The sequence below is a fragment of the Pongo pygmaeus genome, chromosome 2, assembly GCF_028885625.2.
Source record: "Pongo pygmaeus isolate AG05252 chromosome 2, NHGRI_mPonPyg2-v2.0_pri, whole genome shotgun sequence".
NCBI lineage: Eukaryota > Metazoa > Chordata > Mammalia > Primates > Hominidae > Pongo > Pongo pygmaeus.
Window position 1 is genome coordinate 177,112,686 of NC_085930.1, and position 134,815 is coordinate 177,247,500.

The following is a 134,815-nucleotide window of genomic DNA, read 5'->3' on the forward strand; positions in this document are numbered from 1 at the left end:
ATTTTTCTGCACATTAGCTGGTGGGACATTCCCCATTGATGGCTCTAATGCTAACTATAACTTGGCTTGATCCTGTTTTCGTGATACTGAAATGGAGGGACACAGATGAGATGTGGGCTTTGCTTTGTCTGGTTGCATTGTCCTAATGTCCTAGAAAGAGGAGATAGTATATAGTAAGAAGAACATGGATGGCAGGGTTTGAATTCTTACTCTAACACTTACTGATTCCGAGGAATGTTTTACACATCAGAAAAAAACAGAAATCTACTGGACAAGAGTTTTTGTGAGCTCCAAATTCATTAAGGCAGGTAAACTGAATAGCACACAATAAGCAATAGAAAAAAAAGTACTGTAATTTTTTTTCTTCTTCTTCCTTTCACAAATGACATATTCTAGAATCAGGTTGATTCTGTGAAAAATGGGAAAAGAGAGATAAGTTTTCTTCATAATTGGCCTAGCAGCTGAAGGTAATCTTGTTCTACTGAACAGTTACATTATAGACAGCTGATAAATTGTAACTTACAATGAATATGTTGTCACAGCAGTAAAAAAAAAAAAAAAAGCAAGTTAAGCAGTAAGAGACAGGAAACAAGGATTTAATTTTGAGATCAATTTGGAACACAATTAAGGTGATGTAGGAACCTAATATTTCATTTGTCTAATAAGATACCTAGGCTTGCTAGTGATTATATGCAGAGTCATTTCCTGTCCCCTCTAATAGATAATAGCTCTGACACTGTGTCCTTTAACAAAGTGTCAAAGAAACAGTTAAATATACTCCAAGAGGAAAACAAATCACACCCTGCCAGACCTACATTATTTTGAGATTCTGCCCACTGAAGTAGGAAGATAGCCTAACCTTTTTTTTTTTAACTCAAGAAATCTGATGGTATCTTGGGAAAAAAAGGTTATAGCTTTATCCTGAAAACTCATTCCATTATTTAGAAAGGACATCATGCAAACGAATGTTGATGCATAACTGGGAACAAATGATAAGGCCTCTTAAGACCTCAAAAAACTTAGGTTTTTATAGTGAGGAATTCAAATCGTTAGTCAAAGAGATAATCTCCTAAATGTCTGTCTGTTCCCTGATCCCATTTTGATTTCTGATTACCTTCAAACTCTGTAAAGCTACAGTTTCCCAACTATGTGCCAAAGCACCTCAAGGTGATGCAGAAAATCCATAGAGAGTACTGTGAGATGTTTATATTTTTAAGGGAAACACAGTGGTCTTTAGCACCTGTCAGATGTTCCATGAATTAATTACAAGCTGAAGGTAATTCGCAGATTGCATACCATTCCTCTGCAGGCCATCATATCTTTTAGAAGCTGGGTTTTTCACAGATGATGTAATAAAAAGCAAGCACTGCACAAAAAGTAATGTGGAACAGGAAGTGAGGGTAGTCGTGTCCAAACTGACTCTGAGGTTTAAGAAGCTGTGTGGTGCCCAGTGAGTGCACGCTTCCCATTAGGAAGCAATTGTGGTTATTAAAGAATGACATAAAATATTTTCTCTTTAAATTTATGTGGATTATTTTAAGCAGCTACTATTAATAATTTGCTAGGACATAAATAGTTATTAAGTTGTTTGGACCTAACTATTTACTATACTGAAGTGTCAGAAATTTCTTTTGGCCTGGGATGCTGTGGAATAATAAACACCACGGGCCACCTGAAGAGAGAAAGTTTGGTAACTCTGCCTTGCAGCTGTCTTCCACTTTGTCAAGACAGCACAGGTCAATGTTTTGTCTTCAATGGCATAGCTATAACAATAAACTGCCTGAGAAGGCTGGGAAGTTTGTACTCCCTTTCATTGAAGCAGAGAAAGTGAAAATAAATTTTCAGTCATTAAGGTCTTTTCAACCTACTGAGAAATGTCTGCATGCCTCATGTTAAACATTTGTCACCTGAGGACAGCCATCTGTTCTTTACAATTTTCATTTGGCCATAACCTCCTCTCCTCTTGCCAAAAGTATTAGAAGGTTGATGGCTTGCTATACAAAATCAGGATGCTTTGGAATTGCCTATTGGATGTGCTTATTTGTAGGAATATTTATGTTATCTGACCTACTTTCTGCATTTCTCCAAAGATTCACATCTCATAAATATACTATTTAATTTCTAACCATGTTCCAAACTGCAAGCACCCTAAAACAATTATTTTATTCTTCTGCTTAAATTGGAAAGCTGGAAAGTAAGTATTCAGACATTATCACTTACTCACATAAGAAATGGCACAGAAACCCGAATCTACAATTGCTTACAAAAGATTCCAAAGAATATGTTTGAAGACTTCTCTCTCTTTCCTCTATATTCTCTCTCTTTGGTGGAACTCATTCCACCTCACTGCTAGCACAGGATAATATCTATCAGGTGGCTCCCAAATTTCTGTCTTCTCCTTCTGAATTGTAGCCACACATTTCAAATTGCCTGGACATTTCACAGGCCCCACAAACATCATGTGCCCCAAAATATACTTACCAGCTTTCCTCTTATACTGCTTTTTCTCCTGCCTTTGTTTTTATGGCCATCTCATACTCCAAATCTGTTACCTTTTACTACTCCTTCCTTGTCCACAACAACCAATCGGTTGTCAAGTCTTGGCAATTTATCTCTTCCATTCATCCTCCGCTCCCACTGCAACTTCCCTGATTCAGGTCATTAATCTCTTCTTACTCTAGTTCGTTCTTTGCAAAACAGCTAGAATGATCTTTACAAGATTCAAATAGGCTCATGTAAGCTGCAGACTTTGGTTTTGTATAATTTGACCCCTGCTTGTTTTACAAGTTTCATCTCAAGCTTCTTATCATCTCCACTAAGAGCTGTGGCCTTCTTTTGGCTTCTCAACTATTTGTAGCTCCTCCCCAACTCGGAGCCAATATAATGCTATTTCCTCTACCTAAAAACTTCCTACCTCGGCCTCCCTCCCCTTCTTAAAATTTGGGATCATTTTAGGCTCAAGTTGATCTTCACCTAAATTCTATTCTTTTCTGGAGGAATTTTGATATGAGGAACCACATCTGCTGCCAGTCACTACAGCTCCCATTCCACCTCCAGAACAACAACAAAAAAAGCTGTCACTTTAAGTTGCGCACAAGCTGGCTCCAAATTTGGAGGACACAACAGCCTAAATAAATATAAAACTAAGGTGGTGCAATGACCTATGTTAGCCACAATAGTGAAAAACTCAAGTGTGTATTGATCATAAGAAAAAAATCTTAAAAAGTAGTTGAAGAAGCTATGAGCAAAATCCTTTATTAGTTTTAAGTGGGAAAATCCTTTACCATGATTTACAACTTAGGAACCAAAAAAGAAAATATTAATATATTTTCAGAAAATATTTGCTTTGTATGTTCCATAATGTGTATTCAAGTGTCTACCTATTTATTCAATCATTCAATACGTATTTATTGAATCTCTGCTATGTCCTAGGCTTTGTGCCAGCTGCAGAATTGACCCATCTAGAGGCAAGGGGGCTGGTCTTCCTCATTCTAATATCAGCCAGTGATTCACTGTGGGTTTTTCCCAGGTTGAAAGGTGCAAGTGTTAGGGCCGGGCGTGGTGGCTCATGCCTGTAATCCCAGCACTTTGAGAGGCCGAGGCAGGTGGATCACAAGGTCGGGAGATTGAGACCATCCTGGCTAACACAGTGAAACCCCGTCTCTACTAAAAAAATACAAAAAAAGAAAAAATTAGCCATGCGTGGTGGCGGGTGCCTGTAGTCCCAGCTACTTGGGAGGCTGAGGCAGGAGAATGGCATGAACCCGGGAGGCAGAGTTTGTAGTGAGCAGAGATCATGCCACTGCACTCCAGCCTGGGAGACAGTGAGACTCTGTCTCAAAAAAAAAAAAAAAAAAAAGGTGCAAGAAGGTGCAAGTGTAACTTCCCAAACAAGAAGCTCTTGTTTCCCCCAAAGTCAGTACTTAAAGAAGACTAAGACTATGAGCTCTTAGCAGTCAGTACTCACACCACCTGTGGGGTAGGCACACCAGCCTCGTAAAAGGTATATAGGATACCAATATACCAACAACTTTACTTCAAAGTAAAAATAAAATAATTTTAATTTTGGAAGCCTAAAATGGTACAACTCTCTCTATGCGTGGGTCTGATTAACACAAGCATTGTTGTAGGAGTGGACAAGGATGGATTATGTTGCAGATAACTAGTTTTAACAGTGACATAGTGTGACAACACCAGAAGTAATGGTATCCTCAAATTGGGGCCAACTATTTAATGGATTGATCTGTTCCTACCATTGCTTTTCCTTGAGGCATTTGAAAGAAAGATTCGCTTTCTTGAATTGAGTGAGCCAGGTCTTGATAGATTTAGGGAACAGAAAGGGATAACAAACCTTTTAGAAATCTATCATATGAAGAGTACAAATGATTGCATTTTAAAAAATTAGATATGTGACCATATGTGAACCCGTAAGCTAGCGAAGAGCACTTACAAAGTATGGGTTGGAGAGGAGAAGGTTATGGGTAGGTGCAGGAGATGCACCCTAAATCTCTGTTTCTCCCTCTAAGTGGGGCTGAGAGTTAATAACTTTGGAAATATATAATTATGCAGTGTATGAAGCAAACATTTATAATTAAATGCATAACTGTTTTATCAAACAGTCAATTTAAAGGGCTCTTATGTGTTAGAGAGAAATAATGTTTTCTATTATTCCTCAATAAATACAAGATGGATACAGGTTGCCATTGTTTCGTTAAGCGAAAAGCCTTCTTCAACTAAAAATCTCTTCTACAACTTCTTAATTCTCAGTAGTAGTGTTTTGTGCAAAATGGCTTTACTCAAAACTCTTAGGAAAAAAAAAAATCTTAAAATTCGACACAAGAGAAATCTTTTTTGTATTCACTTTTTCAAACTCCTTTTCTATCTCATTATTGCCAAACACAAAAAAAAGTCTGAAATGATGTGGAGAACTTAAGTAGGCAGCGATTTATCAGAAAGTGCAGGAGCATGCATTTAAAATGCTCATCTTCAAGAAAAAGAAGGAACAAATTTTTTAAAAATGACTTTATGTCTAAGAAAATAATCAATATCTGGTTTTTGAAGGAGCAATTCCTAGTGAAAATAAAATCATTCACCCTTGTAGCTTTAAACAACAAATTTTTGTGCATAAGGAGAAAGGGGCATTTTCTAGAGAACTTAAAAAAAAATAATTGGAAATTACTCATGGTCTATTCTTTTAAAAGACTTGTTTCATGAAAATGAAATAATGCCCCGTTCCTAATGCCCCAAAGCCTTAAATAATTTCTCACAGAGTTTACTAAACAGACAAAACAGAAGCACATTTTAGCCAGCAAAACTTTTAAAAGGGAGTGTGTCTGCGTTTCATAAAGTATTATTTCACTTGAAGATCTCATACAGGCAAAATGCCAATGGAGCTGTTTAAATAAGCTTTCAAAAACTACAGGCAGTAAGAAAAGATACAAACTGTTTTCTTTAAAGGACATAAGGTGAAATATAAAGAGGGAAAACTCAACCTTTTATAATCACCACTACTAGCCTTTACTTTGTGTCCCCTAAACCTCTGATTTAGCCTTATTTGGTGTTTTGAAAGACTACCGTCTCTTAAGAGACAAAGATACTCACAGCATTCGCTTACACAAGCTGTTGCATTTCTTGCATCTAAAAGCATTTCCATATATGCTCAGATGAAAACCCTGCCTGTTGGTTCTCTTAATCATGTTTTTCGGCACACAGACTCCGGAAATCTATAGTCTAGCCCTCAGGACGAGAGCAAAGCTCACATTTACTCACCAATTATACAAGATTCCTTTTACTGCAGCATGTGTTCACTTCCTCCCTTTTGTGCATAAAAATGTGTTTGTAAAATTAATTTGGAGCAACTGAACCACTGAATGAAGTTCAGAAGCAGGAAGCTGAAAACACAGATCTGAGGCTCAGATGCATATAAATGAATAATTCTGCTATCTAAAGTTCACCGTTAAAATTAGGGTGAGGCAGATAATCTTGTTTGTACCAGATAAGACAGCAGAACAGTAAATGATGGATAGAAGTAATGTTTGTACACTTATGAATGAAAAGAGTGAGGAAACGGAACAAGAAGCAAAGTTATATGGTAAACCAAGAAACGATTTATAGAACAAGATTGTGAACAGGGTATTCTAGAAAAGTGATCTGATCAGGTGACAGTCGCTGCTGTGTGTGTTATCAAGAGATTTCCAAGTTGTAAATCCACCTACACAGAAAAAGCACGGCAAGAAATACATCTGTGTTTAGTGGGAAGGAGAGCATTGCACGGTCAATCATCTTGTGTGTAGCATGCTGGTTCGGAATCAAAATGTCTTTTAAAAATTGTTTATTCTTTCACTAATTTGCAGCTGAAGCACAATAATCATGCCACTGGTATTCAGTAGAAAGATTGCACATCTGGGAGACCTGTTCAAAATAACAACTCAGAATACAGTGTGGCGAGAACATGTATCTAGGGACCTCAGCCAAGGATGCTAAACATAGAGGACAAGGTTCGTTTAGGAGAAAGAATCCCTTAAAAAAATTGTTATTTTAAAAGAGATGTTGCTTCCACACTATGAGGAAGTCATTTTCTCTGTCTAGCAGGAAGTTGAAAATACAGATCGGGGGCTCAGCACATATATATGTGGCACTCTTCAATGTAAAGGACACAGTTGAAACATGGAGTGAAGTAGATACTCTCGTTTGGTTCATGCACATTCATTCTGACACATATTATGTTAGTCCTCTTGTACCATAGATGAAAAACCTAACAAAGTCATTTTCCAGGCACGTTTCCAAGTAGAGCTCTACATGTGGCCTGGTCCCATCAAGTCTTGTGTGAGTTGAATGTGAAAGTGAGCAACAAAGGCAGCTGGCAGTCACAAGGACAAGTATTTCCAGATGGGCAGGTGTGGTGGCAGAGGCCCCTGGTTCTTCTGGAATAGCTGTGGCAGTTTCTAGCCTCCCCTGCCCAGCATCAGGAATCTACTGACAAGCCACAGTGACTGTGGTTTAGACTGGACTTCTCTGCTGGCTGCATTGCTGCTGGTTTTATATCTCGGCCTAGTTCTCTGAAGTTCATATGAGTTTCCCCATGTTTTATGAGTCTCTTTATGTTTACCTGAGTTTATATTATGTTTACGTAAGATTTTATGGTTTGCAACTAGGAGTAAATTACCTAAGGCAACAGAAAAATAAGAGATCCAAGGTAAAGGCATTGGACAAATTGGGGGAAAAAAAAACTATATCCAAGAGGAGATGGTGAAACAAGAGAGCACAGGGTCCTTGTTCTACCCGCAGGTATTATACAAGTTTATATACTATTCTGACATTAGAGAAGAGATGAATGTCAGCCCTAGTTGGTCTTTGGCCAGGGTGTCTCATCCCGCTACAGCCTCTCTCTCTCTCTCCCTTGCTTGGCTCAGGAAAAAACGTTCTACACAACTATCTGTAAGGTCACATCTGGTATTGGGGGTATAATTTGCTACTGATAATATCAGATTTGGCTACCCCTGCTGATTACAAGGTCTCTGCCCTCTGTGACCTCCTGGTCCTAAACCCAGTTTTCTTCTCTTTAACTGCCCCTCTCAGCATTTCCAAGCCTTTTGTAGGCCCAGAAATTCTCAGGTGCTTTTTCCACCCTTCAAAGCCACCCTCAAATCCACATCCCAGGACCTCTCACTGCCCCTGCCACCATGCCATGTGGAATGCAGAGCCATGTCAAATTGGGAACTCTCTGGAGACTTGTCATCTCGGCAGAAAATGGCCAGGAGTGAGCACCAGACCTGATACTCTGTTTGAGTGAGAGTGATAATTCCATTGTCCTCACCCCTCCCCTTGCCAGAATTTTAACAGACTCTAAAAAGTCTAGTTTGAAGAATTCTGATGTATTTCCAGTTGGGAATGTATATTATTGCCACCTCTATGAAGGGTAATTTGGTAATATTTAACAAATTTTAAATACACATGGCCTTAAACAGCAAGCCCAACTTTAGGAATTTAAACTACAAATAAAATCATGCTCTCACAAAATGGCCTTTTTATGAGGTTATTCTTTGTGGGACTGTTTGTAATAGTGAAAGACTGGATAAACCAAATGTCCATCAATACGAGATTAGTTAAATAAAAATTGTAGTGAATTCATACAACAGAATATTCTCCTGATTCTCCAATAACATTGATTGTCTGTGCAGAAAAGTAGGTGAATAAGGTTCAGAAGAGGAAAGGAGAATTTTCACCAGATATTCTTTTATACTTCTTGAATTTTGAACCATGTGAATACTATAAATACTTGTACATGCGTTTTTAATCTTAAAAAATACATTTAATTTTTCAAAATCTACCTTTTTCCTTAAATCTTATATAAAAATATATAATTATATTTAAAATTACTCTATACTCTAAAAAGCAATTATTTTTTGTTCTTTGGATTTTCTATATTCTTCCTAAAGCTAAGATTGCTTCAGCTTTAATGATAGAGGGGCTTTAGGTCAAAGAGAAACAATCTTAGTTCTCCAGAATAAGCAATAACTGTTGACTAGAATTTGAAACATATTTATATAATGTTTTCAAAAATTGCCATCTCTCTAAACACAGTCAATAGTTGGAATTTTCATCATTCGTCACTTAGATTTTTGTGTGTTGACTTTTTTTCCTTTGTTCATCTCCATGTTTACATTAAAACATTCTAAACATGTCATTCTGTAGTTTTGTGTAGATTCCGTAAAATTATATCACTTGCATATAAAATAACAACCATGGGCTGGGTGTGGTGGCTCACGCCTGTAATACCAGCACTTTGGGAGGCCAAGGTGGGCACATCACGAGGTCAGGAGTTTGAGATCAGCCTGGCCAACATAGTGAAACCCCGTCTCTACTACAAATGCAAAAGTTAGCCAGGCGTGGTGGCGGGCGCCTGTAATCCCAGCTACTCAGGAGGCTGGGGCAGGAGAATCGCTTGAACCCAGGAGGCAGAGGTTGCAGTGAGCCCAGACTGTGTCATTGCACTCCAGCCTGGGCGACAGAGTGAGACTCCATCTCAAAATAGATAAATAAACAAAATAACAACCACGAACCAGTCTTTTGGCGGTTCTCATATAATGAAAAACAGCTAGCTGACTTAGAGAGTGCACAGTATATATCGAATATTTCCTAGGTTCTTTCTTTCTTTGTCACAATAACCCTATTAAGCTGATATTTTTTAATTGCATTTTGTAGATAAAGAAACTGAGGCACAGAAAAGTTTGCCAAGGACACATAGATAAGATGTGATGGAAGGAGGATTCAAACACGTAGATCCTGCTCCATTTATGATGATGGTTCTACTAACAAGTATCTAGGAAGCAGCAACTGTGTGTCAGTCACTGCCCTAAACACTTCCATGGATTAACAGTTTTTTAAGGGCTTATTCAATTTAATCCTTACAACAAAGCTATGAATAGGTACTTACTGTCTTCCAATTAGATATAAGGGTATCAAGACAGAATGTTTAAGGAATTTATCATGTTCTTAACCGCTATATTATAGTATTTTGTCATCGAAACAAACCCATGGGGAAAATTTATCTCTGGCTACAACTTAGTTCACATAGTAATGAGAGATGGAAACGGGGTTTAAATCTAGCCCGTCTGCCTTCCACAATCTGGGACCTGCCTCTCCCTAAAGAAAGATTCCTGGACTACATGGCAGGCAGCTCTGGCACTAACTAGCTGCTTGTTTTGTTCATGTTTTCTAAGCTCTCAGGATTCTAATGGGCACATTTTAATGGGAGAGGGGAGAACCAGATGGTGACTAAAGGTCATTACAACTATGGAAGTCTCTTCTGCTCAACTTTTCTACTCTATCCCTTTAGAAATTCTATACAAAGAAATCCCTATTTACCTTTCATGTCCTGATTCTACAGGATGCAGGAAAAATGTCTTATGGCTAAATTTTAAGCACCAAGTTTGGAGTTCCAAAAGAATTCACATTGGTCTGATAGACCCAAGTTTGAATCCCGGCCTGGTTTTAAGTTGTGGCTCTCCTGTGTATGAGCTGCTCCCAATTTAAACCCTCAGGGTTCTGTGCCCTTTGTTTCTATTATTCCTTCTCCTTCCCCTTTTACTTTGAGGGCCCAAATCCAACATATTCTTCAAGTTCCATTTTAATTGCCTTCTCCTCTAAATTCTCCTTTGTTCTTTCCTCTCCCTGCATTTGAAGTATGGTTAAATACTTCCATCTGGTGAAATAATTTGACAATGAACGTCAAAAAGACAGAGAAGAATGAAATTTTATTTGTTTTGTGCTTTCATATAACGTTTTTTCTGGTCAAGAAATTCCTTATTATCCCAAGTTAATTTTGCTTTTGTTAATTTTGCCTACAGTAGAAGCCTGTCGTCGTCTTCTTCTTCTTTTTCTCCTCCTCCTCTTCCTCTTCCTCTTTCTCCTCTCCTTCTTCTTCTCCTCCTCCTCCTTCTCCTCTCCTTCTCCTTCTCCTCTTTCTCCTTCTCCTTCTTCTTCTTGTTTTTACAGGTGAATGCTATGACATGGAGATTTATTGAACAAGCAAAATGATCCAGGTCCTTTGATCTTTTCTAAAAGGGGATTTCCTTCCCTGTTAAATACCTCGGTTTCTTTTCTGTGTCTCTCTCCATCCTCTCTCTCTGTCTTTCTTCTTACTCCTCATTTCTTCCTTTTTAAATGTGTAAATTCAATTCAATTTAATAATATTAAAGTTCAGCTATGTACAGGACTCTATCATTATTAGCATTCTAGACGTTAGAAAATTTTTAAATAATTTCTCCCCTCAAAGATTTTAAACATATTCAGAAAAAAATGCAACTACTAATTATGACACAATACACTTAAATGCTTGGGAAACAGAAGATTTATCTTGTTTAAAACAAATAATGCAATTCACACACACATAAAACTAATTTGAAAGCAAACTAAAGAAACTTATAAACTTTTTTAAATGTTATTAATTTTATTAACAGAAAGCTCAAGACACAAATTATGTGTAATTTGAAATTTCTACCAACTTTAGTAAGACAGAAAACAAAGTATATTTTTATTGTTGGTATGCAAACTAACGGGATAAATTTATATCTAAAAGATCAAAGCAAGGAGGGGAGGAGCAAGATGGCAAAATAGATGGCTCCACTGATCTCCGCCTGCCAACAAGGACACCAATATAACAGCTATCTACACAGAAAAAAGCAACTTCATACAACCAAAATGCAGGTGAGCACTCACAGTACCTGGTTTTAACTTTGTATTGCTGAAAGAGGCACTGAAGAGGTAGAAAAAACAGTCTCGAATCGCCAACACAACCCCTCCCGCACCCCCCAGCAAAAGTGGTATCTGGAGAGCATTTCTGTATGCTGGGGAGAGGGAGAGCACAGCAATGGTGAGACATTGAACTCAGTGCTGCCCTGTTATAGCAGAAAACAAAATTGGACCAAACTCAGCTGACGCCCGCCCATGGAAGGAGCATTTAAACTAGCCCTAGCCAGAGGGAAATCAGTGATCCTAGTGGTCCAAACTTGAGTTCTCACAAGCCTTGCCACTGCAGACTAAAGTACTTTGGGACCCTAAATAAACTTGAAAGGCAGTCTATGCCGCAAGGACTACAACTCCTAGGTGAGTCCTAGTGCTGAACGCAGCCCATAGCCAGTGGACTGGGAGCACATGACCTACTAAGACACGAGCCAGGGCAACTAAAGGAGTGCTGGCCTCTCCCCTCCATCAACCCCAGGCTACACTGCTTATGGCTCCAAAAGAGACCGCTTCCCTCCACTTGAGGAGAGGAGGGAGCAGAACGGGGAGCAATTTGTTTTGCATCTTGGATGCCAGCTCAGTTGCAGCAGGATAGGACATTGATCAGAGTTGTGAGGTCCCCTTTCCATGCCCTAGCTCCCAGATGACATTTCTAGACACACCCTGTGCCAGAAGGGAACCTCCTGCCTTTAAGGGAACCTCCTGCCTTTAAGGAAACAGCCCGGTCCAGGCAGCATTCACCGGCTAACTGAAGAGCCCTTGGGTCCTGAATAGCCAGCAGCGATAACCAGATAGGATGTTGAAGGCCTTGGGTGAGCCTCTGAGACTTGCTGACTTCAGGTATCATCTGGTCCACAGTGGAGTAGAGCACCAACCAGGCACTTGGGGTCCCAAATTACATGATTTGGCTCTTGGACAGGCTTCCTGGACCTGCCCTGGGCCAGATAGGAGCCCACTGCCCTGAAAGGTGAGTGCTAGCTAGGCCAGGCAAAATTCGCCACAAGCTGACTGAAGAGCCCTTAAGCCTTAAGGGAACATCAGCAGTAGTCTGTCAGTATTACCTATGGGCTTGCAGTGGTGATGACCATGGGGTGAGGCTCCTTTGCCTTTGGAAAGGAGAAGAAAGAGTGGGAAGGACAGCATCTTGTAATTTGAGTGCCAGCTCAGCTGCAGTACAATAGAATATCAGGTAGGCTTGTAAGGATTTTGACCCCAGTCAGTGGCTCTTGGATGAACCCTCTGGACCCACTTGGGGCCTGGAGGAACTTCCCACCCAGAAAAAAAGGAAACAGGCCTGACTGGCTTTGCCATCTGCTGATTGCAGAGTCCCAGGGCCTTGAGTAAACATAGGCCATAGCCAGGGAGTGGTTATAGCAGACCTTGAAGCAAAAAAATATACAATAGATACACATACACAAAATAAAAACAAGAAACAAAATCATATCAACAGAGAAAATAACCTTCACTAGAAGAGAGACAGGAAGGAAAGAAGGAAGAGATGATCACAAAACAACTAGAAAACAAAATGACAAAATGCCAGAGTAAGTCCCTATTATCAATCACATTGAATGTAAATGGACTAAACTCTCCAATCAAAGGACATAGAGTGGCAGAATGTATACAATAATAAGACTCAATGATCTGTTGCCTAGAAGAAATTCACTTCACTTATAAAAACACACATAGACTGAAAATAAAGGAATGAAAAAAGATTTTCCTTGCCAAAGAAAACCAAAAAAGAGCAGGAGTAGCTATGCTTATATCAGACCAAATAGATTTCAAGACAAAAACTGTAAGAAGAGACAAAGAAAGTCACTATATAATGATAATGGTGTCAATTCAGCAAGAGTATACGACCATTGTAAATATATACACACCCAACACTGGAGCACCCAGAAATATAATAATATTTATTAGAGCTAAGGTGAGAGATAAACCCTGATATAGTAATAACTGGAGACTTCAACACCCTACTTCCAGCATTGGACAGATCTTTCAGACAGAAAAAACAAAGAAACATTGGACTTAATCTGCACTATAGGCCGAATGAAACTAATAGATATTAGCAGAACATTTCATCCAATGGCTGCAGAATATGCATTCTTTTCCTCAACGTGTGGGTCATTCTCAAGGATAGATCGTATGTTAGGTTACAAAACAAATCTTAAAACATTTGAAAAAATTGAAATAATACCAAACATCTTTTCTAACCACAATGGACTACAACTAGAAATCAATAACAAGACGAATTTTGGAAACTACACAAATACATGGAAAGGAAACAATATGCTCCTGAATGATAAGTGGGTAAATGAAGAAATTAAGAAGGAAATTGAAAAATTTCTTGAAACAAATGATAGAAGAAACACAACACACAACATACCAAAACTTATGGGATACAGCAAAAGCAGTACTAAGAGGGGAGTGTATAGCTATAAGTGCCTACAACAAAAAAGAAGAAAGGTTTTAAGTAAACAACCTAATGATGCCTCTTAAAAAATTAGAAAAGCAAGAGCAAACCAAATCCAAAATTAGTAGAAGAAAATGAATAATAAAGATTAGAGCAGAAATAAATGAAATTGAAATGAAGAAAATAATACAGTTAATGAAATAAAAATTTGCTTTTTAAAAAACTAAACAAAATTGACAAACCTTTATCCAGACTAAGGAAAAAAGAGAGAAGACCCAAAGAAATAAATTTATATATGAAAAGGGACATTTTAACTGTCAGCACAGAACCTCAAAGGATCATTATTGGCTACCATGAGCAACTACATAACAATAAATCAGAAAATCTAGATAGAATGGACAAATTCCTAGACATGTACAACCTACCAAGGTTTAAATTCAAAACCTGAACAGACCAATAACAAGTAGTGAGATAGAAGCCCTAATAAAAAGTCTCCCAGTAAATAAAAGCCTGGGATCCAATGCCTTCACTGCTGAATTTTAAAGTAGAAACAATACCAATCCCACTTAAACCATTCTAAGAAATAGAGGGGGAGGGAATACTTCCAAACTCATTCTGTGAGGCCGGTATTGCCCTAATACAAAAATGAGACAAAGACACATAAAAACACAAAACAAAACAAAATTTGCAAAAACAACTACAGGCCAGTATCTCTGATGAATATTGACACAAACATCCTCAAAAAATAATAGCAAACCAAATTCAACAATACATTAATATGATCATTCACCATGACCAAGTGGGATTTATCCCTGGGATGCAAGGATGTTTCAACATAAGCAAATCAATCAACACAATACATCCTATCAGCAGAATGAAGAACAAAAATCATTTTAACAGATGCTGAAATAACATTTGATAAAATTCAACATCCCTTCATGACTAAAAAAAAACCTCAAAAAATTCAGTATTGAAGGAACATACCTCAACATTTAAAAAGCCATATACTACAGACCCACAACTAGTATCACGCCAAATGGTGAAAAACTGAAAGCCTTACGTCTAATATCTGGAACATGACAAGGATGCCCACTTTCACCATTGCCATTCAACATAGTACTGAAAGTCCTAGTTAGAGCAATCAGACAAGAGAAAGAAATAAAAGGAATCCAAATTAAGAAGAAAGAAGTCAAATTATCCTTGTTTGCAGATGATATAATATTTTATTTGGAAAAGCCTAAGGACTCAACAAAACCTATAGAACAGTTAAATTCATTAGTTACAGGATACAAAATCGCATACAAAAAGCCATAGAATCTATATATACCAACAGTGAACACTCTGAAAATGAAATCTAAAAAATCCTATTTACAATTGTCACACATAAAATTAAATACCTAGGAATTAACTTAACCAAAGAAGTGGAAGATCTCTGTAATGAAAACTGTAAAACACCGATGAAAGGAATTGAGGAGGACACCAAAAATGGAAAGATATTTCAGAGTCATGGATTGAAAGAATCAATATTGTTAAAATGTCCACACTACCCAAAGAACACTACAGACTCAATGCAATCTCTATCAAAATACCAATGGCATTCTTCACAGGAATAGAAAAAAACTATCCTAAAAGCTATCTTAAGCCAAAAGAACAAAACTGAAGAAATCACATTGCCTGACTTCAAATTGTACTACAGAGCTATAGTAACAAAAACAGCATGGTCCTGGTATAAAGACAACACATAGACCAGTACAACAAAATAGAGAACCCAAAAGCAAATTCACATATTACAGTGAACTCATTTTCAAGAAAAGTGCCAAGAATATACACTGGGGAAAAGACAGTTTCTTAAGTAAATGGTGCCAGGAACATTGGATATTCATATACAGAACAATAAAACTAGACACCTATCTCATACCATATACAAAAATTATATAAAAATGAATGACTTAAATCTAAGACTTATGCTATGAAACTGCTACAAGAAAACATTGGGGAAATTCTCCAGGACATTGATCTGGGAGAAAAATTTCTTGAGTAATACCCCACAAGCACAGGCAACCAAAGCAAAAATGGACAAATGGGATCGCATCAGGTTAAAAAGCTTCTGATTAAAGGAAATAATCAACGAAGTGAAGAGACAACCCACAGATGGGAAAAAACATTTGTCAACTACCATCTGACGGGAATAATAACCAGAATATGTAAGGAGCTCAAACAACTGTATAGGAAAAAATCTAATAATCTGATTTTAAAATAGGCAAAAAATCTGAACAAACATTTCTCAAAAGAAGACATACAAATAGGAAACAAGCATATGAAAAGGTGCTTGACATCACTGATCATCAGAGAAATACAAATCAAAACTACAATGAGATATCATCTCACCCCAGTTAAAATGGCTTTTATCCAAAAGACAGGCAATAATGAATCCCACTGTTAGTGAGAATGTAAATTAGTACAACCACTATGGAGAACCGTTTGAAGGCTTCTCAAAAACTAAAAATAGAGCTACCATATGATCCAGCAATCCCACTGCTGGATATATTCCCAAAAGAAAGGAAATCAGTATTTTGAAGAGATATCTGCACTCCCATGTTTGTTGCAGCACTATTCTCAATAGTCATGATTTGGAAACAGCGTAAGGTGTTCATCAACACATGAGTGGATAAAAAAAAATGTGATACTTATACACAATGGAGTACTATTCAGCTGTAAAAAGAATGAGATCTAGTCATTTGCAATAACTTGGATGGAACTGGAGATCCTTATGCTAAGTGAAATAGCTGGGCACAGAAAGACAAATATCACGTTTTCACTTATTAGTGGGCTCTAAAAATCAAAACAACTGAACTCTTGAAGATAGGCAGTGGAGGGTTGGTTACCAGAGGCTAGGAAGGGTAGTGGGGCACTGGGGGTGGGGTGGGGATGGTCAATGGGTACAAGACATAATTGAAAGAATGAATAAGACCTAGTGTTTGATAGCATCACAAGGTGACAATAGCCAATAATAATTTAATTGTACATTTTGAAATCACTAAGAGTATAATTGGATTGTTTGTAGCACAAAAGATAAATGTTTGAGGGGATGGATACCCACATTATACATGATGTGATTATTATGCACTGCATGACTGTATCAAAACATCTCATGTACCTCATAAATAGGTACACTTACTATGTACCCACAAAAATTAAAATTAAAAATTAAAAAAATCAAGTGACTTTTTTCTATAATTATTTAAGCAAAAATTGGCCAAATTTCAATATAATATAAAAACTTACACCATAAAATAAAATGTTTTGTTTGTTTTCATGTTGGAAAAGTATTAAGGCAGCCTTTCAATGGACCCTAAGTGTTTTATGACAATATTTGTAAGATAATGTTTGCTTTGTGTGGAAGAGTTTCAAAACAGGATGCTATATTTAAGTGATGAAAAGCTGTTTAGAATCCTAGGCAGTCGAGTACACATTTTTCACTTAGACCAAAGACTGCCTCTTCCCTATCTTGTATTTCTATATTCTAGAACAGGTGGCTTAAAAAAATCTTTGGAATCTAACCTCTGGTGGAGATCAGTGATCCATCTGAGCCAGACCTCCCCTCTTCACTAGTCACTTAGAACGCCCCTGAGGCTAGTCTCTTTGCTTGGCAGTGCTCAAAGAAATTTTATCCATTTCTCTGTCATCTTTAAATGAGCTGGTCCAGTGCCCCCCACACCCCACCACACACACACAAGTCTTCATACATTTGTTAATATATTAGGTCAATAACATAGCAATGTATTGTTTTACTTTTGTATTGAAGAAATACAGACAATCCAGATGACACTGCCTGGATAGTATAATGCAATTACAGCAATTGACATGATAACATTGTTAACTTTGTTTTTTGTTACCAAGATCAGAATATGTCTCAAAATTTAGGCATTATACTTATTGAAATAAATAAAAACGATCACACATATTACTTAAACATAAAAATTATACACATATGTAAGTGTAGATAGAAGAATCAGAGAGGCAAAGAGTTTGTTACCCTGCCACCTGTTACTTTACAAACAAAATCCTTCTATCAAATTGGCTTAATTTTTTTCTTAGCACCGCCAAAAACCAACATTCTAAAATATCTTACCCATTGAAAAGTAACTTAATACAAAGCTTAGGGAACAAATGCTCTACTGAAAACAATTTTGGAAAAAGAGTATCACTAAACTAAAGTTGTTCATCCATAGAGTCAGTCATATAGGTATTTATCATATTCCAATTCATCAGCTTAAAAAACTCAGACAGTATACAAGTGAAGCATACTAGAGCTCTCCCATTAATAACAAGGAAACATAAATAAAACCTCCTCTTTCATCCGGGGTATGCTTAGCAAGGCTTGCAATGCATTTTATTATTATATTCTTATAAACTATGCAAAGGGAAAGTTAAAGTAGAACATACAGGTTTGATATATTTCTATTCCTTTTCAACATTTCTTCTGATATGGCTTTGAAATAATGATAACACTTTATTTTAGTCAAGAAAACCAATATTCTGTTGTTACAAAATAGATTATAGAAAATTTAAAAATATGCATAATAGGAAAATAATGCATTGGCTGAGATTCTTTGTATGTCAAAACTTCTGTATCAACAGCATAAATATATTTTAGAGATATGACACATGATGAATTTTGTTTGGCCTATGAAGGTATTTTTATCTCTACATATCCTATTTTGAGGAACATTCAGAGAATGGTTTGCTTCAGACAGAAATGTTTAAAAAAGAAATCAAATAACATTTTGGAGTTTTTTTCTTTATAAATATATACACACTAGATGCAGAAATTTTGTATAATACAGAAAAGTAGGAAGAAAAACAGTTGCTCATAATCCCACAGATGATTAGTAATTTTTATTTTATTTTTTTCTTAATGCACAATTTTTGCTTAGGAGGTTTATTTTTTCTCCCACGGTTAAAATAATACATTTTGGTATTTTCTTTTTTTTCACCTGCTTTAAGTGCATGGAAAGGGATAATTAGAATAATACTCAGATTTCTGTTCCAGTTCTGTCTCTATCTAGTTTTTATCACATTGATAAATTACCTATTTCTCTAAGCCTTAGATTTCTCATCTATAAAATGGGATAACAATGGTATTTATCAATCCCTGTTGAACCTAAGCGAATACTGGTCTTCACAACTACCAGGTTCTTTTTGGTGAATAGTGGTGACCTGCAATAATTAGGACTCCTCCGCTGCTACTTCTCTGTCAGGGGACCTATAGCAATGAAAGCAAGGCTCAGACTGATTTCTGCCAAACATACAAGCACTCTGTGGCAATGAGGGATGCCAGTTCTTTATCTTTACATAATCCCACAGAAGTTTTCTTAGAAGTGTTACTCAGAGACTACGCTGTTAACAATATTCCAAGATGAAGATCAGCTATCATAGTTGGAACAGATAATGAAATCTAAAGTATTGATCCAAAGGTATTAGGTTATTGGCCTTCCTAGATTTAAATATACCATTCAAGCAAGTTTGTAGGTATGTATAAAATAATTCCTAGTCAACATATTTAGCATATCACTCATTTCAACAATAAGAAATCTCCACTAAATGTCTCTGTCATAATTAATGAACTCAATAATGAAAAATCATACAGTGATACCGGAAACACTGGTATAGGCACATCTGAAGTCTAGATTCCTAATCAACGCCTTTCAGTATTAACTAATCACCTCTGAATGAGAATTTCCGATTAGAATACTTGAATTGTTGACTAAATGTCTTTGGGTTATATATAAAAACGAATATACACACATTTATATCTCATTATCTATGATAAAGCATTTTAAAGAAAATTAGGGACATTTAAAAACTATCTCATATGCTGTCATAAAGACTCAATGAAATCACTTAATAAATATTTATTGGGATCCTAAAAATATGTCAGGCATTATTTAAGGTTTTGGAAATATGGAAAAGAGTATGAAAAAGCTCTGCTCTCATGGACATTGTATTGACAGTGTCTAGACACTGTGTTCTCAATACACTATTTACCAAATTAATAAATGTTGGATGTATTTGCTGCTATCTTAAATATGGTGATGTTAATGATTTATGTTCCTACTGTATACATAGAGTGTTACACACACACGAGCATTTCTTCCTGAACATCATTGTTACTTCTATAGAGTATTCCAAAGTCTGAATATTTGCTTAACCAATCTTTTCCTTGGCATTTAAGCTGTTTTAACTTTTTTGTAATAAAAATAATACTGTGAGAAACATCTAAGTATTAGATATTCTTCCTTCTTTTGTTTTTCTGCATACCTCTCTTCCTCCTAGTACTCATATTTTTAAGATAAATTTTTCCTAAGAGAAGATTTCCAGAAATTCATGCATCTTTGCCCACAGATGACATGTCTAATACTAAAGAGGCTTCTGGGTGATGTAGCTCAAGCAGCCAAGTTCTTTGTACTCGGGTGGGTCTGCTGTAGAAAACCTTCCTTATGGCATTTCTCAATCAATGTTGGCAGCCTTTGTTATCACCTGGTAAATCAGTTAGAATCATTTTTCCAGCCTGGGAATATACTGCTTTGATAACCTGAAGTAGCCTATCTGTCCTTGTAATTTCTTCTAAATGGCGTGAGGTACAACATGCCATAACTTGTTCTCTGCTTCTGAGAGGATACCCCAACGTGCTTCAGAACACTGGAGTATTATAGTCTATATTGATAAGGACAAGTCTCTAAATCATCATAGGGTTTATTTCTTCCCTTTCTGGAATGCAGCACCTTAACAAAGCCTTTAATGTACTTGTCAATTGTTGCTCAGCTGGTCCAACTGACATATCATTGATTGGATGGACCAATGTGATGTTCTGCTGTTCATCTCAATAGTCCAAGTTCCTTTAACTATATTATGACAGAAGGTAAAGGTAAGATAGCTCTGGAGTAAGAGAAAAAATACATATACTCTTCTCCATCCCAAGTGAATGCAAACTATTTCTGATTGTCTTCCAGATAGGGCTGGAAAACAATGTATCACCAGGTCACTGGCAGCATACAACACACCTCAGGCCAGTAATTCTGCTCTGGCAAAGATAACACATTTAGCACAGTTCATTCTCATCCTTCGGGATTTGTCTGGTTTAAAGAGAATATGGTAGGAATCACCAATTCTGTATTCTTTAGGTATTTAAGGGCAACTCTAATCCCTGCTAGTCCCCAGTGGAACGTAAAAATTGTAGTAATTTACTGTTTTGGGATGGGTAGGGGAGCAGTTTTAACTCTTATTTCACAGACCAAGGAATCACTGTGGAGGATTTGCCAACTACTCTGTATGTCTATTATAATTATTCATTTAGGAGTGGGAAAATGACCACTTGTGGTTCTCTGGATCACTGTGAGGCAGGACCTGGGCCAAAAGTTTATTTATTACCCAAGCCTTCAACCATACCCACTATAATAAGGGCATTATGTTGCTACTTTGTGGCTAGTTCCCAAAGGGCAATGTGAAAAGGGTTAGATAGTACCTGAACATGCAGCAGAGTTTAGCAAACATGAGTATTTTTTTAAATTTCAACTTTTATTTTAGATACAGAGGGTACATGTGCAGATTTGTTACATGGGAATATTTCCTGATGGACCTGAGTCTTTTACAATGGGCAATAAGCATGCCTGCCCTTTGCTCTGTGGGAGGATACTATCTCAGTCTTCCAAGACTGTTGGTTACACAAACATCCTTGAATAGATAGTTGATACAAAGGGCAGTCAGCACCTCACTTCTCAAAATGTGGAGAAACATAACAGACTCATGGAGAATTGTGTCTGAAAACTGATAACATACACTTTAAAGATTCATGGCATTTGTTCAATTAAATATGTAGGATCTGTAGAAAAGTTACAGTGTTGGTCCAGGGAAGTAAAACCTTGATGAAGGAATCGCAGTGTTTATTCAGGGTAGTAATTTGTTAACGATTGCTTTGTTAGTTGAGATTTGTAACTTAACGGATTCTGTGATTTGAAGCCTTGTTTACTATGGAGAGGTTAATTTCCTTGATTCTATCTGAAATTATATTTCATTGAATCTAAGATCTCATAGATGTAATGTGTACCATTATTCTATTTACCACTAAGAAAAAATTGTCTAATAACTAAATGTTGCAATACTTTATCACATTCAATGTAAAATGTATAATTATTTTACAGGCATTAAATTATGAAATATATATATGTCTTCAAATCAATTAAATATAAAAGAAGACATACATATGGCCAATGGGAATATAAAAAATGCTCAACATCACTAAACATCAGGGAAATGCCAATTAAAACCACAATGAGATATCACCTCACATCTGTTAAAATGGCTGTTGTCAAAAAGACAAAAGGTAAATGTTGTCGAGGATGTGGAGATAAGGAAACTCTTGTACACTGTTAATGAAAATGTAAATTAGTACGGCCTTATAGAAAACAGCATAGAGGTTCCTATAAAACTAAAAATAGAACTACCATATGATCTAACATTTCTACTTCTAGATATATATTCAAAGGAAGTGAAGTCAGCATGTCAAAGAGATAACTGCACTCCCATGTTCATTGCAGCATAATTTACAATAGCCAAAATATGGAATCAACCTAAGTGTCCATCAATGTATGAATGAATAAAGAAAATGTGCTCTATATATACAATGGAATACTACTCAGCTATTAAACAGTAAGGAAATCCTGCCATTTGAACGACATGAATGAACTTGGAGGACATTATGCTCAGTGAAATAAGCAGGGCACAGAAAGACAAACACTGCATGATTTCACTTATATATGGAATCAAAAAGTTGAACTTTAGCAGAGAGTGAAATTGTGAGTACCCAGGGGCTGGATTGGGAGAAAGGGGGTGATGTGGATATATTGATCAAAGTTACAAAGTTTCAGTCAGACAAGAGGAGTAAGTTCTGGAGATCTATTGTATAGCATGGTAACTATAGTTAACGTGCACTTGAAAATTGCTAAGACAGTAGACTTAAAATGTTCTCACCACAAAAAATGATAAGTATGTGAGGTGAAGTATCTGTTAATTAGCTTAATTCAATTATTGTACAATGTATACACATATCAAAACATCACATTGTACACTATTTATATAAAATGTTTGTCAATTAAATCTTAATAAAGCTGGAAAAAATCAATAAAATATGTATTTGTTTATTGCCTTTTTCAACTAGAATGTAAGGTCAAGGAAGGTAGGAATTTTGTTGACATTAGTCATTAATATATGCCTGGTGCCTAGCACTGTCTGGCACATAAAGAATATTCATGAAATATTTACTAAATTAATATAGGAAAAATTGTAGGCTCTATCTCCCTCCCTGTTTCCTTTCTCCTCACCCCCAACTTTGGTCTATAATAGTAGTTCTCAATTCTACCAACATACAGAATCATCTGGGGAGCTTTAAAAACGTACCAATTCCTGAGCCTCATCCACACTAATTAGATCAGAATTTCTTGGAGCAAGGCACAGACACAGGTGGGCTGTAAAAGCTGCCCAGGTGAATCTAATGCACATTAAGACATTCAGAATCACTGATCCATGCTGTTCCATTAGTAGCATATACATGTGCAGCAGCCACGTATCTCCACATTGCATCTTCTCCTCCGTATGTAGATACTTGGTCACTTGTTCGGTAAGAAAAAGCTTTCTAAAGGAAATTATTGATATTCCCTCAAAGGATAATAATCCAGTATGATTGCATAAGACATCCATATTAACTATACCCTCAAACAGTCAAGTGAGGAAGATAGAGCAAATATTATATACTAAAATTAGAATCTGAATCTCAATGATTTGCTCAAGGGAAAAGGAAGAGTATCTACACTTTTCTCCTCTTTTGTTTTATGATTTAAAAAAATTATTCTAAATTATCATTTTATCTCTGTATTGAAACAGCATTTCAGATCTGATTACTGTGAGCCATTCACTCATTTAACAGCTACTCATTGAATAGTGACTGGTTTGTTGAATGCCTATAATGTTCCAGCTGTTATTCTAAGGTAAATTGAGCTTTCCTTTTAACATTTACTCCGCCCAAGCAACCTGTACCTTTTCTCACCCTTCTATCTTTCACCACCTTGACCTTCGTTAACCTATCCTGATTTACGCCAGTGCTTTAGATCAGCAAATAACACAAGTCTATTAACGACTGTTAACTTATGGTGTCCTGCCGTCTTCACACTTTATTTCACGATTCTCATCTCTTTTCTTTCCCTCGCTAGATTTTAATCAGTGAGTTTGGGGCCTCTTGAAAACAGATTAAAGAACGCTAAGAATAATATCCTATTAACCATTGGAAGATTAACGCTTGAAAACTGGGGTCAATTTTGGTTTTTGTCTTTCCAGAGAAAGCAAAGTCTCTATATCTCAAATGTGCTGGAAACCATTTTTCCTCGAGGGTGAAGTGAACCATTAAACTCTCATTATCATTTTACAAAGTAGGAAACATTCCCCAGCAACAGGGGAATCTGTACTTAAATGATCTTATGTCCATAAATGAATAAGACTTACAATAAAGCATTTTCCTGAAACAACCATTAAAGACTCTTAAAATCAAAAGTCCTCATGATGAAGATGTAGGCAAAATAGGCAGACTGTTCTAATGATCTTTAGGGGGCAGACCTAATTTCCTCCTGTGGTATTATAACATTATTAAAAACTTAATGAGATATCAGCCATCCTTAAAAACCTTTAATCCCAAGGATGTATGTTACACAATTAAGGTCCTCCTTAAAGAATGTAACATCATCCATAAACATTTGAATTTATATGGAAATGATAATGCCTTCTTTTGGTTTTTATGTGGTTTCCTTTAAAATTTGAAATGAGGGGGAATGTACAAAATCCATGATTTCTGAGTACATATCTAAAACCAACATTTCACAAACACTTTTAAACACAGACCTTCGACATATTCCACATATATTTTGGGGAGATGCTATATACTATTTTCTTCCCAAGCAAATGTTTATTATCATTTTAAAGATTCTAACATGACATACAATGAATTGGGTGACCATACTTCCATAGTTGCCTGGAACAATCTGATTCATGCTTCCCCTGGCATAATATCAATAGTGCTCTCTTTTTCTCTCTCTAAATTATCCCAGTTTGGACAATAAATCATGTGGTCACCCTCCCAATTTTAGTTTAGCATAATATAACCTAACATCTCCCAGCCTTACTTTTCTGTGGAAGCGTTTCTCCTGTAGTACTTATCAACTTCCCAGGGAAATACTATTTTACAGATTTCCTACTTAATACTTAATATCTGATGTTAGTTTAAATTTACAAAAATTTATTCTTTTCCCTTTTTGGTAGCAACTGTAAAAGTAACTTACAGGAAGCAGATGGGGTAGAAGAAAATGAAGACACATTGAGGTGTGTGGGAAGAAGAATGCAGTGTATACTGTACCCTTTTCAGGTTGAGGACATTGTTAAATTGTAGCTGTGGAACAGTGAGTGGTGGAACCCGGCCTATTGCAGGTTTCCAAACTCAGTTGAACCATAACAAACACGCTGGGTGGAATACAGCTGCAATCTGTAGCCAGCAGGTTTCTTCATGTCCCCACCTTAATTACCCAAATGTATTTCCTCCCACTAGCTACAGGCTATTAGCCCCCTTAAAATATCATTCATCCATGTCCAAAAAAAAAAAAAAAAAAAAAAAAAAAAGTACTGCTCAGTAGCCAGTAGTGAAGTTGTACTCAGAAGCTTTGTAATTATCCAGCTTCCATTCAATTCCCACACTGGACTTGGTTGGTTTGGGGAAAGAAAACATCAGAATCAGAGTAATTCAACTGCTTTCCGTGGTACGGTTTTGTCTGTGGCAGTAGATATCCAAGGAAGTGTGGTTGTCCTGAGAAGTCAACAGCGGCAAAGGACTCCTCTTTGGAGACATGAATGAACATGAGACCAAGGTATGTTCAAGGTGAGTATTCCATCTCTTTCTGTATATCTTTTCCTATGGGGTGCAAGAGAGAGAGTTTCATAACCATTGTCACAGGACCTCACAGGGGGAACCGTTCAAACCCACATAGGTCAAAAACACACCAATAGCATTCAAATTCTTCAAATATTTTAAGTTTTTCCACCTGATTTACATTTAACAGCAAACTCAACACCAGAATAAATCATTACATTATCCAAGTAAAAACCAATCATTACATTGAAATAGACAAATGATACCTGCCAATAAAAAAAGCAATTGCTATCTCAAATAACTTGTTTATAACTACCAAGTTACCCAGTGTTTATTGGAAACCATTTTCTGGAGATTATTTGAATTTAAAAAGACTTTTAATATTGTCCCACACCATTATTAAATATCTATATGCATTAATTTCCCTTGTAGCAATAGCTATCACACAAAGGTTTACGCATCTAGGTACCATTCTAAACACGTTTCATGCATATACTCATTTAATCCTTCTAGCAATGATCTGAGATAGATAGAAATATTACTGACCCCATTTATAGATGAGGAAACCAAGATGCAGAGAAATTTACTAACCTGCCCATGGTTATCTGGCCAATAAGTAGCAATTTGTCTTTTCCTCACCAACTGCCTCTTTCTCTTTATATTATATAAAAATGTAGTATATTTTTATTTTAAAGCTTTTGAGGAAAAATACTATTTCTTGTTTGTGTTTCTGTTTGCAATATCTCATGCCCTTCTTTGGGTATTGCAAGCAATCAAAAATGAATAAGATAAATATTTCTATCAATAGTAATCTTGTTTCAGATAAACGAAAGACCAATATTCTATGAAGTGCTTTGGGCATAGTAAATGTTCAATAAATATTTGTGGATTCTTTCTGCTAAGGTATATGAAGACTACGCAAACATTTTCTAAAATAGCAATTATTATTATTCCCCAATTCTTTAGTTTGATAAAATTTAACAAAAATTAAACAATGTACTTCCCAAATGTAATTGCTTAACTACCAGTTCACAATATGAACACCAAAAATGTATTTTGGGCAGTTTTTTTAAACAGTCAATTTTTATTTGCAAAAGATATAACATTGTGCTGTGTTGAATAGTGTCCCCAAAATTTGTGTTCACCCAGACACTCAAAATATCATCTTATTTGAAAATAGGGTATCTGCAGATGTAATTAGTTAAGATGACATCATGCTGGATTCAACTGGACCCTAAACCCAATAACTGCTGTGCTAATTAGAAGGCTCAGCTGGGTGCGGTGGCTCACACCTGTAATCCCAGCACTTTGGGAGGCTGAGCCAGGTGGATCACGAGGTCAGGAGTTCAAGACCAGCCTGGCAACATGGTGAAACCCCGTCCCTACTAAAAATACAAAAATTCGCCAGGCATGGTGGTGGGTGCCTGTAATTCCAGCTACTCGGGAGGCTGAGGTAGAGAATTGCTTGAACCCAGGAGGTGGAGGTTGCAGTGAGCCAAGATCATGCTGCTGCCTTCCAGCCTGGTGACAGAGCGAGACTTCGTCTAAAAAAAAAAAAAAAAAAAAAAAAAAAAAGAAGGCTCTGTGCCAACAAAGAGACACAGAGGCATACAGAAAGAATGCCACGTGGTAATAGACAGAGATTGAAGTGATTCAGCTGCAAGTCAAGGAACATTAAGTGTTGTCAGCAACTACCAGTGCCAGGAGAGAGGCATGGGACACATTCTCCCTTCAGTCCTCCAAGCGGAATCAATCTTGCTCACACATTGATTTCAGGCTTCTAGTCCCCCAGAACTGTAAGAGTATAAATTCTTACAAGTTTGTGATAAGTTTCCCAGGCAGCCCTGGGAAACTAATGTAGACACTAATGTAAAATTCTAATATTTGCTCATTGTTAGATAGAAATTTGCTGATACTTCAGTTGCCTAGACATCAGCAAGAAAAAATATTCTATAAATATTATTCTTTATTTTAAAATATATATTTTTAAATTTGCCTAAAATGATCACTTTTCAAAGCAGTATTTAAATATCTTCCTAAGCTTTTAAATAAGCTTAATCTCTACCAGTTAATTATTATTGCTATGTAGTGATATGAAACTAGAGTTATATTTTCTCTGTTAACATCTATTACGGTTTATTTTATTTCTACCTCATAGGTAATGTTTAAAGTTTCTCAAATTGTACAATTAATTTCATAGAGCCCTTGGTAAAGGGCAATTCAAACCTACTCCCACTGTCTTTTCAAAGCAGATAATCTTCCTTGCTTTCTTGGTTATTCATGAAGATAATACAATAGCTTTGGAAATAATTTCAAAAGCTACGTCTAAACTATTCATTAATTAACTGTGAATAATAAATTTGTCAGCTATTTTTTAAGTTGACAAAAAAATTACTGAAGTCAATTCTAATTATATTAAGCCATTCTGTAATTATACAAAACGGCTTAATAATTTGTTTTATTTGCTCACAGCAACCCTTCCTTTTTTGTCACCTTGAGAATGTTTACTTTGAAACAAGGACAAAAAATATTACTCATATTTACATTTTGCTTTTGACGCGATTTGGCAACTGCATTAAATTCTGAAAATATAACTCAAAGATACTTTAAATAATGACAATGTTAATTGGAATCTAGAGCTATAAGTTATGTTTTAATTATAGCAATTTCTTGGTTTTCTAAGAAATACCACTTAAGAGGCTAAGGGTATTTCCAAGCAACAGGAAGAAATATGTGATTTTCAGTTGGTACAAAAGTAATATTTACCTTTGGAATTTTTTTCCAAATTTTGCATTTGGGACTTAAGTATGTTTGAATCACTGGAAAAGCTTCTGGATCTTTGGTATCACCTACAGATTTAAAGATACACTAGAACTGTATCCTTAGGGAAATAACAGAGAAAAAGAAATGAGAGAGGAGTGTGAGTTGAAGATGCTGACTAGTTCTTTATTCTAGTCATAAAAATACAAATGACAGTTTATTAATTTTTCATATGTAAGGTAAAGATATGATCATAGTTTCTAACCCCAAAAAAATGTGCTTAAAGAGGCAGTATAAAATCTCATGTTTCCTTTTCAAATGTTGGGCTGGGAAACATGTACAAGTAAATGTTGTAGTCCCTCTTAATTCATCGGTTCTATATATGGATGACGATACTCAGCTCAGTTACTTCTTCATTAAAACTGATCATACGTTCATATTAGAGTTCACACATCAAATTCATACTATACTATTCAGTTTCCATTAGTAATGCCTGTGACATTCTTTAATGGCTATTGAACAGTCTATGCTAAATGAGAAAATTCTCTCTATTGTAGATATCAAATAAAATCAGTAGTACTATCAAGCCATAGAATGTCTGCTGTTCTAAGCTATCAAGAAACCTGAATTAGCATTAAGTTTCCTCCCAGAAGTCAATCCCTGGCATAATGTAGACTTTGTCTTGTTATCCTTCTGACATCAAATATTTTAAAAATAAATAAGTTCAGGAAACTATGCGATGTTGGCTGGTGGCTAGTTGATCCTCCACACTGAACTTTGGCTCACAGCATCTTGATGTCACCAGCCTGATAGTGCAAGGAGAATGAATGGTAGAGTGAGGAGGAAGGAAACAAAGCCAAGCTTATCTATCCATAGGTAGCACACATCAATTCAAGAGCTGAGCGCAGGCCACAGGGAAACACCAAAAGGATTAAAGTGCATATATTCCTCTGTTCTATGTGCATACAAACAGGCATTTATTAAGTCAGCTGTTCTGTCCTCAAAAACCAGGAGTATTTCCAGGTGTGGGGCTAAAACAGGAAAAAGCAGAGGAGAAGGATGGTAATCACAGTCTCCATTCTATTAACCTTGACTGTGCCCATGTGCCTTCTTACATCTCTGAGGAAATGGAAGCCAAGATGCTATAAAAAGGGAGGATAGCAGAAACTCCCAGGCACTGTTAACACCCACTCCAAAGTAGGGATGCGGAATAAAGCTTCGAAAGCATTTGAAAAATCAGGGTCAGCAATCTGTTGGGATGAAAGTAAGAGAGTTTGCAAAGAGCCATAATCTTTAAACTGTAATGCAAAATATTTTTATTACTTTACTCATAGCTAAGGACAAACAGGGTTGGCAGCTTTAGGCACATGAGTCTTCAGTCCTCTGTCTTCGTTCTCCCACCTCTTGGCAGCCAGGATCCTCTGGCTCTTTACCCAGCGGCACCCTAGCTCCAAGTTACAATGGTTCAATGATATGCATTTTAGTTACCTGAGATTCTGTGGAGATGAATAACCTGCCTCATCCAGACAGCCCACTATGTCAACACGTTCATCCCTGATTGAAGACTTCAAGTCTTCGAGTCTTAGTGTTCAGTTAAGAAAATTTCAAATATTGGTAGGCTGGTTAGCAAACAAACAAATAAAAACAAGAAAAACTAAACAGGAAATAAAAAGTGGGGAGGCAGAACAACTGGGGAGCACCTGCTATGGTTCATTGATTTTTATACAGCCCTGTGAGATATTGCACTGGTAAGGCTTAGGGAGGTTGAGGAGGTGGTTCCCAGGACTTTCAGACAAAGATGCTTCCAACCCTGGCTATGGTATGGCCTAACCAACTCTCCATAGAGACTACATAACTGTTTCCTTAGCTAGGATAGTCATCTTATTTTCCTAATGTATTATTAATGTTTTGTTAGTTAAATCCATAAAAGTGAAACTTTCTTGCTTAAAGTAAGGCTGTGGATGGTCAGGTCAGTTTGGATTATTACTCAACCCACTTCGGCCAGAGCAACTGCTTAATGTATTTTTCTGTCTCCACCCAGAGTGTCCAAGTCACTGAAGATTAAAGAATGTTTCCTGTGGTTGAGATCACTAAATATTTCATATATTGAAAGCTCTGATATGTCCTAGCTACCACATGACATCATTCAACAAGAAAAGATGATAAATCCCAATTTAGTCTTCTGGCCTCCAATGTAAGAAATAGTACAGAACTTCCATTTCCAGTCTCTTTCTCATTGAGTCTTAACTTAAATGTAAAGGAAGAAAAGAGGAAGAGGAACTTAGGAATTGATGGAGTCAGATGATCCAGTGATTCCAACAACAACTTGAACATTGCTACAATTGTTCTTATTTGCAAGTGAGAAAGTGGAGACACAGAAAGATCAAGAAGCTCATCTAACTTCCGGAAGCTAGTGAATGGTATAGCCATGGGTGAAATTCCTATCTTTCTCCTTATGTCACAGCAGGGAGAAGCATAAATGCCTGGGTCTATTATTCCAGAGTAGAACCTGGTTCTATTGTCCCGTCAACGGTAATTGGCTCACCATCAGGGCATCATGATATAATGATGAACACTCCGTTGAAACACAATAAAATAGGAAAGACCTGCCTATGTTTCTTGAGACTTTTATTTTATTTATACAATATATACACATATATTCATACACATTGTTTCATGATACATTTATTTCTTCCTGTGGTCTCAGTTAGAAATAAAACTAATTAAACTGCCGAACAGCTCTCCTATTGGGATTCCGCGTTATTCTATAAAAGCCAGAGTTAATAGGTTTGAGAAACATTGTTTTGAGGGAAAGCAACTACACTAGTAGTTTTTCCTCTAAGAGCAGAGATTAATAAAACTACTGACTCATGCAATTTCCCATTGCCATACTCTAAAATTCCTCAGTGCGAGGATACAGCTGTGAAAGACAGCTGTATCTCACTTTTATATAATATTTGTAATTATTAAAAAACTACTTCACCATAGACAATGTGGCGTGCCTACAAACAAGGGTATGGGCATGTGTGTGGTTAGTGGTTAGAGGATAGTCAACTTAGGAGGTTAATATTGGTGGTGCCTAATTATGAATACACACCCAGCAATGGTTGACCAGCTCTTAATCTAATATAGTGACTCAATCCTGGCTCTACATTAAGATCATCAGAGGGCTTTCAAAAATATTTTAGCAGTTATACTATTTTATTTTTAAATTATCACACAATAGAATCAATATTTTATTTATTTGTTGTATAGTTTAATATTTTATTTTGTTGTACAGTATATTTTATTTCTTTTGTTGTACAGTTCAATGAGTTTTAATACATGTATAGATTTGTATAACTACCCCCACAACCCAAACACCATTTTACTACCCCAAAAAATTCTCTCCTGTGTGTTCTATCCCTTCAGAGTCCCAATCTTCTCATAACTATTACCCCTATCAATCATAATTTGTTGAGAAGCTTTTAAAAAATATTAATGTCAAGCTCTGCTCTCAGAGCTTCTGATTTAATTAGACTGGGTGGGGTCTGGAGGTCTTTTTTTAAAATGTAATACACAGCCAGGGTTGAGGAACTGGTGCTCTCATCAAAGTCCACACTCTGAAGGCTACTACCAGAAATGCTTCCAATATCGTCATCTCAACTCAGCATTAAGTGTTTCATTGGCCAGCACTATGGATATTAAAGACTTCTTTTCACTGGGGAAATAGTGTTCAAAATATGTGAATGAGTTGTAGGAAGTATGGTATGGCACCTCTACCCTCTCACAAATAGGTATGAGGATCTGATAACTCCAACACCCATTGCAGAAGAACACACACCACTTAAGGGAAGGCTTGGGCACAGGATGTAACCAGAGGTTTAACAGAATTCTGCTCCTGAAATATTATAGGATTTGTCCTGAGCAAATCCTTCATGCCTGTCTAGAATGCCTGAAAGGATTGGGAACTATAATTTCATTGGGCCTTCAGAAAACTTTAGATGTCTGTTTCGACTTGCCTGTAAATATTTGCTTTGCCGATTTGGTCTGAGACTTGCTTTCATTGTAATTTGCCATCTGGTAGAGAAATGTTGAGGTGGGAAGTTTACTCTTTCCAACTTCTAACTTACAAAGCAGTAGTTCTCAATCTTGGCTGCACATTAAAATCACCTAGGGAAATTTAAAAATCCTGATGCTCAGACTGCAATGCAGAGCAATTAATTCAGAGTCTCTGGGAATGGGATCCAGGCATCATTATTTTAAAACTCTCCAGGTTTGTAGCCAAGATTGAAAGGTTACTAATATCTGCCAAAATATTATCTAATAATTTTGAACATATAAATTGGCTTGAATCTATTCAGCTCATTAAGCTGAATTCCATCTTCCTTCACCAACACATCTAAACCTGTCTTCCAGCAGAGCAGCTGGCTGGCTGCCCAGTAACACCATGCAGCTGCAGATCATCTTTACCCTGACCTCTCCCTTTTGAGTCATAAACTCTGCCTAGAAGATATATCAGTTATCTATTGTTGTGTAACCAATTACTCCCAAACCTAAAAGAATAAACATTTATTTTCACATAGTTTGTGTGGGCCAGAAGTCTAGGATAACTTATCTGGGTGGTTCTGGCTCAGGGTTTCTAAAACGGTTGCAGTCATGTTGCAGTCATCTGAAGGCTTGACTGGGGCTGGAGGATCTGCTCCACGCTCACTCGTGGCTGTTCAGGCTGTTGGCAAAAGGCCTCAATTCCTTGCCACATGAACGAAGGTCACATTACAAGGCTGTTTGAATAGCCTTATAACATGATAGCTGGCTTCCTTCAGAGTCAGTGATCCAAGAGAGATAACATGGAGGAAACTAAATTGGCTTTTATGACTGAATCTCTGAGTCATACATGGTCACTTTCCTTCAGTTTTATTTGTTTGAAGCCAGAAACTAAGTCTAGCCTATGCTCAAGGGAAAGGGAACTAGGCTCTATCTCTCAAAGGGAAGATTATCAAAGATTTTGTTGACCAATTTTAAAACCATTACAGAAGATAATTGACCAGGTTTTATGGAATATAAAATGTATTTTGACTCTCTTTATGAAATAGAGTCTAATTCTACTAGGGTATATAAACTTAACAGGAATTAGATACCCACAGAACCCAAAACACTCAGAGCTAAGACCACAAATTTGAATTTAATGTATTAATACACAGCTATTGTAATTGGTATCCATACTTTAAATTTTGAAAGAAGAAAGGACACACCAGATCAAAAGATATCATCTCATCTCGTACAAGCCCATGTTCCAATGAACCAGTTCTTTAAAAGATATGTACTTTATGAGACATGCTATATATGTGTTAATAACAGATAAACGGAAATGACCCTGAATTTCAAGCTCCATTAGTAACATACAGGGAATGGGGAGAACAAGGTCAGCCAAGATGGTAAAGGAAAAAGGATTTCATTTCCAATTACTTAAAATAGTGTACAAATGTAGCAACAAAGATAATGTTGAGTGCTTGCCAATTTAAAATAGAAGGGATTATAACAAAGAACCAGAAAGCCTTAATAGCTGATGATCTCAAAATCTTCTATTGTCTATAGAAATAACTGTTTTTACAACAAATATTTGGACCATGTAGACTAGGTGTTTACAGTCTGAAGACCAAACCTGACCTGCTTTCTGTTTATGTAAATAAAGTTTTATTGGCACACAGCCATGCTCATTCCTTTACGTATTGTTTCTGACTGCTTTCACAGTACAAAGGCAGAACCGAGTAATTTCAAAAAAGGCTTTACGGCCTGAAAAGACTAAGAGATTCACTGTCTGCCTTTTACAGAAGAAGTTTGCCAATTTTTGATGTAGACGAAAGAATGGGGATACAAGAGTATTCATAACTTCATTAACGATAATCCTTAAGCTTTTATCACAGATCCTCTGGGCCTCAAAGACAGATCCAAGAAGAAAAAAGATTGTTTGTTTTTTTTTTTAAAAAAACCATGTCATTATTTATTAAAACTTACTACATTTGAGGCCAAAGGACTAAAAGTTAATCAAAATATTTCCTTTGTCACGCTAATATTGTTCTGCTTCATAAAATATACAATGCTGAAGTAAGTCAGTTTTCTTTAGTTTGGTCAGTTTAAGATGCTCAAACTAGTTACGATATAAAGGGTAGGGAGATTTACTGGCAAATAAAATCACAGGAAGGCAGAACATGGGAATTTGAACACCATTTACTTTCTTTGTGCCTTTCTCTGACTCTCTCCTTTTCCTGCCTTCTCCCGTCTCCTCCTTCCCTCCATTCCTACTCCTTTTTGTGTATTGGCATCATTCTTTCTTGCTGCAACTTGGTTTTCTCCACGTGATGAGGACTATGACTCCTGCAATCTCCTGGTGTATGTGTTTCACGCCATCTCCAAAGCATCTAGACGGCATCTCTCTTATTCAGCCTCAGTGCAGAAATCTCAGACTGAGAAATTGAAGGGCTACTTTGGGACATGCTTGCTTTCCTCCATCAATCACTATGGTCTAGAAGATGTGGTCTAGAAGATCAGGTTTTGGCCTGCTCCTGTGGTTACAGGACCTGCTACAAACGACGGGCAGAAGTGATAGTGTGGAGACAAAAGGCCGACCAGTGGATGATTACATATCCTATTCCACCATAACAACTCCCATCACAGTCACAAGACCAAAGGAACGTGTTGCAGATATAGCATCTATTCCTCAGCTTAGGCAGGCCTCTTAACAATCACAATTAATTATTAAATATATTCTAATCTGAAAACCTCTCTAGATTTCACAGATTCATTCACTTGTTTCTCAAGAAATTCTTTATTCTTTATGCTACAATTGATGCTTCAAAGAAGACAGACATACAATGTTATTTCTCTCTTTGACTATCTCTTTCTTAGATCAAGTAATTCCAATTTCTTGGTTCCTCCTCCAGAGCCTGTGGCTGAGACTTCATTCATTTTTTGACCCTCTTAGTACTTGTTATTGCAGAATTTAATATATACCTTCTTAATATATGAAACTCAGAATGTGACAGTGGACAATGATCCAAACAATTCTTGATATATTTGAAATTAACAGTGGAATCTGATTGAGCTGGGAAGAATTCCTAGCTCTGCCATTTATTAATGTGTGTCATATGGTGTTGAAATAATCAATATTTCCTTTTTACAGATGAGGACTCTAAGCTATCAATTTAAAAAATATTTATTGAAAATTTACTATATGCCAGTGCTTGGGATACAATAATGACAAGAGAAATATGGTCTCTACTTCCAGAACATACATGTCAAGGAGAGTATAGACAAATGTATAGACTGCTTCCATGCACTGTGATATGATATGGATAACATGGGTGCTATAGAACAGAAGGGTATGCATCCCAGACTTAGGAGTCAGAAGGGTGGGAGGTAGACTCTTCCCAGAGGAATTGGTATCTAAGATGAGACCCAAAGCAACCAGCCAGGCAAAAGAGAGGAGAGCAAATAAGGGTTGAACAGAGTTTCCAGGGAGGGTAGGTGGCAAATATACCATGATATAAAAGAACATGATGATTTAAAGGAACTGAATGTAATTCAGGTATTAGTCCAAAATCTTCAGGTGGCAAGTGACAGAAATGCAACTAGGTCAAATGAAACAGTAGATTTTATTAGATCATTAACTAACCTATAGAGAGACTTCGCTGGCATCAGGGATGGCAAGATATAGGGACTGGAAAAAATGCCACAACTCTCTCTTCATCTCTGCCTCTAACTTTTGCATTTCTTTAGAGGTAAAATTTGTTGTCTACTTTTATAGACTATTTTTTTTTCCACACAACAAAGTAAATGAACACCAGAAGCCCTGAATTCATGACATAGTAGTTTTGCCATTGGGAGAGAAAACAGAGCTGCTCTTTTCTATTTGCCACAGCGTGCAAAGATGCCAATGATTGTGCAGAGTATGAGATTTTATCCACCTTACAACTAAAAAGTTTGCCTGCTGCAGTTTCATGGATGGTGGCAGAAGGAACTACACTGCTGGGTCAGAGACAAAGGACTCCATTTCTCATGATCCAGCAGCAGTCGTGAGCTTCATGTTCACATCAGTTCCCCTTAGTCTCCGGGTGTCATGAGGTCAATGCAGAGCAGCCCAAGTGGATGTTGCACACACAGTGGGCATCTGTCATAGCTGAGGATCCCTGATCTTAGGAAACCCTCATCTTACAAAGAAGCTGCTGTCAAACCTGTCTAAACTTTTTCCCAAAGGAAGACATCATTATTTAAGTCAAGAAACAAATCTGCCCTCTGACCCAGAAAGAGATACTGTCTCTAGCTTCCAAGGCTTTTTGCTGTGCACGTATCACTGAAAACACAGTCTAGGATAAAAACTGTCACAAGCTGCGTAGAAACTCCATGGAGGGATTGCCTTCCAACAAAAAATTCCAGGGAAGGAATCAAAATTGATGTATTTTAGGTCAAGTGCCTGTCCTCTATCAAGCACTTTGTCCAAGGAGATGGGATAGTATTACTAGCTCTGCAAAAGTCAATTTCCCATCCACACATGGGTTAAGGTCAGACACCAAGACATTAGGAGACGAATGTGCTTGACAAATATTAATCACATTTATTATGATTCAGTATTAGAAGGGATAAGATGGGGCCAGATCATAAAGAATTATGCAGGCTATGTTAATTAGTTTGGATTTTCTCCTATAAGCAATAGCAATTTGTTAAATTTTATAATGGGGTAGGTGTGGTATCCTTAGAAAAATCACACTGGTACAGATTTTAGGGATCGGCAGTAGAGAGTAAATGAAGAAACGAGTTAGAGAACAGTTATATTAGTCCATGTGAAAGGTAACAGGGGTCTGAACCAGAATAGTGAGTATGGAGAGAAGTGGGCAAATCTGAGGATATTTTTGGTAGCAGTCAAAAGGAAAGAAGACAGAATCAAGGACAAACATCATGTTTTTGTTTTGGGAAACGTCACGAGTTGAGACAGAAAGCCTAGAAAGAGAAGCATGTTTTAACAAGATAAATTCAGTTTTGAAACTTACATATTTTACATAGGATGGGACACAGAAAGCTAGGCTAAGGAAATGGATTCAAGACATTTGTATAACACATGGATGGGAAGAGGATTGAACAGAAAAAATACCTCTAGTACAAAACCTGAGGAACACTAATATTGAAAGAGCAGGCATAAGAAGAACCTGTAAAAAAAGATAATGTAGTCAGTATGCTAGGAAAAAAACCAGGAGAAAACAGTAGAACAGAAGCCACAGAAGGTGATTGAGAAATAGAATTAATTCACTGTTTTTAATGGCTGTGTAAGATGACATAGTATAGATGTACTACAATGTAATAGAACTAAAAACAAAACTAAGCATTAAAAGAAGTTAAATGTTAAGTGCTTTGGAAGACAAGGTTCTTCAGCTGTGAGAAGCTGATTCCATCAACCTTACAGGAATACTGTGGGGATTAAAGTGGATCCTATTCACATACTTCTTACACTATGAGGGCATTCAATACACGTCAATAGTTTTCCTTTGTAAAATTAAGTCACTGGCACATGTGGCTAAGATTATGCTTTTACTCCTAGATCTCTTCCAAATCACTTGCAAATAACCAGTCATTGCATGTGTACTAGTTTTGTTGTGCCCCGTTAGACTCATTGCTAATAAACGTGCCTTCCTCCCACAACCCCCACCCCCACCCCGACTATATTCTTGGTACCAAATCCTTTGATTTACTGGTTGCACCAAAGTCACAGACTGGCAGGATGAATACTGGTGACATTTTATTTCTTGTCACCTCATTAACGTAGATCAGCTCAGGCTGATTAGTTCTCCTCTAGACATTAGTTAGAATGGCCCTGTAACTTGGTGCTATACAGAGAGTAGAATGGTTTGTGATTGTTGCTTTCCTAGGGGGATTTAAAGTTTTTCGTTTATTTTTTGTGTGTGCATGCACGTGACACTCTCGTACGTTCTGCCCCATTTCTTTTTTCTTCCCTCAGAACTGGCTCAAATAAACATCTTTAGCTCTTTCTTTAGAAAAAGAAGGGAAAATCACATGCCAATCCAAGCAGAGAAAGATACAGAAAACAGAAGCAGGTGGGAAAAGGCACTTTATAATTCATTAATTTATATTGGTATCTCTTAAAATTTTTCTTTTTATGAAAAAGAACTGAAGAATGTTAGAAGGTCATAAACTAATAAGAGTCCACATAGTTTAAAAGATTTGCCACTTTTTTTTTTTTAGCTTTATTGACTATTACCAACTTTCAGTATGGTTCAAATAATTAAATACTGCAACTGGGACATTAAAAATACAAACTAATTTACCAAAATAATTGTATTCTGAATATTATGTACAATATTACATATTTTACATTACATAATGGGTTTTTATACATAAAGGTAAGATTTCTGATTATTGGAAATACAAAGTACAACTGAACAAAACATTCCTATGCGTACATACACAATCACTCAACTGGAACAATCAAAACCATCTATGAGTGTGGTTATTAAAAAATAAAATTACATTCATACAATGGTAGAAAATGAAATGTTTTTATTAATTTGATCATTAATACAAAACCACACATATATGAATTATATAACCTAGTGTTATATATTTAAAAATCTTTATGCTTGCAACTGAAATGTCTCTACTCCAAGGGAAGTTTCTGATTTTTAATTTTCTTATTTTAAGGAATCTATTATATTCACAATGACTAAAATGCCTTACACATAGGCAAAAAGCAGACCCAATCCCAGCAAACAGAAAAACCATTAAGAGTCTATCATATCACTATATGTTTCACCATATAGTTTTGAAAAATAATCCTATTTGCAGTTTGGTATGTCTTCATATTTATACTTATTATCAAAGTGATTGCATATTGAGGCACAGAGCTTAAAGAGGAAATATATATTACTTATAGGGAACCAGACACTGAAACAAGAATATCAATCAATGGCTTCAGACAAAAAAAAAAAAAAAATTGAGAATGGGTGCTCGCATAGAAAACACCACACACAAACACTCATTAGTTTTTAACCAAGTCACTAGTCCTTAAAAAAGGTGAATATGTTGATGTGTCCACACCTTGTTTGAACACTGCAATACCTGATTAAGACCAGGATACTGCCACATGAGTTTTAATACTCTCTCATTTTTAAATTCAATCCCTCTTAAACAGAACAGCTATGATTTTAAAGCAATGACAAACATTTTTCTAACTGATCTGAAAAGTCTGAAAAACAATGTCTTTACAACAAAAATGGATTTCCAATTGTATGTCACTTTGTACATAGATCTCACTCCAGAGATACATAGACTGGTGAAAATTCTGTCAGAGCTATACATAAAGACATCAGAAGGGCAGCAATTAGTAAACAGGCCATTCTCTTTAAAGTCTGCATGGCATTTTGCAGTACTCTCTGTTCTTAAATCTCCTGTATTTTACCAAAGGCAAACAAAGAACACCTGGAAACTGGAAGCCAGAAAGGTAACATGCTGAAACATATACAAAATCAATGACCTTTCCAACATCACATAATCTATTTAAAAAATTGGGACTTGGGGGCTCAGGTTTACTTTATTGTTTTTCTTCTTTTTCATGTTTTAGCTTGAATATAAAAGAAGCTCTAGACCTACGTTATCAAAATATATTCATATAAATGTATGCGCATTTCTAATACAAAAGTTTTAAAAAAGGCTAAGTTCTTAATTTTTGTAATTAAATATCCTAGAGTTCAGTAGGCAGATTTATGTTTGAGCAGCTTGAAAAGAATCCGTTGGCTGAGCGTTGTCTAGAAATTGGGTGCAGCTACATTTCAGCTCTTCGATGCGATTTCTCAGCAACTGCAGCCCCGTCTTCTTCCTCCTCTTCTTCCTCCTCGTAGTGTTCCTCTCCGCCTTTGGGGCGGTTGTCATCTCGAACTTCTTGCTCTTCTCCATCATTATTTTTATCATCAGCCTTAAAATTAAAAGAAAAAAGAAAAACTAAGAGATAGTATAGAGTTAGTGATAATAATTCTCTCTAAAAACAGGATGAAAAATTATTCATTTTTGGAGGAAAAAAACAAGGAAGAAAAATGATATGTAAGCAACAGTGCTGCTGTCTCTCCTACTTTTCATGTTGTCACAACTTTTCCTAATTTCAGGTGGGCCTGTTAAATTCAGTTGTAACTCAGAGGTACCATTACCCACTGGTACCTATCCCAAATACATATATCTCTCCTATACACATGCACACCCACAAACACTCAAGTGCTCAATAGAAATATGTATCCCGGTCATACATTTTCATCATTTTCACCATAGGTCTCTTCAGCATTATGCTCCAGTTCCCTTTTTTTCTCTTCAGTCAAATCTTCCTGAACCTAAAACAAACCACAGATACCATTTAAACACTTTTGACTTTTAAGCACTTGCGATAATATATTTTGACAATGTTATCATTTAAACACTTGCAATAATATATTTTGATTTCCAAAAAGTTCACTCAAAATAGCAGAAGCAAAATTAAATATACAATTGAAAAAATCGGTCAACGATTTATCTACTAGGTGTGAAGAAATGTATAATACACCTATTACAAAAATCAAAGTGATTGATCCTGAATGTAGGACTTTTGTTTGAATTTCTGGTTTATTTGAATCATGGTTAAAATTCCAAATATAAAACATCTGAAGAAATTTAGCTTATAAAATCAAAAATTCTGGCCAGGCATGGTGGCTCACACCTGTAATCCCAGCACTTTGTGGGACTGAGGCAAGACGATCACTTGAGCCCAGGAATTTGAGTCCTGGGAAACAAAGTGAGGCCCTGTCTCTACAAAAAAGAAAAATTTATAAAATTAGCTGGGCATAGTGGTGCACGCCTGTAGTCTCAGCTACACGGGAGGCTGAGGCAGAGGATCGCTTGAGCTCTGGAGGTCAAAGTTGCAGTAAACCATGTTTGTGCCACTGCACAACAGCCTCGCAGCAAGACCCTGTCTACCCAAAAATAAAATAATAAAATTAAAATTCCCATTTCTCCATATGGGAGAACTGTAGAAATTTGAGAGCTGTGACACAATGTAAGTTCTATGGAGGCAGGAACTGTCTGTCTTATTCAAGTCACTATCTAGATCAAGCTTGTCCAACCCGCGGCCTCTGTAAATCCTCTGTAAAGGCACAAAGAGTAGACACCACTGCCTACATACAATGTAGTAGAAATTTTATGTATCTGTTCTATACTTAAGAATATATTTCTCTGGCTAAAATATCTAGAAAATAAAATACAATCATTTCAATTTCTTTATGAAATAGTCTATTGAACTGCCTCAAAAATTCCTCTCTCTCTTTAGTGTTCTAATACAACCTTTCTGTTTTAAGTAGTTTTCATTCTTGTGCACTATTATTACTGTGTAAATGATCCCACTATTTATCTCAAAATGTAAACTAAAGCAAGCATCCAAATATTTGTGCTAAACAGTCTCTATTTAATGATCATATCTCACAGAAATACAGGGTAGGGCATTTTCTAACTAGTTAACTATTTTGAAAACCATACATATGCCAAAATGTTTAAGTCACTTGAATGCATTTCAAAAAAACTGGTGAACATCGGTTAAGTATAATGCAGTCTCCTAATACCAAAGAAAGTCCGATCTCTTCTAGGATCAGAGAATAAGATCCTTGAATAACACAAAAATCACTTATTTTGGTGGGGGGAGTGGAGGAGACTGTGGAAAAATCTAAGAAATGAACAAAGGAAGGAAAGTATACAGATGCTATAATTCAGAAGAAACAAATTACGTGCTGCCTGAAGGTGTACAGCCCAGGTGAGACAAGAATGAACTGCAGCCTCACAGAAGAGTTTTCGACAAAACTTGGCCTGTTGAGAGCCTACAAAGGTGACTCTTCAAAGATACCCTGGGCAGAGCCAAACCTTTGTGAACCTCTTCTAACCAGTCCAACGCCAGTTTGACCCACAGCCTCTAAACTAACCTCAAAATAAATACATTTTGAGGACAAAGGCATTGAATATCTATTGTATTCATATTTCCTGGTGGAATGAGCTAAAGACACCTATCTTGTCTCACCTTATGGTTCTATCAGTGGTCCATAACATCTCCTCTGCCCATAGTCGTAGAGCCTCATAGTGACATTCCACAGGACATTGGGATGAAAACAATGAAGTACTTACTTCAGGCTATCTTAAGGTCTGACTAATTGAAATGTCATTAAATTGCTGAAGTGTCCCTGTCAATTTTGATTAACAAAGACATGTCTTTTACAGCCTTAATAATGAAAATATATTATTTATAAACATTAAAATGTTGTAGTTGAGACTGGGGAAAAAAACAGCCTTGAGTCTATGCCGTATGGCAGGAAGAATATCTAAATCAGAGATCAGCAAACTTTTTGTGTGAAGGGCCAGATGGCAAATATTTAGGCTTTCTTGGCCATAAGGTCTCTCACAATACAACTTGACCACTCCATGTAGCACAAAAAAAAAAAACCAAAAACAAAAAAACAAAAAACTATAGACAATATGTAAACAAGCAGACATGTTTGTGTTCCAATAAAACTTTACTTCTGAACTAGGCTGCAGCCTGTAGTTTGCCAACTCCTAACATAAACTATGGAGTCAGAAAGACCTGGACTAAAGCCTTGGCTCTGCAGCTTTTCTGACTGTATAAATCATAGGTCAATTGTTTTGGTTATGAAAATCTTCAAGCACATGCAAACGAAGAAAATCATTCAATAAACCCCTTAGAGCCACCACCAATGTTCAAAAGCTATTTCAATATTGCCACACCTGCATCATCTATCACTTTTCTATTTTTTACAGTGAATTATTCTTAAACATTCTAGATATCATGTAATTTTACCTTCACATATCACAGTATATATATCTAAAAACAATAAACAACTTATATAATCATAATGTGATTATCACATCTGATAAAATAATTCCATAATAGCATCTGATGCCTCGTCCATACTTACATTTTTATGATTGTCTTAATGTCTGTTTACAGTTGGTATGTTCTAATCATGATTTAAAGGAAGAGAACACATAACATGGGACGCACTCCCCTTTTTTCCCTACTGCTATGGATTTGCAGTTCTGTAAAATGACCCACATTCTGAATTTATTTGCTTCTTTATATCACTTAACTCATTTCTCTAGTCCCAACATTTCCCATAAATGGAAGTTAGCATAAAAGTTTGAATGAACTCAGGTTCGATTTTAAAAATAAGGGTATCTCAGAGGTGATGGTGTACATTTCATGTATTTTTTAAATCACATCAGGAGGCACACACATTTATCTGTCTCACTTTTAGTAAGGCTAAGGTTGGCCATTGAGCTCAGGTGGTGACAGCCTGATCCCTTCATGGTAAAGTTCCCTGACCTCTGTTCATCTAGTAACATCATTCATTGATGACCGTTGCTTAGATCAATTGCTTCAATTAGGGGTTACAAAAAAAAAATGGTCACTTTCTATTTCCATCGTTCTGTCTATATTCACTAATTTGTATGAAGAACTTTCCCATATCAGCTATATAGTTACTGTGCATGTTACACTTAATTATGGTAGCCTTTAAAATCAGACCTAGGTGAGCTCTAATCATGTTTCTAACAATAAATAAAAGCTATGCAACCTTCCAATTTTTAACTAACCCCTCTGAAGCCCAAATTTCTTATATGTAAAATAAAAGCATTGGGTGAAAAATCAATGATCCTTAATTTCCTGTATGTATGTGTGGTTGGGGAGTCAGGGACCCTTTTAAGACTTTGGTTAGAAAGTCTTTAGCAAATGGTCATATACACACAGATAGGAGTTTCAGACTTCCCAGATGCCATCCACAACTGCCTGCCCTAGGACTATTTCTCTAAACAGTATGATCCTGAGCCGTCAGGATCAGCTGGTAGTGGGTGGGTGAAGGGGCACTTATGAAGAACTCTGCTTCCTAGGTTCCATAACAGATAAGATCAAAATCTCAAGGGTAAGGGTCTGGTCCAGAAATCTGTGTATGCCACAAAGTCTTCAAGGTGATCCTTATTCACAGCAAAGACAAAGAACTATTTCCTTGAGTAACGATGGATGCTAGGTTATCTCATTAGTCTCTGGAGATGGGCTATAGAAAATTTAGCTTGTTCACCAGTTGTCAATATAATCTTATTTAGAGACCACTGATTTCAGTGATTCTTTAGGAAACCCACAAATGAAAATTTTCTAATTTTCCACACATATAGAGAACAGACTCTTAGTTAAATACACATTATTATTCTAGTAACATATTACTGATATTTGGGGCAAAAGCAATGCAAACTCATCTTAAAGGCAGTAATGCCTTTAAGTAATGCTTCTCAGTAAGGTAAAGGAACAAAATGATATGGAGGTTCTAACCGATCTTTAAAATATGACTAGACTAATAAGCAGAAGCCAAATGATATTCTTTTATAATGTAGACATACAGATTATGTCTCCCACAACTGGCCCTCTTAGCATCCTGCTAAAGCTATCACAATGCTTTGTCAGATTTCCCAAACAATGCTTCTTGTTACTCATTTTTATCTACTGAAATATGTTTTAGGCATTTTAGAAATGAGCCTTAACTGATGACACAAAGTTTAATAAATGGCCAAATCCAAAATAAAACAGGTCCACTGAAAAAGAGTCTGAAATGGGCTTTGGCTAGATACCCTCTCTTGGTGTCTATTAACACCTTTCTTTTACACATTGAAGATATTATGGGTGTGCCAGGGCAGAGAGCTGAGCCTCAAGTAGTTAAGAACAGTAGGATCCAAAGAGATAGATAGAATGTGATGAACAAAAGGCCTTCAGCAACATTAGCTACAGTGACAAACACCCTGCTTTAACAAGAGAGTTTCTTCCAATTGAAAAGCTTCTTGGCCAGGCATGGTGGCTCACGCCTGTAATCCCAGCACTTTGGGAGACAGAGGTGGGAGGATCACCTGAGGTCAGGAGTTCAAGACTAGCCTGGCCAGTATGGTGAAATCCCGTCTCTACTAAAAATACAAAAATTAGCCGGGTATGGTGGCAGATGTCTCTAATGCCAGCTACTCGGGAGGCTGAGGCAGGAGAATTGCTTGAACCCGGAAGGCGGAGGTTGCAGTGAGCCGAGATCACCTCATTGCACTCCAGCCTGGGTGACAGTCAGACTCTGTCTCAAAAAACAAAAAACAAAAAAAAAAGAAAAGCTTCTTGACACTGATTCACAGGCTGGTAGTCTCATGTAGGTGTATGTACATATTTGGCCAGTGAAGGTGAACAAATGCCTTGTACTTGTTCTCTTCTGCACGTTCAGATTAATCTGTTTTCAGTTACATTGAGGGAAATTAAAGTATTCTGATTTCTTGGTCATTTAATCTATATATTTTTGAACATGTAAGTAATTTTAAAGTGTACACGGCACTTTTTGGCAATGCCATAAATCGTCTTGTTTGCTTACAAGGCGATAAAACGTTTGGAATGTAAGCAACATAAGGAAGGGATCATGCCTTCCACTCAAACAATCCCAAACAAGAAACAAGAAATGCTTGTAAGTAATAATAATTTTTATGTCTTAGAAAGATGACACTACAGCACTAAGATAAAAGAAGGCAGGGTAGTATAAATTTCCTAAAATCATACTTCTTTTGGGTCCTCTTAGAGGCCAAGTCTGTAAGTTTGATGGGCTATACCTCTGAACAGGTGGGGCCCAGGCAAGATGCAATTCTTCCCCAGGAGGAATTGCTGACAGAAATAAGTTTGTGCGCTGGAGGGGAAGGGAAGTGATGGCAGCCACAGGCCATGCATTCTAGTGGTTAGCTGGGGCAGCTGCAAGACTCTAAGGTTAAATGGAGATTAAAAAACAACAACAACAACAACAACAACAACAACGCACAGTTCCATAACATTTCATGGTTTTCAGAGTGCTTCCACCAATGAGGTTTCATACACATATGCACGTATAAACAATGCAGTATGCGTTTCCATATTCTACGTTCCCCTTTATTTTTCACATTTTGCCATAGTCTGACAAGAACTTTGTCTCTATCACTAGTGCTTAAATGGTATTTGGGAACCACTCTTCTCCTCTCTCAAGGGAAGACCTGGGAACGATGGACAGAGGTGGGAAGATGCAAACATTAATCATCTCATAACCACAAAAATACAACACAGCATGAACAAGGGACACTCAGGGGCAGAGAGGAAAGTTTACACTGGGAAGAAAAAAAGGCACGTGGGACTTCCACTAGGAGCACATGGAGCAACAGTTCTCAGTGACGGGGTGGCAACCTGGAGCACACGCCGGAGGAGGCCTGAACACTGCTTTAAGAAGTTTTGGCAGGGACCAGGTAAACAGAATTAGGACCTGGGGCCAGGTGCAGCAAGAGGAAGAGTCCTGTCAGTCCAGCAGATCTGAAGGGGATGATTGGTGGGATGAGGAGCAGTTGCTGAGTTTAGGCAGCACTCAGCCAGGACAACCTCCTCTGTCTTAGCACCATTTCTCCTTTCCTCTTGCCTCTTTCTTCTCTTTCTACTCTTGATTCCTCTTGGATCTCAGGATTTCTCTCCTGTACCTTAACTGATCATAATATAAAATTGAAAAGGAATCAGTAAACACTGGTTAAAATTTTACGTTTAACCTTCTGAATTTTTAAAAAGAAGCCAAGGTGAACCTTTTCTCTTTTAATCCCTCAAAAATTCCTAGTATTGGACATAATAAAACAAAGTGGTATTAGTCTAGACATCCTGTTATATGAGAAGCCTGGATGAATATCTTTTTCTTGCCAAATGTCTTAATATTCAAGGTCGCTATTTTTTCTGCTGCTCTCTTTCTGACAAGACAGCCAAGGGTCTTGATTAGGATGAGAAACCAAAGAACAAAAAGATCAAGCCAGTTAAAGTGCAACTTATTAGAGATGTTGCCACTGACCTTAAAGAGCAATATCCTTTTCTGTTTTCCTGGTATAAGCACAAATTTTATCATCAGCTCTGAAAAGCTTACAAAATCAGTAAGAACAAGAAAGCAGACCTAGTCGAGGGAACTGTGTGTGTGACAGCACAGCTCATGATTTCTGCACAGGATCTCCAGTGGTGGGGTGTGTCTGTTTAGTCTGCCATATGTCCACCCTCCCATGGGGCTCCCCTTAGGGATAAAACCACACATTTGCAAGACACCTGGCTGAGAAGCAGCTCTGAACCAGGGTTTTAATTTGGTAACTACTTACTGGTCCATAATGAGACTAAATACAGGGTCTTGGCCTAATTTGTATCAGACTCTTAAATATTGCAGTTGTTTATGCAGCGGAATGCTGTGATAAAATGGCTACAACAAACAGCATTCACCAATTACACCACAGGTAGCACCACAATAAATCAATTACACCATAAGTAGCACCACAATAAATGCTACTTATATCTAATTAACAACAAGATGCCCGAAGTTTACAATGAAAAGCAGACTAAAATAAAATATTAAGAAACTCTATCCAAATGCATTTTATTCAACTGAACTCTTTACATCTTTTTCCTCCTCTTTTATTGTTAAATTTAACTAAGATACTGAATTCTTACGAGGGAAGAGGCCAGAAGCAGAGACTGTAAAATTTACAAAAATGTTTGGAGGGTGTTAAGTGGATTCCGATAGACACTATGGGGTATTCCTGTGAGGTAGGCACTGGGGAGATGCCTGAAGAGAAAGTTACAGGGGCAGTCCAGATTCCCTCAATGCGCACAGGGAGACAGAAGAAAATATTCTTACAAAAGATCACACAAATCTAAGTCCACCATTCCTGGAAAGCCAAATGCCTTCTTAATTCAAAATTTCAGGTGAGAACCAAAGAGATGGATTCTATTACCCTGCTTTTGTTATCTTCTAACCAAATGTCTCCAGTGCCATGATCCATTTTTGCTTTAAACCACCCTTTCTTATCCTGCTTAAATCTTTCTGAACATTTCTGTGGAAGGCATGTCAAAGTCAATACTGCTGAGGTTTGTTTAAGGTTAGTGTGTGTGATAGACCAATCTGATCAGTCTCTGGGATTCAATTCTTACTACCTCCTCTTCTGCCTCTTCCTGGTACTGTTCATCAACATTATCCTCCTGCTGGTCTGGATTTCCTGCCATCTGTTGAAACAAAAGGGCAGGTTCATGTTACTGTACATCAGAGATGCCTTTTACACAGTACTCTGGGACAAAGAACAAGCATGCCACCATGAAAAGGGCACTTTCAAAGCGTCTGTAGCCAGGAAATGATGAGTAATCATTTCCAATACAAAGCCCAGGATGTCCGCTACCCTCTCTCTCAGAGTACAGGCATATCATGCCATAAAGTGGCCTAAAAACCACCAAAGTGGCAAACCTTCCGTCAATGCAGAATACGACTAACCTTTTACATAAACCAGATGTTTGTTAAAATAGCCCAGTTAAATCCACCCTTCCTGGTGGCATCTGCTTACCACCAAATGTTCCTCCACTTCTGTATTTTCTTGCTTTTGATTACTTTGTTTTTGCTCTTCATTTTCATCTGGCAAATTTTCTTCTCTCACTTGCTCGGCTTCTTCAAATTCATCCTCACCTTGATTATTAGGGTCATCTGCTGGGTTTATATCCTCTACAGCTGCCCTCTGTAAAATTTTAATAAAAAGCAACTATCACTTCAAAACTGAGGATCAAGTTTAATTTCATTTGAAAAGGCTGCCCACTGGCAGAAAATGAAATCGCCCTTCCCTCAATTGTTCAGATCTATCCTTGCCAAGACTCACAAGAATCAAGCATCGCACTGTCAAAAGAGAAAACTCCTGCTTTACTTGTCAGAGGCTTGATGAATCAGAATGAGGTTCAAATAGCACTTCTTTCCTGCAAGTGATTTCAAAATAGTTCTCAAAACTCTACTGACACAAGTAATGTGAACAGAACTGAATAAACAAGAAAATAATTAATAAAAGTCAGAGGACCAAGTGAGGAAAAAAAATACTAATTTAGGTGGGGGATTTAGATGGACAATTAACTCTTTTTGCTGCTATGTTGATTTTTATACTAACTTCCCTGTGCAAGCAATTTTTAACATGTCAGCAGGTGAAAAGTGGTTGATGGGAAAGAAGGCCCATACCAGAAAGGACCCATAAAAAGGATATGAAAAAGAGACAAGAAAAAGGCTAATTCAAAAGGAAATGGTCATTGTCTAGTATGGATCCAATTTCTTTATTAACAGTCACTCCCATGAAACAGAGAGATGTTGAACTGGCAAGGGATGGGAGTTAAAAAGGGCTGAGCTACCCACCTGCCCAATAGGGCAATATATTATGAAAAATGTCCTCCCCAACTCATCTCCCAAATTACTGTGCTCAACAAAGGCCCTTCATATTATCAACTTTAGAATTATTTCGGTTTTCCACATAAGCTCCCAAAGCACCTTCCAAATAATACATATCCTAATAAAGATTTAGATTTTAGAGCCTGAGATGGGGAGGAACAGTGATGCTTGTCATGAGCTTCCCCAATCATTCCCAGGTCATCAGCAAGACACTTACTAAGGCTGTAAATGATTCTAAGAGACAGTAAAGCCACAGAGTAGGATATGGTCTCTATCAGTATTCTCCAGACAAGATTCTACTTCAATTCACTTGAACATGTTTGAGAGTTCACTGCCGTCTCAGCTGATCTATTATCTGCACATCCCTGGCCATGAATGTTACTTCAGTGCAAATGACACTATTCTTGGGAATGTAGAGACTACCAAATTACCACCTTCACACTAAACTCTAATTACTCCACAATCTCTTGTCATATGGATTTTCTTTAGTGCACTATCAAAAATTTGTATGGAAATACAGGAAAAATGTAACATATTCTTTTCAGAAAAAAGTACCAAATATCTTTTGCAAACGTTCATAAAATTGACTAGCTCAACTCCGACCAAGTAACAGGTATGAATTAGCAGGCACAGTTGTTACGTCCAAATAAAATAGAAAAAGAGAGGAACAAGTGGGATTAACCATTTCTAATTAAAAGGAAGAATGGTACAACAAAGGCCAATGTTTCCCAGCATGTTCCCCAGAACAAATAAACAGACGACAGGAAAGTAAAGCATCATATAGTCAAGAAATCAAAGCCTACAGCAGTTCCCAAACAACTGACTGAAATGCCCTTCCTCCCACCCCATGCACATTTGCAGGCCTTTGTACACTTGCTTTCTTGCTCTCTCCTGGATAGTCTCTTGCTCTCTCATATGTTTCTGCTCTCAAGTATTTGCTCTTTCCTGAAAATATTTCAGGACTAGGTGCCCTGGAGCATATTTTCAGAAATCCTGATGCAAGGAATGCCAGGGAAAGGTGTTCTGCCACATCTCAGTGCAAGTTAAGTGGAAAAGCTGTTTCCAGCAAAAGGGCTTTAAGTAGCTAGCAGGATGACTTTCTTGATGATTAGCAAGGACATGGGTCGTCCTTTTAATCAGGGCTCATGTGATAGCACAGACTGACTGTTATAAACATGGTAGTTGATCTATTAGCAAGAGATGACAGGGCAGCTAAAATAAGTTGTAAAAGTCATCTACACATACACACAGGAACAGGCTCACTAAACATTTGCTTGCTTCACTTGTAGGCAGGGCCAAGGATCTAGCCCACCCAGCTGAACTGGAGGTCTCAGTCTTTTTTGGTAAACACAAATAACAATGCTGGTTATTAGATGTCTACCTACTTATATTATAAATTTTCTGTGCCATTGCATACCTGAACAACTCTTCATGTCTCAGACCACATAGCCTTATCCACATATTTATTAAAATGGTCACTAGACTGCTAAGAGATTACAGAGAGTCACACAACACACCTAACACTCTAGCAGACTGCTCAACATGCTCAGGAAGGGTTAGTTTCCTTTCTCTGGTCCCATCTCCAACTTCCACATTTGCCTTTTATTCCTCCTATCTTTCAGAGTTACTACATATTTCAATGTCTCTCAATTTTGCTTTTCTAGGTTTTAGTTTTATTAATCTAAAAGTTATCAGAAAAAAAAAATCCTGGTTTTGTTTTTTTTTCCCCAGAGCAACTTTTAAACCAGCTCACACATACACGTACACCATGGTTTACAGTTAAAAACACTGCCCATCTATAATTATGCAAGCCATTTTCCTTCTGGGCTGAGGATATAACAGAAATATCTGGGGCTGGAGGCTGGTGTCAGGCAAGTTTTCAACTCTCTTTCCCACCTTATGAGTTTACATGTGTCAGGGGCAGAAGAGAGGATACTTACATCTGCCTCAGATTCTGGGTCGGCTTCTCGGGGTCCTTGTTCACGAGGCTCATGTCTATTACCTGGATCTCCTTCTGCTTCATCTTGGTGCTGGTTGTCTCTTTCATAGGCTAGCAAATCAAAGGAACTAAAATCAGTCCAAAATGAATCAAACAGGATTTCCCTTTCAACTCAAAGAAAAGCTACCAGTGGACTTTTCTACAGACTATAATACCTCCACCTCTGTTAACTCAACATAAGGCCTATGTCCTGGCTTTTCTGAATAAAGTTATGTTCTCTTCACAGACTGTGTGTCTAAAGAGATGATATGGGTCAGACATTTTTCTTCTAAAATAAATATTTTTCACAGGGGCTGTAATTTTTCCCCCATATGCAAGAAAACAACAACAATCAAAACTCTCTCAATAAAAGAAAGCCCAGTTGATTGGACACTGCTGAAGAAATCAACTAATGTTTGATAATATCAGAGGAAGTAGCTGGGCTCCAAAAGAAGAAATTGATAGTTTCAGGAAATGCAAGGAAGAACTGCCCCATCTGTGGAGCTCAGAAACAAATATAGCCCATCACATGTTTTCTGATACAGTAATGATGACGACCGCCACAGCCCAGAAACAGCACACATTCATACTCAGACATTTACTTGCTGCTTTTTGAAAAAATATTTAGATAAAGAGAATTGTATGAGCATAAAAAGAGAAGAACAAATCACTTTTTAAAACAAGTAAGATAGAAGAGGAAAGTTTAAGTATATGGAGTGTACTAAGCCTAGAGAAAATAATGAAACAGGGTAACTTACCATCAGGCTTCAAGTGCACAAAGGGGTTTACTACACAGAGAAGAGGACAAGCCATTCTCTAGTCTTACTGATATTAGAACAAAAGAGCTTAAAGTGCCACATGGGGGACATAAGGAAAACAATTTCTTGACTGTAAGAGCTGTAAGATATCACAACGGGCTATTGAGGGAGGTTGTATGTAATCACTTTCTCTTTGACTTTTTAGAAAAGATACACATCTAAGTGTTAGTGGTGCCAGAGACAGTAAGTTACATTCTGGTTCTATTATAACAGTAAGCAGTATTTGATAAATTACATATTAAGTACTTATCATAAATGAAAGCTACTATTGACTTAATTTGAAAACATTTTAAGGCAATGATGTAAGGACTTCCAAGGTAAGGAGAAAATGTAGATGTTTCCCAAAGCATAATAATCCTATAATAATTTGTCAGAAATATTATAAATATTTAGTATATAAAAAGCTTAAACTACAGGGAAAATGATAGAGAGGAAATAGATTATCTTGAGCATTTTTCACTACCAGCATGTACTGTTTAAGAGGATTAAGAAAAAGACACGATTCACAAACCTCCTTTGCACTTAGGTATGCATACAGCTCATTGATGTTATATAATATTGGCTCATTGATAATATACAATGTTATCAAGTAATTTATTAAAACATTCATCATCTAGGAAGTCTCACCACCTCCTTCCTCTTCTTGGATTCCCTGGTCCTCTGCTCCCTGAACGATATCATTATCCATAGCATCATAATGAGCTTGCTGCCTACGAGAGACACAAACATGATAAATCCAGTGAGACAAAATTCAGAGGCACAGTTTGACATAGGTCATTTATCTTTAAAGACAGTAATAAGTAATATTTCTCAACATTTTTAAGAAGCCATGAAAAATTTTTAAAAACCTCTTATGTATGCAATTAGGTATAATAAAAATTCCAGATACACTTTAAAAAGGTATCTTAAAAAGATAAAATATCTTTTAATGATAAAATAAAATAAAGTTGGCACAAAGCCTGCAAGGCTATTTGGAGACCTAACCTACTGCTTTTGAGCAGAAAAAAATATTATTTTTAAAATTAAATATTTGGTATTTAATTTTCAAGTAGCTGTCCTGCCTTGGCTATTTGGGCAATATGAGCCCCTTAACTTCATGAATCACAAATGCACAAAACTGTTTTTAATTTGCGTATGAAAACTGGAGCAGGGGCTGTCTTCATTCATTGAGGAAGGGGAAGGCTACCGGAGCTGCTCTTGGTGCTGCGGCCGGCCCTCCTCAAGCTCAGCCTGCCTCTGCAGGGCCATCTCTCTTGCCAGCTGCTGCTGCTGCTGCTGCTGCTGCTGTTGCTGCTGTCGTAGTAAGTGCCCCTGCAGCCTCTGCTGGTGCAAAGCTTCCTGGTGTTCCCGCAGCCGCTGGGCCTCCTCCGCCTGCTGCACTGCCAGTCTCTGCTGTTCCAACTGTTCCTCATAGGGTGATTGGAATTTGATCATTGGCTTGGCTGAAGGGTATACCTAGGGTGAAAAAGAGTTGGTGCAGAGCAAGAGGGGTTAGCTCCTCTGGGTTTTCTCTTCATTTATTTCTCCTGACAAATGCAGGAGCAGAGCTGGTTTATTAACGACTATCTGTCAGGTGAACTGTGATTATACATGAAGTCCAAAAACTCCTATTTCCCAACTTTCTCTGAATCACCCTTGGCTTCTTTAGCAGCTGATATTTCCAACTGTTGGTATTAAGGCAGATTTTCAATGTGCTCCCTTCTCAAATGGAACAGAAGGCACAACAGAAGATAACAGTTTCAAACTATAAAATTTATGTTCACAAAGCTCTGATATAAACAAGTAGTTGGTAACTTTGGTAACTTCACATTAACTGGGCAATCTGTGACCTGATGCTATGCCTAAGGCTTTTTCCATGAACAGTTAAAGACTGAGGGATGCTAATTAACTCTAGTAATGTATATACCAATACCAGGCTAAGCATAGCCAAAAAAAAAAAAAAGCCACATTCCAGATAATAGTGGAAAAGCAGATATTCAATTTTTTTCAAAGAAACTAAGAATGGCTGAGAAGATGGTGCCTTCTGATTAAAGGGAAATCTGATACAGCAATTCTTAAAACTCTGCTTCCCTGAGATATTATCTCACCCCAGTTATAATGGCTTTTATCAAAAAGGCAACAACGAATGCTATGAGGATGTGGAGAAAGGGGAACCCTCGTACACTGTTGGTGAGAATGTAAGTTAGTATAGCCAATATGAAAAACAGTATGGAGGTTCCTCAAAAAGCTAAAAATAGAACCACCATATGATCCAGCAATCCTATTACTGGGCACATATCCAAAAGAAAGGAAATTGCTATATTGAAGAGATACCTGCACTCTCAGGTTTATTGCAGCATTACTCACAATGGCTAAAACATGAAATCAACCTAAGCATCCATCAACGGATGAATGGATAAAGAAAATGTGGTACATATACACAGTCATAAAAAAGAATGAAAACCTGTCATATGCAGCGACATGGATGGAACTGGAGGCCATTATGTTAAGTGAAAAAATTCAAGCACAGAAAGACATACATTGCATATTCTCATTCATGTGGGAGCTTAAAAAAGGGATATTGATAAGCTAGAGTGGATTGGTGGTTACCAGAAGCTGGGAAGGGGGATGAAGAGACTGATGAATGGTACAAACATAGAGTTAGAGAGAAGGAATAAGACCTAATGTTTGGTAGTTCAGTAGGGTGACTACAGTTAACAATAATCTTATATTTCAAAACAGCTAGAAGAGAAGAATTTGAATGTTCCCAAAATAAAAAAGAGATAAATGTTTGATGTGATGGATATCCCAATTATCTAGATTTGATCACTATACATTATATGAATGTTTCAAAATATTGCACATACTCTGGAAATATATACATATATTATGCATCAATAAAAAGTGTCTGTACCCCATTGAGCTACTACCCATCCTCCCTGCCATACCCCAACTAACAAAAGCACACACAATTCTCACTAAAGGAAAGAGGTAGAGGGTTGGGAAGTAAAGCTGGTGGGGAATTACTTCCCCTATTGGGGAAGGACACAAGACTGGAAGAAGCTTTCTGAGGTTAAGTTTGCAACTACCTAAGAGGGCAACTACAGAGGTCTTCACACCTGCTTAGCCTAAAGCCTCAAGCAGCTTGAAGTCTCCGAAAATCTGAGGCCAAATAAAACGTCAGAGTTATAAATAGAAGGTGATCAGCATCCATGTAAAGACCAGGTAACCAACTATTGAGAATCAGTTTAGAGACAGTAAAAGAAAGGCATCTAGCTGCACTAACTGTTGGTTTAAAAGAAGAAAGGGTAGAGTTTTCTTTTAAAGTATCATTTATAATAATCCTGGCCATTTTTTTTAAGAAAGGGAAAAGTCTTACGTGTAAGTGGCGTGCCCAGTAAGGGATCCTGAGCAGAGGCTGTTTAGATATGCTCACCAAGTAGAATATCTCCAAGTAGTAAAATCAGATTTTTGATAATTAAATAACCACCTTGAAGGTGAATGCAAAAGGCAACATACTGACAATAAATGAATAGGGAGAGGAGGATGCCTCTTCATAGAGAATAAGACTTTTCTCTGCCTCAAGATGCTCAAGACAAAACTTGGGTACAAACTGGGAAGGTGCCCCATCAGGTACCTGTTCTACTCTATTAAGGTGATGTGAGAATGAATCTCTGACTGTGTACAACTGACAAAAAGAAGAATGCACACATACAACAGCTGTGCTCTCTCATCACCAATCATCTTTCTGAGGTATGCGAATAGCTATGCTATTAACATTACAAGAGAAAACTTAAATATGAGCACATAATGTTTAGTAGAATCACTCACATTTCTATTTTAGAGATTGTGATGTATTACCTTAATATGTAAAAATAAAGCCAGGTTTTCCATCCCAGTACACCATACCAGAAGCAGGTGACCTCATACCTCAGCACGTGCATGCCCTTCCAGGAGGTTGGCTGCTTCTCGTTGCTCATGCTGCTCTTTCCACTCCCGATCCTGCTCCTCTGGTGATGGATCGTGTTCCTCCTCAAGATGTTCTGCTTGCCCAACCTGCTCCATTTCTTCCTCCTCCAGGGCCTTTCTGTGCTCCTCTTCCACCTGATGCTCCTCAGGTTCTCTGCGTTCCACTTCTTGTTGGATTGGCTCTGGGGGAGCCTGAAATTCTGCCTCCTTATGGGTGGGAGCATAGAGTTTTGTGTCTTCTGCTCTTCCAGGAATTGCTTCATGGTTGTGCCACACATCACTATTTCGAGACACCTAGGCCAAGCATATCACTGGGAATGACACTCTTCCATTTCAAAAGCAATGATGTAATTTCTTTATTTCTATGTCTGTGGGGCATGGGGCTACAACAGAAGAAGGTGTCTAGAAATATATACAGTCCTGGCTTTATGGCTGCAATGGAGTCACTTAAGTTTCTTACTGTGTAATCTCACTTATAAAATAGATATAATATAAGCAAAACTTCATCTGTGAAGAATACAGTAAATAACCTGGAAAATAAAACCTCCAAGTAACCAATATCTCAGAAGTACTCTAATTCCTATTTTCCCTTAGAATAAAAAGGAACAAAACCTCAAACTTCAAGTGATGAAATGTTTACATAATTTTCTTCAATGTAAATTTTGTTTTCAATAATTATTTGAAAAGAGAAGGGTAACATAAAATTGAGGAGTTGGGTTTAGTTTTTACTAGTTTGGTTTACTAATTTAAAAAAGAATGCCATTACTAATGAACTTCCATGTTAGTTCAACATAGTGCCTGTTAAACAAGATACAATAAAATATTTTTAATGTATCAAAGTAGTAATTCTTTGTAAACCAGCAGCAGTCTTTTGTAAACATTTTTTATTGCTAATATTGAAAACCCTAAGCAGAAAAAAAAGAAATGTCTTTTTCAGAATATCCCTCCTCTAAAATTAGTTGACTCAAATCAGTTCTCCCTGTAAGTTTCAGTGATCTCTATATGATCGGCACTACCTAGAAAGTGAGGAAGAAAGAGAATATAGTATATCAACAGAAACAAATGTCACCCTTTTTTTCTCTTTAACCTTCAGTATCAGAAAAAAAAAAATCTTCTTTGGTCAGATTGCTCTCCCAAAATTGAAATAAATGTGAAATCCTATTCTTAAATTAGCCGAGATATAATTATCAAATCTGATAAATTGGACTGTATTAATAAACTGGGGAGAAAAGTCCTTTCTCAGACATTTGAGGACAACTGGAGTTGCACTTTACACCGACATCCTCACATATCTGGCAAGTTTGACATAATACTGCCCCAGCTTTACAGAAAAATATTTCTCTAAAGAGCTCTAGGTACTTTCAAACACTTGTCATTTATCTCCACGATATCCTAGCGAGGAAGGTTAGTGCAGATAACTCCTATCTCCACCTCAGAGATGGAAAAACTGAAGATCTGAGTCACTGGAAGATTAATCCAGTAAACTGACAGTCTGACAAGGGCAGAAAATAGAACTAACTGCCAGGCCAGTGATCTGGTCATGCTCTCTTTAGTTATTAACATAAGAACCTGAGAAAGAATAAGAGTCCACGAGGATACTGAACCTGTCTGTTGAAGGAATACCCTGAACAGAGTGAAGAGGCTCATATATGAAGTCTACTCATATCAACTTAATTATTCCCGTAACTTGGAGGAAAGTGTTCTCAGTCTTCTCTTTAATGTTAAAAACCACTTTGTGAGCAAAGGACGTGAATACACACTTTTCAAAAGAAGACACTGATATGGTTTGGCTGTGTCCCCACCGAAATCTCATCTTGAATTCCCACGTGTTGTGGGAAGAACCCGATTAGAGGTAACTCAATCATGGGGTCAAGTCTTTCCCGTGCTGCTCTCACAATAGTGAACAAGTTTCACAAGATCCGATCATTTTAAAAAGAGGAGTTCCCCTGCACAAGCTCTCTCTCTCTGCCTGCTGCCATCCATGGAAGATGGGACTTGCTCCTCCTGGCCTTCCACCATGACTGTGAGGCTTCCCCAGCCATGTGGAATTGTAAGTCCAATTAAACTTCTTTCTTTTTTAAATTACCCAGTCTCGGGTATGTCTTTATGAGCAGCATGAAAACGGACCAACACAAACATATATGTGGCCAACAATCATACAAAAAAAAAAAAAAAAAACTCAGCATCACTGATCATTAGAGAAATGCAAATCAAAACCACAATGAGATATTATCTCACACCAGTCAGAAGAGCTATTATTAAAAAGTCAAAAATAACAGATTCTGGCGAGGTTATGAAGAAAAAGGAATGCTTATACACTGTTGGTGCGAATGTAGATTAGTTCAACCATCATGAAAGACAGTGTGGAGACTGCTCCAGGACCTAAAGCTATAAATACCATTTGACTCAGCAAAATTCCATTACTGAGTACATGCCCAGAGGAATAGAAATCATTCCATTATAAAGACACATTCACTGCAACACTATTCACAATAGCAAAGACATGGAATCAACCTAAATGCCCACCAACTATAGACTTTGATAAAGAAAAATGTGATACATAAACACCATGGAATACTATGCAGTCATAAAAAAAGAACAAGATCATGTCCTTTGCAGGGGCATGGATGGAGCTGGGGGCCATTATCTGTAGCAAACCAACACAGGAACAGAAAGCCAAATACTACATGTTCTCACTTATAAGTGGGAGCTAAATGATGAGACACATAAGCACATAGAGGGGAACAACACACTCTACAGCCTATCAGAGGGTGGACGGAGAGGAGCAGGAATATAGCTAATGGCTACTAGGCTAAACAGCTGGGTGATAAGATAATCTTTACAACAAACTCCCATGACACAGTTTACCTACGTAACAAACCTGCTCATGTACCCCTGAACTTTAAAGTTTAAAACAACCACTTTGTCAGAAAGATAACCATATTGCCTATTTTTTTATTACAGATGATTGGAAAAAAAAAACAAACAACAACCTTTGTAGAAACTAATGGTAATGGTAACTACTTCTGATGTCTCACTCATGAGATAGTCTTAAGTAAGGCTTAATTTTTATAAAGAACAAGAATATAAAAAGGTGTATTATTTGACTAGCACTCATGCCCGTAGGAGTGTCAAACAGGTCATTTAATTCAAATTTTGACATGCTCTGTGTAGATCTAGCACTGCTCCAAGTTCAAATATATTATTAACTTTAATATTTGAGTGGGTTGACTATCACATAAAATCCTCATGATCATTTAACCTTCTCACCCTAACCCCCCAAAATCCCCAACCTTGAAAAACTCAGATACTGCAGCTCCTTGAAGACAAATAAACCTACATGAATAAAGACAAAGCCATTGAAGTCTTTCTCAGAAAATACTAGCAGCGGCCGGGTGCGGTGGCTCATGCCTATAATCCCAGCACTTTGGGAGGCCGAGGCGGGCAGATGACCTGAGGTCAGGAGTTCAAGACCAGCCTGGCCAACATAGCGAAACCCTGTCTCTACTGAAAATACAAAAATTAGCCAGGCGTGGTGGCGGGCGCCTATAATCCCAGCTACTCGGGAGGCTGAGGCAGGGAGAATTGCTTGAACCCAGGAGGTGAAGTTGCAGTGAGCCAAGATTGCGCCACTGCACTCCAGCCTGGACGATGTAGCATGACTCCGTCTCAGGAAAAAAAGAAAGAAAATACTAGCGGCAGTTCTCAAAGTGTGCTACTCAGACCAGCTAAATCAGTTAGAAATGCAAATCTTTAGGCCTCACTCCAAATTAACTAAATCAGAAACTCTGGGCCTGGGACCCAGTAATCTGTGTTTTATCAAGCCCTACTGGCGATTCTGATATACTAAAATTTGAGAACTACTGCTCTCGGAGAAAAGTTGGCAATATTAAAAGCAGGTCCCCTCTTGGCAGCTTGACAGAGAAAGTGACCTAACCATAGATTACCAGTTCACGCCTCTTACCTCCTGCACCTCTCGGGTTGGCTTCTCCCTTGCTGTGTTGTAACCTCGTGGAGAATGTGCCACCTGGGTCACATTTTGCTGTTCTGCTGGATCAGGTTTTCGAAGGCTTGGAATCCTATTCAGAGTATCTTTCAGTTGTTTATATTCTGCAACTTGAGTCTGCATATAAATTGCACAATTTGAGGAGGGAATCTATGAATGCCCATTCATAGATGGGCATTTGGGTACACTGTAAAACTAGACAAAAATATTGTACCTAAATACAAGTTAGAAAAATATACAGATTGTTTCCATGCATTCACTATTCTTACTTGGGCATGCTTAATCATTTTTGAGCACATGCAAATTAGAAACAGAGCTGAAGGAAACAGAAAAAATATCTAAGACAGATGTTAGTTTCCCATACTACATTGAAGTCAGAACTTTTGTAAATAACTTACTAATATAAATATCACTATTAAAAGACTGTTATGTGATGTTTTATCATATTAAAAAATCCATTAAAAACTCACACAATTATAAAAATACAAGTGCAGATACCTTTTACCAAAATGATCTGAGTAAAATCTTTCAGTAGAAAGGAGTCATAGGTTTCAAATAAATTTTAAATACACACACACACACACACACACACACACACACACAAACACACACATGTATAAATTACTCAGGCTACCATTTTCCCCCTCAGTTAATTTGTGCTCAAATAGAATCCCTTATTGGCTAGAATGTTTCCTACACTGTGCTCTGTGGTTTCTGGAAAACAGTGGCACAGCTGTGATATAGACTGATTTTTTATCCTTGATTGTGAATGATCTTTTCTTCTAAAGTGACAAAGGTACTAACACAGATACAGGACTAGAATCTGCTCATACAGCTGCATCTGTGTGTACATGGGGTGGGATTTGTGGATGTCTGTGTAATATTTTTAATACAAGGAGCTAGAAAATTAGAAAAAAATCAATTACTTTAATTAACAAAATCAAGAGGCATTGTGTATACTTTGCTCATTCTATACACCAACACTGTTATCCTGAAAACAGAATGTTGTGTGTGTAAACAGACATATAAACACATGCAGAAGTCTTTTTCTGAACAAGCTTCCCAGACAGGGCCACCTCCACAGTGTGTGGGGCACATCAGGTGAGTGGAGCCAGAACCCACCAGCATTCCTGCTGCCATAGCTATGCACCATGGCACACTGCTCTTCCACCCCAAAAGTGAGGTGCTTTTTTTGCTTCTTTCTAATGTACACTAGGGTAATGAAGTTTGCTTGCTAAATAATTCCCAGGGCACTGCCTTTTAATAATTTTGTACAAAGGTGCACCATATGACTAGCAATGGCCTTTATCTGAGAAATCTAAATATTTGCAAACCAACTTTGGAGGTAAAAAATAAATGACATCCACATAGCAATGCTTTTAATATTTGAAGATAAATATGGAGCAATACACAAAACTCAATTCTACTCCTTCTTTCTCCTAGATACATAATCTTTGAAGGCAGTAATTGTGTGTTGCACAATTAGGGACCACATTAAAAATGTAGGCTCCTGGTCCCCTACTCTTGAAATTATAATTCAACAGGTCTAGGGCAAGGCCCAGGTACCTGTGATGCAGGAAGTCTCAAAAAATATCACTTAAGGGTTGAGCGTGATTTCAAAGTCAGGATAACCTGAGCTTCAACCTTGGTTCTGGTCACTGATTTTGGGCTAGCTACTTTACTTCCCTTTTCATCTCAGTTTATTTAGTTATAAAAGGGTACAATATTATATAACTCACAAGGTTGTGAGGATTAAAATACTCAACTACATTTAAAAATCAGGTTGTCAAGGCAGAATGTCCTAAGATGATTTACATGAGAAATGCAGGTGCCTGAAACAGCATTTTTTTTAAAGGAGATTTGGGGAAAGTCTTAATACGGTATTACAGACTGAATGTTTGTGTCCTCTCAAAATTCATATGTTAAAATCCTAACCTCCAATGTGATGGATCAGGAGGCAGGGCCTTTGGGAGGTAATTAGGTCATAAGAGTGAAGCCCTCCAGAATGGGATTAGTGCCCTTGTAAAGGGATCCAGGAGAGCTTTCTTGGTCTCCTTCTGCTATGTGAAGATACAAGGAGAATTCAACAGTCTGCAACCTGGAAGAAGAGGGACCTCACCAGAATCTGACCATGCTGGCACCCTGGTCTAGGACTTCCAGTCTCCAGAACTGTGAGAAATACATTTCCATAGTTTATAAGCCACCCAGTCTAGGGTGTTTTGTTATAGCAGCCCAAAGTAACTAACACATATGGCTCGAATTAAGGATTGCACCTAGTTCTGACACTCTTTTTTAAGGCAGGACAAATCTTGAGCATCCTCCCCAAAAAAGATATTTCAATAAATAGAAAATTATAACCATAGGTTAAGTTAAGAAAAAAAAATTTTTTTTTTTTTTTGAGATGGAGTCTTGCTCTGTCACCCAGGCTGGAGTGCAGTGGTGCAATCTTGGCTCACTGCAGCCTCCGCCCCGCTGGGTTCCAGCGACTCTCTTGCCTCAGCCTCCTGGGTAGCTGGGATTACAGGTGCACACCACCACGCCTGGCTAATTTTTGTATTTTTAGTAGAGAAGGGGCTTCACCATGTTGACCAGGCTGGTCTCAAACTCCTGACCTCAGGTGATCCACCCACCTTGGCCTCCCAAAGTGCTGGGATTACAGGCATGAGCCACCGTCACCGGCCAAAATTTTTTTTTCTATTATAAAACCCTGTCAGTAATACTGTCAGAATGCTACTCCAGAATTTGGTTTTAGTCATCAAATAAATGATATTACTTATCTTTCTATGGATTTTCAAATTGTTGCTTAGTCTAACATTTATGGCCGTTACAGCACACAGAGCTCTCAAATCAGTTTGTCACATTTATAGTATGAAGAACAGCCTCATATAAAATAACACTTGACAAAATTTTTATAAAGAAGATGTGAAATGAAATGATCCCTGATGTCAATTTCATTTATACACATGTAAAAAATCACTACACAGCTACAGCTTAGGAGGAGACACCTAATCAATGACTGTCTAGAAAAGGAATCTCAAACACAGATGCTACAGCCTCTGAGATGGGTCAGGGACAGAAAATTATACCTTTTAATAATTTTATAAAGAAAAGAAAACCAACATGGGTTTCCTGATAAGCATAGATAGTTTACCTTTGCTCTTTTATCATAATTCCTCCAGTAAGAATAAAAGTGAAGATCTAGTTTACAGCAGCAACTAAACTAGTCATTCCTGTTCCCTTCCTTCTACTAGAAAGCTGCATAACACTTAGCATGAAATCGCTTTAATAAGCTCTCCAACACTTGTATTTGTTCCCCTGTTCATTCAGTAAATATATACTGAGGCCCTGCCTTGTGCCAGGGGCTGTTCTAGGTTTGAACAAATAGAGCTTATGACTCTTGTTTTTCCTTCTCTGTTGACTCTTCTACTTTTCTGTAATTTGATCAACAACATGTAAGCCTCGTTCCAAAAGGAGGGTGTGTAGGCTGGAATGTTGGGAGCAAGGCAGGCACAGAAGAACAGAAGAAAAAGTCTGACAATAGTTTATTTAGGTAGCTAGCAGCATAAAATCCTACAGATACTACACCAAGAGTCAACACAGATCAGATAGTTGCAAAAGACCATATATGTGAGATCATTTCTGTGATTTAAACAAGTATTAGACTACTGCATGTAGAGACTAGAGTGGAAAGAAATGATCATTTATGTACCGCACAACCAGTGCAAAAAATAATCAAAAGTTTAATATTTTATTGATTGAATTTTGAAAGCATGCATGATCCTCAGGATTAGGATAGCTCTGTCCTAAGGAACTCACTGAAGATTGGCTTGTAAGAGACTACATGCATAAAGGAATTAAGAAATGTTAAGCAGACTTGTAAAAGAACCCACAGAGGCTGCTACCCTTCTAACCTGTGCAGCAGCTAGTGCACTCTTGTGGTCTTCCAAAGTCACTACAAGTTGTTCATGCTCGGAGAGTAAATTCTTATGCTGTTGCTACACAAAAAAGAATTTTACATGTTGAGCTTTAACATTCTACGACAAATTCTTCTTTGGCTGATCGTGATATGGCTACCCAAATGTTACTTGCTTATCTGTTGTTGTAGCAGCATGTGTTAAGTTTAAAAATCATCGTAGAGAGAACACTACGCTTTATGTAGTATTCCAAAATCTAAAACGTGCTACCCAAATATCATAATCATTTATTTACAATGAAATCAAAACCAAAGAAACAAATCTCTCATTATTAGTAAACTTTTATAAATAAAAAGCTTATTAATATGTAACTATTTAGCATGAGAATAATTTCAGTACTAATGAGAATATTCAGATTTTCAGACCATCTTTTAGCTTACAATGCTGAAGTGGTAAAAATATTAGGTACACTCTAGTTAATGCAAAGCCCACAATAACAACGTGGATTTGTAAAGCAGGCCAATTAGGGAATGACTTTCAAAGTCATTCTACCAAATAAAACAGGCAAACACTAAATAGTGAAACGTTTGGTTTTCTTTTACCTTGACATCTTGAAGCTGTGTATGTATGTCTTGGTGTGCTTTCCTTAGTTGTCTATTCTCTTCTCTCAAATTGTATACAGTTTCTATTTTAGAAAAAGAAGGAACACACATAAAGCCTTGAAACTTTCAGGATTCTGTTTCTATTATTTTCATATCTAAAGCCACCTATAACTTATTTTAGAATGTATTTTGAACTCAGACAATATAATATTCAAAATCAACAAAAACTATATTGTATTGGGATGTAGCATGGTTTTAGCTGGACACGCCAATCCACTCTGGTTCAGTACTTTAAATGCTTTTAAACAACTTTTGCATTATAGACAAAAGATAAGGAATTTTTGTTACCTAGGAATTAAAAATGAGATGTTAATGTCAATAAGCATACCCTTAGGAATAAAATATAATGGGTAGGTGTACTCAGATTTGAGTCGCTTCACAAATTAAAAACAAAGCTTCAGCATTTCAGTCAAATTTTTAAGAATTTAAAATTTTAAAAATATATAAAAATAAAATAATCAGAAAGTATAGACCCTTAACCCTTTGTAGTACTGCCTCAAGACTATTTAACTCCTGCATGACTTCTTGTTGTAACTTACTTTTTTTGAAATGCTATATTATAGAGAAATGTTGCAAAAAACATATAGAGTGGTCCTAAGGACCCAACACCCACCTTCCCATCATGATGACATCTTATACAAATACAGTACATTACCAAAACCAGGAAACTGTTGGGGTCAGTACAGTGAACTAGACTACAAACTTTATTTGGACTTGACCACTGTTTTTGCATGCACCATATGCCTCTTAAAACCAATTATCTCACTTTAAACTTATTTAGCACCTTTTTTTTTTTTTTTTTTTTTTTTGACAGAGTCTTTCTCTGTCACCCAAGCTGGAGTGCAGTGCAATGTCCCAGCAATGCATTTAATTTTAGTGCGATCTTGGCTCACTGTAAGAACCTCCATCTCCCAGGTTCAAGTGATTCTCCTGCCTTGGCATCCCGAATAGCTGAGATTACAGGCATGTGCCACCATGCCCAGCTAATTTTTGTATTTTTAGTAGAGATGGGGTTTCGCCATTTTGGCCAGGCTGGTCTCAAACTCCTGACCTCAAGTGATCCACCCACCTTGGCCTCCCAAAGTGCTAGGATTACAGGTGTGAGCCACCGTCCCCGGTAGAAATGGGGAAGACATGTGTGTCTTGTGATTAATCTGGAGTTCACCTAAATATCTGATTGCAGAATGCACTAGTTTCTTTCTCCAGGACTCACATGCACTCAGAAAAGTGATATATTTTGTTTCATATTACTATGAAAATACCTGACACAGATGTTGATGGGTAGCAAATTTATGAGCAACTATTCTAGATGCTTTATGTAAATTATTTCTCACACCAATTCTACAAGGTTGATATTTTTATGATTATCTCAATTTCACAGATAAGACAATGAAGCCCACAGTTGTCACACAACTTACCATGGTCACACAGCTAGTGAAGAAGTCAAGATTCATCTGGGCAGTCTGACTACAGAACTTGAGCTTTTTTCAGTTACTACTGGCAATCAACAGCAAGTCTCTGTTCCCTTGGAGATTTTTAGAAATATATGGAGCAATTTTTGATTGTGGCAATAACTGAGAAGCATTATAGCATTTAGTGGGTAAGGATCAGAGATGCTATATGTCTGGCAACCCAGTTAAGAGAAGAATCGTCTTGCCCAACAGGGCCATGTGCCCCACTGAGATACAAGAGAATACTCTACGATACAACAGAACACATAACATAATCTATTCTGCTTCCTTAAACAAACCCCAAAAGATGAAGACACATGTGAAATATTACAAAGAAAAAGTGGCTGGTAAAGGACCACATGATAAATGTAAATCAATCACCACTCAAAACAACAGTCTACAGTTGCACTGAAACATTAATATCAGTACTTTTTTAGAGATAAACTGGCTAATCAGATTTCCAAATACCTTTTAGCTTAGAAAGTTCTTGTTCTTTTTCTTGTTGGAGCTGCAAGTATTTTTGCTTATGGTCATTAAATGTTCTACTGAAGTCTTCCCCTTGTTTGCGATGTTCCTCTTCCAAGTCACTGTGCTGTTTCTTTAGCTCCTCGTGTTGGCTCTGCAAAGATGAAAACTTGAGTAGAAATACACGTTCTCTGAATTATACGAGTCTATTTCTTGACAGCACAGTAAACAAAAACAAATGAAAGCAAGAAAGCACAAACACATGAAGAAACAGGCTTCGTTTTTCTCAAGTTGCTTTAATTTGTGCAGCTTCCCTCCATTTCCCCTGGATTTCAAATGAACAGTTGGGATCACAGCCAAAAATAATTTTCCCCTTAATTTTTAAGAAGTTAGCATGAGAGATGGAAAGGGGAAAAATGTGGGAAAGTTCCCAGGGACACATATTACTGTGGAAACAAGGTAAAGCTAATGGCAAAATTATCCCTCCCTGGGTATTATGGATTTCCTCTTTCGATCTGATGTTTTCCCAGCAATGCATTTAATTTTTCTTCTTTGGTATTTCAGCCTTTCTGGTAACTCAGTTTAAAAGAGAGAGAGTAAATGAGACTTTTCCCTTTGGGAATAGTAATCAACTGTTTAGAGAATTGACTTTTATTTACCTTATTTCTGATTATAATCCTACAATGTAATCATGATCTAGATAAACACTACAGTCTCCAAGTGCTTAATGTGAAAGCATGGTTTGCTTTAATTCATTTACTGCTCTCTGGATAATAAGAAAAGATTCCGGTTTCAATAAAAAGTGCATGCCCTACTGATATTGGAGGGAAAGACAATAGCAAACAGAAAGCGAGGGGCAGGCACGGTGGGGTGGAGATGCTGGCATGATCTGCATCCTGCGAGAAGGGCATAACTGCATGCTGCCCGTCTCTTCCAGCTTGACAGAAACAATGATCCTCTTCCTGACACACAATAATGAGTTTTACTCAAGGACCAAGGAAGGAGAATCTTTAAATAATAAATTGTGTTCCTGTGGTAAGTAAAAGGACATTTATTAAATATTAGTAACAAGAAGGAAGCATTTTAATAGTTCTACAGCCTCCAGTCTGTGTAAGATAAAAGCAAATGTCTAAGGAAAACCACTGTGAGAAAGTAAACGAACATAAAACCCTAATGGATAGAGAGGAGAAGAAAATTAAAAATGAGGTAACCGAGAGCCTGATTTATAAGAAAATGTGTAATAATTAAAATGTTCTATGTAATCGAGTGATAAATATGACGAGCCATTACAACTATATATAATTTTTAGCCAAATATGATTTTAATATGCCATATTACAATACAAATCAAATTCTGTAAACTTTAATCACTTTAAAGGCCATTAGTCAGTTCAAGTATTGCTTAATCCTTTCTTTTATTCATAAATAACAACTTTAGATTACTCACTTTCAACATCTGATGTTGGACATTCAGTGCACTGTATCTGCTATTGGAATCTTGCTGTAAATAAAAAAAAAAAAAGAAAACACAAAGATAAATATGGCTCTCTTGTCAAACACAGCTTAAAGCATTTTAAAATATAACTTTATTTCACTTGTGTACAGTAAAATGGATTCTACATTTGAACCAAGATGTCGCTGGAGCCATCGATTTAACACAGAAATGAAGTTTTAACATTCCCCTTAGTTTGCTAGATTTTAGAATAAAAAAGCAGGATATGAAATCATAAAATGGGGATAGCTTGAAAGAGCCCTTAGAGATGATTTCCTTCCACTTTCATATTCAGAAGAACTGGAGCCCAGACACACGAACTTGTCCTGAGACACAGAGTCACCGTGCAGGGCTAATATATGCGCTGGGTGCTTGAGGTAAGAGGGAAGAAGAAATAAACCAATGAGGAGCAGGCCTCACAAGCTGAGCATGGCTTAAACGTGGAAGAGAAAAGGCACTTTCTTTCCCTGAACTTCAGCAGGTAAGAAATTCTATATACATGATTTTACCCCAGTGAGGCTCTATTTTGCAGAGTGAGAAACTGAGTAAAGATTAGGAACCCGCCAAGAGCAAATATTTCATTAAGTAGCAGAACCAGGACTGAAACTTGAGCCTAAGTCTCTGGCTGAACTGCATGTCCTGAGCTCTAGGTTCCAGGGGTATATCTTTGTGTTCCTGTGGGGCATCTTCACATATGGACCCAATAGTCCCGGGTAGCCATAACCAGTCAGTATGCAAAACACACCTGATTGTTTTCCCTCCCTGTGCTATGTTGTTTATGTTTAGGTACCATATCCCTCAATTTACCCTGCCAGCACAAGTATACACTCATGCATTTTTTTCATATTTTTATTAAAAACTTCTAAAATGAACTGCATTTTTGCTTCCTCACTTTACTGCTTTAATTTGTAAGGAAATTACAAGTGCACACAGCTTTGGTTAGTGCTGTTAAAAGCAAGTAAGTGTTGAAAGCTGATGGCCTCCTGGGCTATCCAAAGAAGTGACTCTTCTCAGTTTTTTTATTTTGAGATAGGGTCTGCCCTGTTGTCCAGGCTGGAGTAGAGTGGTGGGATCATAGCTCACTGAAGCTTTAAACTCCTAGGCTCAAGTGATCTTCTGCCTCAGCTCTCAAGTAGCTGGGAATAGAGGCATGTGTACCACCACGCCCAGCTAATATTTTGTACTCTGAAGTCTTGCTATTTTGCACAGGCTGGTCTCAAACTCCTGGCCTCAGGCATCCTCCTACCTCAGCCTCCCAAAGTTTTGGGATTACAGATGTGAGCCAACTCGCTTGGCTTCTTCTTAGTATTAATATCCCAAAATATCAATGTTTTTCAATTAATGCTTATATACTTTTCTTAGAGTAAGAAAAAGAGTAGCTTTTATCCAGTTAATTTGGACTTTAAAATATTTTTAAATGCCAGTATCATTCATCCCTTCACCCATTCCACAAATGTTCTTACATGCAAACTCTAGGCCAGGTCCTGTGTTGGATGTTACACATGTGAAGGCAAACCAAAATAAATCTTACATTCTATAAAGAGAGACTGCAAACAAATAAATGAAATAACCTTCTTTTTATAGTTGAACATTAAGGTTATTCCCAGTTTATCCCTATTATCAACAATGTGATAAGCAAAGGTAAGTTTAAAGTCTTCCTTTTAGAATTTTTTGGCAGCCAAAAAAAAAAAAGGGGTGTCAGTCCTATAATCCCAGGGATCAAAAAGTAAAAGAGTTTGCAACTGTATTTCTCTCTCTTTCAAGTTTTATGAAAACAAATTAAGGAAAACAAACAACAACAACAAAAAAAAACAACTTACCCTTCCTTTATTTAATGTTTCTTGTGCTTCTAACTTATAAACAAGAAAATCTAGAAAATACAAGATGGAAAAAAACAGTGATAATTCACTACACAGATTTTAAACATCTAAAGAAATAAAGGCAAACTTTACTCATGCTTGCAAAAGTGTTTTAGGTTTAAAACAATCTACTTGGTGATTTACATACTTTATTTTGGCTCTCATTGTTTAGAAAGAATTGGAAAAAACATACAGCTTCCTCTTTACCTTACAGCTGTAAATCTTGCATCCACAAAGTCCAAATTATAGCCAATTGATTAAAAGTGCTTTTAGAATATCTCTGTGATTAACTCTCCTTGAAATTTAGTGGGGAAAAAATGGAGCACATCTGAAGACAAAGCTGATTTACTGCTATCCACTAGATGGCACATGAAAATCATTCAGTTCCTGAAAACAGAAATCAAGCCAGCCAAGCCATCTTTAATGCTTTGAAAACCGTATTACCCACTAGATGGCTCTATAAAATCACTGCATTTGAAGACAAGGAGAATCCAAATCTTATCAAAGCATTTTAATGATGTTGAATTTCTATTCTTCACACAGGCTCAATCCAAGGGTCAGTAAAACATCCTAACCAATACTGCCCCTCCTCTGCTATCCTCTTCCTTCCCACCAAGGTAGGCAGACAGAATACATAACTAAATTTCAAGGTTTATCATAAAACATGAATAAATAAATATCAGTATGCAGATAACTTCAGATCATCAGCTGTATAAGGCCTGTGTTTTATGGAAAAATTCTGATAAAAATTGACAGCATTGCCTAGTGGCTGTCCTAAATGTTAACTTTCAAACTGAATCAACTGATGTGTCAATAAAAACCTTCACAAGGTAAAAACAGGTGCATAACTTAAAATATAATGGACAATGGGATCAATTCATTACGGTAGAAATATATATGTATGTGTATAAAATTTGTCACATTCTGGACAATGCATCCTGTTACTTCCCCCCCAACCCCAGCCCCCTCAATATCTGTGGACAGAAGTTCCAGGTGTAAGTAATATATACCTGTTTAATACTCAGATGAAAAATTATATGTTATTCCTGAAATAATAAGTGTAACCAATATATGAGCTATCACAAGGTGGCATAAACTGAATACAATATTCTGAATCCTATCTTGTATAGGGATTATTGCACAATGCATAATATATTACTTGACATGTCTTTCTCTGTCCACCTATCTGACTTTGGGTTGATTTGAGAACTATCTTAGCCAAAAAAAAAAAAAATTGTAAACTAAGTATATGATACGTCAAAGAAGAGTACTGGAAAAACACAGAACACAAATTATGTATTTACTTACCTTCCTTTGCTTTTTTATGTTCAAGTCTTTCCTTTTGCAAGGATTTCTCTAATCTTGATCTGTGTTCATACACAACTGGAAAAAAAGAGTTAACATTTTTGTCTTCAAAGAATTAGAAATTTAAAAGTAAAATTAACATCAATTTTTAAAACAGGAAGAAAACAGTGTAGAGTCTTTACACAATTTAAATAAAAACATATGTGTTTTAAGTTCCCCTTCCCAGGTAAAGAACAGACATGCTAATAGGCATTATTCTGGGCTGGCTCCCATCCAGCCTGCCCTTTTCTAAAGCCAATACTCTGAATGATGCTTCCACCTTCTTTGCCAGCTCCATTTCCTTCTAGGCCTCTTAAATGCAAGTGTCTTTTTGAGATCTTTTTCCTCCTGTCTTCCTGGGCAATCTTGCTCAATCTCATGACTTTTAACCATCATCTGCACAGCAGTTACCCCCACATCTACACTTCCATCTCTGGCTTCTCTCTGACTCTAGAAGGGTATTTTCTCCTAAATATTCCATAAGTACTACAAAGTCAACATATCTGAATCTGAATTAAGGCTGCCTGGATCCATAAGGAGACCTCAGCAGCATACCACTGGAATGAAAGAGGAGGTGTATCTCCTCCCTCCTCCCACATCAAGAAAAACAGACTAGAGAAGCACAGAAATAGAGAAGGAAGGGACTCTCCAAAGAATTTATAAAAGGGTCCACAAAAGAACTAGTCAGGTTCACCATCAGCTACAGCCAGAAGAAACCAGCGGCAAACCAATGTTCAGTTCTGTAAGACCTTTCTGCCCTTTATCCTCCCTCCCCACCCAGTTTATTCTGAAGAATCCAGAGTCGCCTGGTGAGTAAGGGAGGAAGAGTAGGCATGTTTGGCAGACAACAAGGGAGAAAAGGCATACCACAACACTCCTTCCCACTGCAGGCTCCACACCTACAGCAAGCAGAAGCTGGACAGGAGGGAGAAGCCTTACCTTTGAATTAACTGTCCTGGACTAGACCAGACATAACAATTAATGAACCAAGACTGTGTGTTTATGAATACAAGTTTTGAACTATTTTTTGCTTTTAATCTGAGAGAAGTTAGTGAAGCAAACAAGTTTGTCTAAGATTTCATCCAGGAACAGAAAACTCAGCTTCACAGAACGGTTTGAATTGGCACCGAGGGAGAGGAGAACAGAGTAAATTAAAATTCTGATCTACCCTTTGAATCCTGTTTGTTCAGCATTATGGTCAAATATGATCTCATTCTTGGCAGGCTAAGCCAAATGTGTTACTCCATTCTTTGGCCAGTCACAAGCTCCCTGTGACTACATACAATTTAAGCATCAATCACTGGTTGACCATATACAATTCACAGAACAGCCCCAACACTACTGCTGCTGCCAAAGTCATCAGGATCCCAGAAAACTCCCTTTCCCCATCCCTGCAGCAACCGCTTGCTGCTTAAGGGATTCCCTGCCTCTCTTCTTGCCCTTTCTCCATTGTTATGGTGGCCAACAACCACCATTGTCCTCCTTCCAGGTTGGCCATCATCTCCTGAGTTCTAACCTTCTCCCCACACTGTGTCTTTCCTTGTCATCCCATATAAAACTTCCATTCTCAGGACTCCATCTACTATCACCATAGACCCTACCTCTATTCACACCTCTGCTAACATCTCCATCTCTAACTCCTAGAATGCCTGTGACCACTCAAATTGGTATGGTGTGGTCCTCTGATGACATGCATACCCCAATCTCAACTTTCCCCTCATCCGTAGGCAGTCATTGCAATAATCCCTGCCCCATCCCCTTTCTCTACCAGGGTTCTTTTTCCATTCACCAGATGATCCTCTCACCCTGCATTATTATTATAAAGGAATTCAATATAACTCTATATTTATGGCATCTCTACTATGTACCTGGACAGAAGTGTAAAACTGGGATAAAAATAGTTGTGTTCCAAAAAGTTTGGCTGCAAGTCCACTGCTAAGAAGTAATATTTTTTTCAAACATATACATGTATGGAGTATAAGCCCCTTGGACAATTACTAAAATCCTTTCAAAACTAAGAGGTTCCTTGGATTACTACTAACAGCCCCATCTTAAATTAAGTTTGGAATAAAGAAGGGAAAGTGTAAGATTAGCCCTATAGAACATCACGAAGCCAAACCCTGAACTGTGCACTCACAGTCTTTGAGAATTTTACTGAGGTGGGGGAAACATATAGGGAAAGAGCTAAATTACAATACTATCATCATAAAACAGAGGCAAGAATAGGATGCTCGGGAACACGTAAGCTCCCCAGCTGGAAGGAAAAACACTCCCTTCACCGCCAATCCACTGGCCAAAGTTCTCACAGTCTGGGTAGAAAGTTATAAGGGCATAAATATGCCAGTTAAAAGGGAATCTGATTGCACTAATGGACATATTATAGACTGAATTTCAGCAATCATGCAAAACTTTCAAAGAAAGGAACAGGTGAACTATCCAAGATCCTACAGCAGCAAAGTCCCCAGTATAGGCGGAAACAATTCTAACCCAGCAACACCTATAGTAGTAACACTAATAATAATAATAATAATAATAATAATAATAATAATAATAATAAAACCTAGCAGCATAGTCAAGAAAAACACACAAGGCAGACTGTTCATCACCCACCCCAGTCACCTCAGACTAAATATTAAACATTATTGTAGAAGGTTAAGGATAGAGAGGAAAAAAGCTGAATTTACAAATTACAATCTGGTGGAATTGTTGTTTACTTAATACAATGCAGCAGCAATCAGGGTAAACTCACTTTTGCAAACTTAATATTGTGTGGTACCAGATAATCAGGTCATAATTATCTTTGGCTTAGGAAGGATAGAACTCATCAGCATGATTTCATCTTCAGTAAGAGAATGGAGGCTCTGCTAGATGAAACCAAGTGTAGAGGGAGTGTGGGGGATATGGGTGAAGAGTGCTGGGTGCAGGATGGTATTCCATTCTTTATTCTCTTCCCTGGGATTCTAGTCAGGAAGATAATGCCCTGACAGCTGGCCCAAAGTACCCATTTATCAAACTGAATCATACAACTGTCTCTGACAGTTCCACACTAAGTGGAAATTACACATTCAACATATTAACAGCAGTGTGTCTCAAGAGCCAGGAGATCGTAGGACACAGTTATAAACTTTCATAAATAACCTGCATAAATCCTATAAAATGTCCACAGAAAGGCAAGCATGTTTGTGAATTATTGTTAAAATTCAAAGGTCTTTGAAAAGCTGAGAAATACTCATGACTACACAGCATGGCATCATAATAGCAAACTGTTAATGCAAGAAGAATGTATTTTTGCAAATACAGGAGAAAAAAGATGTGGCAAACAGGAATAGAGTATATATATGTAGAAACTATGAGGTAATTGTGCTATTAATACTATCTTACTCAAAACTGGACAAGCCATCATTATAACAGCAGCTTCTAATCCTGATGTAATGTAACTTAAGAATTCAGAAATGGTTTGAAGGCTGGAGAATATCACCGAGGAGGAGGAGGGTGAAAGAATGGAGCAGCAGTGATGGATGGAGATGTGGAGAAGGGTTGTTCTTCACCAGGCTCAAGAAAAGAATAAAGGAAAACAAACTGAAAACGCCTCAAACTACAGGCTGAAGAAACCACATCAGGTAAAGGGAGGTCAGAGTGAAAACTGGCCCTTCGAACTGAAAAATCTAGAAAGAAGAGGAGGAGAGGGAGAGAGGCAGGTGCTAATATAAGGGCTGAAGGCACAGCCTTGATGCCTGGGTTAAAATCCCAGCTTCATTTCTCATGAGGTGAGCTGCTGAACTTCTGTGAACTTCAGTTTCCTTGTACGGTTTGTGGGGATAATAATAGATGTATCTCTTTGGCTGAATGTCAGAGTTAAATGAGTTCATATATGTCAAGTGCTTAGAATACTGCCTGGCACAGAGTAAACACTATTAAAATGCTTAAATAGCTTAAAAGTGCCAGAGAAAAAAATCAGGCGATCTCCCCTGAGCCCTTCCAACCCTACAGTTAAAGTCTAATAACAAAGTAATTGTATGTGTGTGTATATGCATATATGTGCATATATACATATATACATACACACACTCTCTCTCACACACACAGATGTATACACACACATATCTGACTTAAAAAGGCAATGACATTGGTCTCAGTTTTCTTTCACTTAAAAGATTTCTTTAAATAAAAGAAAAAGCAAACAATAATTCCATAGGTTATTTAAACCCTTAAGTTTTTGAAAATAAAAACTGAAAGACAGTAGAACAGACCAGATAGAATTTTTGTGCTTGTACCTCTTTTAGAAAACTTCACTATTAAGCACACACACACACATACGCACTACCTTTATTTCTTTTACCACGCATTCTCCAGGCTTTTGAGCTGTGATTTATCTAGCTACGTTTACCGTTTCACTTAGAATGAGGATAGCTAATCAATCCTTGTCACCTATCTCTATTTTTCTATTTATACTCTGAAGTCAAGGGCATCAGTCAAGATGAACTAATGCTGCTAAAATCTCTGCAACAAAAAGCTATATATTGAATATTCTCATAGCACCAAACAAGTTTAAGGAAAAATAAATATGAAAATAATGGTTCAATCTCAGCAGTCAAGATCTTTAATGCAGAATAACACTGCAACAGGAATTAGGATTTGAATCACAAGAACTCAGGAGAAAAAGATGAAAATCCATAATACTCATCTCGTCTCCTGCTTACTTAAAAGGGGTTTAATATTTTCCATGCAACCAGGAATGGAAAGAGGTTTCATTCCCCCCAAAAGCACTCAGGAGTTTAAAAATGTGCCAGCTTCCTACAGCAATTTTCCATTTTAACTCTGACTTCCATCTGAAAGTCACACGAGAAATCAGCTGTATACATTCACTTATGGGCAAAATGCATATCTATGCAATTTCAAGGCAAACTGCTCCAATTCAGAATCAGAAAGCAACACTCCAAAATTAGGCAGAAAACATTGCTAAGTGTTTTGACATCTTAAACCAAGAGAGGGCAATGTTTCTTTGGCAGAAGAAATAGCCTGTGAAATTTTGTTTTTGGTCCTGACTATAACATAATGTTTTATTTTTAAAAAACAAACAACAAACAACAGAAGCTTGGTATGAAAGTCACACAATTCAACTTGTGAAAACATTTAGATTTGCAAGTACCTCTATCTTCTTATATATAAAACAAAAATTAAAATGAACAAAGTATGCTTTTGATAATTGTGACTGAAGAATGTTTAAGCATTAATAGTAAGAAAGATGACACAAAAAGGAGAATAAATTGAAATTAATATAGGTCTCAGACTTCAATACTTTTGAGGGTTTCTTTGGGGCTAACATCATAGAAATTAAGAGCCCTTATGTAACAGTTTTTGGTTGTAATTCTAAATCACCAGAGGTGGGGTGGAAGCCAGCCACCTGCCCACCCCGTTCCTCCATAAAAGAATGAGTTGATGGGTCAACACAAAGTCAACATCATGCATTCTTCCAATTACTTTTCCTTCCTTCTTCCATAATTTTACCTTACAAGAAGTCTAAGAAAGAATACTGGAGATGTCCTAGAAAACAACCCCCATAAAAGAAAGAAATAAAAAGAAAATGGAGGTGGACTACTATTACCATTTTAAGGCTGACACAGGACTCTCCCTCCAGTGCCCGGGAGTAGGGAAGGACATCGCTAGGGCACAGACTTTGGTTCCTCCTCTCGTTTCCTTCAAAAACATCTCCTCAGAGTTCTGCGTCCATCTTCAAAATTTAACTACAACCTCTCACAGATGACTCCCAAACCATGAAGCCCAGATTTTACTTCTCACTCAATTCCAGTTTCATTCCTTCCATAAAATTCAATCTTTTGAGTCTGCTTCATAATTTATGGCTGAATTTAACTTTTAATAAGCCCTTTCCCACACATTCAAGGCCCAGGCCTGGGGGGGCAAAACCTCCCAGTGGCTTCTCACCACATTGGGAGTGAAACCCCACAAGGCCCTCACAGAGCCTTACCCCATCGTTCATCCTGCCCGACCCCAGCAGCCTCTCTGTTAGGCTTGAACATGCCAGGCATGCTTTCCCCTCAGCCCCTCCTACTGCCCTTCCTTGAGCCTCATTGCTCTTTCTCCAGGTATCTGAGCAACTAGCTCCCTTACTTCCTTCAGATCCTCACTAGAAAGATGCGTTCACACTCAAAACATCCTGTCTAAAACTGCAACTAGCTTCCTGCCCTCAATACTTCCAGTCTCCTTTCCTATGTTATTTTTCTCTTTAGTGCTGATCATCATGCTTTATTTTAACTCATTAATTAAATATAATTTATTAATTATAAATAATAATTTTTACTATTATAAATAAGTAAAATAATAATTTTTCCTTATTAATTCCCTGTCTATCACAAAAGAACAAAACCTCGATTGAGGGCGAGAATTTCTGAATTACTTTATTTCATTATCGTAACCGTGTGATATGCTTTGGCTGTGTCCCCACCCAAATCTCATCTTGAATTCTCACATGTGGTGGGAGGCACCCGGTGGGAGATAATTTAATCATGGGGCAGGTTCTTCCCGTACTGTTCTCCTGAGAGTGAATAAGTCTCAGGAGATCTGATGGTTTTAAAAAGGGGAGATTCCCTGCGCAAGTTCTCTTCTTTTGTCTGCTGCCATGTGAGACGTAACTTTCACCTTCCGCCATGATTGTAAGGCCTCCCAAGCCATGTGGAACTGTAAGTCCAATAAACTGCTTTCTTTTGTAAATTGCCCAGTCTGGAGTATGTTTTTTTCAGCAGCATTAAAACAAACTAACACAGTAAATTGGTACCAGTAGAGTGGGGTGCTGCTGAAAAGATACCCAAAAATGTAGAAATGACTTTGGAACTGGGTAACAAGCAGAGGCTGTAACAGCTTGGAGGCTCAGAAGAAGACAGAAAGATGTCAGACAGTTTGGAACTCCCTAGAGACTTGTTGAATGGCTTTGAGCAAAATGCTGATAATGATATGGACAGTGAAATCCAGTCTGAGCTGGTCTCAAATGGAGATGAGAACTTGTTGGCAATGGGAGCAAAGGTGGCTTTTGTTATGTTTTAGCAAAGAGACTGACAGCATTTTGCTTCTGACCCAGAGATTTGTGGAACTTTGAACTTGAGAAAGATGATTTAGGGTATCTGGTGGAAGAAATTTCTAAGCTGCAAAGCATTCAAGAGGTGACTCAGGGCCAGACGCGGTGGCTCACGCCTGTAATCCCAACACTTTGGGAGGCTGAGGCGGAGGGATCATGAGGTCAGGAGATCAAGATCATCCTGGCTAACATGGTAAAACCCCGTCTCTACTAAAAATACAAAAAAAACATTAGCCAGGCGTGATGGCAGGCGCCTGTAGTCCCAGCTACTTGGGAGGCTGAGGCAGAAGAATGGTGTGAACCCAGGAGGCGGAGCTTGCAGTGAGCAGAGATCGTGCCACTGCACTCCAGCCTGGGCGACAGAGCGAGACTCTGTCTCAAAAAAAAAAAAAAAAAAAAAAAAAAGAGGTGACTCAGGTGCTGTTAAAGGCATTCAGTATTAAAAGGGAAGCAGAGCATAAAAGTTCAGAAAATTTGCAGCCTGATGATGTGACAGAAAAGAAAATCCCATTTTCTGAGGAGAAATCCAAGCTGGCTGCAGAAATTTGCGTAAGTAACTAGGAGCCGAATGTTGATGCCCAAGACAATTGGGAAAATGTCTCCAGGGCATGTCAGAGGTCTTCACAGCAGCCCCTCCTATCACAGGCCCAGAGGCCTAGAAGGATAAAGTGGTTTCATGGGCCAGGCCCAGGGTCCCTGTGCTGTGTGCATCCTAGGGACTTGGTGCCCTGTGTCCCAGCTGCTCCAGCCATGGCTGAAAGGCACCAACATAGAGGCTGGGCTATGGCTTCAGAAGGTGCAAGTCCCAAGCCTTGGCAGCTTCCACAGGGTGCTGAGCCTGCGGGTGCACAGACGTCAAGAATTGAAGTCTGGGAACCTCCACCTAGATTTCAGAAGATGTATGGAAATGCCTGGGCAAGTTTGCTGCAGGGGCAGGGCTCTCATGGAGAAACTCTGCTAGGGCAGTGTGGAAGGGAAATGTGAAGTTGGAGCTCCCAGAGTCCCTACTGGGGAACTGCCCGGTGGAGCTGTGAGAAGAGGGCCACTGTCCTCCAGACCCCAGAATGGTAGATCCACCAACAGCTTGCACCATCCACCTGGAAAAGCCACAGACACTCAACACGAGCCCATGAAAGCAGCTGGGAGGGAGGCTGTACCCTGCAAAGCCAAAGGGGCGGAGCGGCCCAAGACCGTGTGACCCCACCTCTTGCATCAGCATGACCTGGATATGAAACATGGAATCAAAGGAGATAGTTCCAGAGCTTTAAGGTTTGACTGTCCTGCTGGATTTTGGACTTGCGTGGGGCCCACAGCCCTTGTGTTTTGGCCAATTTCTCTCATTTGGAATGACTGTATTTACTCAATGCTTGTACCCTCATTGTATCTACGAAGTAATTAACTTGCTTTTGATTTTACAACTTCATAAACAGAAAGGACTTGCCTTGTCTCAGATAAGACTTTGGACTGTGGACTTCTGAGTTAATGCTGAAATGAGATAAGACTTTGGGGGACTGTCGGGAAGGCATAACTGGTTTTGAAATGTGAGGGCATGAGATGTGGGAGGGGTCAGGGGTGGAATGATATGGTTTGGCTGTGTTCCCCACCCAAATCTCATCTTGAATTCCCATATGTTGAGGAGGGAACCCGGTGGGAGTAACTGAATCATGTGGCAGGTCTTTCCTGTGCTGTTCTCATGACGGTGAATAAGTCTAACGAGAGCTGATGATTTTAAAAAAGGGAGTTTCCCCACACAAGTTCTCCTGTCTGCTGCCATGTGAGACGTGCCTTTCACCTTCCACCATGATTGTGAGGCCTTCCCAGACATGTGGAACTGTAAGTCCAATAAACCTCTTTCTTTTGTAAACTGCCCAGTCTTGGGTATGTCTTTATCAGCAGCATGAAAATGAAATAATACACCCTGGTACACTGAATTGTAGCCATGTATTAGTCTATTCTCATACTGCTATACAGATACTACCTGAGACTGGGTAACTTATGAACAAAAGAGATTTAATTGACTCACGGTTCCACATGGCTAGGGAGGCCTCAGGAAATTTACAATCTTGGTGGAAGATGAAGGGGAAGCAAGGCACCTCTTACAAGGGGCAAGTGCCAGTTTTAAACCCTCAGATCTTATAAGAACTCCCTCACTATTACGAGAACAGCATGGGGAAACCACCCCCATGATCCAGTTGCCTCCCACCAGGTCCCTCCCTCAACACATGGGGATTACAATTCTAGATGAGATTTGGGTGGGGACACAGAGCCACACCATATCAAGGCATTCAATAGATACTGCATGAATAAATTAATGAGTGAGTGAGTGAAGTAATGAACAACTAAGTACCTTGAAGGTTGGGACTAGCCACCTTTTTCCTTTTCATCTATATCCTAGCCCCTCACTACCACTTCAGTCTCAATCCCTCAGTTCCTAATATCTAGTGAAATTAGACAGCACTCGCTCAATGATTGAATGCATTTGGAAGATATTTCATTCTTTTCCTCCTTTGCCTGTCATCTTTTATGCCCCAGCACTTTTTTAACTAAATTCCCAAATAGATAGGCTCATTAGTACCACATGTCCCAGAAAAGAGACAGATAAAAAAATAGAGATTAAATTTATATGTTGGTGTGTAGGCTCACTATTAGCATTAGTTAAATAATAGTCTTGAAATATAGACACTTTCAGAATGCTGAGAAAAAAATGAACAGTCAGATTAAGTATTTTTTTACTGCCTGGCAATTGCCGTATTTTTTTACTGTACAATAAAGTTCCTGTAACAGTTCACACAAGTGTCTGTTTTTAAGTTTGCTAATGCATACAGTTTGTAAAGTAGCTTATATGGAAATTTTAACCATGACTTGAATTGGTGCTTAACTGCCTTTTATTTTGTGGATAAAACTATACCCAGGCTTTTCCTCACGCCACTAATTGAGATTTGGCTTTTTCAAATAAGTATTGTATGAGCTGACTTAACATACATTTCTTCACGCTGTTCTTTTTGGCATTCTTTCAAGTGCTGAGCTACTAATAATCATTCTCATTATCAGATGAAGTCTATTCAACTTCTCATGAAAGGATTCTTCTCTTAGCTGCCCTGAGCTATTATGTTATAACCCAGCAATGGTCTAGGCACCTGGAAAACACCAAAGTATAGGAGTTACTCTTATACAAAAGCTTACAATGAAGAAATACACGTTGTGAGAAGAGACTAAGACAGGTGAAACATAAGACAATTAGAGATCACCAAAGGTTAGCCAGGCTAGGATGACATAATGAACTGCTGAGTCAGCAGATTCTTAAACAGAATCTCTTTGAGAGCTGAGAGGAATAATATCCTCCTCTTCCATAAAAAGACTGCACTCTACAAAGCAAATAGTATATTCTCAAAGACATGTATAAGTGTATATACATATATATTGGAAACTTAAGGACTCACAGTAATAGAAATAAAAGTTATTCTAAAATTAGATGTCTATAAATAGAACCTGTACAGGTTCTCTCATCTAGCAGTCAGATTGCAGCTGAACAGCATCACAGTATTTCAGAAAATTATGCACAAGAGAAAAAGAGAGGCGGAGGGGAAGTGAGAAGAGGGGGTTGTTTCTTGCTCCCCAAATTGATGCAAACATGTAAGAATGCCCTTAAGATGGATAAAATATGCAAAAGCACATTGCTTTTAAAATGCAATTATGAATAGTTTTCAAAATCGATGTGCTCGAAACAAACCTAAAAGACATCTAATTTCCATAAGTTGTCTGATTTTTTAATAGGAACTTGCCTTTATGGACGCTGCAAGTAATGCTAGCAAAAAGGAAACAACCTAAAATCCAGTACTCAACTATTAACCTCTAAAAGTTTTATGTCATATTGCTGAGAATACCCTCAACTAGGTTGGAATAAGCCTATCACCGTCTTCTCCTTCAAATCAATGTAGCAGCACACACAAGTTAACTCACCTTCATTCAAACTTCCAATTTCAAGTTCTACTTCAAAATTAAAATATGCAACATATCTTGGAAAAGGTTTCATAAAAGTAAGGCTTGTAAAAAGATGCTATTTAAGATCTCTTAGTCTTATTTAAGGTTGCTACTGCATCCCAAATATTTCATTCAACAAATCAAACAAATATTAATTGGGCCCCCACTATATGCCAAGCAATGTTCAGATATTTGGGGACATACTGTAAGTAAAACATAAAAAACAATTTGCCTTTGGGAGGATTTTATTCTGACAGAGAGCTATAGATGATAAATAATAAATAGAATAAATAATATGCTAGCAGGTAATTATTGCCACAAAACAAAAAAGAAGTAGAGTAAAAGAGATTGAAAGAGACTGGAGGCGTGGGGAGAATGGGCCAGGCTTCATTTTAAAATAGAGTGATGAGGGCAGGCCTCACTGAGAAGGATATTTCAGTGAGGACATGTGAGTCAAGACTTGAAAGACTGAAGGGGTCAGTCAGTACTACAGATATCTAGGGGGAGACTGTTCCAAGATAGAGGGAGTAGCCCATAGGAAAGCCGTATAGTGCAAGCACACTGGGATGTCCTAAGAGAAGCAGGCAGGCTAGAGTGACTGAGGCAGGGTGAGCCTGGAAGGTCAAAGCATAAGGGAAGGGGAGGGGGCAGAGTGCAATGGTCATAGGGCCCACTGAGAACTTGGGATTTTACTCTTGGAGAAATTGGGAACCATTAGAGAGGTTTTTTTTTTCTTAGAGATGGGGTCTCACTATGTTGCCTAGGCTGGACATGAACTCTTAGGCTTTAGCAATCTTCCTGCCTCAGCCTCCCAAGTAGCTGGGATTACAGGTGCATACCACCATGCCAGCTCCAGTGCAGAGATCTGAGCAGAAATGATGTTGACTTAGATTTTAAAATATTGATTCCTCTAGTCAGACTGCATGGGTACAAGATGCAAGCAGGGAAACTAGTTCTGCAGTAATTGAGGAATGAGGGTAATGGAAGAAGAAGACCAGTGTGCATGCTGTGGAGGCCATATAATATTCAGATTCTACATTTATACTCAAGATCAAACTACTGCATGTTATCAGCTGAGATGGGGAAGGCCAATGACGTAATGGTTTTGTGAGGGAGATCAGAAGTAAGATCTGATTATAGAGTGATGTGCTCAGCCTGGAAGAGTCAAGTTAGACTCCCAGGGGTTACATTTGGTTGGGTGTTGACAGATGACAATGGAGGAAGGATAGAGAAAAATCCAGACATTGGAGAGGGAATGTGTGGGAACAATGAAACAAAATAAAAAATAATCTGTGGTATTCCTCAAACTTTCCTAAAATAAGAATGTGGAGTGCTTGTTACTAGCACAGATTCCCAGGGCCCAACTCAAATCTACTGAATCCGAATTTACTGGCAATCTGAAAGTTTAGTAAGAGTGCCTCACCCACTCCCCATGAGCTTTTCTAGGGGAGTTTTGTCAATACTATGTTTAGCATAGGATTGATGGAAAGGTGGATAATAACAGCAGGGAAGAATGAATAAGATAGGGCTAAAAAGAACTTAATCACATCTGCATGATTGTAAAATTAACTTTATATGTGTAGAAGATAGAGCATCTGAGACAGAGTAGAGGTTAATGGATTCATTAGCAGATAATCGCAGCAACCTAAAAAAAGTATGATGGAGGTTAAACTTACATGTTGTTTGAATATAACATGACCTTCAGTTTTGCCAATAAAGCAAGCATATTAAAGAGTTGATTTTTTTTTTTTTTTTGCCAAATATACAAGATTTTAGAGAAGCAAAAAAAAATGGGGCAAAGAATAGGAACAACCACTTAAATATATCCTACTGGCCACGAAATATATGAAAAAGTGCTCAACTAAATTAATTATCAGGGAAATGCAAATTAAAATCATAGTGCAGTACTACCATTCTCCCATCAAAACAGCTAATATAGAAAAAGACACAAAATACCAATAGTTGGCAAGAATGTGGAGGAAGGAACTCTTCTACTTTGCTAATGGATGTGAAAAAGGTACAACCATTTTTAGAAAACTGGTAGTGTTAACTAAAGCTGATGAAGGCATATCCTAAGACCTATAAATCCCACTCCTAGGTACGTACCCAACCCAGTACTTGACATTTATTCACCAAAAGTCATATAGGAGAGTTTTAATTGCAGCACTACTCATAACAGCCCGAAACTGAAACCACCACAAATATCTATCATAGTAGAACAGATAAGCTGTGGTTGTTCAAAATGTAAAATATCATTCAGTAATGTGAACAAACTAAATAATTCATAGATGAATTTCACAAACATAATATGAGGAAAGGAGCCAGACAGCAAAGTGGTACTTACTGAATGATTACATTTATAAAAAGTTCAAAAACAGGCACAAGCGAAACTAATCTCTGATGACAGAAGACAAGACACTATTCACACTGCGCACATGGGGGCGGCGGTCGGGCAACAACTGGAAGAGAGTAAGAGGGAGCATTTTTGAGTGCCAGTGATGTTCTGATTCTCATGCTGGTGGTGTTCTGATTCTTGGTCTGAGAGCTGGCTACACTGTTTGCTTTGTGAAAATTCACTGAGCTGTTTACTTATGATTCGTGTACTTTTGTAAATGTATAATTCAATAACATTTACCAAAAATTTACAGACTGTATGAAAGAGCTACCTGTTTATATCACATCATGCATTTGTTATTTTTAGTTACATAAATAAAATAGTGAAATATGCAAGAAATTTAGATATGTCACTTTTTTCTATATCCACATCTCCCAAAACACTTTGGTCCAAACTCTGCTCATGCATGTCTGACATCTGTGTCTGTGTCAACTCAAGTTAGGTTTTTAGCTTCTGACAGTTTTCCCAAGCACAGCCATCATCACCCGAGGTAAAGCATTAGTGGAATCTCTGCCTGGTGCCATCACTGGAAATCTTGTCCTAAGCCTTAGATAGGATTTGGTAAAAATCAGGATAGTTGCCATTTCCATTTGTAATGTAGGAACACATTCATGCTTTCTATATCCCTAATTTGAATGTATTGGGGCTTTTTTTTTTTTTTAGTGGAAAGGTTTGTTTATAAAGATACTTTGTATTTACAACTGTGAGGACACATTCCTAAGAATAAATTCCCACACTATTTTCAAAGCTGCCATACCCTTTTTTAAAAAGATTTTGTCAGGTGCCCTCCATAATACCTAACCGCATTAAACAGGGTCATGTGGGGCTAATGTGTCTTCCTCACAAATGATCTATTTAAAATAAAGCCCTGCAGAAAGCACCCAGTAATAGCAGAGGCTTTGCACTGACTCCACCTCAAGACTCCCTCTTCTCTGAGGAGTAATTTTGCAGGAAAAGGGGAACCTCACCTCATATTCAAGCACACGTGGTAATCATTGACAGAGGGTGAGGAATGCACTGAAGCAAACTATATTTAGGAAATAGAATCAAAATGCCTGACAGATTGATTCAAAGTGTACTATGAAAGTAGCTCTAAGGACGGTGCCGATATTTCTGGCTTAGCTACTGTGTGAAATGTGGATCCAGGTCCAAGGCGGAGGGAGTGAGAGTCCACCGCGCCTTCCGTTTTAGACATGTCTAATGTTTGATAGAGTTATCAAGATCGAAAAAGAAGCTTAGATCATTTAATCTAAGAAACAGGTTGCTGGTAGCTAGAGGTCACAGCTGGAATCCTGCTTTCACCACCACCTGCATGTCTAAGGCCTAACACAAGTTCTCCTCTGAAATAACCCCCTGCCCACCCACCACTGCCACCTCTAACTCTTCCTAGAATTGTATTTCCCAACACCACCAAACTACTTAACTTCTTACATTCGCCACTGAGGAATCTTAAAAAGATGTTACTCCTAAAGACCATGAAGACAAAGTCAACACTGGGGATAAGGTCAACACTAGACATCTAAAATCTGCTTCCCCAGTTTGACTAGAATTCTTAGTGATATCCTACATTTTCTTTTCACTTTCAGATACTTCAAGCTCTCCTTTGGGATGAAAACGAAAGTATACTTTTTTAAAGATTTTATTTTTTTAATAGCACTTTTAGGTTCACAGCAAAATTGAAAGAAAGGTACAGAGATTTGCCCATATACTTCCTTTCTTCATACTGGCTACAGAAAATGAATATTTTCCTGGTGATGTGCTATGAAGAATACATGTGACTCTGAATAGGGTATCTTCCCCACTGAGATATTGGGCATTGCCTGATTTGGGGGAAGAGGGAATATTTTAATCACTATCACTGCATAGCATGTAAAAGTCTTCAAGAGTGGAAGGCTGAGATCACTGGGTGAGACCCTCAAAGGTCAAATATAAGAGTTATCCTTTCTTCATCCTTTAAGAAAGGGCAGGGGAGTGGGGGAGGGGGGTGGGAGAACATCAGGAAGCATAGCTAATGGATGTTGGACTTAATGCCTAGGTGATGAGTTGATCTGTGCAGCAAACCACCATGGCACACGTTTATCCAAGTAACAAACCTGCACATCCTGCACATGTACCCCCGAACCTAAAAGTTGAAGGAAAAAAAAAGAAGTGGCATAGTATTTATGGAAGTGTGGGTTTTAGGTGGATAGCAGGAGACTTCTGAGGATGATATGACATAAAGAGGATTTGGAGGATTTTGTGAAAGTTTATTCTGGCAAGCAGGCCTTGAGATACTTCCACTATACCGCCCTGCGTCATGTAAATAATATCACCCAAGATGGTAAAGGTGAGATTGGCATTTGCCTTCACCATGGTTCTGGGAGGCTTCCCCAGGCAGTGTGGATGTCCCTGGATGTCCAGTTTAAATATCCTATGGGATATTCTCCCATAGGCCATAGGCATATCTCTGTCCACAGTCTTTTTATAATACTTTAGGTAGAGATTTGTCAATCCCACTACTACATTGTGGGGCTACTTATGAGAAATTCAGCTTCTTTATGATCTGCAAATTGTCATCTCCTCTTGAGTCTGGTACAATGTGGTTACCTGCTGAATGTTTGTTAAATGACTGAATTACACAAACAAATAAATCCAAGACAGCACATAATGTTAACAATGTACTTTTCCTATCAATTATTTCATGAAATTTACATAAGAAAAGTGTTAATGGTTACATACCAAGATAAACTTTTGAGTCCGTTATAAGAAGAGTTGAATTTGACAGCCTGACTTACGCCAATATATGCATAGGAATTCATTGGCAACCTCTAAAGTTTTTACATGAAAATCAGAGAATACATCTGTACTGTTTAACAAAATACTTGGGGATTTTTTTTTTTTTTTAAGAGACAGGGTCTCGCTATGTTACCCAGGCTGGTCTCAAACTCCTGGCCTGAAATGATCCTCCCACCTCGCCCTCCTGAGTCGCTGGGACTACAGGCAAAATCCATGCCTGGCTTCATGGGAAATTTTTAAAGCAGCACAGTAAAATCAATAAACAGTCCAGATCTGTGGAAATGTGCATGACTGGATGCTAAAGAAAAAAAAGAAAAAGAAATCTTTGATGATACATATAAGTATTCTAATTAGACTTCCAGATTTTTCTTTTCAATCCCATTTCACAGAATTTAGATTAAGGCTACTGAATATAACTTAAATAGGACTGAGATGGTTTAGCCCAGAAGGAAAAAAAAAAAAAGGAGAGAAAAAGACAAAGAGAAACAGATGGTGCCAAGAGATAAATTAATGAGGATTTTTCAAGTAGTTTGGGGAAAATAACACAGGCCCAAGAATCCTGACCTCCTGGCTGCTTGACACTAACAAATTCAGTGTTCACAACTAAGAAATTTCACCTTCTTTTTCCTCAGAAATAAAATGAAGCTGTTGTAGAGTTAAGTCACCAATGTCCTCGTGATGTTAAAATTCTGTGATTTTAAATATTCATGTTTATAGTAAAGGAGAAGAGTAGTGGCATCAGCTATACGTAATTCATTTTAAATTGTTTTTGAATACTCTCAGTGACTTAAGTTTAAGTAAGAGAGGAAAGATTCAGTTTAGCACAATGCTAAGAAAGGCTCTGATTTTTCAGGAAAAGCCTTTTGGCAAAAGAAGATTATTTTTTATTTATCTGTCACCTATGATTTTCAATAACTTGAAAAATATTACACAGAAACTAAGACCCTGCTCCATGCTTAAGGTGTCCTACAGTGAGGCTCTCTTTTTCTGTATGTATGACTGTGTAAAATACGAACACATTATCCTTTTCTGACACTGAATAAATAATAAGGCAGTAAATGCATACAACTGCCACTCTAATTGCAAATGGGTCTAATGAGATGCTTGCTTGGTTTTCCTTGTCTTGTATATGACATTCCATTCACTTTTCCCATAATAACTCTTCCACATACTGGGAAATAAACAAGCATATTTGGTGGACAACCTGGACACAGAGGTAGAAGAATCCAACCTTTAGGTTCCTCCATGGACTAAGCAGAGCCCTGCATGTCTGCTTGCATGTTTCTGTAAACAACATGTCATAGAAAAACCGGCCAGAGGCTAGAGGTCCAGAGATCTGGTTTAATTTTTAATCTGAAAAGTACTTCATACCTAATATTTCATCATTAGTAAAATAAAAGAGCTTATCAACTGATTTCTAAAGCCTCTTTCTGCTCTAACATCCTCTGATTCTCTGATCTGGTTTAGAAGACTAGGATACAGAATCAGAATTGTGAGTGACCTGAATAAATGTTTAAGATCTTAGAACATAATAGTGATGTTCAGAAAGAATACTGACCTGACTAGACAGAAGGACTCAGCAGGGATACAAAAGAAGACAAGAAGAGAAGGGGTAACATCTTTTTAGCTGAAGGACTTATGGCCCTTGATTAGGGCCGAAGGGCTTAAGATCTTTTTTTTTTTTCTGCAAAGTATCTGAAAATGATTAAAATTATTTTGACAGCTGCAAGTAATTGGGAAGTAGGTGAAAACAGGAAGTTCAGGCACAGAATAACCTCACTAGTTCCAGATTCCACCAATAATTCAGTATTCATAGTAATTTGAACATGAGTAGCTGATGTTTATTATTATATTACATATTCATTTTCAAGCAATAGAGAATAAAACTATAACTATCCTTTTCAAGTAAGACCCATTAGAATAGTAGACATTTTACCTTTATTTGCTGTTATTTTTTCATTGACAAAATGTAAATAAGAATTTCTCAGGGAGAACAGTTATTCCACTAAAGATCTTGGTTCTATCTTTTATCACCTTGCAGATAAACATGTCACTGTGAGATAAAGTATACTTGTAGATGAATGTTCATATATTCAGAAAAAAAGTGTCCTTTAATACCTACTTTAGTATCAATCATAACAAACTACACTTTTATAGTCCTTTACAGTTTATATACAAATAACTTATACCTCCAATTCACATGTACTTTGTGGGTACACAAGTGAGGTGCTGATTAAAAATTGCTAGTATCTATTCATTAGAAGATCTAGTGACCCTTTTGTAGCCTTAGTTTATCTTACATGCACAGTGCTTAAAATGCATTAACTTAAAAAACATTAAACTTTTTTGGTGATTTAGTATTGTCTTCTTTCAATGTTCTGAATTTCTGAAGAGTTACTTCATAAGAAAAATAAATCACTTAACATGGTAGTTTTTGTCTCATTCAAGACACTGTGAGAAACACACTAGTATCTTGAAATTTACTTTTAAATCCTTTATACAACCTATCCTCCTACCCTCCATAAAGCTGCATGAATACAAGTAACTAAGATAATTAAGACAATTTTTAGTCAGTATTCATGCTTAGTTCTTTCACTTTTGCTTTAGCATCTTGGAAACACACTGAGTAAATGTTTTGTTTAAAAATTTAAAGTGCCCACTATTAAACGCCACTCCTAATGAGCATAATTTTGTGACAACTTTATTAGTTATTCAATGATGGAATAAAAACTATCATACTTACAACTAGTCCATCTCTTCAATACCACAAATTTATGAATGAACAATACTAGCCCTTGACTCAAAGCAACAAACTTAGGAATACACATTAAGCAGTTATCTAAATGGATACATAACTAGCAGTATATGTAGGCAAACAAAAAATAAAGAGGTTATTAGCTTTTCCTCAGGGGCCACCAAACACACACACACATACACACACACACACACACACCCCCACCACAATACAAAAAGAGCAAAAACCAACAAAAACTCTTCTGATCTTAAAGTAGTTGCCTTTAATTAAAAAAAAAACACACACAAAACAATCTTTTTCTAAAAAAAAAAAAAGAGAGAGAGATAGAATGGCGTATTTTATTCTGTGTATTTTGTTTTTCATTATTTAAAAATCAATATTTTTCTAAACTGAAACATACTAAATGTTATAGTAAATAAAAGTAATTATAGAGAATATAAATGAATGAATGAATGAATGTAGTTGCCAAAGTACTGACAGAACCCAGCAAATCATCCCCATATTAAATGCATCAGAGAATACAACATAGCCATTTGAAAAATAAAAACAAGGCCAGGATTCATTAAAAATTCCCATAAGGCAGAAAGAACAACAACCCTATATTATCGACATGCAAAATATACATGATATTTATTGTGTGGGGCAGAAAGTATTTCCATCATCTTTTCTTTCAGAGTTTTTTTTTAATGAATCTAAACAGAAACAAAATATAACCAGAGTATATTAATATTTTCTGGGCTGGTATTTCACTAGGAATATACAAAATAATTTTACACGTTCTTAACTTCAGAACTGAAAAATAAAAAAAATGCTAGGAGCTTAATTTCTCATTCTGAATTTAAATTAATGTATACAATATCACTATATATTTGATGAAAATATATATGTGATACTACTGCACTATAGAATTAAAATAACTTTCACAAGATTTCAACAAAACATAGATCAGTAAGTAATCTATGTAAGATAAAACAAATATTGAAAATTCATGGATGCATTTTCCTGTTAGGCTTGCAATTCCTTATTGTGACGAAAATAACTGAAAGCAAACCAACACAAAAATCACTGTGACAAATACTGCTCATTCAACACTTTGTGTAAGAAAATAAAATTTAAAGAAAATCTCTTAAAATGTGGCTTCTGAATAGTCACATTTTTTAAAGCAATTTTTTTCTGAATTTTAAAAAACAGGTATGCAACTTACTGTTTATACGTCAACTTCTTACAGGATAAAAATATGTTTAAAAACAATCTGTTCTTTTTTTCTGCATATCCAATAAGATACCACAATGTTAACTTAAGGATAGTTTTTTTTTTTAATACTAAAAACGGAAGTTTCATATCTGTTCATCTATTTTTTTCTTATTTCTCTAAAATTTAAAATGGAAATATTAATACATAAAAAGCAAAACAAAACAACTTAGATTTTAAAAAAAAGAGTTGCATGCCCATTTGCCATTGATTCTGTAAATAAAGAATAAACACTAAAATTTTATAGAGATTCCTTTGTCAATTATGAATGCCTTATTTTACCTCTTAAAACTTTTCTGCACTTTAATTTTTTTTTTTTTTTTTTTTTTTTTTTTGGTACAAGAGTTTCACTCTTGTTGCCCAGGCTGAAGCTCAATGGCGCGATCTCGGCTCACCACAACCTCTACCTCCCGGGTTCAAGCGATTCTCCTGCCTCAGCCTCCTGAGTAGCTGGGATTACAGGAGAATGCCACCATGTCTGACTAATTTTTGTATTATTAGTAGAGATGGGGTTTCACCATGTTGGCTAGGCTGGTCTTGAAATCCTGATGGTGATCCGCTCACCTCAGCCTCTCAAACTGCTGGGATTACAGGCGTGAGCCACCATGTCCGGCCTGCACTTTTAAAATCGCTACACAAACTATTTTTTAAAGTTTATATCATATCATTAATATGCTGATTTTCTTTTCACTAAATGATGCTCATTTAAAATAAGTGGAGTTTTATTTTACACTCAATTTTTGGAAGAAAGCGAAAGATAAAAATGTACTCATATGGCTGGAACATTGCTAGGTCCAAGGGACAATATACATTTAGTCGAATCTTCCTATCTGATCTATATTGCCAGTACTGGAAGACAACTGATGTTTCCAATGATGAACATTTTTACCAATGAAGTCAAGCAATTAATACTGTTTGAAATGCTTTTCAATAATATAATTTGAAACAAGAAGTTTCTTTAATTGATTTTCCTTCATTTTTCTAGGAAAAACATTAGCAGAGATTTCCATAAAAACTCAAATTCAGTGGAATGATTTAAATACAGAGACCAGAAGCCATATGGGTAGAGAAGGTAATAAGCTTTCTATTTAACATTGCCACCTAAATTCACCAGAATATTTCATTTCCTGACTATTCTACTTAATTGAGTTTTGCTGCTTTGATGTTCTGTCTTTGAATAAAATGAATTAACTATGGAAACAGCAGCCTTTCAAAGAGCATTCAAAATATACTGCATAAGAGAAATAAAAATGCCTGTTAAAAAATATCTTGTAATATGCTAAACTAACTTTCCTTAAAGGAAATCTTAAAAGGGGATCATTAGTGATTTATGTCACTTCTATTTTTATTTCCTTAGTGTTACATAAAATCATTAATATAGTTAATTTTCAACTATGAAGTCTTTGTATAGAAAGATGGTGCTACTAATTCACCATTAGTAAGGTAAATACTCTAACTTGTTTTCCTAGAAGTTGTAACTTACCATTACACACATAACTCCAGAAAACATAATCCTTACTTTACTAGGCAACGACAAAGGCCAAGTAGCTAGGTAACTTACCAAAGGTCATCCAGGTATTTAACTATAAAATCCAGGCCTAGTGCGGTGGCTCATGCCTGTAATCCCAGCACTTTGGGAGGCCTAGGTGGGCGGATCACGAGGTCAGGAGATCGAGACCATCCTGGCTAACATGGTGAAACCCCATTTCTACTACAAATACAAAAAATTAGACTGGCATGATGGCATGCACCTGTAGTCCTAGCTACTCAGGAGGCTAAGGCAGGAGAATCACTTGAACCCGGGAGGCGGAGGTTGCAGAAAGCCAAGATTGCACCACTGCACTCCAGCCTGGGCAACAGAGCGAGACTCCGTCTCAAAAACAAAACAAACAAACAAAAAAACAAAAAATCCAAATTTTATAGACCTGAACTCAGGTCTACACCATTCCAAATTGGGAAAATACAGTTTCTTCATCTTCCTGAGCTGGGTGTTCACACTGTGGCAACATTAGTCTCTAAAGTAATCTTCTATCTGGTGAAACACAGACTCAAAGGTAAAGTAAAATTATACATTATAAAACCCAAATGAATTGTTTTTACTATTCTCTTCCAATAATACAATTAATCAATAATTGCCAATGGTTTCAACCCATGGAAACTACCTTAATTTTCATTAAGGTTATTAAAGAAGTTCAAACAAAAAAGAAAGAAATATTAAATTCTGTGAACTTTCTAGAAGAGGGTTGTTGCGTTTTAGCTTGAAAGGGAAAGGTTATTTATTCAATGTAATGCCTTTGGGATTAAAGATCAAATCCATATCTTAAAAAACAAGTCAGAGGTGAGTTCCTCAACTTCTATACCTTTAATAATAAGTTCGCTCTTCTTTGTTAGTGGGGGTTTTCTACTCTAAGTTGCTAAATCTATTCTAAGATTAGTCCTTTTTAATTCAAAGGTGATAGCTTTTTTGTCTATTCTACAAGCCAGGGGCTGGAAATTCAGAGTCAAACTGGACCCAGAGAATAGTACCTGGGGCACACTGATTACAGCAGCAGTCACCTGAGCCTGGGAGGGAGGATATCAGTGGCACAGGCTCAAGCATGACTTAATGAAGGCTTCCAGCTCGCATCCCATCATCAGTGATTTTTAACTTCTTGGCATGCATGGAGGAAAGGGGAGTCATGCTAAAGTAGAGAGAAAACTGAATTTTGAGTCAACAGATTTGCATTCAAATTCCTTCTATCTTTTACTACCTTTGTCATTTTGGACACATAACCTTTCTTAGCCTCATTTTTTTTTAATCCATAATGTTAAATATAAGGGCCTAATTCAGTGCATGAATTAGATTTAATAGATACTCAATGAATTTAATAGAGTATCTATTAAATTCACATTTAATAGATACTCAATGAATTTCAGCTGAATTTAAAAGAAGAAAAGGACAGAATCTTAGCACTGCTCTCTAGGCAGGAATGATGAATGAATACAATAAATACAACATTAAGAAGAGAACAACCTGGAGTGAAGAAGCTGGCTGTCATGGCAAGTTCTTGATGGTAGGTGGAAACTGTCCCCCACTTTCCCCGGCACCCCCCTACCTCTAGGAAAAGCAAGGAAACATGGCAGCGGAAAGAGGGCCAAACTGAAAAGAGATTTTCTGGGGCAGACCAGACAATCTAGCAGGCCAGGGAGATGACCCATTTTTGCTTGATGACTAAAAGAGAATGCCGACTTCACTGATTTTGCTACTGAATGAGTCACAAGGGTGGGTAACTTGAGAAAGTATGTGAGGGAGTGGAAAAATGTAGGTAATTAATGGATGCTGTAGAACTTACTTTAATTAAAAAATTCCTTGCTCTGAATGTTTTGTTAACTTTAAGTATCTACCGTAACTGATACATCCCCCTATGAAACTCCCATCATCTTACTCTTTTCAAAGGCTGAAATGCCTGTGACGGAGTTCCCCCATTGTAAACTCCAGGCAGGGAGTGAAATACAACATAGCACTTAAACCTGCTTCTGGGTGTCAAATCTTGGAAGGATACCTAGAGAAAAAGTTTAATTTTGTGGCTAGTCTTGGACTCTGGATTTCCAAGAGGGCCAAATTCTGGTACCACTCTGTGGTGAAACTCAACTTGGATCATGCCCCAAATTGCACTGATGATCTTAGGAAACAAAAGTGCCTGCAGGAGTGGTCTTGGGCCAGCCCTACATTGCAGGAGATATACTGTGACATTTCTATGAAACTGGTATCCATTACCGATGCTGTTCACCAAGGCATTTGTCACTGGTCACTCAGTGATGGGGTGGGAAGTCAATTCAACCTGGTGAATGACTGGGGAAGGGAACAGACTGCCAAGTAACAAATTAGCCTTTAACATATTCATTGACTTTGTATACCAACTTTGTAAAGAAGATGTGATTTTTTTTTTAAAAAAAAAAGGTTCTGAAAGATTCAACAACTTGCTTGAGGACATAAAACTAAAACTTGGCAGAGCTGTGAGGCATTCTGACTCCAAAGCCAACTACAGTATATTGAACAGAGGCAAAAAGTTCAACAGAAAACTTAAGTAAAATAACCCTCTGTTAAGAAAAGTTGTTAAAAGCATGGGGGAATATCAGACAGACGTAAAAATGGGCCATAAATAGCTAAACTAAAAATAAAACCTCCCTAAAACTTAATTGAAAAGAAAACTTTTTGGAGGGGGTGTCTTTTATATTCTTTTTATATATAATTTTATCCAGGTTGGTTATTTGGCTTTCAAGTCCACAGAAAAATTAGATGAAGCAACTTTAAGGAGAGGAAGGAAGAATTACTACAGTAAGAAGCTAACAACAGCAAATAATACTATAAAAAACAATCACTACTCAGAGAACTTATTCTAAAGACACACTGATCTAGAGCTATTTAATGTATGAACAAACTGCTCTATATATGATGATCATATATAATGAAACACAGTTTCATGTATTTTTAGTCATTTCAGTGAGGTGGTTGTTAAAAATATATAATTAAATAATTTACCATTTCTATAATACTTACGTAGACCAGGCTTCCTAATTTTTTTGTTGTTGTTAAAAAAATATGGTTGCCTTCTTTCTTATATTCTGAGGATGTTAAAAGGAACACAGTATTCCAGGACAAAATAATAACTGCACTAACCCTAAAATATCAAGAAGGCATTCTATTGTGTAGCCTTCTCCAAGTTTCACACTTCCCCAGCCTTGCAGTTTTACTTGTTCTCATATGATGTATATCATAGTCTGCCATTCCTTACCAATAGGACTTCTTGAGGGTAGGGACCATGTCTTCTTTGTGTTTGTAACTTCAGAGTATCTAGCATAGTGCCTTCTATATAAGGTAAACCAGTAAATATGAGTTAAAGTAGTAACATTCATGTTTAGTAAACTCATTTAGAATACAGGAATGCATGTGGAAACACAGCCATATAAAATGTCTAAAATAAAACTTCTGGGGCTTGAAAAGGCCAACTATTTCATCCATTTATCAAATAATCAATTACCTACTATATTTCAGGCATTGTTTTAAGTTCAATTATTAGAATAGTGGGCATGGACATGAAATACCAGTTTTTGTATTAAAGGTCCTTATAATCTCATGGTGGAAGACAGACAAATAAGATATATAATAAACAAGGAAATACAAAATGAGATTTCAGCTAATAAGTGCAAATATGAAAATAACGTAGGATAATGGGATAGACAGTACTTGGGTGGATGGACTATTATCATTTTTCTGCTTATATAGGGTATTTTCTTATACACAAAGGAAGAGGTATAACTTCTATAGATTGTTCAAAGGTGAAAATATAGCAGGCATAGGCTTCTTAAAAGCAGCTGTGAGATCTCCAGGGATGGCAGGGCTACCGTAGGAGCTAATCTTCCAGATTGTCCCCAGTGACCTCTAGCACCTGGTACTCACATCCTGTGAGATCTCCAGGGATGGCAGGGCTGCCGTAGGAGCGAACCTTCCAGATTGTCCCCAGTGACCTCTAGCACCTGGTACTCACATCCTGTGTACTCCCCTTCTACATGGTACCATAGTGGGGCTGGCTGACTAACAGCCTATGTCCCAAGTAGTGTTACGTCACTACCAAGATGAGGTTATAAAAAAGTCTGTGGCTTCCATGTTGGGCTCCTCCTGTCTGGGATTCCTCATTCTGTGGGAAGCCAGCTGCCATGTTATGAGGACATGTAGGCAACCCGAGGAGGGGCGCACACAGGGAGAAACAGGTATCTGGCCAACAGTGAGGAACAGCCACGTGAATGAGCTTGGAAGTGGATCCTCCCTGGAGACTGCAGCTTGATTACAACTTCCTGAGAAACCCAGGACTAGAACCAACCAGATAAGCTGCTTCTGGATTCATGACTCTCAGGAAACTGTGTGAAACAGGAAGTGTTTATGTTTGTTGATTTAAGGTGCTAGGTTTTTGGAGTTATTTGTTACACAACGAATAACTAGTCAACTTTTCAGGAAAAAGCCTTTCTAAATAGTTGAAATCTGAGCAGAGGCCTGAATAAAGAGGAACCAGTGATGAACAGACATCAAGGAAGAACATTCCAGACAAAAATAAGGGCAGTTATAAAGATCATGAGAAAGGTGTGAGCTTGAGAACAGCTAAAAAGCTCACATCACAGCAATCTTGTTACTGAAGTATAACAAAGTAGTAAGAGAAGAGTTAAAATTTCCTTCAAAGAGAGATGGGAAGTAACATTACTTAATTTACATGTTACAAAGAATCATCTTTGTAACCTACTGGGCTACTATGTGGAAGGTTGGGGTGAAAGCAGGAAAACCAAGCGACAGCCTACTACATTAGTGGAGCCAAGAGATATAGCTGTCATATCTAGTAACACAGAAGAGGACGTTAGAAATATTACAACTTGGGAAGATCCTAGATATGTATTTGGAAAACAGTGAACACAATTATATGAAAAACTTATCCATGTGGCCCACATCATGCCAATAGGTTCTGTTTTTTGAGTGACCCAGTTACCACTGGAATAGTCCCAGACAGAGAGGAAATTAGATGTGATCTAGTGAGACATAAATCAAAATTCAAGAAATAATTTGTAGGTGTTGTAGTTAAAAATTATAACCTCTTGTCATTAAAATGCTATGGAGCCTAGAAAGGAGATCTTTTCCTTTTATGAAAGAATTAAGTAGTCAGTAGAAATGTTCCTTTTGTTCTGATTGATGCCAACCAGACGAAGTAAGTGCTTAAGCAATCAACCAGTGAAGTTTAAAAAAAAAAAAAATCAAGTAATAAAACAGAGATGAGAAAAAACAAAAATAAAGCTAATTTTCTTTCCAGATAAACATATTTCTAAAGGGACAAAGTTAATGACAAGAAGTATTTCTTTAAGTTAGAAAACAAATACACTGGTAATTGGTGGACATTCACTAGTTTTATAGAGCCTTTAGAGCTTCATTTATTAGGCCTTAACAAGAATCTACATGTTCCTACTCTGGAAATTTTCTGAGCAAGCCCTGTTCACAAAAAGATCATGTCAAAACACACCTGCTTTTCTTATTGCTTCTTCTATCATATGCATAAAAAGCATGTCAAGACGACTCATGGGAAACAGCCACTGACAAATCAAGTCTATGTTTGTGGACCTAAAGACCAGTTTTCAGTTTCTGACATTCTTAAGGGGACATGGAGAATCAAGTTTTAAAAGATGAAATATAAACAAATTGCTATTTGGTGATCTTCTAAAGGCCAATATAATAAGTGAGTAGTCACTTGCTCACTCTCACATATACACAAACATACATATATAATAATATACACATGCATATATATATATACACACACAAGCCTCACATTAAATGGAAGAAATTAATGAATGTGCAACTTGAAAAGAGTGTTTAAAAGAAATGCTTACAATCAGATACATTCTTAAAAACAGAGAGACGACATCTGCCTTTATAAATTTTCCACAACCTTTTCCCAAAGTCTTGGGTATGAACATTTATAGTTGCCATAGTAGGTGCTAAATCATTAAATATTACTGACATATTTTTCACTTAATTTTTAAATAAAAGAATCTAAGTGAATATGCTAATTTTTTAAAAGTAAAACATTACATATGTTCACCAGAAGTTTACATAAAATTTAAAATGCTCAAGCCTATCTGTGGGGCCATGCTCTAACTTGTTCTGGTTTTTGTTTGTTTGTTTGTTTCTTTGTTTTTAATCCACATAAATTAGTACCTAAAAAATAAATCCTGGCCAGGCATGGTGACTCATGCCTGTAATCCCAGCACTTTGGGAGGCCAAGGTGGGAGGATCACGAGGTCAAGAAATTGAGACCATCCTGGCCAACATGGTGAAACTCCGTCTCTACTAAAAATACAAAAATTAGCTGGGCATCGTGGCGCACACCTGTAGTCCCAGCTACTCAGGAGGCTGAGGCAGAAGAATTGCTTGAACCTGGGAGGCAGAGGTTGCAGTGAGCCAAGATTGCACCACTACACTCCAGCCTGGGCGACAGAGTGAGACTCCATCTCAATAAATAAATAAATAAATAAATAAATAAAATGGTTAATCATATCATCTTCTGCTGCTAAAATCAACATATTAAACGTCAAAATACTTAAGTAAAAATGTTCTACTTATTCTATGTCACTGAAAGAATAGTCATAAAAATCCAGTATGAAAGCTTTTCACAGACTACTTTATTTACATTCTATTACTTGATGGCAGCACTTGAATAACCAAATTCATATTATCCCAGAAAGTTACGGACACTAGGTGCTTCAGGAAGTCTGCTGAATTAAAGGACAGATTTACTTATTGCCTTTTGTTTAGAATTTACGCTAAGTGCTTATTCATTATTAACTCATGTAGACAATTTTGACTAAAAGTACACAAATGTGACTGAAATTATGTTGATGTCAATATTTTAAAAGCCTGTATCACTATAAAATGATTCTTCAAATAAGGAAGTTTTCTTCTTTTATTTCACACTATACCTATTTTGAAGCTGACTGTGGTAGATGAACTCATCATCATGCCAAATTCTTCATCCCTCACTACTGTAATGATACATCCACATTCTGCCATGCATTCTGCAGTGCTTACCACCCAGAGGGGCAGAGAATTCTTCACCATGCCATTAATGTCTGGCCAATGGAATGTGGACAGAAATAATGGTGTGCCCATTCCCAAGTGTTAACACTTGCCCTTTTGTGGTTCCTATGACCCGCCATCTGAAGAGCATTTCCAGGTAATGCAATCCTTTCAGCCCAGGTTGTAAAATGGAGGCATGTGGAGCTGACCTGAAACTGATCAAAGACCTGGTGTCCAGGCCCAGGCAAATCAGCCCCGGCCAAGCCCTGCCCACCATCACCAAACCACAGCCAAACTGCAGACCTGTGAACACAATTATATTCATTATTGCCAAGTTTGTTGGTGTAGGCCACTAAGATTCTGAAATTGACACACAACAAAAACTAACATATTGACTCTATATCTTTATATGGCTACTCATATAACATGAGTTGCATCAAACTACACCTTTTAAATTTACCTCTCCTCAACTAATAATAATTTTCCTTGGCTATATTGTATTTCAGAAAACAGAATGAGAATTTTTTAAATAAAGATTTAAGTTGTCACAGAAAGAAATTCATTCTATTGCTAAGGCCTTATTTCCAAAAATAAACTATAATATACAGAATAAGCTACACTTAAACTCAACTTATAATTTGGTATTCTTAAATGTTTCTACAATTTACAGTCTTTCAAATGAATTGAAAGTAACACACCTCCCTAAAATGTTTGATATACTCTAGATACATTTATTTATTTATTTATTTATTTATTTATTTTTGAGCAGTTTACCTCCAAACTTCACAAGTATAACTAGTATTGGGAGGTGAAACCAGTATGAATCTTGAATTTAAAAAATGTCACTAGGTACAACTTACTACTTTTGAATACCAATATTTTTAGGGTCTCCCTCAATTACTAGATAGGAATCCCCTGTTAATTATTTGAATATAATGAATAGACCTTTCCTTTTTATGTTCTTCAGTAATTTAGAACATTGTTATTTTAATAAAAAATTAAATAGGACATATTTTTGTTTACACAAATATTTTGTTAATTTTTTCTATCATAATTTGTATGGTAGCAAACTTTAGCCTAATGCAAGTTAAATTATCACAAGTAATAAAAGTAAAATCAATTACATTTTTATACGTCAAAGATCACCATTGCCCTTTTGCCATTTATATATAATAAAGCAAGACTACTGAGAAAACAATGTATGTAATAAATTGCTGAATATGAGTCACTACAAGTAATCCTTATTCTCATCACTGTTCACTTCAGCTAGCACATCAGAATTTAAAAATCATAAAATTTTAACTTAGAAACACTTTTACAGCTAGTTTAACGACTCACTAGATATTTGCGTTAACTCTATAATATTCCTCTCAACTGCTCAGTTATATTCTGAATTTTTCCAGTGGTAGAATTTCTCAACCAGCATTTTCCAGAGGTAGCATTTCTAAACCAGGGTTTTGTTAACTTGTTTCGGGAAACTGATTTAACAAAAGGCAATTGGTGGGTCTGTTGTTATTGTATTTTTATAAATAAATAATCATTTTTAAAATGACTCCTTTAGAATATAGAAAGAGAAAAAGCACGTGCCCAGTAAGCATGAATAATGGTTAACAAAGAACAGACAAGCCAGCTTACATGTCTAAGCAGTCCTCTGCGCAGCTTATCCCCTGGCTTAACAATGCTACAAATGCTTGTGTTTTGAACATTTAAGTTTTAGTTGTTTTTACTTTTGGTCATATTTAAAAATTTGTACTAACAGATCAGGACTTATAGTTGGGTTGTATGAGGATATTAAGTAACACTAGGAAAGGAGCAATAATAAATTTTGTAAATGCACTCAAAATAGTCCTTACGTTGCATTATCTTAAAATAGTCACCAATCATATCAAAAAGCTGCTAGTCCCTTAAAAAAAAAAGTTAAAAGAACTAGAGCATTCATAGTGGCAGCAATCAATATCCAAATGTCCATCAGCAGTAAATTGGGTAAGTTTTGATAGGCTTACACAATGGTAATAATATAGTAATAGAAATGAGCAATCTACAACTACATGTAACAGTCTGGATGGATCTCACAATGTTAAGCAAAAGAAGCCAGACACAAGAGTATATATTGTTTGATTTTACTTACACAAAGTACAAAAACAGGTGAAACTAAACCATGGTGCTTATTCTTTGAGGTTGGAAGACAATTTTTGAATGAGATGAGTGCAACAGAGCTTCTGGGGTGCTGGTCTTGCCATGTGTTTTGATCTCATTGCTGGTTATACAGTTGTGTTTGTGAATTCTCATCAAGCTGTTTGCTTATAATTTGTGCACTTTTATGTATGTAAGTTACAATTCAAAGTTGAATAAGTAAAATGTCAAAAACAATTTTATTTTATCTAAATTGTTATATCTGGTTGGGCTATACACATGCCCAATACTTTGTTAAGGGTTTTAATCTTTTTATCTTATCATTTAGATAACTAAAAATACAAAATTTAAAAAAGGGAAAGATTTCTTAGGTATAAAATATAAGAACTCAATATATTAAATGTAAGTAATTTCTGTCTAGTTTTAAAGCTACAATAAAATATATCATTAATTTTACACTATATTTTAATATATACCTGTTCCAAAATCAAACACAATGTCATTTGGAACATGCTGAAATTGTTTTCTTAAATAAATATTTCAGAGAAAATTGTCAGTCACTTAAAGTAAAAAAAAAGTCTTTGTCATGAATATTAAGTTTAAAATTAATCTCTAAAATTATCTTTGTATTATTGTTGCTAATACATGATGCTAAATTTTCCTTTACATAAAATCTCTTCTCTGTCATGTGCTACGTAAAAATGAGGAAAAACTAATTCTTATGGAAGTATATAATAACAAAAAGTTTCAAGAATTAGAAGAACAGTTGGGTAACATTTTAATAATGGAGAAAAAAATATGATTAGAGCTGCGGAGATCTTCTGACAAATTCCAGACCTGCCATTAAGAAGCTGGGAGACTTCTGTCAGGTCACTGCTGTCCAACAGAAATACGCTCTGAAATGTCTGTAACTCTTAAATATCTGGTAGCCCCATTTTAAAAAGTAGAAAGTAAATGTGCACTGTAATATATCAATAATATCTTGTAAGACACAACACAATTAAAATGAGAGTTGTGTTTAACAGAAAAATATTTCATATTGCTAGTTTTAAAATTGATATTTAAATTAATGAAAATTAAATTTAAGATTCAGCTCCTCAGTCACACTAAGAAGTCACATTTCTATACAGGACCCTAGTGGCCACCGTATTAGATAGCACAGTTGTCAAGTCATTCCATCTCTTTGAGGCTTACTTTCTTCATTGATAAACTAAAAATGTTAGTCAAGATAAAGAATTTCAAACTTCGGTGCTTATATAGGCCAGGCCATTAACATAAATGACCAAATCAATGGCAGTGGGAGTTTTGGCCAACTGAAGCCCACACGCCCCATTCCAAATAGGCAGCAAGTCATTCACCTGACACAGAAATGCAGGTCCAGTGTTGCAATAGGACTTTTCCCACAATGTTGGAAATCTAGATGTTTATATAAAATATTTTTCTTTTTCCATACATAAACTACTGTGAAATTTTTCAAAGCACTGTGTGGGCTAAACCAAAACATACCCATATGCTGGTATGTGCAACCTGGGCTCTAAGAACTTTCTTTCCTGCTTTTACCAATCTCTGATTTATTTATAGGAGTGATTTGACTTTGACACCTGGAATCTAAAACACACAGCTGGAGACTCAGTTGAGTGGTGAGCATCAAACCACCCCACTGTGAAGTCAAGATAAGCTAAAGATGCTACCAGGTAGCAGCCTGTGGTGAATGTCAACAGGATTCCAGCATGAGATGAAGTCCTATTTACACCCCAGAATGCAGACAAGTCTGAAAAGAAATCATACCAAGGGAAGGGACAGCCCAATCTCCTAATGCTGGACCAAGGACAATGTGCCAGAGATATTAACATAAAGAAAGGGTAGTGAAGCTGAATTCTCCCCAGTGACTATCGCCCTTGTTACCCTGGGACCCAATCCTTATGGAGCCTGCCTGGATCCTCCAGCACATGTGAGACTGACAGCGGAAAGCTGCAGAGGTGAAACAGAAATTAGTAGCATGAGCAGCCATCAGCATCTTCCATGGATATAGTAGGCAGGGTTGGGAAGGGGGTAAGGGGTAGCAGATGGACTGGGAATATTCTTAGCTGTTTGGCAGAATCTAAAAAAAGGTAGAGTGCCCTCAGAGGTGGCAAAGTCAGAAACTCAGTTTTGTAAGTCCTGTTAAACCTATGTTTAGCTCCAGGGTAAGGAAGCCTTGGAAACAGGATTGTGTGAGTAAGAGCCGGAGTTAGGATTCAAGTAAACTGAGCATTAATCCCACATGTGTCACTGTCTTGCTGTGTGACTTCTGCTTCCTTAAATTTAAAATGGTAATAACACAGTATATTGCTTTACTCTGTAACACAGGGTTGTTTTCAGGATCAAATATATCATGAATACAAGGCAATTCAGAAAGTACACATTTCTCATGTAATTGCAAGACCTTTTTATTTTACTAAGAGATTACTAATGGATCCTAGGAATGCAATTTATTAAAAGTCGTTTATGTCTCCAATCAGAATTATTCTTTAATTTGGAGATGGGAGGGTAAGGGGGTTAATAGTCAGGGCTTAAGGGGAACAGCAGCAAACACACTGACTACTCCATTACAAACTCTGCCACTTACAGTCATGTCTAGAGGGGGTTCATGGAGTGGGACTAAGGGAGGTCAAATTCCAAGATGGACTTGAAAAGACTTCAGGAGGAATTTGCCCTAAAGCAGTGGTTCTTAACCTTTTTCAGGTCACTGATGCTTTGAGGAACTGATTAATGCTATGGCTTCTGTCTTGGAAAAAGACACATATACAAAATTGACATATATCTTCAGGACGTTCATGAACCACCCCCGCCAAGGATCCCAAATTGAAAATGCCACCCTTAAGGAAGACAGGATCACAGGAAAAACAATCAGTTGGTCTTAGGCAATGAGCTGGTGCTGGATAGGAAGCAGTTCTAAGAACAGCTGGAAGCCAACAGTAAAGACAAAGTCGACTTTCTCTAAAGCTCAGCCCCTACTCAAAATATTGTTACTGTGAGACCCTTAGATGAAGACGTCTTAGAGTCTCTCTATAAAGGGCCACATATGTACTCACAAATACTACCATTCTAGGTAACTAGTAGCTTCTGCTTCCTTGGACAGTTTCAACATAAGGGAGCATACTCTAGGCTCAGTCCACATGGACCCTGCTCGAACTCAGCGCAAAAGATACGAGAGAAAGAACAGTATGTAAGTCTCTCTAAGAATGACACAGCACATTATCAATACACTATAGAACATGCAGGGAATTTTCCTCGTTTTGATTTTGGCAAAGAGAATAGAAAAGAGAATACATGTTACAGAGAGGGTGACGGTGTCAATATGAATACCACCAAGAGCAGGAGTTTGCAGCAACTTACAATGCCAGTGAACATCATGGCAGAAACCTGGCACCCATACACACAGCAATGGGGCAGAAGAGAAACACTGGTTCTACAGAAATTCAACAACAACTTCTCACTGACAAGAGCAGAACAATCTTTAATTCTTGAATGAAATACAGACTCAAACACATTTTGACAAAATATAACCTATCCACTTCCCAATCCAATCTCTTATAGAAATATGTTTTGGAAAGTACAATGGAAGTCAAATAAAAAGAACATTTTTCTCATGTATTTGTAATAACTAAACTATGTTTAGGTGAATGAAGACATACTATGAATGTGGAATTATAACTGTTCAGAACACACTTAATGACCTTTTCATAACATATTCTTATATTCTACTTTTGACTTTATTAATATCACAAAAGAATACTCATATATTGCAATTTTTAAATGACTTTCAAAGTAGGAGTGAATGAACAAGTTGAAATTACCAGTTACAATTAATGTTTTCTTTAAATAAAAAATATCTTGCTAAGACCAGTAAAAGTATCAAAAAAATCTCCTATAAAACAAAACTTCACCAAGGACTGCAGTCTATAAAGTCAAAGAACACGCTGCAGTGCATTCCTATCTACTTGCCAAAGAAACGGTTCGCATATTATCAATGGGTTTTGAAACTCCCCAAGGACATGATGTCTTCCACTTGGGTATTTTACTTAATGAACTACCGACTGGGTTTATACTTCAGAGAGTCACATGGATTTTTAATTTTCCCAGGTCAAACGGTTTAAACACCAGGTAATTTCCCTGTGAAGCTATAATTTTAAATGTCACTTATTGCTAATATATTTCCAATTTAATGGTAAGTCACATTTTAGAATGGAGTAAAACATTTTTACGAAAGTATTGAGTCAGATAATCCAAGAAAATGATTTAGTGCAGTGGTTGGTACCCAGCAAGTGCTCAATGAATGTAAGCTTATGACAACTTTGGGAATAATGATGTTGCCAACAATGACAATAATACTATTCAAAGAACTATACTCACCTTATGGTAGGCTGCTACGAAGGCTGCCCCCAGTGATCTCCACTTTCTGTAATTCACAACCTCACTAAGCCCTTCGCTTGTGCTGAATCCGGCATGTGCTGAATGTAGAGATCCAATTCTAATGAAGATAATATGGCGGAAGTGATGGGATACCACTTTCAAGATCAAGTTATTAAAACACCTTCACTTTTGTCTTCAGTGCTTACACTGTTTATCAGTCTCTTGGATCTCTTGCTGATATAGTTTGGATCTGAGCTGTAATTCCCAGTGTTGCGGGAGGGGCCTGGTGGGAGGTGACTGGATCATCGGGGTGGATTTCCCCCTTGCTGTTCTCATGATAGTGACTGAGTTCTCACAAGAACTGATGGTTTAAAGGTGTATGGCACCTCCCCCTTCACCCTCTCTCTCCTGCTCCACCAGAGTAAGACATGCTTGCTCCCCTTCGCCCTCCGCCATGACTGTAAGTTTCCTGAGGTCTCCCAGGCATGCTTCCTATGCAGCCTGTGGAATTGTGAGTCAATTAAGCCTCTTTTCTATATAAACTACCCAGTCTCAGGTAGTTCTTTCTAGCAATGTGAGAACAGACTAATACACTTGCCCTGGGGGTAACCAGTTATGATACTGTAACGTATTCCTGTGGCAGGACCCAGATGAGTGCGATTGGAAATGGATTTTCTAAGGCCTATTAACAACCACCTGAGTGAATTTTGAAGCAGATCCTTTAATCCCAATCAAGTTTTAAAATGACTAAACACTGATCAGCAGCTTGACTGCAACTTTGTGAGTGACCACGGCAGAGTCACCCAGTTAAGCCCAGGTTCCTTTCCCACAGAAGTTGTGAGATAATGTTCATTGTTCTACGACAGTTAAGTTTTGAGATAATTTGCTATGCAACAAGATAACTAATATAGATTTTGAAGTAGGGTGCTGTCATAAAAATCTAAAGGTGGGAGTAGCTTTGGAACTGTGTAGTGGACCTTAAGAAAAGTGTTAGTGAGAATGTGCCTCAAACACACTGTTTATAGAATTTTGGAATTTAAGAAGGCTGATGGAAGGGCTTAAATGAAAGTGAGAAAATGTTTATGGAAACTAAAAATTATGTAGTGGCTAAAGTTTAGCAATACCCACACTTAGGTGTAGTTAATGTGACCAGCAGTCACTTACAGTTACATAGGAATTAAAAAAAATCAAATGTGCCAGATGAACTGAGTTATCCAGTTAAGGACATTTACCAGCAAAGTGCTGAAGATGTCACCTGGTTTCTTCTTACTGTCTTATGGTAAACTATGAGAAGAAAGAGATACATTGGGGGAAGGACTGCTAAACAAAAAGAAGGCAGGACTCGATAGTTAGGAAAATTCTTAGCTTCTCTAGACAGCAAACAATGTTGAAATTAAGAAACAGCTTTTAAGAAAAGATCAATTCCAGGACACTACCAGAAAAACATGGTCTAAAGACAAAAGCAGAGGGTGTCCTATAAAATCGGTTTGTTAAAATCTTGGAATGATCAAAAGTGATATCTCAGAGTACTATTTCATCAGAAGACAGGACCTCCTAAGGGTTCCTCAGATCCTCATAATGAGCCTTTGGGAAATTTAAGGGCATGCATTGTTTCTCCCCGATCTTGGCACAAGCCCAAAGTAGAGAAGACTTATCTCCAGGAGATACAGGAATGTGGCTTTTGTCCAATGGAGAAAATTCAAAGAAGTTTCACAGGAGACCCACAAACTTTTTGAGAAGATTGTATCAGCAGAGCCACTGCCTTTTTGGACCAAAAGGGGTAGAAGCAGTACTAAATTTAAAAAGGCCACGGGTCCTTAAAATTCTACCGGTAGGAAGCAGGCTGAGAAAACCACTCAGCTGCAAACATATGCCACCTTTCACGAAAAAGGAAAGATGACTCAGAGTAGAACCAAGAAACCAAACGGTACAGTCAAGAGCCTTGGAGAACTATTCCCAGGCTTTGAGACCTACTACAGGAGCACCTGCCTCAACAGACTTCAAAATTCCTATAGACAGGTGACTCCTATTTTTCTCACATTTCTGCCTTTTTTTTTAACAGGAATATCTAGGTATTTTATGTCTGTCCTACCACCGTATGTTGGCTGTGTTGAGGGCAGGTAATTTGACTCTGGTTTCACAGATCTACAGATAAAGAGGAAGCATACTTGAAGAATTAGAGTTAAAGATTGTATGGATACCTAAGGGGCCTCACCCACACCTGGATCAAATTTGGATGACGTCTAGATTTTGAGGTGATGACTGCCTCTACAGTAAAAAAAAAATTATTTTTCATATTTTAATAAAAGTGATGTTTGACATCAATACAATTTAATTTGTTTTATAGCATCCAAACCTCTAAATAAAATATAAAATACTTTAAAACATTTTCTGTCTGTTAAAAGATTGAGCTATTGATGCAGAAGGGCAAGCATCATAGATTTCTAATATTAATATTATTTATTAATAAATCTCACTAATATAAAACTTGATAAACTTCTCTAAACCAAATCAATTATCAACTGCCAAATTTTAATCTGTTTATAATATTTATTTGAGAGCATCATAACTATTATCAAGAGAACACATAACATCAAAGCTGTCCTAAATATCTTGATTTGCAGATTATTTTTTCTGTTTGTAACTAAGATTCCAATTAAAGGAGGCATTTTAAATGAGATGTGAACTGGAAAATGAAATGTTTGACTCTCCTAAAATGATTATAATTTTTTTAAATTCACACACTCCCAAAGAAAAGCAAATAATATCATTCCAATGTTCTATAATGCCTATCCTTCAGAATGACAGCACATCTTAATTTTCTATTCACTATCATATTGTGACATTTTATATATGAAAAATAGTTAAAGCAGTATTTTTTAAAATGTCATACGGCTATAGAGGGCAATTTATTTCATGCCCACGTCCCTCCAGGCTATGAGCCTATTTAGTAAAGCTTATCAGTGAAGGACAACGACTGGCATGTCTTCTGCATATGCACTCATGGGCCAATAAAAACAAAGAACACAAATATACCATTCAGAAATACACAGCATTGTTTAAAAATAGCAATGCCCATTTCTTCTCACAGAGAAGAGGGTCCTAGTCTACAGAGACAGCACAGGGCAGTGAAGGGGTATTATCTTGTACTGGGAGTCAGAGTATGTGGGCTCTCAGCTTAGCTTAAGCTACCTGGTAAGTGACTTATCCACTTTAGAATTCAGTTAACTAACTGTAAAATTCAGTGTCTGTATCCAATTTGATCAGTCAACGCATTCCTAAACTTCAGACATGCAGGCACCCCTCAGGCGAGTTCTTACCATACTCATGCAAAACCTGTACAGTTTTTTTGAATCTACCAAATATTCACTTAAATAAGTTTATTTTTCCTTAAAATAAACTTTAAACAGGAAACTTTTACACCACTACTTTATAAATGAAAAATCTGATTTACATAGCATTAATGATTGGTAATAGATTTAATTTTAAAATTAAATACAATAATACAACAAAACAATTATTAAATTCTAGCTATCAAGTTGTTGGCTGCCTAACGTCTATTCTCTTTGGAAAAACAGAGAAGCAACTCTCTAGGAGAGAGATTCTAGCATCAAACTGAGAATTTCTCCATTACTTGTCAGGGAAGCATTGAAAGGAAATAAGTTTTTCATTATGTGATTCACTGTTATTTCAGGCAACATCTACACGCCACATAAAATCAACTCCAGTATCAACCAAAATCATCTTTCATACCAGCAGCAAATTTCTTGTACCCTGGAAATGCTGCATCAAATAGTACACCTGTTATTTCTGATTCTAAATTTTATCATGAATCCCCATATGACCCACCTAACCTACTTTCTTAAAACCATTAATACTGTCATGAGAGACACTAAAATAATTTTGAGGGCAATGATGCACTATGGAAAAAGTTACATTAGGGTTCTAAGCTTAGTTTCATTAGGCTAGATCTTGACACTGCCAAGTTAATTAACCTCTCTAAGCCTCAGATTGCTCATTCAGATTAAAGTGCTAGTGTCACAGTTAAATGACATAATGCATGTAATAAGCTTAGCATTGTACCCGAACATGGTAGGTACTCAATAAATGTTATGGACTAAAAATAATTTAATTTCCTCAAATAAGTTTTCAAAATTCTACTAAAATTCACTCCAAAGAACAGTGGCTAAAAAGAAAATATAGTTTATCATTTTTCTTTTATAATAAAGCTATATGATATATAACTTTCACTTCAAAACAAAGCTATAAAACCCATAAACCATCTACTGGCAAAAGTAGCAAAACCACTTTGTCCTTAATGATAAAAGAAGAACCCTTGGCTATCAAAATGAAAAACAACAACCCTTAGTTGCTACCATGTAAAGCATTTTCAGGTTTTTTCCGCCCCAAAAACGGCTCAAAAGGGTAGAAAAGACAGAGTGAGAATATCTTAATCAATAAGTTTCAGCCAAGTAGGGCACATAGTGAAAGGAGCCACTTTTAGGCCAGCACTAATAACACTCTTACCTACTAGATGTAGTAAAGGCTGGGCAAAATAAAAAGAAGCCCAATGTTAATTCAGCAACAGTAGTTCTGGTCACCTAATAAATGATGGTAGCAACATTCTCCAGGACTCATACTAGTCACTTTAGATGCACTATTTCTAATCCATACAAGTTTGCAAGTTAGACATTGTTAACCCAAATTCAAACACGAAGAGGCTGAAGTTCAGAGAGGTTATTTGCCTGCTCAAGGTCACCCTGCTGGTAGATGCCTGAGTTGCACTGAAACCACATCTGATGCCCCAACCAGCTCTCCCGTCACCATTTCCTGCTGCTTTTCTTTTAGATGTGCACAAAACTCTTCCTCAGTACTTTGAAAAGTCACCAGGTGATATGTGTCCCCTTTTCTCTCCCCGCCCTCTTCTGGTTTCTCTCCAATCCTTTGCTTTTTGATTCACACCATATTTAGTCAGTATTCATTTCCCCAATTCCAATTCACTTATTCCTTCAGCCACGGTAATGTGGTATTGTACCCCAGCCCTTTTGGAAAATGTCCTTCCTAAGATAAGAAAGAATAAAAAGAAATCAAGGCAAGGCTTCCAATCTACTTGGAACTTAAACTAAAGGCTCCCAGATAACAAGTAATTCTCTTACACAGCAACCAATTATTTACCTGGACACCAGTACTCTCATTAGAGTTGGCATGTTACATATTACAGGGATGACTAAGGTGGGCACAATGTGTGAAGTCAATTATAGATTATGTGCAAATCATACATATTCAAAAGAATGCTTCACTGAATCAGAGCTTCAAAAGGTATTTGGAAGCTTTTATCTTTTATTCAGGGAAGGAATTTACATACAAATAAAAATTACTGAACTTGAGAGTATTTTTGTTCCATATTCTAAATGGTACAGGATCAAGCAAAAATGATAGTCTCTTCATTTAACTCTAAGTTGTACTTCAGTGAAGATGTCCATTTAATAGACAATGTCTAGTTCATGTTTTAAGTTCTAACGTTGCACTTGAAAATTAGTACACCTACCACACATTGCCCACACTTGTGGTCTAAATTGCTGAGGTCTATGAACCACTCTGTTGTATATGTTTCCTCAATCATCCAAAATGCAAGCTACACCCTTCTAAGCACTGCACATCAGCTAACACTATTGATCCTCATGATAACCTTTTGTAAGCACTATTATCCTGATTATTACACATGAATAGACTGAGGCACAGAAAGGTTAACTAACTTGCCCATGACCACATAGTTAGTAAAATAAGATAGCAGGAAATCAAATCCAAGTGCCCTGACGCCTCAGCCTGTATCCACTATACCTCACTGCACACAATACCACCATATATATGCACATTAATAGGCCAAGAAAAAGTACTACATAGGTATAAAGTATTTATTGAGCACCTACTATATGCCAGGCACCAGACGCTGGAGATGAAGGAATAAAAAAAAACAAAAAACAAAAAGCCTGGTTCTGTGCTGAAGATGTTTCTCTCTCTCTCTTTTTTTTTTTTTTTTTTTTGGAGACAGAGTCTCGCTCTCTGTTGCCCAGGCTGGAGTGCAGGGGGGTGACTGGGCTCACTGCAACCTCTGTCTCCCAGGTTCAAGCAATTCTAATGCCTCAGCCTCCTGAGTAGCTGGGATTATAAGCATGTGCCACCACACCTGGCTAATTTTTGTATTTTTAGTAGAGATGAGGTTTAGCCATGTTGGCCAGGCTGGTCTCAAACTCCTGAGCTGAAGTGATCCACCCGCCTCAGTCTCCCAAAGTGCTGGGATTACAGGCGAGAGACAGGGTGCCTGGCCAACGTTTCCCTTCTAAAAGTAGATTTAGGGAGGGTTGAAAGCAAAGAAGTAACCAATGACAAGATGTATTCATGCTTAGGCCAGTGGGCCATCCTAAGTGTTAGAGGAGCCCAGTGCAAAAAACACTTAACTTAAATAACAAATGTCTGCACACCAAAAGAAACAACAGAGTAAACAGACAGCCTACAAAATAGGAAAAAATATCTGCAAAGTATGCATCTGGCAAAGGGCTAATATCTAGAATCTACAAGGAACTCAAGCAGCTTGACAAGAAAAAAAAAATTAAAAACTGGGCAGAGGACATGAAAAGACATTTTTAACAGGAAGCTAGACAAGAAGACAACACACATAGGAAAAAATACTCAACATCACTAAGCATGAGAGAAATGCAAATTAAAATCACAGTGAGATACCATCTTACACTAGTCAGAATGGCTTTTATTAAAAAGTCAAAAAACAACAAATGTTGGCAAACATGCAAAGAAACGGGAATGCTTATACACTGTTGGTAGGAATGTAAACTAGCACAACCTTTCTGGAAAACAGTATCAGGATTTCTCAAAGAACTAAAAACAGAGCTACCATTCACTCCAGCAATCCCAATACTAGGTATATACCCAAAGGGAAATAAATAATTATACAAAAAAGATACCTGCACTTGTATGTTTATTGCAGCACTATTCACAACAGCAAAGACATGGAATCAACCTAAGCGTCCATCAACAGAGAACTGGTAAAGAAAATGTGGTATATATATACCATGGAATACTACTCAGCCGTAACAAGGAATGAAATCATGTCTTTTGCAGCAACATGGATGGACCTGGAGGCCATTATCCTAAGGGAAATAACTCAGAAAAAGAAAAGTCGAATACAGCATGTTCTCATTTAGAAGTGGGAGCTATACAATGGGCACACATGGACATAGAGAGTGGAAGTGGACACTACAAAAGATGGGAGGCTAGCAGGGGGGTGAGAGTTGGAAATTTTCCTGTGGGGTAAACATGTCCATTCTTTGGGTGCACTGAAAGCCCAGACTTCACCACAACTCAATATATGCATGTGAGAAATCTGCACTTGTAACTCTGCACTTCTACGGGTCACATTTGTGACCTTTTTTTTTTTAATTTTAAATAGTTGTAACACATTCATCTGGAATAGGAACATACAAACCTTACATAAACTTTTTCTGGATGGTTTCTCCTTATCCCTGGAAGTCCAAAAGCATTGCAATACTATGTTTTAGGAATGTCAGGCTCTTTGCCTCTATGCTAAATGCCTTTTATAAAAATTTAAATAGTTGTATCTCTCTCCCAGATCTTACAGCACATAATTATTACCTTAGCAGTCACACCTTCTCCTAATCTGATATGATCCAGAACAGAGTTAATCAGTAACCGTAGTCCAAGTTTAAATTGTCAAAGAAGGTCCTTTCTTCTGAGTAAAGTACACTGGATGTTTGCATATTCCTTGATGTTCATTTAAGGTACAATAAAAGGAGGTGGTTAGCTACATAAACAAATTCTGCCAATTTCAAAATTTGAAATTACCCATGACAAACCTGGCAAGAGAAAAAGGGATAAAACAGCTTACCTCAAAGAGGGATTCTGATAACAGCTAACTTTTAACGAGCAGTACCTACTATATGCCAAGTATGTGCTAAGAGCTCTACAGTCTATCATCTTCATTAATCCTCACAATACCTCTATAAAATAGGTTATTCCAATCTCCATTTTATAAATAAAAAAAAGTCAAGGTTCACACAAAAGGTTGTAGAACTAGAATTTGAATTACAGTCTAGAAAACAGTCTGCTTTCAATCAAATACTCAGATAAAAAATTCAAGTGTCTCTGGGGCCAAACAAGTAAGGTAAATGCACGGAAAGGCTCAGTTTTAAGATTATAGAGGTGTGGCTCTCAACCTTGGCTGCACACAGGAATCACCAGGGGAGCTTTAAAGACTTTTGAAGCCTGGGTTTCACCCCCCATAGACTGTTATTTAATTGGTCTGGGAGCCACCAGGTGATACTAATGGGCAGTCTAGACTGAGAAACACTGCCTATAGATACAGACAATGGAGCATGGCTCACTTGAAAGCAGCTTAAAAAATTTAAAGGTTATATAAGCACTGTGCTGGCCAAAGATTGTTATTACCTTTGCCACCAGTATGTGACCTCTGCCCCACTCCTCAGTATAATTAAGGTACCAGTATGCGAGATAAATAGATGACTGATTGCTAAGAGGGACAGATAAACAGGCAGACATAGATATTTTTATAGTGGAAGGGATTTGCCTAGTCTCTGACCTTTCTGCATGCCATCCCCACCATCTTCTAGTTATGGGGCTCTTCTACAATAAAACTTCTAACTTGGGGTTACAAGTAACCCACTTTCAAAGGAATCTATGGAGTATAATCTATTCTTAAACTGAAGTGACCTAAATATGCTCACTTAACAAACGCATATCATCAGGTTATAGGTCTAAACTACTGAAATTTTTTCAAGAGTCATTTTTAAAAAGACCACTCTTTTTAAAGTCATTAATTCTGATCTTAATCCAAGCCAGGTCAAGCAATCCCACCTAACTAAACAAGTATTAAGATTGGAGAGCCTGATGTCCTAAAAGCCCATCTATGCAGGTGGCGCACAGTGCTGTTGAGTAAAATGTCATTTGTCTTGGAAAAGGGAAGCAAAAGTTGCATACCACCAGAAAATGTTCATTAAAAGGCTTACACATGGGAAATCCAAAATAAATGCTACTGAAGTCAAAAGTGAATCCACAAAAAACAAAAACAAACAAAAAAAAACTTTAGCCTGCTTGCGAAATAATTCTTCATGCACAATTATACTGCAAGTTTTGTAGCACCATAATTAAAGAGGAAATGACAAAAGAATAAATTAAGAAAGGGACTTTGAAGCCACTTATTCAAATTAGGTAGAACATTTCCATCTGCTGCAAAACAAAAGTTGTATATTTTAATGATCCTGTATTACCATTTACCACCTCTCTTCCCCACCACCACCACCACCACTAAAAAAAGAAAAGGCAAATTAGGAAAGAAATTTCTAAAATTTCAAAATGAAATACTGCAAATAAAGGCCATTATTCAGAAATCAGGGCCTCAGTCAACAATATCCATCGTCCATCATAGGCCGTTGAGGCAAAGGAGCTACTTGAACAAAATATTTTCTTGTTGTTTCATTTGGCTTTCAAAAAGCAAAGACACAGAAGCAAAGTCTCAGAAAGACAAAAGTGCCTGGGATGAACTTACTCGCCACAGTTCAGAATACTTTTTGTTTGTTGTTTGAATAAACATGCATTGATTCCCCTAATGAGTGTCAGGCACAGTGTGGTGCTGAGGAGGTAATGGTGAAAATGACAGCCTTTGCCCTCATGGGACTCCTAAGAGACCAAGGCACACACAACCTCATATAATCCACCATACATGCCCCTTCCAGCCATGTTTATGAAAATCTAGTCCTGTTGTACTATTAGACAGTAAATTTTTCCCTTGGTCTAACTCCATGGAACTTCACAGGGAAGCAACTGATATCTTCTAAATAAATAAGTAAATAAATATCCATATTCTCATACCAACAATAGCTCATGGGTAAATTTCAATGAGTTTAAAGAAAATTTTTTGAACCTAAGAGCGTATCAAAATGGGTTTTACTTTTGAACCAAGCCGAGCCATATATTCTCATTGCCTGTGGCTATGCAGCGTCAGTAAGCTAAAAATACTTTTCTTTCTTCTAAGTTGGGAAGAGCAAGTTAAGTCCAAAAAATCAGATGTGTATCATTTTCTCTCATCTTAAATTTTTTACTAGAAAACAGAATAACTGAAGCAAAGAAGAGGCATCTGTTTCATATCTGCACACACATACACAGAAACATCCCTCTAGCTTGCATCTATCTACCTAGCAATATTAAACAAGCTATATTTGCATCATCAGCAAAGTCTGCCAACATTTCACTACTTATAGCTATTTATTATTATTTTTTGGTTGGGGAGAAAGCTGCAGAAGTATTGAAAACTAACCACAAGTAAAAGCTTACAAAAAGAAAATATGTATAGGATACGTCCTTAACAAGAGGACATGGTGCTGACTTTGAATTTACATTAAAAGTAAATTCAAATTCAAATTCAAATTCAAATTCTGAATTTACATTAAAAGTATACTATGTTTGTGAAAATTACATTAAATTAGATTCTAAAAAAGAAGGATACAAACTTTAAGTTCTTCTACAGGTCTTGCTCAAGTTGGGTTTGCTGTGCATGGCAAAGTGAAAACCTGTGTTTCTCCTCTTTGACTTCCCGAAGCTAACTGTAAAATACATACATGCATCTCTGTGATGAAGTAAAAGCTACTTAGGAAGACAAGTAAACCTGTTTTGAAAGAAATAAACTACTGCAGGATGGTGAATGGTATGTAGTGTGGACTTTTCCCACACATCCAGCATCTCTAAAGACATCCTATCAAATTAAAAGAATAAGAAATAAGAAACTAGCAGGTCCAGATCTAGGTTCCTTCCATTCGACTGGGCCATGACTTTAATTAAGCTGCTGGGTCATGGCTTAATTTTCCCTTGAAAAACAGCACAGTTTGAGAAATCTCTGCCAAACTCTTCATTTTTTAAGCAACTGACAAAGTCAACAAGAAAGCAAATACCTAGAATCCACGGAACAATGCTCCTTAGAGCAGGGCTGGCAGAAGCGGCGGAGGGCTACTAGTTTCCCTGCACCGATTGCAGCTGGGCCTTTGACAAGCGCTCGGGTAAAGGACTCTCTGTGCACCCGCCCACCAAACGCCCAGCGGGACGATGGGCTGGTGCTACTAAGTTCTAAATCTAACCGCCGGGAGGAAGAAGCGGGAGGATGAGAATGTCATCTCCCCTGACACTCTGGAGCCGGCAGTCCTGAAACGCTCACCTCTGACGTCCCTGAAGGTCAGAGGTGGCAACCACAGTGCCAATAGCTCACCAAAACCACTTTTCCTGCCCGGGTGGAGGAGGCGCGGGGCAAAGTTGGCCACCGGCTGCGCGCGTCCCGTTAGCCGTACCTTGTAACTGGGCGGAGAGGGACTCCTGGTGCTGCTGGTATTTGAGCGCCACCGCCTCGGCTTTCCGCAGCTGCGTCTGCAGCTCGTAGTAGAGCATCGCGCCGTAGAGAAAGCCGAACACTACGGTGAGCAGCAGCAGCGTCTGGAAAATCCGCTTCTGCTTTCGCGAGCACATCCCGTTTCCCATAGTCCCGCCTGGACCCAAAGCCGCGGCCGCCCCCGCCGTCTCCTCCCCTTGGTCCGAGCGAGCGTCTCAGCAGCGGCCGCCGCAGGAGGTGGCCAGACGCAGCATGAGGAGGAGATGCCAGACACAAAAGCCGGCCCGGAGGGGAAGTGGCGCCCGCTCAGCCCCCGCGCGTCGCGGGGCGCGCAGCCATCGACGCCGCCCGGGCAGCTGCAGCCAAACTTCTGCGAGGCTTGTTCTCCGCGAATGCCCGGGGCCGGGAGGGGGCCCTCCGCATACTTCAGAGCCGGCTGCCCTCGCGCCTGTCCCCAGATGCCTCCTGCCTTTTCTCCTTCTTCCCACTTTTTGGCCCCGCTGCCCCAGGGCAGTTCTTGGAGTCTCGCCCTGGCCACTCCCCGCCCCCTCGCGGCGGCTCCCACTGTACGACTTTGTTGCCACCTAAGGGAGGGGGTGCGCGCCCAACAAAGGGACCAGGACTCCGGGCCGCGCCCCCGTGCGGCCCGCCCAATGGGTGGAAGGGTGGGGGCCAGCTGCCTCGGCTGGTTTTGTGGACGACACAGCGGTGTCACTGACGGGTCGGCTGGAGCCTCTGCCGCGCCGACACCTCCTGCCCAACTTACGTGTCACCCACGGCCCGGCTATTCTGGCCAACGGGATTCCGGGAGGAAGTCCCACTCGGGCTCCTTGTTCATTGGGCCCGTCCGAGCAGACGCTCCCTCCCTTCGGGGAGGCAGTGCCGGGCTCGATTGGATGCCCGCTTTGTCCGTCCGACCCCAGGGCCGCGCCTTCCCTCCCAGTGTCGGGGCCGGCTAGGGGCTCTGTGGGCAGCGCGGCCGCCTGGCGCCGGGGTGCGCCCACGTGGAGTCGGAGAGGGTGGGAAGAGGCAGGCGGAAGGGCGAGGGGCGGGGAGCTTTGGGTGGGCGGGGGACTTGTCTGGGCCTGAGTCTGGGTGAGGTTCGGTGAACACGTGTGTGTGTGTGTGTGTATTTGAGTGTGTGTGTTTGTGATCCAGTTCTCGGAACGCACGTGGAGAGCGGAGTAAAATGTATGTGTGAACGAAAGAATGGATGGCAGTAACTGTGTGCACTCTGCTGAGTACACTTTCTTTCCCTGTCCAATAAACAGATGCGGCAGACACAAGGGATAGCTACATAGCACAATCCCGGTAGTCAAACCAGAGATGCCATGTCGACTGCCTTACCCTATCCAGTGTACTAGCCTAGATGTGTGTGTGCCCACAGATGGCCCGGCAGGAGTCGGGAGACTTGAAGCACGCTAGACTTAATGTTCAATTGTCCACGTGGGCTGGGGAAATTGGCTTGCCATTGGCAGAGAGGAAAGAAATGATCTCACATTTCTCCTCTAGCTGCAAATAGAATAATTTAAAAACAAATCGTACAGACTGAAATGAGTATCCATTCATTTTGTCATATATATTTGTTTTATTGGTGGCAAAACGCATCAGTTACATTTCTAAATTACATTTTAAAGGGCAACAAAGGTTCCCTATGTAAAAACCAGTACAGCACAGGAAAGGTAATAACCACAAACCTCTTCGAAGGAATGTATACTGCATTTATTTTTTCTGTGTACTTGAGGGAAAAAATTAAGGTTATGCACAAATGATAATTTTTGTTTCTGCTGTTGACCTGAATTCTAAGAAAAGTAAATTTTATCTGTCTCAATAGTGTGGTATAATTTATGATACACTGTATAATTTTTATATTCTAACTGGACTTTAGTCGTTACCATTGCTAATGGGCGTGAGTGCTCAAAATGGGGATAAATCTTTTTAGCTAAATGCAACAGAAAGACAGTTCCTGGTGCAAAAGTTTTTTTAGGTGGACTCTGAAATTACAGGTTGCTAAAGCCAAAAATAAACTGAATTTATAACGATGCTAGCCTGTGGCATTTATACCACTGTAAAAATAAAATGTGTCTTGCATGTGCTTTTCCTTAATAAATAATAACTTGCATTATATTATTCAAAATGCTTTCGTGTACAGATACACTATCTCACTGATCACAGCCAGGGTGTTAGACTTTCATGTTGGTAAAGAAGCCAAAGTTTATCAAAGTGACTATGATAGCTCTAGGACCTTTTAGATCTTGCATAAAGTTAGCTACTCAGCAAGATTAGAATCCAGATCCAAACCCTGCTCTATGTCTTTTTCTTCAATAGAAACAGTGTTCTCATTCTATTAAACAAGTTGCAGTAAGAAATTGTATCTCCATTAACATAAGAATCTGATTGTAAAAGAAAACAATCTAAAGGAGTTTGGGAGTTTTGTTGTGTAAATACTACATAATCTTCCTTATTATTAAATCTACCACTTTAAATTCCTCTTTTTTAGTTTGACTCTCAGAAATTAAGATTGGATAATTACTGGAATCCCTTTAAAATTCCTCATAACTAAACATTCCTTACTGTTGTCAGAGTACTTTGTTAAACAAACTCTTCCTCCAAAAACACTAATCCAAATTTAGGCTGGGCATGGTGGCTCAGTCCTGTAATCCCAGCACTTTTGGGAGGTTAAGGTGAACAGATTGCTTAAGTTTAGGAGTTCAAGACCAGCCTGGGCAACATAGCAAAACCCCCTCCTCTACCAAAAAAAATATAAAAATTTAGCTGGGCGTGGTGGCGTGCACCTATAGTCCCAGCTACTCGGGAAACTGAGTTGGGAGGATCCCTTGAGCCTGGGAGGTAGAGGTTGCAGAGCCAAGATCACACCACTGCACTCCAGCCTGAGCGACACAAGTGAGACTCTGTCTCAAAATAAATAAGTATATAAATAAATAAAGTTTATGGCAACAATCTTGCCCCATATTTGAAAAGAAAATTATCCTAGCCACAAAAGAAAAAGAAGTTGTATAGAGGGTTGGAAAATTATTGCTCATATATTATACAATATGTATTTTAGAATCTTTGGAAAATTCTTATGTTTCCTGAATGTATGATTCATGTTAAACCTCTGATTCCTTTGCATCTGATTCCAGACTCCAAAGATATTCTTTGCCTAAAGCTGCTGGCTGACTCTACAGAACATAATAAATGCAGGCCATAAAACACAACTCAATATTTTAGTCACAAAATTTGAAAGAGAGCAAAAATTATTACCTGAACTTATCCATTATTTCAAATTCAAGAAGGGTATGTAGAAGTACATAAAATCACTAATGGTGGTATTTTTATAATATTACATTTTCCCAGGTAAAGTATGCTGCTAGTTTCCTGAAAATATCAGTATAGAGCTTTTGAGCGGCCAGCATGAGGAAGCTATCCAAGGCCTATAAATTGAATTTACATAACATTGCATTTGGGTAGCAATTTTAACATATGAGCTGTTTATACTGGTCTTGGAAGGTGTGTTGTTCATTCTATTTTATTTTTGCTTCTTTGTTATTTTAAAAATAGTATATATAATTATATTTCTATATTTCATATATTTAACAATATATTTAACTTTAAATTGTAAACCCTGAAGAATTTTGCTGATTTAGTATTTTATTTCTAAGGCAGGAAGAAATGAACTTAAAGATACTCAAGGTCTTACATTTGAGAAGGGCAAATATAACATTCGGAAACATTAATTCTCTCTAACTTAAGTGAATTTGTCATTTTAATCAAATCTGTTGATTTTCAAAATAAGGGAAGGAAAAAATAAAAAGTTGAGAGAGACAGCTGACGTATAATTTCTAAAAGTAAGATTTTAAATTAATATTATTTAGGATCCTAGAGTAAATAATTTCTATTGTCTAAATCTTTTATTTAAATTTCTTTACTACAAATGGAACTCAATATTTTGTAATTTGTAGGAGAAATCATCACCTAAGAAAAGGTGATGAATATTAAATAAAATTTAAAATAGCTTTTCAGTATTAATAAACTAATTTTAACCTTTTTGTCTGATAATTACAAAAGTTATTTATCCTATAAAACAATCTTCACTCTATGATGTCTTCACCTTTTTGCCACTTCATCAGTTTCCTGTCCCCTAATGAATACACTTGCCTTGCTGCTTGCCACCTTTATCTGACCTGTTTTGAGAGGTAAAGAAAGCTACAGTCAAGGTATTATGTCTTTTTGAACATTTTGTGAGAGATGTTTTGAGACTCCTTTTTCATAGGATTTTGATAATGACCTAGTAGTAATTGTTAGAAGATTAACAAACTAAAATGTAGGTCTGTGGCTGAATGCATAACTGAGTAAATGAACCCCACTCAATGTATCTTTATGCCTTGCTTATGTCTGTCACTATGTTGCCACCTTTGTAATTTTCAACTATATCTGAAGAGGAGGGCAGAGGAGAAAGTAGATGATTAGCTCTTATTTGTAAAAATGCTTTTCAGTGAGAGAAACCTTATCATCAATATCACTAAGAAATACCTTCTGAGGCCGGGTGCGGTGGCTCACGCCTGTAATCCCAGTACTTTGGGAGGCTGAGGCAGGCAGATCACAAGGTCAAGAGATCGAGACCATCCTGGCCAACGTGGTGAAACCCTGTCTCTACTAAAAATACAAAAATTAGCTGGGCATGGTGGCGTGTGCCTGTAGTCCCAGCTGCTCGGGAGGCCGAGGCAGAAGAATCGCTTGAACCTGGGAGGCGGAGGTTGCAGTGAGCCGAGATTGCGCCATTGCACTCCAGCCTGGTGACAGAGCGAGACTCCGTCTCAAAAAAATAAATAAATAAAATAAAATAAAAATAAATAAATACCTTTTGAACACAGACTACTAATAATGGACGTGATTTAGAAGTCCCTATTTGCCACAGGATGTGTAGCTAGTGTAAAGGAAGAGGAACTATCATTTCAAACCTCTAACAACATTCTAAAGCAGGATATCTAGCCAACCCTAAACTTTTCCAAATTCTAAGGCAGTATACGAAATCTTTATGAATGTGTTGCCTTTAATAGTCAAAGGCAGTGACTTTAAAGACAATAGATAAGCAGAGAGACCGCAGAAAAGATCAGTGGCCAGTAAAACATGACATTTTTAATGTCCCCTCCCCCCAAATATTATAATTTATTGGATTTATTTTTATGAAAGCTATACTTAGTTTACTCATGACCATTTTATAAAATTGGCATTACAATTTTAATATGATATACCATATAGTAGTTTTTTAATTGTGATGAGGGTGGCTGGTCATATTTATAAAGTATCCAATGCCAAGTCCGGGGTCAGAAATTCAACATTTAATTTTAGAATTATTCGTGAGGGAAATAATAATCTGCTTCATAAATGTTATTTAAACTATAGTTTTCAGGAATATTTTGAGTCAGAACAAAATGACTACCAATAATTTTAGTTAGAAATAAAGTGGAACAAATTTTCAAACAAAATATAAGAAGAACTGAGTTATCACAGCATTAAATTCTGCCCAAATTAAAATTGTGAAATGGAAACATTTGTCTTGGATCACTCTGCTCTCTAGTTCAACTCTTCAGCTCCTGGCATCCAATATTTTAGTTGTCCCCTTGGTTTTCCAGAATCTTAGACTATGACTATGCCCTTCTCTCCCAACCTCACCCACTCACATACACAAACTTGGACTTACCTTCTTCAAGACAAAGTAGCCTAATCTAAAATGACTCTTCCTTTCCTTTAACTAGTTGTTTAATCAGAGGAAAGAAAACTGTTAACTAATAGAAAGGTATTAAAACTGAATTACTAACTTAGTCTTCTACCCAACAATTTTGAAAGAAACTATTAAATGAAAAGACTGAACTCTAATGGCATAATTCTAGACTGCCTGCAGAGCAGATAAGTGACAATTGTGGCTTGACTTTTTGTTAGTTTGTCCCTGATTCTCCTGCCCAATTCTAACCAGCCTTAGAAGAATTTAGAAGATGACTCAAGATGTGTAGCGTCAAGGCACAAATTCCATTGAAGTTACAAACGATCTTGAAGGTCAAGAGTAAGTAACTGTTAGGACCATTAATTCTTTCATCTGTAAGATGGAAAGGATAACCATAGCTCTCCTGCAAAGCTCAGAGAAAATTGCCTAAGAAATTAACCCACAACACTTGAGAAGCGAAACTTCTCACTTTACGTAAAACTCAGTGCCGTAGTGGTACTTGTCATTGTCCACCTAAAATGGATTGGACCATTTGATTACCTTCAGAAAGTTTCATACTTTTCAGAAAAACTACCATTTACTTTTTAAAATTAAGCTTCAGCTACCCAATTTAAAATGATAATTTTCCAATTATACTTGTCAAGTGAGCTTCTTTAGTTGCTGAGAAGGGGTAAATTATGATTGCAAAACAAAGAAATGTTCTTGTGACACATTCATTCAAGACTGACTTCTAATTCTTGGGTTATAATTTATAACTAATTTTTAAATACATTTTAAATCTCAACATTTTTAAAAATAGTTACTGTGTGCAAGGCACAGTGCAAGGACAGAGTGCAAGATGGGTGATGCAGTGATGAATAAACGAGGGATCCTCATTTCAAAGAGCTTGCGGACTTTGTATTTATTTGTTTAAAGACTGTATTGAAGCTCTGGTTGGAAATTTAATTGCTCAGGGAAAGAGCAGAACAGGAAAAGAATAGGCCTAAGGATGCAGTCAAGATATTCCTAGAGAAGGTGGCCTCTTGAGGTAATTGAGACAAGTGATTGGTTAATCAGTGAAGTCAGTTAAAGCCAAAAATTATAAAAGTGATGTGAAGACACTTTAAAACATATAAATGGGCCGTACGTGGTGGCTCATGCCTGTAATCCCAGCACTTTGGGAGGCCAAAGGGGGCAGATTGCTTGAGCCCAGGAATTGGAGACCAGCCTGAGCAACATTGCAAAACCCTGTATCTACAAAAAAATACAAAAATTAGCCAGGCATTGTGGTTCACAGCTGTAATCCCAGCTACTCAGAACAATGAGACGGGAGGATCACTTGAACCAGGGAGGTCCAGGCTGCAGTGAGCCATGATGGTGCCACTGCTCTTCAGCCTGGGTGACAGAGGGAGACCCTGTCTCAAAATAAATAAATAAATAAGAATAAAAATAATAAAGAATGAAATAAGAAACATATTACTGTGAATTCTCTTTTAATGTGGGACCAAGGCCTCTGCTTTATGTGTGGACCTGTTGTTGGTTAGAGCTTAGGTTTGTCTTTTAGCCATAGAACACCATTCACAGTTTCCAGTTTCAGCTTCATTGAGTGGTAGATGGTAAGGTAATGTCAATGTAAAATACATCTAAATGTAAAGGATTTTTTTTTCTTGGTCTTGGTGCTCACCTAATTTGACTGCAATTTTTCTTTAAGCTATCAGCCATCATGGAGCTTTCCAAAGCATTCACCTTAATTTTCATAGAAATAACTCTTTTTTAGCCTCATATTTCTTAGTTTGCATAATATTTGATTAAATTACATAATGAAAACAGCAAGAACAATTGCATAAACAGTCTTAGAATAAACCACTTGTCTCTGCTAAGCACACAGCTCAGTTGACATGTACATACCTATTCGAGATTAGCTTATGTGCCAGTCTTCAGCCCTGAAGTGTGGAGGGGAAGGACAGGGAGGCTTCTGTTGATCTGATTTACAGAGAAGAGGAGAGCCTCCTCTAATCCAGTGAGTTGTGTAAGTAACTACTGAGAGGGCAAGTAAAATAAAGCCAAATAGGCCATAGAGTTATCAGAGTAGGGAAGAGGTAGAAAATTGCAAGAGTATGGCAGATAAATGGGTAAAAGTAAATATGAAAAGAGGTGTGGTAAGGGTGAACTTTGGTGTTAATATGTTTGGCTGAGAAGGGAGATTAAATTGGGTGTAGCTTCAATACAGGAAACCAGGTTAAAATAAAGTTTGCTTTTTGGTTTTGAGTCTTGGCTTCATTTGATTTTTGGTTTTTGGCTTGTTTGGATAGCATATACTTAACAGTGTTTGGAAAGGAACCAGTGGAGAGGGATAGGTTAAAGATGTGAAGTGCTACATTTAAGAATAGATTCTAAGAAGCAAAGAAGGGTCTGCCTCAGTCAGTAGAATGTATGGACCATTATTTCTTACGGCAATATCCTATCACACAGTAGTTCATTTTCCATATTAAAGGCTCAATCAATTATTGAACAAATGATCTGAAGAGTTACTAAAAAGAAGGAATTTGAAAAGATTGCCTAGATAACTGAACAAGAAATTTGTTTGAGGGCCTAAGGTCTTGTGTGCTTGTATTAATTTACTTTGATTAAATGGGTACACTCAAAAAATGGGCATGAGTTTATGATAATACCCCCAATAGAGAATCTGCAAGACAATACCTATACATAATATTTAAGAAGAGAAACTATTTCTTCTTTGAAAAGAGTAATTGGTCCATTAAAATTCTTTTTATGTTAATTGTTAGATGTGATGCTTACTAAGTAGTTTATGACATATGCAAATATTTCATAATGTTAAATGGATTTAGAATGTAAAGTGGTATAAACAATATAATCACAAGAATGTTAAAATATTTATAGAAAAACTTTTATTATATCTTACTACTTTTAGGTAATTAGATGAAGAGAGAAAAAAAGGTAAGTGTTTTTTAGTAACCCATGATAATCAATTTATTCTCTTCAGGATAATGATACTTTCTACTCATTTGCAGTCTTTAACACTGTCGAGTGTATCTGTGATCATAAGATCTGTTTTCTAAGAGGAGTGAGTTAATATCACACCATATCAAAGGAGGACAAGATCCCCAGCACTGGAACTGCCATTGCACACATTTCTCCCATCCTCTTTCTCTTCCATCAATTAAGTGCACTTTCTAGTTGATCTCAGATGTGACTAGCATGATGTGTTGTATTTGTATTTCTTTTTGTTTGAGAAATTTAAAAAGCTTCACAAACAACATCTAAAAAATCTCTTTAAAACACTTTAAAAAAATAGACACCTCAACATTTTCTTTTACTAATTATGTCTAGCACTGTGCCTGGTACATAGTAAACACTGAATAAATTTTTACTGAGTAAATGAATCAACTTGGCACACAAGATGGAATCTATTTTTCACCCCTGCCATATGTCAAAATAAAAAGCAGAGGAATTCATAAGATAAATGTTAGAAAGAGAGATAAGAAGAAAAAAATCTAGAGGAAAATATAGGATAACATTTATCTGATTTAAAATGTAGTACAACTTTCTAAGTAGAGAAGCATTAGAAAAAATGGCAAGGGAAAGCAAACAGATTGGACTACTTGAAAATTAAACTGTTGAATTTCAAACAATACTAAAAAATTTAAAAGCAAACACATAGGGAAATATTTATACAGATTAAATAGATTGCATAAATTACAACTTTCAATTAAATAACTATGTACATTGTTGAAAACACTAAGATAATTAAAGAATTACAAAGTTCATAAACAGATAATTAGTAAAGTAGAAACAACGAAAACTATGTAAGAAAGTTTTCAATCTCATTAGCAATTAAAGAATGGAAACACTACTAATAATCTTTTATCACTAATAAAATTAGCAAAGTTTTAAAAAAGTTCATATTAAAATTAATTCAATATGGTAAAAAATTTTAAAAGATATGCTGCAAAGAGAACTATAAATTGATACACAGTTTCTGGAAAGCAAATTGGCAATACGATCAAGACCATAAAATATTCATTCAGGCTCTTATTTAGTAATTTCTCTTCTAGGAATCTATCCGTAGAAAGTAATCTGGATCCCAGAGAAACATTTTGTCATGCAAAGATTATCATTACAAATCTAGCTATTGTAGGAAAAATAAATAGAAACAACCTAAAGGTTGAACTGTTGAAGAATAGTTAAGTCATGGTATAAAGAGTGGAATATTAACCGGCAATTTCAACTGGTTATGCTAGTGTGGGATCCTCAGAAATGGACCCGAAAGAAAGGATTAATGTGAAAAAGGATTATTAAGAGGAATTCCTATTTGAAAAAACAGTAAGGTGGTGGGAGGGATGGCAAACAAGCAAAATCCTTTAGAAAGTAACTTTTGCTCAATCTGTCAGAAGAGCTGTAGAGAAAGTATAGATCATACCTCAGAGTTGGTTCCATTAGGAGCAAGGAAGCCTCTTGTTCCATGAAGTCATTGATTAAGGGATAGGGCAAGGGGAGTAAATTCCCAGAAACTTCCCTACCGTTTATGTGCAAGCAGACTGAGGGTTGTCCTCCAAAAAAAAGCCTGTTACTGGCTGTTGAGAATGAAAGCACACTGAAAGCCTGTGTGCAGGAAAATGGTGAAGGTGTTCAAGTGAATATGCATGGAGTGCTTACATTGTCCACTAAACCGATGCTTTCAATGAATACTCAATAATATGTTGAATGCTGAGAAAAAAGTAGGTTCAAAATACTGTATAGGGAGACCAGATTTACACTACAGCCTGGAACAACTAAAAAACTGTACCAAACATATGAAACAATGACTTCAAACATTAGACAAAAAGCAAAAGTAATCCTAGAGAGACAGGAAACAAAAGCAGCAAAGCTTATGTTTGTTTTCTACCTACTTCCTGGAGAGGAGGATGCAGCATTTAGATGGGGGAATCCAGGTGGAGCATGGCAATCTCTCTAATAGAGGACATAACCTGGGAGAACAAAGAGGCATTTTGCATTAGGGGAAGCTGGAGGAAGGGTGTACAGAAACTCTACTATTTCTGCAATTTTTCTGGAAGTCTAAGATTACTTTAAAAATTTTTAAGTTTTTAAACGTTTCCAAAAGAAAAGGAAAAAATGGCACATGATAACACAAATTCAAAGAAACATGGAGTGGCTATATTAATATCAAGGTAGATTGCAGAGAAAATAATATTATCAGGAATAAAGAAGGTCATTTCCTAACAATAAAGGGGTCAATTTATCAAAAGAACATAATAATACTAAAAGTGTATACATCTAATAGCAGGACTCCTGAATAAATGACGGAAAAACCAATAGAACTAAGAGTTGAAGCTTATAGTTGAATCCACAGTTATAGTTGAAGCTTATAACATTCTTCTCTCTACCTAGTAAAACACATAGCCAGAAAATCTGTAAGGATATAAAAGACCTGGACAACACTATCACTTAACATGACCTAATTCAGATTTGTAGAACATTCTTCTCAACAGCAGATGCACATTCTTTTAAAATGCACATGGATCCTTTACCAAGATGGACCACATTATTGGCCATTAAATGAGTCCCAATATATTCAAACCATACCAAGTGCTAGTGAAGATGTGGAGCAACTGGAACTCTCATACACTGTTGGTGGGTATGTAACATGATGGCAACAAATTTGGAAAACAGCAGTTTCTTTTCTTTCTTTTGTTTGAGACAGTCTCGCTCTGTCACCCAGGCTAGAGTGCAGTGACACAATCTTGGCTCACTGCAACTTCCGCCTCTCAGTCTCAAGCAATTCTCCTGCCTCGGCCTCCCAAGTAGCTGGGATTCCAGGTGTGTGCCACCATGCCTGACTACTTTTTGTATTTTTAGTAGAGACAGGGTTTTGCCATGTTGGCCAGGCTGGTCTTGAACTCCCATCCTCAAATGATCCACCCGCCTCGGCCTCCCAAAGTGCTAGGATTACAGGCATAAGCCACTGCACTCAGCCAAGTTTCTTAAGAAGTATACCTACCATGTGCCCTAGCCATTTCTCTTCTAGGTATTTACACAAAAAACAAAGATTTATGCCCGTGAAAAGACTGTATGCAAATATTTATAGCAACTTTGTTTGTAATAGCCAAAAACTTAAAATAACCCAAAAGTCCTTCATCAAGTGAATCCATAAACAAAGTTTGGTATAGCTACACAATGGAATATTACTTAGCAATAAAAAAGGATGAACATATTCATACACAAAATAACATGAATATATCTCAAAACAATTTTGGCAAGTAAAGTAAGCCAGATAATAAAGAACATATAGTTTATGGAAGTCATCCTAATAAGTATATATTTTTTCTTTAAAGCATTGGGAAGTTATTGATGAATATTAAACAGGGAGGGACATAATGTCTTTAATTTAGAATCTTTCCTTTGAGAGTGGTGTGAACACCAGATCTGAGAGTGGCAAAACCAGAGAGAGAGAGAGAGGGGTGTTAGAACATCATTAAACTTATACTGTCAATGACTAATAAGGATGGTGGCAGTGAGAATTGAGATGAAATGTGAGAGAAAAACTCCAGGTAGAATTGAATTGATGATTCATTGTATGGAATGTATTAGTCTGTGTTTTCCAGAGAAACAGAAACAATCTAAGGAATTGGCTCATGCAATTATGGAAGATGAGAAATCCAAGATCTGCTGTAGTTGGAAGGTCGGAGACACAGTAGAGATGATATTTTACCTCCAGTTCAAACCTACAGGACTGAAAACTAGGAGAGATGATGGTGTAAGACCCAGTCTGAGTCCAAGTCCAAATGCTAGAGAAGACCAATATCTGTCTGAAGATTGATGTCTGTTTGAAGAAGTCAAGCAGTGAGAAAGAATTTCTCACTGGGTCTTCAATTCTATTCAGTTCTTGTACAACTTGGATGAGCCCCACAAACACTGGGGAGGGCAGTCTGCTTTTGCCAATTCTAATGTTTACCAGTTTGCCAATTCTAATGTTAATCTCATCGGGAAACACCTTCACTGACACACCTAGAAATATGTTTAACCAAATATCTGGGAAGCCTGTGGCCTAGCCAAGTTGACACATAAAATAAATCATCACAAGTTCACTCCTTGTCAGTGTGGCACCCATAGGGATCTCCTTAAACATAGTTAATCTCCAAATATAGATAATAACAAGGTTATAATTCAATTTACATGATACAACTATCATGTGTACAACCAAAAGCTCACTAACCTCTTCCCCAGAAGAGGAGGTAAAGTCCTTGAGTGATGTTTATTTTTCTCCTGATATTGCATAACTTAAATACATTAATATAAAATCAAAAATACTTAAATACTATGACATAAAGTCAATTCAACTTATGTTACATGATAAAGGAATAAGGACAGAAGCAAATAAAGATGTTTAGTATATATTTATGTGCGTGTATATATGTCCATGTTTATGTATATATGCATATTCATACACACAAAACATATTCATAACAAAAGAAGTAGAAACACTCATAAGGACAATTTCAGTCCTCATGTCTGTAACTGGTCATGTGGTCATTGCTTGTTTTTATGACTATTTCCATTATCCATTCTGTATTTTTTATTTGCTTTCAGCAAACATCAAGGCTGATCATGGTCCTTTACCTGGTAGAGTGGCCCAAACCTTCATTTCTGAAAGGTCTGATTCATTAGAAGTCTTGCCTGGACTGGGTTATTGTAGTTTTCCATTAACCTAAATCACAAGTCATAGTAATTCTAAGAGACGCCCCAAGGGATCTCCAATATTCTAGACATTCTCTTACTTTTACCTCCATTGTGAAGTATTCTAATTCCCCTTGGTAGTCAAGATCAATCACCCCAGCCAGCCTAAAAACTCCCTTCTTATACTGTTGGTTCAGATGCATGAGGAGTTTAAACTGGCCAGAGAGCAGTCCTAACTTCCAGTTCAATAGAATCATTATTTTGTTTCCTCGGGGAAAATTTTCTCCCTTTGGAACCAAGACCTTTAGGCCAGCAGAGCATAAGGGTGGGAACAGGAAGCAAAAATTTTGCCAATAGTCTAATAGTGATAATGATGAGTGGTGCCACTTCCTTTCCACCACTTGATTCCCAGACTTTGGAATCCTGGCTGTGGGAGAAGCTGATTCAGATCATATACAATGTTTTGGAACATCTTGCTGCATACCTGCAAGTTATTGCCACCTAACTATTACTATTACTGATTCTTCAAAAGGCCATTCCACTGTGCTATCAAACAAACTTTCAGAATGGTGAGAAACATGATAAGACCAGTGAATTTCATGAACATAGGTCATTGCCACACTTCATTTCCTGTGAACTGAGTTTCTTGATTATAAGAAATGCTGTGTGGAAGACCATTATGATAGGCAAGGCATTCTTTAAGTTCATGAATTGCTGTTTTAGCAGAAGCATTGCATGCAGGCAAGAAAAAAATTATACCCAGAATAAGTTTGTATTCCACTAAGAACAAAATGCTGCCCATTCCATAATGAAAGCAGGCCAATGTAATTAAACTGACACATTACCTTCTCTCTCCTACTCTATATCTGTGGCATCCTAGAGAGTTCCCTATGATCAGTTGACAGAGGAGAAGACTCAGATGAACCTGAGCCAAAGTTTATTGATTACCTGACATCTACTGGCCTCTAATGTGACTGGTGGACCACAGTGATGTTTGAATCTTCCAGAATTAGTGTCAGTTCAGAGCCAGTGTTCAGTAGTCCCCAAAGGTCTGATTATTTCCTTCTCCTCAGTGAATAGTTACCCTAATAAAAGACCATAGATCCCTTTGGGGAAGGCTGGGAGAAAGATTAACAGTATAAATTTTTGGCAGTTTTCCTTTTATTAGTCAGGTAGATTCTTGTCCACCTGACCTAAAACTTTTTGGCTTATACAGATCAAACAATAATTTCATATGTTTCCTATTTTATTTTTAGGAACATCATGATTAACTATCCAATGTCACATTCTGTGCAAGTCAGACTATTCTGACTGCTGCTTTGACTCTGCTGTTCATTACAGTAACCATATCCACTTTGCCTTGTGTGGTTGAGTGCTGTCACTCTGCCCCTGCCACCCTGGGATTCAATTATTCTTGTTGCATTTAGATTTTTCAATTTAGTGACCACAGTCCCCACTATAGTGTTCAGCCTACAGAGAAGAATGATTACAGAGATCTTCCAGGATGTCAGGGCTCCTTTTATGAAATTATTTCTCAGAGTGGTGGTGAAAGGTTTGTCTTCTGGACCCTTCCAGGTGGGTGAGTAGGTATTAAATGACGAATTCACTCTACCGTTTCAATCTCCCTAAGCATTTGAATTCCTTCTAATACATTAAACTAAGGCAGGTCTGGCATTTATATTTCACTCATGATGGGTCCCATTTTGGTCCATGTTTTAGACAACCAACTGGACACACTGGTGGTAGAGCCTTTCCTCACTCCATGAGCTGCAATATTAAATGGAGAATCTCTGTTTAGTGAGACCAAATAAGTTCATACTGATCCAACTTTATGTTTCTATTATCATTATCCCACTTCCTCAATATTCATTCCTACACATGTTCCCCAGATTTTTGTTGTGTAAATATAAAATATTTCTTTTGGAATGTAGCATACTTCCTCATGAGATACAGCTTATATTTTCCTATTAGGGACTTACTAGGACTTGAGTCTAGTCTAGAAGCAAAGTGGGGTGTTGGTGGGGTCCTGAGGAGAGTCAGTATTATCTTTCATGGTAGCTGCTGCAGCGGAGGCCACTTCAGTTTCCTTAGGCAATGCAGGATTGATCCCCTCAGATTCAGGTGGAAAGGCCAAAAATACGGGGGGTGGGAGTCACTAACCCCTGAGGGTAGGGAAGCCACTTCTACTAGAGAAGCTGTTTCTACAGTCTTCTGAAGAGAAGATTCATCAGAATTTAGGGACTCAATGTCCCCAGCTTCATTAGGATCTTCTTTCCACATATGCACATTCCAAATGATAGAACCCCTGTTTTTCCTAATCAATGCCCTCACTTTAACAGTTGACACCCTTCAAGACTGGGAGTTCAACTTGTGTTGTAATTTAGCCAATCACAGGATGAAATTCTGCATTTGATTTTCAGTAATCTCAGCCCTGGAACTGTGAGATAAGAGTCTCCTTAGGGCACACATAGAAGCTTTTCAGATCATATAAATGCACCTGAGTTGAGAATTGGAATCCCTGATCTCATCATTTTCTTTCACCACTTTGTCCAGCTGCATTAGGAACAATCAGTTAGCCTTATTGTATCTGTTAGATTTCCAAAATGTTTGTAAGCATCATATACACAGTCACCTAGCTCCTCGCTTCTTATGAGTAGTTGACTGTGAGTATCCAATGGAGGTATGTTGCGTATCTCTGTTGCGAGATCATAAGAACGATCATCGATTACTTTACTACTGGATACAGTCATTAAAATATTTAAATATAATAATATTAGAGAGCTGTTTTAGTTCATTCAGGCTGCTATAACAAAATACCTTAGACTGGGTAATTTATAAACAACAGAAATGTATTGCTCACAGTTCTGTAGTCTGGGAAGTCCAAAACTAAGGCACCAACAGATTCAGTTTCTTGTGACAGCTTTCTCTCTACTTTAAAGATGGCATCTTCTTGCGGCATCTTAGCATAACATAGGAGAAAACATGTGCCTTTCAGTTCTTATC

The 134,815-nt window shown here is 37.5% G+C and overlaps 1 protein-coding gene across 4 annotated transcripts; it reads right to left on the reverse strand.

The window, feature by feature from the left end:
- Nucleotides 1-38,590: 38,590 nt before the first annotated feature.
- GOLIM4 (golgi integral membrane protein 4) lies at nt 38,591-119,517 on the reverse strand. 4 transcript variants are annotated; one of them, XM_054482366.2, is made up of 16 exons: nt 118,376-119,425; nt 71,585-71,659; nt 70,238-70,287; nt 68,373-68,426; nt 66,930-67,080; nt 64,951-65,033; nt 64,346-64,429; nt 60,393-60,551; nt 56,390-56,722; nt 53,667-53,935; nt 53,108-53,190; nt 51,625-51,734; nt 48,828-48,995; nt 48,427-48,495; nt 40,664-40,744; nt 38,591-40,338 (listed from the first exon to the last, which is right to left on the reverse strand). In XM_054482366.2, the coding sequence occupies exons 1-16, from the start codon at nt 118,560-118,562 to the stop codon at nt 40,189-40,191; spliced, it is 2,106 nt and encodes a 701-aa protein (XP_054338341.1). In that variant the 5' UTR covers nt 118,563-119,425; the 3' UTR covers nt 38,591-40,188. The 4 variants fall into 4 exon arrangements, with proteins under 4 accessions (XP_054338341.1, XP_054338342.1, XP_054338343.1 ...); XM_054482367.2 differs by having other exon boundaries at nt 53,111-53,190; nt 118,376-119,411; XM_054482368.2 differs by lacking the exon at nt 64,346-64,429 and having other exon boundaries at nt 118,376-119,517.
- Between the last annotated feature and the right edge of the window lie 15,298 nt (nt 119,518-134,815).

Coding starts and splice junctions, on each gene's coding strand:
- GOLIM4 (XM_054482366.2), bottom strand. CDS start 118,562: ATGGGAAACGGGATGTGCTCGCGAAAGCAGAAGCGGATTTTCCAGACG. Junction 56,723..60,392: donor CAACCCGAGAGGTGCAGGAG/GTAAGAGGCGTG, acceptor TGCTTGGCCTAG/GTGTCTCGAAATAGTGATGT. Junction 51,735..53,107: donor CCAAGAAGAGGAAGGAGGTG/GTGAGACTTCCT, acceptor TTGATTTGCTAG/CCTATGAAAGAGACAACCAG.